This window comes from Nannobrachium achirus, assembly GCF_963921795.1.
Source record: "Nannobrachium achirus genome assembly, chromosome: 23".
NCBI classification, from domain to species: Eukaryota; Metazoa; Chordata; class Actinopteri; order Myctophiformes; family Myctophidae; genus Nannobrachium; species Nannobrachium achirus.
In genome coordinates, this window is record NC_137830.1 from 25,544,066 (window position 1) to 25,688,244 (window position 144,179).

The 144,179-nt window shown below is 41.6% G+C and overlaps 6 protein-coding genes across 6 annotated transcripts in view; 1 reads left to right on the forward strand and 5 right to left on the reverse strand.

The window, feature by feature from the left end:
* LOC308308830 (cyclin-dependent kinase 4-like) overlaps window positions 1-3,592 on the forward strand; it is a gene marked incomplete at both ends in the record, with an annotated part of 6,444 nt that extends 2,852 nt beyond the window's left edge. Inside the window, 4 exons of the mRNA XM_080754282.1 lie at window positions 1,217-1,326; window positions 1,741-1,791; window positions 2,884-3,016; window positions 3,482-3,592. Coding sequence (XP_080610408.1) covers window positions 1,217-1,326; window positions 1,741-1,791; window positions 2,884-3,016; window positions 3,482-3,592 — 405 coding nt within the window. The remainder of the gene's footprint in view (window positions 1-1,216; window positions 1,327-1,740; window positions 1,792-2,883; window positions 3,017-3,481) is intronic.
* Window positions 3,593-30,719: 27,127 nt separating this feature from the next.
* On the reverse strand, window positions 30,720-38,652 carry LOC308308831 (beta-1,4-galactosyltransferase 1-like; the record flags this gene model as incomplete). Its single annotated transcript, XM_080754283.1, has 2 exons — window positions 30,720-31,382; window positions 38,569-38,652. The coding sequence occupies 2 exons, from the start codon at window positions 38,650-38,652 to the stop codon at window positions 30,720-30,722; spliced, it is 747 nt and encodes a 248-aa protein (XP_080610409.1).
* Window positions 38,653-50,300: 11,648 nt separating this feature from the next.
* LOC308308832 (beta-1,4-galactosyltransferase 1-like) lies at window positions 50,301-57,507 on the reverse strand (the record flags this gene model as incomplete). The annotated part of the gene is made up of 2 exons (XM_080754284.1): window positions 50,301-50,966; window positions 57,265-57,507. 2 exons carry the CDS (start codon window positions 57,505-57,507, stop codon window positions 50,301-50,303), a joined length of 909 nt encoding a protein of 302 aa, XP_080610410.1.
* Window positions 57,508-69,079: 11,572 nt separating this feature from the next.
* LOC308308834 (beta-1,4-galactosyltransferase 1-like) lies at window positions 69,080-74,385 on the reverse strand (the record flags this gene model as incomplete). Its single annotated transcript, XM_080754286.1, has 2 exons — window positions 69,080-69,781; window positions 74,176-74,385. 2 exons carry the CDS (start codon window positions 74,383-74,385, stop codon window positions 69,080-69,082), a joined length of 912 nt encoding a protein of 303 aa, XP_080610412.1.
* Window positions 74,386-80,141: 5,756 nt separating this feature from the next.
* On the reverse strand, window positions 80,142-85,868 carry LOC308308835 (beta-1,4-galactosyltransferase 1-like; the record flags this gene model as incomplete). Its single annotated transcript, XM_080754287.1, has 3 exons — window positions 80,142-80,804; window positions 85,464-85,772; window positions 85,854-85,868. The coding sequence occupies 3 exons, from the start codon at window positions 85,866-85,868 to the stop codon at window positions 80,142-80,144; spliced, it is 987 nt and encodes a 328-aa protein (XP_080610413.1).
* An 8,066-nt stretch (window positions 85,869-93,934) lies between these two features.
* On the reverse strand, window positions 93,935-102,106 carry LOC308308836 (beta-1,4-galactosyltransferase 1-like; the record flags this gene model as incomplete). Its single annotated transcript, XM_080754288.1, has 2 exons — window positions 93,935-94,600; window positions 102,050-102,106. 2 exons carry the CDS (start codon window positions 102,104-102,106, stop codon window positions 93,935-93,937), a joined length of 723 nt encoding a protein of 240 aa, XP_080610414.1.
* Window positions 102,107-144,179: the final 42,073 nt, after the last annotated feature.

The following is a 144,179-nucleotide window of genomic DNA, read 5'->3' on the forward strand; positions in this document are numbered from 1 at the left end:
GAAACCCTGGTATGTAGTATAGGTTGAATTGCATTTTGGGATAGAGGTGTGCATATTCATTGGACTCATGATTCGAGTACATTTCACCTGTTAGTGATTCTATTTGATTCTACGGTACATCTTGATGCGTCAAAATGTTCTGTATTTTTCAGTTAACACAGGCAGTCAAATACATATTATGGCACATTATAAAGTGCTCTAAAATTCTTCTTCAAACATAAATGTGTTTGTGTCCAATTAAATTAGTAAACCAGACTAAATAAATGGTATAAGCCTACAGTAAATATTGTGTGAATGTTGGTTCGACATGAACTTTACTACGGCGCTACTGTAATACAAAAATGAGGTTTTCACAGTTGAAAGATAGGAGAGTATACAAATGTAACCAAATGGATGCACTTCAGGAAGAGTGAAATGATATTCCATCGTTTAGGGCTTTCCATATAGCAGAATTAAAATCTCACACGTTGCGACCTGTCGCGAGCGTGTAGAGCATTAATTAATTAATTGATTTTTGTGTTCATTTTTCACAGCCCATCCTTTATGGGATTATTCAGACACAATTTAAAGGACATTTTCCATTGCCAACATGCTGACATAAAAATAATAAACAAAATAAACAAACACAGCAAACACGGCACAAGGAGAGAACAAATCAAAAACAGTTTGAATGAATATTGTACTTTACTTTTCCATTAACATCACAGATGATGTGGCTAAGAAATATGCCCAGATTGTCTTGCTTTGAAAATCCTGGCTGACTTTATGACTTGTTGGTGTCAGCCTCCCGAGTCTCTTAGTCCCTCAGAGGGGGCGGAGCGTCAGTAGTGTTGGAATAGATCTAACGTAGCATCACAGACAGTTGCCTTTGAAAATAATGTGGAGAACCAACAATACATGTTAATAGGCTCTAATCAATTGTGTCACGTCATTGCATCGACGCAGAATCAGGCATCGCGATGCATCTTAGACTCAATCATCTTTTAAACCTCTTATTTGTGGAGGTGCTGCTGATTGGTTTGGGGATACTGTTTGTGTCTTAAATCTGTGTTATCTACATGCCTCTGTCTTAAACTGGCACTCCATGCAAACTAAGAAATGCATGCAAGGGGATAAAGATTAACCAATGTTGATTCCTTTCCTGACTAAATGATCATATTTAATCATTCATCATTCATCCCTCTCTTACATTCTTGATTCCTGTCGCTCTTTACAGGTTGTGACACTTTGGTACCGGGCTCCTGAGGTCCTGCTCCGTTCCGTTGGCACCTCCTCAGTCGGCATGTGGAGCGCTGGCTGCATCTTTGCTGAGCTTTCCCTCTTGACGTATGAGCAGAAGTAGATTTCTTTTGTCTGGATTCGATGAATTGAGTACAAAGGACCCCAATGAAAACATGCCATAGGATGACTTGGGTTTAAAAGTGGTTTTAACATTTCTTGGGTTCAAATCATATTGAACTCTACTTTCCTGTGCTTTTTTTTAGCAAATTACTAATAAAGTATTCAATCAATCAAACTCGAACCTGTGTCGCGCTGTCAGGCTACCATGTGGTGTAGTAGAATGATTACTAAATACACTTTATATGGTATAGACGCAGACGTGAATATATGTTAGTGTTTGTACAAGCAATGTGTATTTTGTTGTATACGAGCGGTAAATACTGATGGAGCTGTCACAATGTGTTGAGCCTCGTTCTGGGTGTTATACGCTCAATTACTAATGTGTTCTTTGTTCCACAGACCATTGTTCCAAGGAGAAACAGAGGCTCATCAGCTCCACACAATCTTTAAGTAAGTGTCCTCCCCAATCATATTTGGTATCAGTTTTGATATTTTTGTTTGGTTACCTACCAGTTGGCTCAAAATGATCCCATCCGATCGAGTTGGCCAGCCAGTCAACAGTAATATAATTGGCGAAATTAATGGAAACTCAGACGATGTTATCTCATTCTTAAGAGATGTAGTTTATTTTTCTTGCACTATGATTGTTCTGTGAAATTTCGACATACAAACAAATTTATACAGGCTCTTCCTACCAATACTACAGATTCTCATATTATCAGCCAACTCAACATACTAGAGCAAGGGTCTTCAACCGGAACCCCTAGGGGGTCCCCAGAGTTACTACAGGGGGTCCTCCAAATCTTTGTGTGATAGAAACTTTTTTCTTCTTTTTCATATTAACCACTTGAACACTAGTGTCCATATCGGAGAACTTTAGCCAAAAATAGCAGATCTACAAGCTCACAACGATGAGCTGTAGTTCGGCTATTTTCAGACCACACGTTGTGAGCTTGTAGGTCTGCTATTTTCGGTAGTCTGGGATCAGTTCACTTTACGGGGTTTGATCCGGTCGGGAGCGGAAACCACTTTACGTCATGTTGTAGTCCTAGACGGACTACACTTTGGCCGGAACTATCAACCGGATTCAGTTTTAACCCAAAATATTCCCCTGCACCCAAGGACATACTTTTAGGGCCTACCTAATAAACACCTTGATGAGGCGTAGTTTTGCTTTCGAAAAATTCGTTTGGTATGTGCATCTTTTAATCCAACTCGTAGCGACTGGCAAGACTAAGTAGGCTACTCCAGCATTTTAAAAGGGATTGGGGAAACAAACGGGGGGAACCAAATCAAAGCGACGCCGCTTCTTCTAGTGGTTTCCGCGCTTTAGGCGGAAACCAAACGGTCTGTTGTGAACGAACACCAGGCTCTCTCCCGGGAGAAAGCCTGGTAGGCGAGGTTAATTTTCGGTGAGTGGCTAAGTATGAATCAGGCTTCAGAATGCCAATATACATTATCCACCAGTACATGGCAACACTGTAATCCTCTGGTATGTGGACATGGGAGAAGTTTAGTTGGTCCCTGACTTGTGCTTTGCAGGATGATTGGTGTGCCAAGCGCAGAGGACTGGCCCACGGAGAGCCCAATCCCCTACTTTGCCAACTGGGGACCAGAGGTCCCCGACCCTCAGCCGCTGCCTGACCTTGGCCAAGAAGGGACTGACCTTCTATCTGTGAGTATAACCTTTAGTGCAGCTGGATGCTGCCCATGTAGTGGTGTCATTGCGAGTCACAGGAGATGATCCCATTAAAACCTGGAAAGCATCTATACAATTTTAGTTAATATAGCATCACAGTCATTTGAACCACTTTAACCACTATTTTATATTTTGGCTATTCAAAAATAGCAGATCTACAAGCTCATAGCTTTGATCTATTTTTGAAACATCATTGAAATTTGTGCAAATCCCTTTTAAAGACAACATTTTAACTAAAATCGTTGCTTCTGGGGGCAGATGGAACACACTATGAGATGGGGGTCGGCGGCCAAATACTTATAATTTGGGGAGGTCCTTGACATGAAAATGTTTGAGAACCAAACATTTGAGATAAAGAAACATAGGCTTTTCGGAAAACTGTTTAGAAGACATTTATGGAATCATCCTCAGGTCTTAACCTCTAATGCACTTTTTTTTTAGCAATGTCTGGTATTCAAACCCACACATCGCATCTCTGCCTCGGCAGCCCTGGCACATCCCTTCTTTGATGAGAGCCCTGGATCACCACCCGCGCCACCACAGGAGACCTAGCGTCCCTATTCTTGGCTAGTCACCCATTGGAAATAGCCCAGGGGAAAAGGAAAATGCTTTCTGTTTTTAGTTATGTTCATTTAAGATGCGTTTTTTTTTTTTTTACTTTTGAATTATGTTTGCGTGAAATGCTGAAATAAATACATACATTGATATTTGCCTCATTCTATTTTTCTTCTCATGTCCATTTAGAAAACTGCAGCCCCACATGCCTAGTATCTATTTTTTGGTCTTGTCACTCACTGGTCACATCAAGTGTAACTGTCAGCACCTCATATCCTGTGCTTGTGTGTACTGTTAGGAGTAGTTCACCCCCAAAATGACTTTTTCTATAGATTACTCACACCATGTAGACCTGAGTTCAATAATATTGTTTTGTATTCGTCACATTCCTAAGACAAGCAATTGATTATAGTAAATTCACCCCCATTGATTCTGGAATGCAAATGCATTTGGGTCCCCATCCGGAATCAAATGTTTGTCTTAGGAATGCGACATAAAACAAAACATAATCTTGAACTCAAGTCTACATGGCATGAAATACATGCATTTAACTTGAACTAGCTTGCCTAGCTCTCCTGAGTGGTACACTGTGGAATGTCTGATACAAGCATACTGGTAGGCACAAGACGCTCCCAGTACCTGGCCGCTTCTTGTTCAATATACTCCTTGTTTGGAGTCAGAAAGCCAGAGCAATCTAGAGCTGCAGCCTGCTAAGCGAATTGATCATAGCGTAGTCTGGTCATCCTCTTGAAAGCTTTTCTTTTCAGATAATTGATTGATTAAATACTTTATCAACAGTTTGCAAAGTACAGGGACCGTGCAATACATGGTCTGCTAGAAAATTATCTTTCCAAGAAAGCCTGTAGCTTGTTTCAACTGGGATCCTATTTAATCAATTAATCGAAAAGAAATCAGTTGATCAGCTGAAAGCATTGATCACTGTCTCTCAAACCATTTTTTCCTCTGAGGTGGACAGTCTGGTGACGAGAGGTTACCCACCATTTGCTTTACCTCTTATTTTGCTAACATGTTTAACCAGGACAATTATTTATTTGGTTTACATTCTGGGCTTTTCCACTCATATAGACAGCGATCTATCCGAAATACAGACATTTATATTTAGGCTATCCTGGTTATTTAAAAACATGCTAGTTCGATTGCTCCCATTTACATTTCCAGCTTCCTGTGGGTGCCTGGGTGGCACTTCTGGACAGATAAGGTTCAACCAAAAGTAAAAGTACCTACTCATTATGAAGTAAGTGGTTTTGTAATAATGGGCTAATAAATAAAATCTACAAAGTAGCTATAACTACATTTTTCAAATAATTATAGTGGAGTAAAAAGAACAATATTTGCTTCCGAGATGTGGAGTAGAAATAAAGGTATTGAAAATTGGAAATATGCCAGCAAAGTACCTGTATACACCCTTCAGACATAAGCCTGGATAAATGTATACTAAAGAGAAAGCATGTCTCTGGAAATCCCAAGAACTAAGCCACAGAAAAATACCTTGTTAAATTATTTTTTACTTGCATTAACAGTGAGGTCTTAAACAGCCTTAAAACGGCTTTAACTGCCATCACAGCATCTCTACAGTACTGTATATACACAATTACAAATAAAACTATATACAGAAACCTCTCACAGGACAGGAGAAACATTACAAATACAACTATATACAGAAACCTCTTGCAGGACAGGGGAAAAACCTGAATTAAGCCACATTTAAAAGAACTCAACATAAATACTAAAATGTCAAACATAAATTAGTTACAAACGTGAGGCTTAAAAGACTGTTTTGGGATAATTTACCACCAAAAAATAAAATTTAAATAAAAGTGACCCGTCCATGAGCTTGCGTGCTGAAGGAGACTCTTCCCTCCCCCCCGTGGCAATGAGTTTAAAAGAGCTTCCACCATGTTGGTTAAAGTGCACCGCACGGCGCACACATCAGTGCTCTCATAAGCCAGGGAGGAGGAGGAAGGAAGAGAGAAGAGGTCTGTCCGGAAGTTGAAGAACGCTGCTTCTCAGCGACCGGCCCTGAGGGGAGGAGCAAGCACATGGATTAAGCCAGGGGTCTTCAACGTTTTCAGGCCATGGACCCCTTTGTTGAGAGAGAGAGATGAAGCAGGGACCCCCACAACCTATTCATAGATTCCATATAGTTTCATCGTTTGACAGCACAATCATCAGTGTATTTTGGATTCATGTAAATTTGTGTTTTTAGATACGTATTTAACCACTTGAAAAGTCAATACTTAACTTGACATTTCACTCTGTACTTGCTCTTTTCCTCCTCTACACCAAACGTCTTTGCCGAAAATAGCCGATCTACAAGCTCACAATGCCTCGCAACACGAGGCGTTGTGAGCTTGTAGATCTGCTATTTTTGGCTAAAGTTCTCAGAATATGACACTAGTATTCATGTGGAGAAAAAAGGCCCCTAGGGACCCTAGGGGTCCCAGACCCCCTGTTGAAGACCCCTGGATTAAGCCATTTAGCACTGAGGACGATTCTACAAACGCCTTCTAAATCCTGACCTAAGTTTTCTGAAAAACATATTTATAAAAAAAAAAAAAGCCATCCTGTATCACTGGTTCCCAAACACTGGGCTGGGACCCAGTTGTGGACATCTTTATGGATCCCTTAATTAAATTGTTTCCTACATTTCCTATGCCCTATTTGTGTCGATTTGTTGATATACAGTGGGGGAAAATAAGTATTTGATACACTGCCGATTTAGCAGGTTTGCCCACTTAAAAATGGAGGTCTGCAATTCTTATCGCATACTTCAACTATTAGACAGAATCCAAAAATAAATTCCAGGAAATCACATTGTATTTTTAAATAATTAATTTGCATTTCATTGCATGAAATAAGTATTTGATCACCTACCAATCAGCAAGAATTCTGGCTCTCACAGGACTGTAAAATTGTCTTTAAGAAGCCCTTCTATGTAAGATCTCAACTCGTGGGGTATCAATGATCATGAGAAAGATAAGGGATCAGTCTAGAACTACTCGGGAGGACTTGGCCAATGACCTGAATAGAGCTGGGACCACAGTCTTAAAGATTACGAATAGTAAGACACCGTATTGAGGGGAGGATGGATGGGGCCATGTATCGCAATATTTTATGCAACAACCTCCTTCCCTTAGTAAGAGCATTAAAGATGGGTCATGGCTGGGTCTTCCAGAATGACAATGACCCAAAACACACAGCCAGTGGGTCATCCAGATAGTCAGATGGCAAACTTCACACAGCGCACAGGCTTAATAAGTACCATGCATAGTAGTACATAAGGACCGCAGGAATACACAAGCAACAGAGGGTGAGAGAACTTTACTCTGTTTGGTCCGGTTTGACTCCCAGTACTTAACACTCCGGATGATTTATCTCCGTATACGGACCTTTACGGACAGCACCCACTGGACGGACTGAAGATGTATCCGTAGCAAGAAGTACCCACAGCCACCGTTGTCAATCGTAGGCGCAGACGCGCAGTAGTGAGGAAAATTACTTTTCCTCTGCTCTATGACAGCGGTTCTCAAACTGTATGTCCCAATGAGAAATATATTGTATCAAGAAACGGTAAAAAAAGTAACGTCGCAGCACACACACACACACACACACACACACACACACACACACACACACACACACACACACACACACACACACACACACACACACACACACACACACACACACACACACACACACACACACACACACACACACACACACACACACACACACACACACACACACACACACACACACACACACACACCCTCCGACAGCTGCCAACAAGACGAGGCACACAAGAAGAGCTGATTAATTAGCTCAGCGGCTGATCATATACTTGGTAATTATATGCGGGTGTGTTTTGTTATAATCACTCCGGGTCCTGATCCATATGTGGTTAAATCTGTACCTTTGCAGAGTTTTACATTTACCGCGAATCCGCGAAGCAACTTTGCCGACAGACAGCAGAACCTGCCGTCCAGACTGTTACCACTTATAACATCACGTCGTTGGGTCAAGAAATTCTGTTGTTCTACATATTTTGGCTGCTTCGCTTTTGTTAGCTATTCTGTTCTGTGCTGCGAGGCACAATATGTGGCGCGCGGCCCAACGGAGAGCGCTAGGCACGGACATAACGTATAGGAGGAACTATGTATGTCGACGGAATTACTGTACGTAATCCCTCACCCAAAACGTACACAAAATCAACCATACGTAACTATAAATGGCCCTTTAGACTGTGCTGCCTGCAGGAGACCTTACACTGCGCTCACTAGGTGGTTTTAATCGATGGTGGCGTAGTATCTTTGAGACTGTGGTCCCAGCTCTCTTCAGGTCATTGGCCAGATCCTCCCAAGTAGTTCTGGACTGATCTTTCACATTTCTCATGATCATTGATACCCCACAAGGTGAGATACATGGAGCCCCAGACAGAGGGAGTGCTTTTCCATGCTCAAATAATTGTGCCAACAGTTGTTGCCTTCTCACTAAGCTGCTTGCCTATTATCCTGTTGACCATCCCAGCCTCGGCAGGTCTACAATTTTGTCCCTGGGTCCTTAGACAGCTCTTTGGTCTTGTCTTAGTGGAGAAGTTGGAGTCTGATTGGTTTATTGTGTGAACAGGGTTTTTTGTATACAGGTAACAACTTCAAACGTGGGTCAATAGGATGCAATTAATACAGGTAATGAGTGTAGAATAGGAGGGCTTCTTAAATATTTTTTTTACAGTTCTGTGAGAGCCAGAGTTCTTGCTGATTGGTAGGTGATCAAATACTTATTTCATGCAATGAAATGGAAATTCATTATTTAAAAATCATACAATGCGATTTCCTGGAATTTCTTTTTAGATTCTGTCTCTCATAGTTGAAGTATGCCTACAATAAAAATTGAAGACCTCTCCGTTTCTGTGGGCAAACCTGCTAAAGTGTATCAAATACTTATTTTCCCCACTGCATATTAAGAAAAAGGTTATAAGTAGATTATTGGTTCTAAATATTGGTTTTGATATTCTTTTTGGTTAATTTCCCTATTATACAGTGTAGTCAGAGTGCTATGGTCATGGGTTGGTGCTTTACCTGCCAGAGGAGCCATTGGCTTATGGACTACAGCAGAGTCAGCAAAGTCTGGAGTCTCTGGGTTTCAAGGTCTGCACAGTTCTGGAAAACATCAAATGAGGGTGTCAACCAGTGGTGGAAAAAGTACTCAAATACTTTTTTCAATATCAGTATCAATACTGCAAAGTAGATATAATCTGTTACAAGTAAAAGGCATGAGTTCAAAATGCTACTTGAGTAAAAGTACAAAAGTATTGGCATCATGCTTGAAATTAACAGATCTACGAGCTTGTAGATCGGCTATTTTCAAATAGCCCAGTTATAAAATAGGAATAAAGCGGTTTATGGAGATTTTATAATATTATAATTTATATCTGCAAAGTAACTAGTAACTAAATTACAAATACCTTAAGTATTGGGGTTGGGACTCAAAAGTGAGTTGCAAAATGTTCTGACCTCGACATAGAGAAAGAATAACTTTAAAATAATTGTGTCATGTAATACATTATTTCAGATCCCTGGCTGAGAGTTCATGGTCCATTTGAGATGCTTCCACTCAAGGCAGCAAAAGGACAGTGCAGATGGTCAACCAGTGCCATCTAGTGGCCATACCCTGAGTAATGCAGACTAGAGCCAGCTGACATATCTGGAGCACAAATTCATACAGTACATGCACTCTATTGAAAGAGCTCAGCTTGTAGTGCAACCCACACGCATGCCTCCTCGTTAGTGCATGGGACTTAAATGGTAAAGTTTGAGAGACAATGCAGCGTTTTGCAAGTACTGAGCTTATGCTAGGGAGGAGTGCTTGTGGTTAAAGAATGGAAAGCTACAGTACATTTCTTATAGTGGCTTGATAAGTTGGAGAAATAGGTGTTGAAGGGGGCAGTATCATCTGTAGATCCCCAGACTTTCTGAAGGTTGTGTGAATTGGGCAGTGGTTCTCCAAGTGGGGTCCAGGGACCCTTAGGGTTCCTTGGGGTGTTCCAAATAGGCCCTAGGTCTTCAGATGAGAGATAACAATGTGTTTGGTTCCATTTGTAAACTCTCAGGGTTACGGGGTCCTTGGAAAAAATTGATAAAGGACAAGGGGATTCATTGTTCATTTAACTTTGAACAGCCAATGGAAATCAGTCAAGGGTCCTCTTGCAATGCCAATCGGAGATCTCTGCATAACGATACATCTGGGGACTAGGGCAACCGCTAACAAGTCTGCGCCCAATGCTTTGAAAATCAATCATATCCCCACCCCAATATGAAGTGCTGCCCCAAATAAAAGAATATTTAGATTGGTTCTGTGATTAGGTTTGTTTGAAATTTCCTCACAGTTTTGGCAAAGAAAGCTGGTAGATTTTCCTCATTGAGCAAAGCATGAGCACTCTTGAACTTGAATTTGAGGCAGATAATATTTGTGCAGGCATAATTCTGGCCCACCGCGGACACCTTATCTCCAACCACACATTTACATGAATACAGACGAGAGTGTTTAGAGTCACCTGATTGATGTGCTGTGTCCTCGGATCTCCTGGCCAGAGAGTTTCGGCGACCTGTGGGGGCAGGAGAACAGGAACAAACTGTAGGAGCAAAAAGAGAAATGCACATGGCGTCTGTTTACATCAGCCTGAGCTGACGTGAGCCACAACGGCACGTTTTGCTGATCTACAAGCTCACAACGTGTCGCTTTGCACTGTGGTGTGAGCTTGTAGATCGGCTATTTTCACTACTTCTTAAACATTTGTGTTCTAATTTAAGGAATTCCTTAATTTTTTATTTAATTTCTTTCCAAAAAAAATCTCATTGCATTTTGTTTTTAATTCCTTTTCGCTTTTTTGGGAATGTTTTTTGAAAATATTTAGAATTATAATTAAAAAACAAAATGTTGGGAAAAAAATTTGTCTGCGACTGACAAATGGGTCGTCTAAACTGGTCTATCGCATGTACACTGTCTGATACACACAGAGTGTTTAGCGTCACCTGATTGGCGTGCTGCATCCTCCGCTCTCCTGGCCAGAGAGGTGCAGACACGCGTGGGGGACGGGGAAGGAGAACCTACAAAAGGGAGAACATTTAAGGTTTCAGGTTTAGGAGGAGGGGTAAGAATTCAGATTGACTAATGACAAATGTGTATGAATCCATCCATACATCCATCGTATGTAAGGTAAGTAAATTATGATTGAACCTTTGGTAGCTGGTATAACGGCAGGCCCGAATATTTGCGGACACGCACGCCCAGCATACATACGCACACACTTATAGATACAGTCCTATGATTTTAAAGCCTGCGTATGCGGGGCTCACGTTAGGCACACAGAAGCTTTGAAAAGCCTGGTGTAGTCCTGCCGTAAAAGGGACAGTGCTGACGCAGTTTATGGGCGACCAAATATTCAGCCCCTAAAACAGAGACCTTTTTTAAACATTCCTTCGATTTTTCTTTGATTTCTTCATGAAATTACTGAAAATACTGAATACATTTTGTTTTCAATTCCTTTTTGAAAATAATTAAAAAATCAAACCTCGGTTCGAAGTGAAGCGGTGGACAGATAAAACCTCTATTCTGAATGTATTTGTGGCTTACTACATTTTTCTAAACCCTGAAGGCCAAATTATCATGTGAAGCTTGACCAATCCTCAAAGTATCCATTCATCTAACCGGGAGGGACATCGACATTTTGCTCTTTGAAAAAGCCTATTCATTCTGGACTGATATTTTACACGTACGGGACATGAAAAACCTGTTCATTCTGGCCTGGAGTGACCATATATGGACATAAGGTAACATACTTTGAGTTTTTGAAAAACCCTGTTCATTCTGGACTGAGATCACCATATATGGTAATTAAACGGACATTCTGTTTTTGAAAAAGCCTGTTCATTCTGGACTGAAATGACCATATATGGGCGTGATACACACAAAGCCATTCATTGGAAGCGGTTTTCACCGGTTCAAAAATTAAATTAAGAGACATAAAAAAGTGTGAAGAGTCACCTGATTGATGTGCTGAGTCCTCTGCTCTCCTGGCCAGAGAGGTGCAGAGATGCGTGGGGGACGGGGAAGGAGATCCTACAAAAGGGAGAACATTTAAGGTTCAGGGTTTAGGAGGAGGGGTAAGAATTCAGATTGACTAGAAAAAAGTGCCCTCCAGGCGTGTGTACTATAGCAATGACAAATGTCTATGAATCCATAGGGGACTATGGATGAGGTAGCGTTTGGTGTTAGAGTAAAGAGGTTTATTCTATCGTATTTAAGGTTAAGTAAATTATGCTTGATTGCAACTTTGGTCGCTGGTATAATGGCAGGCCCAAGAGAATATTTGTGGACACGCACGCCCAGCATATGCACACACACACTTATAGATCCAGTCCTATGATTTTAAAGCCTGGGTATGCGGGGCTCGCGTAAAAGGGACAGTGCTGCCGCAGTTTATGGGCGTCCAAATATTCAGCCCCTAAAACAGGGACCCTTAATTCCCTGTGCACGTTTGTCACACGTGCGCAGCCATGCATGCACGTTCATACATCCATATTGATTTTTGTATTATGTTTTTTAAACAACTGAACAACTGCTTGACCCCGAGTTCGTAGTGAGCATACATCCAAACGTGGGGTAGGCTATGGGTTTGTATTCGGTAGTGAGATCGCTCATTTTCACATTCACTTTTGTTCTCAGTTTTAGATTGAGGAATCTCAGTCCCCATCGAGCAAAGCGTTCTGAGAATGACTTGTGAGTTTTAGAGTCATCGCTCGTCCCATGTACATTAAAGCAGACAGACTGTAGAGTCACCTGACTGACGTCCTGGGTCCTCTGCTCTTCTGGCCAGAGAGGTGCAGTGCCCTGTGGAGGGGGGGGGGGGGGGGGGGGGGGTCAACATGTCAAACTAATTAAAACACACTGATACAGACTCATTTTACACTGGGTGGAGGAGCAGGTGTTAAAGGTTCCTAAACTTTTTCGCTTGTGACCCAATAGAGAAATTAGATATTCGCCCGGGACCCAAACTAGTGAAAATAGCAGATAATAGCCCTCCAGGCGTGTGTCCTGTAGCAATGACAAATGTCTATAAATCCATAGGGGACTTATGGACATGAGGTAGCGTTTCTGATGCGGCTTCATATGAACGCTGGATAAAAAGCAAAACGCAACAGCGAAGTCCAGGGACCTCACCGTTTTCTCTACAGAGCGCTGTCGTCTGAACGGGGCCTTAGAGTCATCGCTTGTCCCATGTACATCAATACAGACAGACTGTAGAGTCACCTGACTGACGTCCTGGGTCCTCTGCTCTTCTGGCCAGAGACGTGCAGCACCCTGTGGAGGGGGGTTCAACATGTCAAACTAATTAACCTTTCAGAACGGGTACACATTATTGTGTATCATTATGTTATGCTTTAACTACTGAAAAATAGCAGATATACAAGCTCACAGCGCGGCACCGAGTGCCGCGCTGCGAGCTTGTAGATCTGCTATTTTTGAAAAATCGTGAAAATTTGAATTTTGACCCGATTCTATAAGTGTCTTTTGAATCCTTCTAAGGTTTATTTGAAAAACCTATTTATTATTTCATATTTCTATGTCAGCAATCGTCAAAGAAAAGGTCCTTTTCACTTAACTGGAGCTCAGTTAGTCTGTTCTTGAGAGACTACTATGTCTCTCAAGAAACAAAACATGATCTACACCACCTCAGAACTTGACGTGAGATCTGATCCTACCCTACGCCAACGTCAAAGTCACGCTGAAATGATATGTGCAGAGACTTGCCTAAATTTCGGCGTACGCCAAAAATGTATCTGCACCACGTGAAGAGTCACCTGATTAACGTGCTGCGTCCTCTGCTCTCCTAGCCAGAGAGGTGCAGAGACCCGTGGGGGACGGGGAAGGAGATCCTACAAAAGGGAGAACATTTAAGGTTTAGGAGGAGGGGTAAGAATTCAGATTGACTAGAAAAAAGCGCCCTCCAGGCATGTGTACTATAGCAATGCCAAATGTGTATGAATACATAGGTGACTATGGATATGAGGTAGCATTTGGTGTTAAAAGTGTATTCTACCACTTTTTCGAGTCACGTGTTCAAATACTGGATTCTGATTGGCTAAATTCCGGAGGTTATGAGAGGACAACTGCCGCAAAGTTGTGTGTCCGAGATCAATGCGCCTCAGTGTACATCCGGGGACTTTCCCCCAACCAACAAATGAAGGTCGCAGCGGTCCTATGTTTACTAACGTGCGTACTATCGTCGCCGATTTATTTGGATCCAATGCAATCCGCCAACTTTAAAGCCCCTTTTCTCTGAACCTATGCCTTTCTGGAAGCGAACAGCCTCTATTTACGGCCGGAACGGTGCTTTTAACTGACGTTAGCTTAGCTGTAAGCTAGACGCATGGATTACTATGGAGTTGGCGCCATCTGTTGGTGAGTAGAAGATGTTGTTTGTGGAACTATCTGCTGTCTCGCGGAAGTTTTATAGGCAATAATGATTGTAACTTAAGATCCTTGCAAGTTACAACTATGTGTTTTCTTTCATGTATACGGGAAAAAGTGGTAGAAAAGCTATTTACCACTCGGGGTCGGACATTATGCTCTCATAATGTCCTGAGTGCGGGTGTTATCGGACTCGGCTGCGCCTCGTCCGATAACACCCTCACTGCGGACATTATGAGAGCATAATGTCCTCTCACTCGGGGTAAATTGCTTACTTCTATCATATGTAAGGTAAATAACTTATGCTGAAAAACTTTTGGTCGCTGGTATAACGGGTCTTGCGTTAGGCGCTTTGAAAGGCCTGGTGTAGTCCGGCCATAAAAGGGACAGTGCTGACACAGTTTATGGTGACCAAATATTCAGCCCCTAAAACAGGGACCCTTAATTCAATGTGCATGTTGTCTTAGGGTCATCGCTCGTCACATGTACATTAATACAGACAGACTGTAGAGTCACCTTACTGACGTGCTGGGTCCTCTGCTCTTCTGGCCAGAGAGGTGCAGCGCCCTGTGGGGGGATGAGGGGGGGTTAAAAGGTCAAACTAATTAAAACACACTGACAGACTCATTTTACACTGGCTGGTGAAACATTAAAATGTTTAAATATGGAGATACGAGGTTTCCATCGACAGCAATGATATCGTCAATGTCGGGTAGAAACTTCGTATCTCCAAGTAAAGCCCTGCTTCACCATACAAGACTGTCGCACAAGACTATTGAAAATAGCAGATCTACAAGCACACAACGCCTCGCACTGTGAGAGGTGTTGTGCGCTTGTAGATCGGCTGTTTTCACTACTATTTTTAAAATACGACAGCGTATTAGGGCCATCTGGATGAGAGAGAGAGAGAGAAGAAAAAAAAAGTCATAAATATGCCCCTGAAAATGATAAATACAAAATGAACGGTTTTGGACATACAAGGTTTCCACCCGACAACAACGATATGCAATATTGTGACTAGGTAATTTGTGGTTAGGTCCCCTTTGGTCAAATTAGTGTGAAAGGTTCATCAGTTCTTCCTTGGCCCAAACAACAATCTATGACGCCTCTCAGGAGTCAGAAGTTTGGGTAGGCGGTACCTGCACTAAATTCAGCTGTTTGGTGCCTCCGAGATGTTACAACTACCAAATAAAAAATAATTATTAAGTCGCACTGAAACGGATGTTCTCCACTTGCTACAATTCCGTATGGTGACGCAGTTCCTAGTGAAACAAGACGCCTGACTTTAGGCACGTCCGCGCAGCCACAAGCATCCGCGGCCTTAACCGAGGTGCTTTTTTGATACACCTGCAAAAAAAGTCCCAGAGTCCCAGCACGCAGCACACTGGCTCGGCTGTGCGAAGGGGGCGAACGCGGAGGTGGGGGAAGGGGGGAGCCACACGAACCCGCGGCTCGGGGGGAGTAGCGGAAGTTGAAGTAGATGACGTTGATTGACACAGGCACCTGTCAGTCATTCTGACCTTGTGAATTATTAAATAGCATTGACATGCGTCATCACGCATTACGTTTTAGTTTAATAATGAAATTACATTTGTTAGTCCAAGTTTTTTTCTTTCTTTTTGGTGCAGGGTAGCGTAACCAAACCAAAGTCACATCGGCTGTTCTACAACTACCTACTGTAGCAATCAGATATTTTGAGCGTGTCATCCACAATGACATGCCCAGATTCACCCCACTATTCTCTACAAATATTACTCATAACCTTATCCATTAAAGATGTTACTTACTGCAGTGGGTCTCAACTTGGGGTCCGGAGACCCCCAGGGGTCTTTGTGCGAGTTCCAGGGGGTCCCCAGCTAAATGATAGATACAGTGGTTAGGAAAATAACCAAATGGACCATAATGGCTCTGTAACTCAGAGAGCATACAATTGGATTTGTACACTCTCTGGGTTAAATTAACATTAATTTTACAATATAAATTGTGGTCCCAGGGGTGGTCTGTAGCCTAATGCATGTCAAACTGGGGGTCCTTGAAATTAAAATGGTTAAGAATCACACTCCTAGAGCCGTAAAAAAAACTGCTTTATGGGGGTCCTTGGCATATATTTTCAAATGGGGTTCTCCTGGCAAATAAGTGTCAATTTGGGGGTCCATGACATGAAAAAGTTTGAGAACCACTGACTTACTGTATAGCATTGGTTCTCAGAGTGGATTTCAGGGACTCTGTGGGTTCCTTTGGGGGGGGGGGGGGGGGGGGGTCTAAATTGACCCATACAAGTCTGTAACTCTGACAGTGTATAAATGGAACCAAAATTAACCCGTTGTACACTGTCAAGAGTTAAGGAGAGACCTTGAAATTTGAAAGTTTGATAAACACTGCTGTATAGTGTGCTGGGTGCAGGGGTGTCGTACCAAATTCTGGGCCCTGGGTACCTTAACTATTGAAAAGATATACAAGCTCACAGTGCGCTGCAAGCTTGTAGATCTGCTATTTTTGAAAAATCTTGAAAATGTGTGCAAATCTTTGAATATTTCAAATCCTTCTAAGGTTTTTTGAAAATGTGTCTATGTCAGTGGTGCTCAAACCTTTTCATGTGAAGGACCCCCAAAATGAGATGCATTTGGTCACGGACCCCCATCTCAAAATATTTAGTTCCAGGGACCCCCCAGAAGCAATATTTGAGTTACAAATGTTCGCTTAAAAAAAATACATATATTCAAAGATTTGCACACATTTTCAGGACTTTTCAAAAATAGCAGATCTACAAGCTTGCAGCGTGGTACTCGGTGCCACACTGTGAGCTTGTATATCTGCTATTTTTCAATAGCTAAAGTATAAAATAATGAAGGCCTCTCCACCTTGGGCCCTAGTAACTCAGTCCCACTTTTCCCCCCCTGGCTGGGTGCATGGCAGGTACCTGATTGGAGGCGTTACCAGCACTGACCACAGGCGAGTATGGAGCCACGCCACCTCCCAGAAAAGAGCAGTGGCAGCATATGTACTTGGACTTGTACTGTGCTGGGCTCATCTCAGGAGCCCGGTACTGTGCTGGGCTTATCTCAGGAGCCCGGTACTGTGCTGAGCTTATCTCAGGAGCCCGGTACTGTGCTGAGCTTATCTCAGGAGCCCGGTACTTCTCTGAGCTTATCTCAGGAGCCTGGTACTGTGCTGAGCTTATCTCAGTAGCCTGGTACTGTGCTGAGCTTATCTCAGTAGCCTGGTACTGTGCTAGGCTTATCTCAGGAGCCCGGTACTTTGCTGAGCTTATCCCAGGAGCCCGGTACTTTGCTGAGCTTGTCTCAGGAGCCCGGTACTGTGCTGGGCTTGTCTCAGGAGCCCGGTACTGTGCTGGGCTCCTCTCAGTAGCCCGGTACTGTGCTGGGCTCGTCTCAGTAGCCTGGTACTGTGCTGGGCTCCTCTCAGTAGCCTGGTACTGTGCTGGGCTCCTCTCAGTAGCCTGGTACTGTGCTGGGCTCCTCTCAGTAGCCCGGTACTGTAATGGGCTCCTCTCAGTAGCCTGGTACTTTGCTGAGCTTATCTCAGAAGCCTGGTACTGTGCTAGGTTTGTCTCAGGAGCCCGGTACTGTGCTGTGCTTGTCTCAGGAGCCCGGTACTGTGCTGGGCTCGTCTCAGTAGCCCGGTACTGTGCTGAGCTTATCTCAGTAGCCTGGTACTGTGCTGAGCTTATCTCAGTAGCCTGGTACTGTGCTAGGCTTGTCTCGGGAGCCCGGTACTTTGCTGAGCTTATCTCAGGAGCCCGGTATTGTGCTGTGCTTATCTCAGGAGCCTGGTACTGTGCTGAGCTCGTCTCAGGAGCCTGGTACTGTGCTAGGCTCGTCTCAGTAGCCCGGTACTGTGCTGGGCTCCTCTCAGTAGCCTGGTACTGTGCTGGGCTCGTCTCAGTAGCCTGGTACTGTGCTGGGCTCGTCTCAGTAGCCTGGTACTGTGCTGTGCTTGTCTCAGGAGCCCGGTACTGTGCTGAGCTCGTCTCAGGAGCATGGTACTGTGCTGGGCTCGTCTCAGGAGCCTGGCCAATCATGCGGGGCGGCCTGAAACCTGGGTGGCGACAAAACAGGACAAATAGTGTATCAGTCAGTGGTGTAAAGTAACTAAGTACATTTACTTAAGTACTGTACTTAAGTACTTTTGAGGTATTTGTACTTTACTTTATTACCAATTTCCAATACCTTTACTCCACTACATCTCAGAGGCAAATATTGTACTTTCAGCCCACTACAATTATTTGACAACTTTAGTTACTAGTTACTTTGCAGATATAAAATTATAAAACATACATAACCACTTTAGCCCTATTTTATACCTTGGCTATTTTCAAAAAAATATGTACTTTTGTACACTTTCATACTTTTACTGAAGTACATTTTGAATTCTAGACTTTTAATTAACAGAGTATTACTATATCGCAGTATTGACACTTTTAATTAAGTAAAACATTGAGTACTTTTTCCACCTATAACTGTAGTTATAGGCTGTCATGATAATGACATTTTACTATGGCGCTTAATTGTCATAAATGATTTAGGATTTATGAATTTAATTGTGTTTACTGTATTAGCTTTGACAATTGGAACATATACATTTGTGTTTGGCTTTTAGGCTTCGCAAATAAAGATTTCACAGGGCAGATATGACAAATAACTCAAATATATACAGAAATGACTGGAAAACAGATAACATGCTCAGTACAGTGTTCAAATCTACAGATTTTGTTGTTGTCAACATAAAATAAAGTGACTAATGCTGAATTTAAAACATAGAATGGCTCAACATAAAGCATAATTTAAGTGTTCAATTCTTCCAATTTGCATGTTCCTTTCTTACAAATTGTTTGCGCCTTCACAAACAATTGGCTGATCAGTAGTAGTCAGTAGTAGTGTACATACGATTGGTAGGGGGCCTCCTTCTGGTGATGGCAGGGCCCAGCCTAAGTTTCTTTCCGTTGAAACGAACCGTTTGCTGTAGTAAAAAGTGTAACGAGGTGGTGTTATAATTATGTATAAACAAAACCAAACAATTATGTATAATAGACCTTACCCGTTCGAAGATATGTGCTTCAAAATATGTCAAACGCACCCGGTGAAAGTGTGTGAGAGAGAGAGAGAGAGAGAGAGAGAGAGAAACATTCCTAACTGTGAGAGAAAGGGGTGTGTGTGTGTGTGGGGCTACAGATCCCATGGCCTGGAGGAACGGACCGTAACCCTGGCAACAGACAGCAGAGTTCAACAGAAGTGGTTAAGAAAACGCTAATTTAAACTGCTTTAATTTGGGAGAAATGAAATTCGGGCTCCGTCAGTGTTGGTATAATGCTAATGGCCAATACCATGTGAACTTTGGGATCAGTTGCTGAAGCGAGTGAATAGATAAACATAGATAAGCGTGAGCGTTAGAGCGTTAGAGCGTGAGCGTTAGAGCGTTAGAGCGTGAGTTTGCTCCTTTATTAGTAGGATTATGTATAAACAAACCAAACAATAACTCCAGAGTGACACTCTAAGTCAGTGGTTCTCAGAGTGAGGTCTGGGACCCCCAGGGGTCCTTGGGGGAATTCCAGGGGGTCTCCAGCTAAATGAGTTAATACAGCATTAAAATCAGTTTAACCCTTATACATTGGCTATTTGAAAATCTACAGCTTGGGACATCTGGCACAAAATATTTTCAGATGGGGGTCCGAAGCCAGATGCATATTCAATTGGGGGTCCTTGATGTGAAAACGTTTGAAAACCACTGCTGGGTTAAGTAATACTTACTTCAGTAATCATTGGAATGTCGACATCTTCGGCAAAGTATACAAAACCATACCTTGAAAAAGAAGATCAAAATAAATAAATAAATAACTGAAGGATATAGTCACACACACACACACACACACACACACACACACACACACACACACACACACACACACACACACACACACACACACACACACACACACACACACACACACACACACACACACACACACACACACACAGTTCCGAAGAAGCAATCTGATTGGTTGAAATAGCTATCCACCAACCGTGATGATAATGGGCACTATGGAACGGGTCTCAAACAAAGAAATCAGCTGTCGCAAAATAGCCACCGGCTCACACTTGTTGTTTCCGTAGGCGATGCCTTGTAAGCGGCTATGCTAGCAGTTTTCATGTGATTAAGTACAAATTACCATCGAATATATTAATTACAATGAAATGAAGTTGATGTGTTGTATAATCGCAATATGAAACTCGAGGGTTGTGCCTTATCATAATTATGGGTACTTTCATATCGCTTAAGAGTAATTAGAAAAAAGTAGATTAAGAAGACTTTCTCCATACTTCTTTCTGTAGCATGCATGTACAAAACTGTCAGCATTCTTATTTTCATGTGTTCAACTGTAATGCTCACCCTGCGAAGGTCCCTTCACTGTAATTGACAAGCCTCACCATCCTGATCAGGCCGAACTCTTGGAATAAGCGACGGATTTCGCAATCCTCTGCCTGATAACAACCATGAAAGAACAAAATAAAAAATACATTATAAGCAGATAACTGTTATACTGGTCTTTTTAAACCACACAAAGCCTAGCAGCCCTATTCTGGGGGCCAGCATTTGGCAAAAATAGCTGATCTACATGCTTGTGACGTGCTGTGAGCTTGTAAAGGGGCGAAAATATTTACTACAGAGAATGGAAAAAGGAGCCCTGGGGGACCCTGATCAACTCAGTTTATAGGGTTTTAAGCTCCCATATTATTATGTGTCTTAATTTGAAGAACCCCTGTAACTCTGAGAGTGTACAAATGTACACACATTTGTACACTCTCAGAGTTACAAACCCGCAAGGGTCAATTTGGATCCCCCTCAAGGAACCCTGAGAGTCCCTGGACCCCATTCTGAGAACAACTGGTTTAGAGCAGTGGTGAGAACCTTAACCCCCAATATAATCATATTTGAACCCTGAAAGACACTTGGAATTGTAGGAGTGGAGGCATACAATCATTTTGACTCCGTTACACAGATGCATATTGTGAAAATAGCAGACCCACAAGCTCACAATGCCTTGCAATTATTTTCACATATTTTATTTTCACATATTTTGCCTCTTTCTTATATTATTTGACAATTTGGCCAAAGTTCAACCAGTTTTTATAGTCTAGTTTATTGATTACAGGTACTTTTGATGCAGTAATGGTCTTTTTTCCACTACTTTTTTTTGGTATTACAGATTGAGAACCACTGTTTTAGAGCACATCCAGATAACATGTTTAATGTGTTTGAGTACAATAGATCACAATGGAAACAAACCCTCTGGGGCTTTTAGTGTTATCCTTTAGCATAACCTTTGACTGTACTACTACTACTACCTGTACTGTGATAATAAAGTAAATTAAATCAATAATCTGTTGGTCCTTCAGTATTTTGCCCTTGAGCAAAACACTGAACCCGACCCACGCCTACTGTTATGTTATGTTGCCAGAGCAAATGTTCAGCTTTTAAGCTTAACCAACAGTCCATGACTCAAATGTAAATACACCCTCCAGACATCAGATGCAACTCACCTCCCTGTCAATATTTCCAACAAAGAGGGTGTTGGGGACCAGCTTGCCCTTAGGCAGATTGAAGCCTTTTGACGTCTTCATGTGGTTCTGGAACAATAAGAACAATGTCAAGATTACTTAAATTATTGTCTCCACCAGCCGAAGGCTGAGGGAGAGTATGTTTTCGCCCCTGTCCGTGCGTCCGTCCGTGCGTGCGTGCGTCCGTCCGTCCTCCGAGTTTGTTACCAGCTAATCTCCGGCACCGTTGGCCCGGTCGCTGCCAAAATGAGCACACACACTCCCTGGATGCCAATTCAGAACCTCTGCCCCACATTCAAAAATCACGCAAATCGTTAGACAGTATCTCTACAGCAGGGGTGGGCAACTTTGATGATGGCGAGTGCCGCTATATTTCCACCTTCACTCCAGAGGGCCACATAGCATATTGCTATGTCCTACTTTGTCATTCTAGTATCTCATACAAAAGAAGCAAAAAATAGCAGATCTACAAGCTCAAAACGCATCGCGCTGCGACGCGTTTTGAGCTTGTAGATCGGCTATTTTTTGCTTCTTTTGAATTGGAATCCTGAATAATTTTTTGTTATTTTTGAATTGGAATCCTGAAATGTAACATTTTGATTTAATTTCAAACACATTTAATTATATTCTCATGTTAACTTTATGAACTTGAATACAAATACATTGAACATAAAAAAATGATTTTAATACTACTATAATAGTCATTAAGCTACTAATATAGACTGAAGAAATTAAAGGTCATGTTTGGAATTGTAACAGCTGAAATCAATAATATATCAGTATTCCGGTATCAACCTGCGGGCCGCATTAAGTGAAGGTGGGGGCCGCATGTGGCCCCCGGGCCGCCAGTTGCCCATGTATGCTCTACAGTCATGTGATCGACACGGATCTGTCTGATTGTCCATATTCCATCCTGATTGGCTGATATTGGCTTTCAAAGTTTGTAAGATTGGTCCATTTTGGACAAAATGCCTCAAATCACAAACGCAGAGCGCAATTATCACGCAATCGCGCACACACGTTCCCACTAGGACGAGGAAGAAATGCCATATCGGAAATCAGCCTCATGGTGGCGCTATAACAGGCCGATTTGTGGTTTTACCTACAACTCCACCGATCAGTTTCAAACTTTGTAAGCGCACTCCCTGGATGCCAATTCAGAACCTCTGCCCCACATTTTTCACATGGGCCTGTTCTAGCGCCACCAGGAGGCCAATTTGTGCAAAACTACCTTTTGGCCAGTACTCCTTCAGATTTTGTCCAAAAATCACACAAATCGGTAGACAGTATCTCTACAGTCATGTGATCGACATGGATCTGTCTGATTGTCCATATTCCATCCTGATTGGCTGAGATTGGCTTTCAAAGTTTGTAAGATTGGTCCGTTTTGGACAAAATGCCTCAAATCACAAACGCAGAGTGCAATTAACATGAAATCGCACACACACATTCCCACTAGGCAGAGGAAGAAATGCCACTTCAACATTTTTAAATCAGCCTCATGGTGGCGCTATAACAGGCCAATTTGTGGTTTTACCAATAACTCCACCGATCAGTTTCAAACTTTGTAAGCGCACTCCCTATAGGCCAAGAAAAAAACATTTCCTTGCATTTTTCACATCAGCGTTTTATAGCGCCACCAGGAGGCCGACTTATGTTAGACACATTTTTGGATATTACTCCTTCAGATTTTACCCACAATTAACACAAATCAGTACACAGTATCTCTACAGTCATATGATTAAGACGGATCTGACCCATATTAAATATTCCATCCTGATTGGCTAAGATTGGCCTCCAAACTTTGCAGGATTGATCCGTTTCAAACAAAATGCCTCAAATCAAACACAGCGTGCAATTGTAATGAAATTGTGCACGCACATTCGCAAAAGGCCAAGGAAGAAATTACACTACAAAATGTTCAAATCAGCCTCATGGTGGCGCCATGAAAGGTCTAAGATTGGTGAAGAACACATGCCACCCTTTTTACATTTGCCTATTATAGCACCACCAGGACGCGTGGCCTGGTGGAGACATGTGCTCGGAAGAGCACTTCTTCTAGTTTGTGATATTTGACAGCAGAATATGTTCTGATTCCATTAGTAGCATACAGCCAATAGTTGGGTAAAAAATGGCAGTTCCGTGACCGTGGAGAGCAAAGGTCCGTTTCTCAATGGATTTGTCATCTAGGGGTCGTTTCACACTCTAATAAGGAACCTAACTAATTTCGGTTCGGGAGGGCTCCCCGACCCGAAATTAGTTAGGTTCGGGGGGAGTTCATCCATACTTTCTTAACGGCTAGTGCCGAAGTCGCTTGTAAATATTGGAGGTCCGTGGCATGACAACGTTTGTGGCCGATGAATGAGCATTGCAGGGCGGATACTTATTTGACTTGCCCTCGCGCTGCACGCTGAATGACTGGAGGTCCAGTGAGTAGCAGCTCCAGTAGGCAGCAGCACCAGCGGGGTCTCTTCTCTCTCTCTCTCACTCACACTCACAAACGCTCGATCGAGCTCTGTCAAAAACATTTAATTTACAAGCTCACATGCCGCCTCCCTTGCTGCATGCATGTCATCACACAGTCACAACTCGTCGTGGAAAACCTATCAACACGGAACACTAGCAATTAGCAAAGTTGTGTTTAAGCACTTCTTTTGTCTGACGCGTTAGCGATACACGCAGCAAAGCGGAGTGTGTGTGTGTGTGTGTGTGTGTGTGTGTGTGTGTGTGTGTGTGTGTGTGTGTCTCGCGCGCGCGCCTCCCAGCGAGAACCTGACAATGTATCCGCTCTGCGACGATCAATACACGGCCAGACAAGCATTGGAAGTCGGCGTGCCTCCCTCCCAAACGACCGCTGTTTCATTGGCTTCACAGCCGAGCATGTGAACTTGGAGCCGGGATGAATGAATGAGAAGACACCGCTGAGTACCGAAATTAAGTCGGGAGGTCACAACATTTCTCCAGCACCGTGGAGCCGAATTTAGTCGGTTGACGCCCCCCGAACCGGGGGATGCGAACCATATTTGGGTTCGCCTAGTGCCGAACCGAAATTAGTTAGGCTCCTTATAACGGTATGAATCGACCCTAGGAGGGTTATTAAACAAATTTGGCCGGGGTGTCTTTTTTTTTTAAATGGCAGGGAAAATGTTTGACATCTAGGGTAATTTTCAGTCTCATTCACTTGCTATACACTACACTATAAAGGAAAAAAAATACTCCCAAAAAATCATCTTTAAGTGGGATGTGAGGGGTCAAACTAGGGTTTTTTAATTATTCTGAATCCATTGCAAGCATTTGTTTTGCATGAAAAACATTCCTTGGGATAAAAACGGACCCCAAAAGACTGTGAAAATTGATGACTCATCACTAAACCATCGTATTGTGGGGTAATTTCTTGCCCAAGGGATGTTTTTCATGAGCTATGTAAAAATGCAAGCGATTACCAAGACATTCAAGGACTCCTATCTATCTGTGTGGTAACATGATAAGAGGCCATCAAGAAGAGTTCTGGGAACCAAAATCGTCTGATAATAGGCCTAAATGATGTAGGCCTACTTTGCATGCTCACATGATAATGCATTGTAGGCCTATTACTCAAGAACATTTAATATGTATTTATTTAACAAAACAGCCAAATTTACATCGAGGTGCCCACTGCCCAGCTTGGAAAATCGAGTTGTCACATAAACGATGCTGCCAGTTGCAACAACATCACTGCTAAATTTCCCACCACGTGTATGTGTGTCCATTGTATGGCGGTGTGGCTCGCGGTAAACAAACACAGCAGATCTACAAGCTCACTGCAGCTTGTAGATCTGCCGTGTTCTGCATGTAGCGACACGACACCCCAACATTCACTTCCACTGGAAGGCAGCTGAATTAATTACTCTATGGCATCACAGCAAGATCAAAAGTTATAAGATCCCCAGACCACAGGCCTCAACGTGACGTAGGCCTACATGCAGTGATCAGCGAACAGTGTTACTTACAACGTGTGACTCACCATTGTTATGTTCTAAAATCGAACGTGATTAAAATAAACTATGCAAACACTGTCTGCAGCCACGGCTTCCACAGCTGACCACCACTGCTGAACTCAACCGAAGTTCACTCTGAAGATGATGGACAGCTCAATACCACGCCCTTAAGATGATGATGATGATGATGAGCTGCACCTGTGTCTGTCTGCGCCAACAAACAAACAAGCGGTGGACAAAATGTTGTACATTCTCTAGTAGGCTATATATTTTCTTTTTGATAGTCCTATCAGTGCATTTCTGCATTGAAATTTAGAACATGAAACAATGATTAAACTACATCGACTACAGCTGTTGCACCCGCTCTGTTGCACTGACATACAGGTAATTAACTTTAAACTACAATTAGGCCTACAGCTGTTGCACATAGGCCTAATACATTACATTTTCTACAGCTGTTGTAGGCCTACTGGCATTAGTGTGCTACATACAGCCACTCAGCCAGTGAACTGCAGTGGTGTAAAGTAACTAAGTACATTTACACCTGTTGTAGCCTACTTAAGTACAATTTTGAGGTAGGCTATTTGTACTTTACTTGAGTAGGCTATTTCGACTCCACTACATCTCAGAGGCAAATATTGTAGCTACTTTTACTCCACTACAATATTATGACAACTTTAGTTAATATACATTTACTTTGTAGAATTAGATAATAATTACAAATCACACACATCATTGTATTCATTGGAAAACATGTGAAATTGGACATTCTGCATAATCAGTGGGCTACTTTCTACTGTTGGTACTTAAAGTACATTTTGATACCAATACTTTTGTACTTTTACTCAAGTAAATGTAGTATTTCTGCATTGCAGTGTTGATAATTTTACTTAAGTACAAAATGTGAGTACTTTTTCCACCACTGGTGAACTGTCATGTTTTAACATTATTTACAGTATATCATTCGGATTGAGGACATCGGGGACCAGTGGGTGAAGTTGTTGTGGACTGTGGAGTAAAGGAGCCCCATCCTCTCTTCAGCATCCCGAGTCTAGACCAGATACTAAGGGCTGGCCCTGCATCACATGTGAGTACGCATTATGACCACTAGAGGTCGCCCCTAGCTAGCCCATCGGCTTAGTGTGCATGGAGTTCAAAAGCATTTGAATCTTTTTGTTTTTGTGTGAGTGGGGCTGTATTATATTTTAGTTAAGTTAACAAAAATAATAATAATAGGTTCATTCGCACAAAGATGATAACCCTATGAATTGATAATTGACCAATAATCATCACTTCAATTGATGGTTTCCTCATCATACCTAAACTGCAAATACAGTAGTACAAATACAAATGAGTTAACTCACTGACCATTTCAGTGTAATGTGTTCCAGCTAGCTGAAGAATTGTGTTGATTGTCCTCCTCCTTTCCCTTAACTACTGTCTAAAATAAATAAGAGCAGCAATTAATTTAAAAATAACAAGAGTAATAATATGTGTCCCTATTTGTCCTGTATAATGTAGTGGTGGAGATCTTTGTGTCTTAGAACCACCCATTTTTAACTTTGAACTATGTCATTAATATACCTTAGAGGAGTTGTGTGGAAATAAGAAAAAAGTTCCCCCCCTTCAGTGTTGCATATAGAACTGGATGATTCATTTTGGGGTTTGTATTGCAAATCACACCATCATACTTAAACCAAAAAAAAAGTGCTGCCTGCACATTCTGCGCAATGCACGATTGGATGTTGGAAAGTTGTGGATAAGAAAGAGGCAAACATTTTGATAACAGCCACGATCTATAAGCTCACAACGCTTCGCAACGAGCTTGTAGATCTATTTATCTGTGGAACCGAGTCAAACTAAATGTTATGCCTCAAACTCCTACATTCCAAGTGCTTGTCAGGGTGAGCCACTGGACAATGCTACAAAACACATGTTGAAAGTAAGAAAGCAACGGTTCTTCAATATTGATCAGGATTATGTGAAAAATTAAAAAAAAGAATGTCATCATTCGATTTTCATTCAAACTTTTATTTGTCCGAATACTGTTTCTCTGTTTTCTCTTTTTCCTTGTTTTTCTCATTTTCATCACCGCACAAGCAGACTATACTTATTGTGTTCTTCAGAGGTTAAATGTCTTAAATACACATTAACATGAATCTAACATATTAATAGAAAAGATCATGTGTAAACAAAGTCTATGAAACTATCTGTGAAATCTATGAAAAGGTTCCATCTGCAACACAACTTTATACACTACAGTATGTAGCTAAGGGTTCCTTGGCCTGAAAAAACATGTGCTTAAGACACCTGTCATAAGGTTTCATCCTCATTACAATTTCAGTTTTGCACACAGTCCTATACTGCAGTCTGTTCACTGATACAAGCCACATAATATCAGTCATCATTTTGAGACAGTATCTTGTTTGTCATATTTTCAATACATTCGACTGTTCCAGAATGATTCAAATCTAAATGTGTTGTTCAATATAGTGGAAACAACCACCATACGGTTCATTACATGCCTTTGAAATTAGATATTTTTTTGGAGCAGTGAAAGCGCTCCCAATAGACAGGTATGTCTGTGGCTGGCTATGTGGCTATGTGGCTGGCTATGTGGCTATGTGGCTGGCTATGTCCGTAGCCTGGCAATACCTTGATTGGCCACACATGTTAAAGGAGGGGCGCTGTTGTGCAGGCACACACACACACACACACACACACACACACACACACACACACACACACACACACACACACACACACACACACACACACACAGTATAGCTGCTCAGATTCACCGCTCCACTTCAAACCGAGGTTTGATTTTTACTAGACAATTCATTTTAGATTTGAGCTAAAAAGCCTTATTTTATGATTGGCTATTCAAAAATTGCAGATCTACAAGCTCATATGAGCTATGAGCTTGTAGATCTGCTATTTTAGAAACATTTTTGAGAATATGTTCAAATCTTTAAATAGCTTTAAATACATTTTCAACTCAAATCTTTGCTTCTGGGGGTCCCTGGAACAACACATTTTGAGATGGGGTCCGTGGCCAAATACATATCATTTTGGGGGTCCTTGACATGAAAAGGTTTTGGGCACCACTGACATAGCAACATACATTTTTCAGAAAACAGTTTTACTGATTTTAGAAGACATTTGTAGAATCTGCCTCAGGTCTTAAGGGCACAGCAAGTTGGCAACTGACCACCACGGCCAAAATTCTTCTGGCAGCCTTTTCTTTGTCCCACAATTACATGATGGGGAACCAGCACTACTGCATTTTACAGCCCGCATACCTTGTGCTTGCACCATTAATCCATGACTAGTGAGTCACGTTTTTCAAGTTCAGACACACACACACACACACACACACACACACACACACACACACACACACACACACACACACACACACACACACACACACACACACATGTCGAACAAACACACTCACAATATACTGTTGCTTGCCCCTCATCAAAACACATTGCTTAAAAAAAACATAATTCACGCAAATCTGAAACGTAAAGTCACGCTAAACTTTCTTGAAAGAATTCATAAGTGCTCAATGTTATACAGTATGAGACATTTCATCTCCATGCAATCTGGTTTCTAATGCCACATGTATATGATGGTGCTCAGGTGATGTGTGCCAAAAATAGCAGATCTACATCAACCATGGTTATATGGTTACTAACACTAACACTCAAAGACAAATTATACATTTGTTAACTAGAACTAAAGCCCACTAAAACCCCCAACAATAAATACAAACTAGAATTATCTTCATTTTAGTTTACCACTGTCAGTAGTTCATTGTGGAACTGCTTGCAAAAGAACACAATTAAGAGTAACAGACTAGTGAAAGTAAAGTGAAAAAAAAAAAAAAAAAACGCCGGCTGCCATGAACACCAAAGAATCAAAGAGGAACATGCTTTGTTATGATTGTGTAATAAAGGTGACATGAGTCTCTGAAAATGACTAAACCGGTTAGGCAGAATGTCTGTTAGGCAGCGCGCATCTTTTTTGATTCATAAATGGGACACTGTAAAGAGACAATCATTTGCAACTTTGTTTTCTTTTTCACTATAGACTATATCTTGTTATGTGGATCCAGTAAGATCTTCCACTATTGCTTCTTAATATAATGTGTAGCACTTTATTTGCTATTTCACTGTGTACGATGATTGTGTAGTTCCATAGTAGTGTGATACACAGTTCTTGAGTTTGAACTGCCAAAGAGGGCACTAAGCTGAAACCAAAAAGGGTGACCAGAAACCTGTCTGTTAGCTTTCCATGGTTTACAGAGGTAGTAGGGGAGGAGGTTTGCATGAGAATAGCCTTGCAGTTGAAACTTAGAGGTATCCTACTTTAAAGTTGTACCATGTAACTTTTTTTATAAAACAAATCTTAAAATTGTCCTAACTGTTAAATCGCTAAAGTTTTAGAACACCCACTCCGTTATTTTCAGCTTCTGAAGCCTTCTCTTTATATGTTTTCTATGATCCTGGCCGTGGACCGGATTTCGCGCCAAAATGACGTAATCTGCATCATCTGTATACGTTGTGTATACGTTGCCCAATCACATCGCCGATCATGCACACATGGTACACTACCGGCCAATCACAGCGCATCTTGAAGTGGGGTCGCCATATTTGTAGTCGCCCGTGTGTCTCTTTACTCAAAAGGTAATCTCGCCTACCAGGCAGGGTGAAGTAGTCCGTTTCTCCGGAATGCCTGAACGCACAGGAACTAGGGACCCCTCTAAAGATAGCTCTCGGCGTTGTGGAGGCAGACGCGGGGGTGTGAAGGTACGAAAAACGGGCGAAAGACGCGAACGCGACCGCGGTTTGCTATAGGGCTACTGACCACTAGTTGAGCATCTTACACAGTATAGCTTTAAATCACCTCTGAAAACATGGCTGGCACCAGCCCGACCCCAACAGAGACACAGTTGATGTAAAACAAACACTCTCCATACAGTACGTGAAGCATCACCTCCATGCCTCTGCATTTCAGTCAGTTTGTCCATGGCATATAGAGTAGGCTCCATGCATACGCTATCGCCTATGTTGGACCGCCAATGTCCACAGTGATAAACGTGTAGAGTTCTTCCTTCTCAACCTTAGTGACATTGTACGTGAGCGAGTTGAACCCGTTTTTATCCATGGTGTAGTAGGTTCTAGAGATCAGGTTAAATCTTTCGGGATTCGGATCGTTGTGCAAGTCTCCATCGTGCTTTATCATTCTGAACCGCCCGGTCTGCATGTCAGGCCTAGAGACGGTCCTGAATACCGTGGCAGTTCTTGTGTAGATATCGTCGTCCTCGCCGCCCCAGCCCCAAAAGTTATTTGGGAAGCCATTAATGGCCAAGTATTGCTCTTTGGAGAACGACACAACCCCTCCAAAGATGGTTGCGTAGGGCAGCATGAAATTAAATTTGTCAACAGCCACAGACAGGTGTCTGGGCTTACTGAAGCAACCATAGATGTTACGGTCGTTAATTGGGATTAAATCCACGTCGGTGAAAACAAAGCAGGTGTAGTTGTCCTTCACTGACTCGGCAAAGCCTACATTCATCAGTTTGGCCCTGTTGAAAGTCCCCTCTCCATCCTGGTTAATGATGTACACTCCATAGTCCAGCTGTTGGCGCTGCAGCATGGGGTGGACGTGGTAAAGCCACTGTATCAGGTGTCGATGACGATTGCGGAACGGAATGATGATTGCCACCTAAAAGGAAAGGAAAATGTTTTAATGTTTTGAGCATGAAAAAAACAAACAAGAAATGGCACCTATGACATGCAATCATAGGTGACATTTTGATAAAAAAATAAATATCTCAAAACTCTCCACATTACTTCCTTAGCTTAGACAAATGCTAATGGGCACTCATTTCCTTCAAGTTTGTTGGTGGTTGTCCAGGAGTTCAGTTAGATCCCCTAAATTGAATAACAATTTAAATAATATAAAATGGCCCGTAAATTAGGTTAATATTCATAGGCATAATAAGGGATAAGGCGCAATATCTTAGGACCGCATAGAATGGCAGTCCACATATAGGAAAAAGAAACCCCACAGGCAAAAATCCACATGGCAAGTCCACAGTAGACACTGTGTCCAGTGTATGGAAATTAAGTGATTTGAGTACTGAATCAACATGTTAAGTTTACTGTATTCGCACAAATGATGATTACCCTATGAATTGATAATTGACCAATAATCATCACTTCAAGATGGTTAACTCATCATACCTAAACTGCAAATAAAAACTTACTGTATACACTTACTGTATGTCAGAGTTGTCCCAACATGAGTAGACTTTAAAACGCCCATATGGATTGCTTAATTCGTGGGTTGTGTGGGGGTGTGGGTGCCGGGTGGGTTAGGGTTTTTCTACATTGCAGTATTTATATTTTTAGTATAAATAAGGAATGTGAGTACTTTTTCCCCCACTGAACAGCCACCCTGACCAACCTGTAGGACCATGGTTCTCAACCTGTGGTTCAGGACCCCACATGATTTTGTGGGGCGGGGGTCCCCAGATGACAGTGAAGTGACAATTTAAGGACTGTTAAGACTTTAATACCTCAACAAAACAAACAAACAAAACAAGAAAAAAAGAAAGAAAAAGACCATTACTGCATCAAAAGTACCTAATCAATAAACTAAATTGGTTATTATTGGACAATTGTAAATTATTCGCTGATCTACAAGCTCACAACACCTCGCAACGCAAGGTGTTGGGAGCTTGTAGATCTGCTATAAGTGTTTGTCAGGATGGGGGGTCCCCAGTTCAAATATGATTATTTTGGGGGGCCGTGGCTTGAACCATTGCCCTCCTTTGTATTGAAAATCAGTTAAATACATTTAGTGAACTTGAAAGCCATGGGCCAACCTCAGACTCGGCTAAAAAGCTACAGAAAAGAGGTGGGACTTTTAGATTTGATTTAAAATAGTCTGTGGGGGCAGCTGCTTTTATCTGGATTTACAGATAAATAGTCAAAACGTAAATTTACACCTGCCGTCACTTGCCAACTGACACTGACCCACAGTGAGTGACTTGAACGCATCACACCGCGATGCATCGTGCGCTTGTAGATCTGCCATCTTTGCTATTTTTTAAATCAGGCTTACTGTAAGTGGTCAATCTTTCTCTCTAGTTTTATTTTCATTTTATTAAATGACACCTGATTATTATTACCAGTAAGACTCCCTAATCGGGAGATAAGCGACCGTTGGTCGCTTATCTCCACAAATAGGCCAAAAGTTTGTTTTACCAATTATCAAGACATACGGGCAGTTGACAGTTTGCCATGGTTACTCATTGAAGTTGAATCTCCATATATGGAGATAACCTACGCATCACACTAAGTCTGACCTCACCAGCCCATATTTGGGCATGAGCAACTTATGTCTCCATATATGGAGATATGATGACATCACACAGTCCTCAGCCGATGATGTGGCGTGATGTCATACAATACACAAACGAGCCCTACAGTATAAAGGGGCAATTCTTGCCAGGAAAGAAGCATTTCTTCGACTCAGACCTTATCGCCAGGGTTGGCTTATAGCAGCTGTCGGTAGGACCATATATGGATTCTGTTAGTGTGGATCTCCTAACAGGGCATCATCTGGGATACCATCCCTTTTATGCCCATATATGGAGATCCCTAACAGAATCCCTTTCATGCCCATATATGGAGATCCCTAACAGAATCCCTTTTATGCCCATATATGGAGATCACTAACAGCTAACAGAATCCCTTTTATGCCCATATATGGAGATCCCTAACAGAATCCCTTTTATGCCCATATATGGAGATCCCTAACAGAATCCCTTTTATGCCCATATATGGAGATCCCTAACAGAATCCCTTTTGTGCCCATATATGGAGATCCCTAACAGAATCCCTTTTATGCCCATATATGGAGATCCCTAACAGAATCCCTTTTATGCCCATATATGGAGATCCCTAACAGAATCCCTTGTATGCCCATATATGGAGATCCCTAACAGAATCCCTTTTATGCCCATATATGGAGATCCCTAACAGAATCCCTTTTATGCCCATATATTATGGAGAAATCCCTGCTCTGAGTATCTGACATCAGTGTGATGTCACCTGTTTATGCCCATATATGGAGATCCCTGCTCTGCGTATCTGGTTGCTATGGTAAACAGTTGGTTGCTAGGGTAAAAAAACATGGTTGCTATGGTAAACAGTTGGTTGCTAGGGTAAACAGTTGGTTGCTAGGGTAAAACCATGGTTGCTAAGGTGGTTGCTAACGTACACTAACAAACCAGCAACAACAGACTGTTGCCACAGCAACGTACACAAAGGTTTGTGTACACATGTGGTGTGATGTCATACTGATGCGGAGATATGAGCAGGGCAAAGGTGTGACGTGTGACGTGTGACGGACGGACGGACGGCCGGTGGAGGTTTTCATAGTAAACTGCTCCCTGACGGTCGCAATTATTACGCATCATCTGGGATACAATCCCTTTTATGCCCATATATGGAGATCCCTAACAGAATCCCTTTCATGCCCATATATGGAGATCCCTAACAGAATCCCTTTTATGCCCATATATGGAGATCCCTAACAGCATCCCTTTTATGCCCATATATGGAGATCACTAACAGCTAACAGAATCCCTTTTATGCCCATATATGGAGATCCCTAACAGAATCCCTTTTATGCCCATATATGGAGATACCTAACAGAATCCCTTTTATGCCCATATATGGAGATCCCTAACAGAATCCCTTTTATGCCCATATATGGAGATCCCTAACAGAATCCCTTTTATGCCCATATATGGAGATCCCTAACAGAATCCCTTGTATGCCCATATATGGAGATCCCTAACAGAATCCCTTGTATGCCCATATATGGAGATCCCTAACAGAATCCCTTTAGGGATCTCCATATGGGCATAAAAGGGATTCTGTTAGGGATCTCCATATATGGGCATGAAAGGGATTCTGTTAGGGATCTCCATATATGGGCATAAAAGGGATTGTATCCCAGATGATGCCCTGTTAGGAGATCCACACTAACAGAATCCATATATGGTCCTACCGACAGCTGCTATAAGCCAACCCTGGCGATAAGGTCTGAGTCGAAGAAATGCTTCTTTCCTGGCAAGAATTGCCCCTTTATACTGTAGGGCTCGTTTGTGTATTGTATGACATCACGCCACATCATCGGCTGAGGACTGTGTGATGTCATCATATCTCCATATATGGAGACATAAGTTGCTCATGCCCAAATATGGGCTGGTGAGGTCAGACTATAAAGGGATTCTGTTAGGGATCTCCATATATGGGCATGGAAGGGATTCTGTTAGGGATCTCCATATATGGGCATAAAAGGGATTGTATCCCAGATGATGCCCTGTTAGGAGATCCACACTAACAGAATCCATATATGGTCCTACCGACAGCTGCTATAAGCCAACCCTGGCGATAAGGTCTGAGTCGAAGAAATGCTTCTTTCCTGGCAAGAATTGCCCCTTTATACTGTAGGGCTCGTTTGTGTATTGTATGACATCACGCCACATCATCGGCTGAGGACTGTGTGATGTCATCATATCTCCATATATGGAGACATAAGTTGCTCATGCCCAAATATGGGCTGGTGAGGTCAGACTTAGTGTGATGCGTAGGTTATCTCCATATATGGAGATTCAACTTCAATGAGTAACCATGGCAAACTGTCAACTGCCCGTATGTCTTGATAATTGGTAAAACAAACTTTTGGCCTATTTGTGGAGATAAGCGACCAACGGTCGTTTATCTCCCGATTAGGGAGTCTTACTGGTTATTTTGTAGTGTAGTATTCTGAAATGAATAAATGAATGATGACACTTGCGCGGTTGGTATTCTATCACTCATTTGTTCTTTGCAAGTCACTCTTTGCATGAGTGAATTAACCCTGCCTGTCTGCTGCTTTGAACCATGAGCAGCGCAGCACCAGGGGAATGGGGAGGACCGGCTAGCAGGCAGCACTCACCTCTCTCTCCCATATTGTTGAACAGCGGCAGGTTAGGGAGCTGTGCCTTGCAGCACGCACGCACAGGCACACAAAAAACGAACACATTAATGTTATCCACTCTTTTTTTTATATATATATTAATTGTCTCCACCAGCCGAAGGCTGAGGGAGAGTATGTTTTCCCCTCCGTCCGTCCGTGTGTCCGTGCGTGCGTGCGTGCATGCGTGCGTCCGTCCGTCCGTGCGTGCGTGTGTCCTCGCAGTTTGTGTGCAGCTAATCTCAGTCGCCGTTGGCCCGGTCGCTGGCAAAGTGAGCACACACATTCCCTGGATGCCAATCTAGAACCTCTGCCCTAAAGTTTTCAAATGGGCCTTTTCTAGCGCCACCTAGTGGCCGATGTTCGCAAAACACATTTCTGTGCACTACTCTTACAGATTTTGTCCAAAAATCCTACAAATCGGTAGGCAGTATCTCGACAGTCATGTGATCGACACAGATCTGTCCGATTTTGCATATTCCTTCCTGATTGGCTAAGATTGGCTTCCAAAGTTTGTAGTATTGAGCCGTTTTGAACAAAATGCCTCAAATCCCAAACGCAAAGTGCAATTATCATGAAATCGCGCACACACGTTCCCACTAGGCCGAGGAAGAAATACCACTTAATTTTTTTTAAATCAGCCTCATGGTGGCGCTATAACAGGCCGATTTGTGGTTTTACCTATAACTCCACCGATCAGTTTCAAACTTTGTAAGCGCACTCCCTAGAGGCTAAGGATAAACCTTTGCCCTGCATTTTTCACATCAGCCTTTTATAGCGCCACCTTTGGGCCGACTTATGTAAAACACATTTTTGCATATTACTCCTTGAGATTTTATCCAAAAATCACGCAAATCGGTACACAGTATCTCTATAGTCATGTGATCAAGTCCGATCGGTCTGATATTTCATATTCCATCCTGATTGGCTAATATTAGCTTCCAAAGTTTGCAGGATTGTTTTGAACAAAATGCTTCAAATCATCAACGCAGCTTGCGATTACCGTGAAATTTGCCACACATATTCCCACTAGGTCAAGAAACAAATGCTACCTTTTTTCACATTGGCCTGTTATAGCGCCACCAGCAGGTAGAGTTTAGCAAAACACATTTTCGGAACACAATGATTCAAATCATGCATGCAGCGTCCGTTTTCCATGAAAGATCTATGGTGAAGAACATATGCCACCCTTTTTACATTGGCCTATTATACAGTAGCACCACCAGGACACACGGCCTGGTGGAGACCTGTGCTCGGAAGAGCACTGCTTCTAGTTTTTATTTGATTTTATAAAAGTTTGTGTCCCATTTTGATGATATGAGTTCACTTTGACATGTTTCATGTCCATCCATGGATCTGTTAAACTCTGACTTTCCCCCTCTCTCCTTCTCATTGTGCCTGATTTATGATTAGTCGTATGACTGTGTAGCGCACAGAACAATAGATAGACTTCTTTCTGCTTTTTCTGCTTGATATAAAACAAACCCGCTCCCGTTGAGTTTTAATTCCCATCCACTCATGATACAACCTAATGGACGGATGGACAGTATGAAAAGTGTGTGTGTGTGTGTGTGTGTGAGAGAGAGAGGGATAGATGGAGAGAAAAAGAGAGAGAGATCTGTCGCTCAGATACTATGCTCAGACTCAGATCAGCGGCTGTCGGCACCAACAGACCCCGTTTCTTGAGTCAGAAACAGAGAAATATCAAACATTTTTCAAAGAGTCGGGCTACCCCCGATCGTCCTGTGAGCCACTCGGCTGGGCTCAGATTGGATCTGTGAACCCTCACACTAGAAGACATTTATGCCAGATAATCGGTCCTGTTTCAGACGCAGGCAGCCCGATTGATAACCACTTGAATTCCAGTTGAATTCAGATCCAGTTTACTACGGTTAAAGTTATAATGGCGATGAGCGGGAGGGGGAAGCAAAGATCTCTGTTGTCAAAGTTCTGGATGGTTTTTGTGACTGAGGGCGGATTCACACTGCGGTCTCCTGTGCGTTCTCGAGACTGCTTGGCAGATGTTTTGACAGTGTGAAGCCTGCGGTTGTCCTCAGAAACGGCAGCCTCGAGACCACCTCCGGAGGTAGTCTCGAGTCCTCAAGAACAGTGCGCTGCAATGTGAAGCTACCATTCCATGAACAACGAAGTGGTGTCGCTTCTGCTGGGATGAAAATAACAATGATTGATCCACGACGTCACTATTAAGATACCAAGGATGCGCCAGTGATGTTACTGTGGCGCAATGATTACAGATGGCGTTACGTTGTGATGTTTCAAAGACAGTCAGCACACACTGCTTTGGTTGTGTATTGTTGTTCTGTTATTGTTACAACTCAAGATAACGTCAGGAACAAGTGTAAAACTTTATATTCGCTCTACATTCTGACAAGATACTCTTCTTCTGTGACATGACATTTTATATCTCCCAAATCCCCATGGTCAACAAGCGCCCCCGGGAGGCACATGAATACCATTACAGTTGAATGAAGTGTACTCCAGGGAGTCCAGGCACAGGAGAAATTTGGCCAATGTGAATGCTAGTCAGTGGGGACCAGGTAACTGTTTTCAGAAACAGTTCTAATCAATCGGATTGCAGTGTGAATCCGCCCTAGTGATATTTGGTGGATCCACTTTGGCCTGCCGCCTACTTCTCTGCTGTGCTGAGCCAGCCTGGAACCAGAGATCCAGCTCCTGCTAGAATAATACCGGTATGAGCTGGCTTAGTTTGCTCCCGGGCTAAGCCAAGTACTCTCATGCCACCTAAAAAAGTACCAGTATCGGCTACAATTAGCCTTTGTTTTAATTGGATCGGATCAAATGAAATCTGTGACATCACCCATTCCTATGTTAATTAGACACAGAATAAGCTCACCTTATGATGTGAAATACAGTCTGGTGGTTTGTATCGTCCTCCCTCTAGTAGAGTAGAGTTAAATTCTGCCCTCACAGACTCCATGGTCCTGTCCCAATTGAACTCCACATGAAATGGTCCCACCAGGTGAGGAGAGGACTGAGTACAGCGTGGGCATATCAGAGTCTCTTGTGCATCAGTTGTGTTTGCGTTCTGGGTTTTGTTGAGGCAACCCTCTCGTGTGTATTCAACTGGTTCAGCTTTAGTGGTATCTGCTATCATCTTCTTGACAACAGAGATCTGTCTGGAATGCTGCCATAACCCGAGTAGTATCACCAACTGAAACAGTATCATTATTATTACCAGCTTTTTCTGCATCTTTCCTATTCCTCTTCAGTTCAGTTGAAAAAGAAAAAAAGGGACAATCGACAGTTCAAGGAAATGGCAATGATCGTAACATCATTCACTGCCACTCCTGCATTGAGTCAGTTGAGTTCGTTATGGCAACAAAAATGTCAAGACAGACAACTACTGAACACTCTCTCTGTCTCTCTCTCTCTGTCTCTCTCCTTCCCCCTCTCTCTCTCTGTCTGTCTGTCTGTCTGTCTGTCTGTCTGTCTGTCTGTCTGTCTGTCTGTCTGTGTTCTTACCTCCTCTCTTCTCTGTCAGAAGAAATAAGGCAGTGGAATGAATGTTCAGGTGTTGCAAAACAGGTGGAACAGGCATGCTAAAAAAAAGTGATCATCCGCAGAAACCTGATTGCCCAGTTTATGTAGCCTGCATCAGGGCCCACTTGAGGCTTGGGCCCTTCTTCAACAGGGGGTCCGGGACCCCTAGGGGGTCCTCAGAGTTGCTACAGGGTGGCCACCAAATCTTTGTGTGATAGGAACTTCTTCATTATTATTATTATTATTATTATTTTTTTTTTTTTTTGTACATTAAAGGTGATACACCATGCATTTAAAAAGTATTTATGTCATATTGTTTATGTCCCAAAAAACGTTTTGAGGCTAAATTACCATTCCTGAATAGAGAGCCTCTCTCATTTTGAATGGCTCTCAGGGCATTTTCAGCTGCAGTACCACCTTTGGCCTAAACTGCGCCACCCTCCCAAAATCTTTAAAAAATAAAAATAAAATGAAAATAAAAACGTTTTTGAAAAAAAAAGTTTTTTGAAAAAAAAAATGTTTCTTCTTCAAAAACGGCCGTCGATGACGTCAGCGACGGCAACAAATCTGGACAGCCTGTTTTGAGAACCCGTGGGATGCTTTTAACCTCCGCCTTCCCAAAACCAGAGAAAGACACAACGGTCAGAAATGGGACTTTGTGAGGATGGTGCTAGTGGGACCCCAAAAAAAGGTTTTAAAATAGGAAAAGTGAAATTTCATGGTGTATCACCTTTAAGCACTTGAACCCTAGCATTCCTATTCTGAGGGGAACATTAAAAATAGATTTGCTTTTTTCGGCAAAGAGGTTTTGGGGGAAAGAAGAGCAGACATAGTACAGGTTTTGAGGGTTCAAGTGGTTAACTGTCTGAACATACAACACATTCAGTGCTGTCAAACAAGTCTATGAGCCTGATATAGCTCTTGTTTATGGTACAGCTTATTCTTGTAACATGACAGTATAACGATGGTCTGATTCCTTGTGCTTGTGGCAGAACGACTGTACCACAGGCCTGTGGATACATAGGCTACTCAATGTTGTACATCTCCCATGTCCACCCATGTATTAAAGCAGATCATATTTGAACTGTTTGACCAGTTTTTATAGTATTATTTGATGGTTACTTTTGATGCAGTAATGGTCATTTTTATTTTCCTTTCTTTTCTTTTTTTCATTAAAAAGGACTAAAAAGCAAATGTTATAATTGTGTGGGGGATCCCAGCTTCTTTTTTTTAAAGATTAGTTTTGGGGCTTTTATGCCTTTATTGATAGGACAGTAGACTGACAGGAAATAGGGGGAAGGATGGGGGGTGACACACGGCAAAGGTCGTCCAGATCGGGAATCGTGTTATGCGCCTGGACCAGTAGGCCAGCGGGTGCCTCGGGGGACCTAGCTTCATCTTTCTCTCAGCTAAGGGTCCCTGCTTCATCTCTCTCTCAGCCAAGGGGTATTTGGACTGAATAACTTTAACCCCAGGCTGTCCAAAGGGTCCGTGGCCCACTCATCTGACAATTTTTCAGAATATGTTTATTGTAAGATGATCAATCAATCAATTGTGTTCTTGGATCAATGGAACTAACAGTTTACTTAATAATTTGTATCACAAAGACAACTTGTATTTCATGTCTTTAATGATATATGTTTTAATAAAAAATGGACAAAGCAACGGCTTTATAATGAAACAACAGTGGTTGAGCACCACTGGCCTACATACACACATCTGCTCCAAATAGTGCATCTTTCTAGTTTCCCATATTGTGTTTTCCTATGTCTATAATACAGTATCTTTGTTTAGGACTATTGGGAACTAGGTTTTAAATAATTATGAATGGTTTATTGCGACCATCAGGTCGCAGTTACTATCAAAACCTCCACCGGCTGTCTGTCTGTCTGTCAGTCAGTCAGTCAGTCCGTCAGTCAGTCAGTCCGTCCGTCTGTCCGTCTGTTAGTCACGTCACATGTCACACTTTTCCCCTACTCATATCACCGCCACCGTTGCCCCGTTCCATGCCAAACATTGCACACACACTCCTTGGCTGCCACCCCTCATTTCTCACATGGCCCTCTTCTAGTGCCACCATGAGGCAGATTCTTGCGAGACACATTTTTGGACACAGCTCCCATAGATTTTGACCTAACATCACGCAAACTGGTACACAGTATCTCTACAGTCTACAGTCATGTCATCAAAATGCATCTGTCCCATCTAGCGCCACCATCTGGCCGATTCTTGAAAAACAAATTTTTGGACACAGCTCCTACAGATTTTGCCCTAAAATCGCGCAAAGCGGTATACAGTATCTCTACAGTCATATCATCAACATGGATCTGTCCCATTTACCATATTCCCTCCTGATTGGCTACCATTGCCTTCCAAAGTTTGTGTATGCGACCTGACGGTCGCTTATCTCCCGATTTAGGGAGTCTTACTGGTTATAGACGCACTGTGCATGAAATAATATTTCTTTTGCAATGATCTTTATGTGTTATTTGACATTGCCTGTGCTATATTTTAAGAAACACCTTTTGGTGTAGAAGAATAGAAGAAGTGACAATCAATGGTTCAAAGAAATAACCGCAAAAGGTAATTCTCTGCCACTCCTGCATTGTGATCAGCATGATTAGCATGCTTGTTATTGTCATGACAAAATGCTATCAGACAGGTTTCTGAATTGCCTCGTGTTTGTGTACAATATGAGAGGAGAAACAATGAAGTTGACATGATCGTTTAGTAACATACTGTTACTAACCGACCATGTCAACTTTATTGTTTCTCCGCTCTCTCTATTTCTCTCTCTCAATTCAATGTATTTTGTCATGAAAAAATATGTGTTTACATTGCCAAAGCAAATGTGCAACACAACAATTAAAACAAAATATTCAGTGTTAGATAGTAAAAACTAGCTTACAAAACCATAATAATTGTACATTTGCCGTCTGTTTAGGTGGTTGCCGCATGCTCATGTACAGTAGTTCTAATTAGCGTAGGCTACTTGTCCACCTTATTTCCATCTTTCTAGATAAACTTTATTTTGCCTCGCTACGCCTCGCTACTCCTCCTCGACCTTCATCAGGACACGTAGGGTGACAAGGACTGAGAGATACAGAGTCTCCATATATGGGCACATATCCTTTTTACATCACACTGACATCACATTGACACGCATGGACTTGGTCCTACTGATGCCGTCCGTGCTCTCCATATACATGGATCTCCATATATTGTGCTACAAGCTCGCGTTGCGAGCTTGTAAATCGGCTATTTTCTATGTGCACGGCCCTGTACGACGGACTACTTCGCAGTCGCTCTGTGCAGACTGCAGAGCAAGGCTATGACTCTGTTTTCAGACTATTTGTAGAAAGACCACGTGACCTACTGTCTCATAATGTTAATTCTCGGGGTCATCACATCTTTAATTGGTTAAGAGTTATTTGCGTACATCCATGAACTATCAAACCACATTTTGCTTTGTGTTGAGCAGGACATGAACATGACAAGGTGGTTGGCAGGTTTGGCTAGTTTGTTAACCATTTGGATTGGATTATTGCTTTGTTGTTTACAGTACTGTTCATTTGAGCATCCAGGTGTGGCAAAGCATGCAGGCACACCACCTGTCACAATGCATTATGGGGCAGGGTGCTTTGGAGGTGCAGTCTAGGGGTTGGAATGCACCTTGGGGCATCCATCACTTTACCAGTGGCTTTCAACCTTTTCTGGATCAGGGCCCTTGAAACGTAAAACATAAAGGTACCTATCTGACCACTTAAAAGGATCCCTGGCTAACACCTTAAATATTGTTTTCCTCCACGTCAACAATGTCCATAGGTGGGGTTGGAAAAATGGCCTTTGTGTGTGTTGCATGTTCTCTCCGTGTCCCCTAGGACAGTGTTTCTCAACCTTTTTTCTGCATGGGCAAACTTTTCATGTCCCAAGATTCCATGGGCACACCAACATAATACGGAGGTGTAAATATTGTCGGGAAGAAACCTTGTATCTCCAAGTTTCAAATGTGTACGTTTCTTCGCAAAGTAAAGCCCTGCTTCATCATACAAGGCTGTCGCACAACAGTAGTGAAAACAGAGATCACAAGGAAAACTCTGAATATCTGTTTACATTATTATGACAGATTGAAATAACATTATACTTGATGTTTAACCACTGCAATATACCCAAGAATCCCTTATCTGTGGGGAACATTCACCAAACATAGCCAATCTACAAGCTCACAATGTGTCTCAACGCGACGCGTTGATCTATTTTTGTGGGAGAGATAATATTTTTTTTAAATAAAAGTACAGTGCAATTAATCAGGGTCTAAGTGGTTAAACTGAAGTCATATTGATACATTTCAAATATTATCAAAGTTTGCGGGCATTTAATTATAGACACAGAACAAGCCAATCCCCATTCCTTAAAAGAGGTGGTGCCATAGTTTTGTACTTTTTCTGTTTTGAATGTGTCTATGGAGTTAACATTACTCTTAATGGACCACCGGGTGTGGTCATAATGTGCAAATATGCTTTCCCTGTATATTCATGGCACCCCATCTTTAATTTCTCCTTGTATTTACTCACCTTGTGATGTGAAATACAGTCTGATGGTTTGTATCGTCCTCCCTCATGTAGAGTAGAGTTAAATTCTGTCCTCACAGACTGCATGGTCCTTCTCCAGTTGAACTCCACATGAAATGGTCCCACCAGGAGAGGAGAGGACTTAGGACAGCATGCCAGAGACTCTTGTGCATCAGTTGTATTTCCATTCTGGGTTTTGTTGATGCAAAAGTGCATTTGTTCAGGTAGCCTGTATCCTGTCATCATCTGGAAGACACTGTTGTGCCTGGAATCCAGCCATAACCCAAATAATATCACCAACTGAAACAGTATTATGATTAGTATTACCAGCTTTTTCTGCATCTTTCCTATTCCTCTCGATAGACTGGTAAAGAAGTGACAAACAATAGATAGTTCATAGCAATAATCGTCATGCAATGCCACTTCTGCATTGTGGTCAGTAGTTCGCTGGGATCATGTTATGCAGATATGATATCAGGCTCTGTGTTAATAATTAACTCTTTTATAGCCTACAGAATTTGTCTATATTGTGTGTGTGTCTGTGTGTGTGGGTGGGGGTGTGTGCGCGTGCGTGCGTGCGTGCGTGCGTGCGTGCGTGCGTGTGTGTGTGTGTGTATCTGTGTGTTTAAATGGGTGTGTTTGTGTGGCCAAGGAAATGATCAGTGGAGGGCAAAGTACACAACCCCATTTCTTAACAAATAGTAGCCTTTAGATACTCCTGGTCAAATGTTACTACTTGTGATCAACTCATCACAAGGAGTAATACTCATCACAAGGAGTAGTAATATTACTCCTTGTGATGAGTTGATCACAAGTAGTGATATTAGTGAAGTAGTATATTATACTGTAACACATAAATGAGTTTATTAAACTCTCTCGCGCACGTGTGGCATAGGCATCATGACAAGCGACTGATGTTATATACAGGTAGATCAAAGAAGAGTGTCCATGAATGGACAGTTATAGGAGCTTTTACTAATTTACTTAAGTAATGTAGAATATTGACTATTGAGATATATGTACTTTACTTGAGTGTTTCCGATTTCCAGTACTTTTACTTCTACCCCACTACATCTCAGATCCAAATATTGTACTTTTACTCCACTACATTTATTTGAACTCAAGTAGATTTTGAATTCCGGACTTCTACTTGTAACAGAGCATTTCTACATAGCACTATTGATACTTTTACTTAGTAAAAAACATGAGTACTTTTTCCAACACTGCATTTCTCACTGCTGAATCACTGTCCAATGTCCTACACACACCTGTCTCACACAGCACATTAAAGTATTTACACTACCTCCCTGCATAGCATCTGAATGGAACCCAAATATTGGCATAGCTATGCTGGAAATTACCCGTTGCATCATTCCTTTCTTTTCCTTGTATGTCATGCATTATTTCCATTATGCTGTACAGCCCAACTGAACCTCATTAAGACCTATTTGAGATGAGGCCACTAAGGCCAGACTGTCAAACCACTTTTCAATTGATTGCTTTTATTTGGTGATATTACATAAGGAGGTTGGAGAGGCTAATTGTCATTAACCAGCTGAAATATGGGAGTCTATCCCCGTTTTAATGTGCTAGACCACAGGTCTTCAACATTTTCAGGCCATGGACCCCTTAGATGAGAGAGAGATGAAGCAGGGACCCCCACAACCTGTTCATAGATTCCATATAGTTTCATCGCTTGACAGCACAATCATCAGTGTATTTTGGATTCATGTCAATTTGTGTTTTCCGATATTTAACCACTTGAGCCGTCATTATCTAATAAACGTGACCTTTCACTCTGTACTTGGTCTGCTCTTTTTCTCCTCTACACCAAACCTCTTTGCCAAAAATAGCGGATCTACAAGCTCACAATGCCTCGCAGCGCGAGGTGTTGTGAGCTTGTAGATCTGCTATTGTTGGCTAAAGTTCTCAGAATATGGATGCTAGGGTTCAAGTGGTTAATATAAAAAAGGAGAAAAAGGTTTCTATCACACAAATATTTGGAGGACCCCCTGTAGTAACTCTGAGGACCCCCTAGGGGTCCCGGACCCCCTGTTGAAGACCCCTGTGCTAGACCAGTGGTTCTCAGGGGGGTCTCCAGATGATTAGCTTACTGTGCAACATTGTTTTCTCACTCAAAAGTAAACAGACCAAAGTACAGTATGAGTGTATACAGGGTATCCGCACATTTAAAGTGTCAATTTATGGACCTTTAAGACCTTTTTGACACCTCTGAAATTAAAATGTCATTGCATCAAAAGTAATCAACAAACTATACTATAGAAAATGGTCAAACACAAATTGTGAAAATAGCCGATCACTATGCAGATCGGCTATTTTCACCATCTCTATCTGTGGGATCAAGTCAAACAATATGTGATTGTAATTTAGGCTCTATGGTATGGCTCTGCTTACTTCCTTCACAGGTGTTACCAATGATAATGAAGATTCTGGTCAAACAAGGGTCTGGGTGCTGATATTATGCATGTTGGCTCACTGGAACAATGAGCATAAAATCCAAACAAGAGATGTAAGAACAATACATAATTTTCATCATCATCATCATCATCATCATCATCATCATCATCATCATCATCATCATCATCATCATTTGTATAACCTATAGTATGTTAACAGAACTGCTTGTTTTGAGCAGGATATACAAAGTGAACATTAAGATTTGACATGGGAACTTGATCTCCTTTTGTTTACATTATTACTTTTCTGTTTGTATTCCTGTTCTCTAGGTGTGTACATTACGGTTTAGAAAGTTGTACAGGTGGTGTTCTTCCCAGTGGTGGAAATCAGGCGTACACTTACTCAAGCAAGCGCTGCACTTTTATTTTACTTGAGTTGTATAATTTACTTTTGCAGTACCTCAGTACAACTCTGCAACACCACTACAGCTCAGAGGCAAATACTGTACTTCTTACTCCACTAGTACAATTATTTGAAAACTTTACTGCTTTGCTTTAGATCATTATATTATTACAACACAGACATTAACCAATTAAGCCATATTCTATGCTTCGCGCCGCGTTGTGAGCTTGTAGATCGGCTATTTTCACTACTTCTCAGATTTACCTTTTATTTATTAATGAAATTACTTAAATGACTAAATCATTGAATTGTTTTATTATTCGTGAAAATCTTAGCTTTTGGGGGAATGTATATATATATAATATATATAGAGATTTTTTGTTATGTTTTAAAACAATAATAATTAAAAACAACATGTAGGAAAAATAAATTAAGGGATCCATAAAAATGTGTCGGCGACCCACAGTGTTTGGGAAAGCATCCAGACCAGATACTGTACTGGGCTGGCCCTGCATGAAGATGACTATAGAGACTTTGAGTACACATTATGACCACTAGAGGTTCCCCTGGCTCTTTTGGCTTTGTGTGTGTGTAGTTCAAGTGCATGGCTATGACAGGGGATTTGACCTACTGTTCCATTATCTTATTTCACTTTTGACCCAACTGAACAAAGTTACATTATAATCAAACAAAGTCTTTCTCTTAGTTGTTATGCATTAATACAAAAGTGTGCTTGCTTAACATCTGGGGGCAACATCCAGGGCAATATAGACATATAGCCTACTGTACTGTAGTCTTCAAAAACAAGCCACAGTGTTTTCTTGGGTTTAATCCTTTTATCAGACCTTGTACAGAACTGTACTTTTCTGTGCTTTTTTTGCAAACCGCTCAGAAAGTATTAAATTGATCAATCAATCAATCAAACAAACAAAATAATGTGTTGTTGTCAGACACTCCCTAGTCCCTAAAAGGTAGACACAGAGTGATGGCAGGTTATTGGTAGACACTTCCTAAGCAGGCTTCACGCGGGCTCATTAGAATCCTCCGGTTGCCCCACCCCCTTCCACAACCCCTGATAAACCCAGGTCTCCATTTACTCGGTTATGTTTGGAAGTAAAGAGTGAAATAAACAACTTGTAATGTAACGTTTCACCCTCATAGAAGTTGAGTGGAGTTGTCAGTGTTGTCACGTGACAAAACTGTTTGTCATCTTATTTCCAACTGTGGTTATCCATGTGTGTGTGTGTGTGTGCGTGCGTGCGTGCGTGCGTGCGTGCGTGCGTGCAAGAGAGAGATACCGGTATCTGTAATCTAGAGTTGCAATACAAACCCTTGACAGACCATATATCCAAACTGAAAAGTCCTATCTGATTGTATTAAACAACGTTAAACTCGCCAACATTGCAGCTGTATGGAAATCTTAAATTATCCTCTTTCTATCTGCAAAGATTTTGTTTCACAAAGATCCACCATGGACATGTAAGCTATTTTCTGTCAAGAACTTCCATCAGTCAGATATATTGTCCTCTAGTTTCATATCCATTTGAATGTAGCAGAAGGTGTGTGTTTATTCCATTGTTGAAGGTAGTGAGATGTGACAGGGTACATTAAACATACATGAATGTGACTCTTGGTCACTTTAATGAATTAATGAATTAATTCTTTCTTTCTTTCTTTCTTTCTTTCTTTCTTTTCTTTTCTTTTCTTTTCTTTTCTTTTCTTTTCTTTTCTTTTCTTTTCTTTTCTTTTCTTTTCTTTTCTTTCTTGAATCCATGCAGGTACAAGAGCAGGCAATACGAATCTCCATGCAAGCCTGGTTTTCGATGCAGCTCAATGCTGTGCCCCAGCCTGGTGTAGAAGCCCATGTGCCAAAAAGGTTGATACTGCCATTACTGGGCTGGTTGCCTGAAGCCCGCCCCTGTGTTCTACCTATCAGTCCGGCCGGCCTCCGACAAGAGGCTGCTACCCTTAAGGAAAGCCCAGAAATAGACCCTGCTGAACTGACTGCATACTGGGATTGGCTGCTTCAAAACATCTATGAAGAACTGGGGCCTGGCAGGCAATGCAGCATGCGATTGCGGCAGACTGCCGACCACATTACACCACCTGTCTATACCCTGTATAGACCACCTCCAGAGGCCGGCCTCTTTGTTTTGGGACCTGAGACGAGGGCGTGGCTGCACAACCTTGAGCTAGTGGACATCTGATGATGCCCCACGAAAGAAGAAGGTACAAGAGCCACAGTGATGCCTCCAGATGGCACAGTGAGGTTTGACATCCTGGCAGGGCTGTTGCTTGCATGGAGTGCTCCGATTGGCATGGCCAGTGGGTGTAAGTCCAACCCCCCACCATATCAAGCTCAGCTTCTTCTCGGTCCTATGTAGCTGTGAAAGCTGGACCCTGAAGCCTGCTCTGCATAAGTTCCTGGCCGATGTGCAGTACTAAATCAACCAGGATGAACAAGTTATACCAACAAGTGTGCTACCAAAATTGAGTGAGAAGAGAGAATGGCAGCCGGAGAATGGGACTGGCCACTTTTACAACTGATGAAGTAAAGTAGAAGACGACTCATGGTAGGAAACATTTTCACACACACACACACACACACACACACACACACACACACACACACACACACACACACACACACACACACACACACACACACACACACACACACACACACATACTTGTATATACACATATTTTTTGGGACCCAATGGCTCAACATGTTCAGTGACGGTTTTTGGCTTTGGAATTGAATGCTGATATGAATCTGTATGTTGTGTTGTGTCTGCTGTTGAAGGTAATGAGATGTAACAGGTAACAATATATGTGTATGTGGATCCTGGTCACTTAAATTATCCTATGTGTGAGTTTGCTATTTCCTTTAAGTTCAAGCTAGAGGTTTTGGGCTTTGACATAACAGCCATGGGTTCTTTTTGGCCTTTAAGTATAGATTACACAGTAGACTGACCAGAAACAGGGAGAGAGGTGGGGAGAGACATGCTGCAAACATAGTCGGGAATGGGACTCGAACACACAATGCACTTTTAGCCTGCATTGGAGCCGAGGTGTCCGGACTGCAGTCTAGTCCAGTATGTCTGCTGTTTTTTGGCTCATGTTGAAAGTTGTGATCTTGACCCATGTTTGATTGAAACACATAAAATGTGATTTTCAGACCTGCTAACTGTTGCTGTACGTACCTCAATGGTACTGTACGTCAGTGTCGTATGGACAACATGGTGTTGTTGGCTTGTGTGCGGTGCATGTATTGACAGTGATGTTACAAGGAACTCCTTGGCTGTGTTTGTGTCCATATGTCTTGTCCAAAACAAAACTACACTTTTTGTACATTATAATTCTTTGCAAGATCACAAGGCAAAGAATCCCTTGTGATCTTAGGCCATGACAAAGGCTTTTGCATAGGAATCACTCTTTATTGTTAGGATTTAATAGCTCATATGCCAGCACAGACCAACTCAGACGCAGGAGGAAAAGGGAGAGGGGGTGCATAACGCAAATAAGGACGTCACCCATGGTGTGAAGAAACACCATGAACAATTGAACATCATAAGACACCACAACACACGAATCTCCATAAGACAAAATCTAAATCTCATTCCAATCCTTACCAATAATAATACAACAATATATGGTATAATGAACAGAAATGCAGTTTAGTTTTCATTTCCTACTTTGGACTGCCTATGTCCACAGTGATAAACATGTACAGCTGAACCCTCTCAACCTTTTTGATGGTATATGTGAGGGAGCTGATCCCATCTTCTTCCATGGTCGATGAGGTTTTAGAGACCTTTTCAACATTTTGGAGATTAACCTCATTATGCAAGTCTCCTTCATGCTTGATCATTATGAACCTCCCAACCGTCAGGTCAGGCCGAGAGACGGGCATGGATTTTATGGCAGTTCTTTGGTAGAGGTCGTCGTCCTCGCCGCCCCAGCCCCAGTAGTCGTTTGAAAAGCCATTAACGGTCAAGTACTGCTCTTTGGTCAATGACACAACCCCTCCAAAGCTTTTTGGGGAGGGCAGATGGAACCCAAATTTGTCTATAGCCACAGACAGGTGTCTGGGATTACTAAAACAGCCATAGATGTTACGGTCGTCGATAGGGATTAGATCCACGTCAGAGAAGACAAAGCAGGAGTAATTGTACAACTTCAGTGCCTGGACAAAGCCTACATTCATCAGTTTGGCCCTGTTGAAAGTCCCCTCTCCATCCTGGTTAATGATGTACACTCCATAGTCCAGCTGTTGGCGCTGCAGGATGGGATGGAGGTAGTAAAGCCACTGTATCAGGTGTTGACTCCGATTGCGGAACGGAATGATTATTGCCACCTAAAAGAAAGAAAAGAATATATTTCTCAACCATCCTTCAATGTTGCTGTTACGTGATGGTACTGGGGCAGGGGGAAGAGATGAAGGAGAAGACTGCATGATGTGCAAAGAAAGGAGCCCATAGTTTGCTGCTGCGGAGAAGACATTTATTTTCACACATTTTCACACATTACACACATACTAACTCAAAACCCAAACGAGAAATTTGATGTCTCCCTGCGACCCAAACGTGTGAAAATAGCTATACCTACAACCTGAAATAGCTACCTACAAGCTCACAACACGTTGCGATGCGACGTGTTGTGATCTTCTAGTTCTGCTATTTTCACTATTTCTTGTATTTCCCTCTAATTAATGGGTTTATTTTTTTTGTATTCTTTTGAAAAACTTTAGAGTTTTGGGGGGTTTAGTTTTTCTTCTTTTTTGTAGATATTTTGAAATAGGCTAATAATAATTAAAAACTAAATTTAGGAAACAAAAAATAAAGGGGTATTTACTCGCGAGTCGCGACCCATAAGTTGGTCCGTGACCCAAATATGGGTTCTGACCCACTGTTTGGGTCAGTCCAAGACGACCATCCAAGTACAGTTTGATAATGGGAAAAGGTAACTTTCACTGTCAAACGAGAAAATACCTGTGTTGACGTGTGTAAGAGGTATGAAAGGTGAATAAGGTTAATGGGGTATTGCTAGGCCTGTCACAATTATTACATCGTCGTCTAATCACAATTATTTGACATACAATTATTTTGAATAATCGTCATAATAATTTCCATGTTGAAAATGTTTCATATAATTTCAAGCTTAAAATGTGTCACATGGTGACATGTTTTGCTTGTAGATCTGCTATTTCCACTATTCTTTTTTAAATGTTTGACATTTTATAAGTTTATATGAATGGTGGAAATAGACGATCTGCAATGTAGATCGTCTATTTCCACCATTCATGTAAAGTTTTAAAATTTAAAATTATGTACTTATTTGTCAATCAGTCCTGTGCGTCTTTTATGAAGCATAAAAAGCCAACCAGAAATTTGATTTTTATTCATAATGTTCCAATGTTCCAATTGTTCCAGTGACAATTAATGGTCAACTAAAATGTCCTAATCATGACACAGCACTAGGTACAACAGCACCATCCAGTGGTTCTGCAGTATCAACCAATGCCAGTGTTAATTTTTACAGCAACTTTTTACTGTCACAAGGAACTCCTTGGCTGTGTTTGTGTCCATATGTCTTGTCCAAAACAAAGCAGTAGATTATATGTACATTTATTATAATGTTTTGCCATTGCAAGATCACAAGGCAAAAAATGCCTGTGATCTTAGGCCATGACAAATTAGGCCACGACAAAGGCTTTTGCATAGGAATCACTCTTTATTGTGTCCATCAGCTCACAATCACATGCCAGCACAGACCAACTCAGACGCATGAGGAAAAGGGAGAGGAGGTGCAAGAAACAAAAAAATAAAAGAGTATTTACTCGCAAGTCATAGTCTTTTGAATACAATTTCATTTTGTTTTAGTCATCTGAAAAGTTTTAGTTTTAGTAGACTAAATATCATAAGATTTTAGTCGCCTAAACACACTATTTAATTGTTCTAGGTCCAAGAACTTTTTGCCAGCTAAAGTGAACCTGTTTTTTGTTAACCTTTTAACTGACGTTATCTGGGTTGAAAATGGTTAACTGAACTTATCTCTTGGATAATATAATGTCCAATCAGACAGGATTGTTGATGCTTCACTTGACATCACAATGTATAATATAAATGGTATGACGGAATTCATTTCCCAGTGGATTCCTTGTGACTCACTTGCAATTTCCCAGAATTGCACTTTTTCTAGTTTGTATTTGTTGTTGCACCGCCCTCAGGTGGTAATCCCATACTACTCATCACAACGGAGCTTAGGTTCATCTGGTGTCCTACATCACCCAATAAGAATGACAGGTTGTGTCCTGTTCAGCCAGTTGGATTAGCTTCAGTGACGAGAGGTTGTAGGTGACCTTCAGGGCTATGAGGGGCTTTATGTCAAACTAGACCAGTGCCCAAAGGCCAAGGTCAATCGGGGATGATGCAAGTTGGGAATGCATGCCCCCACAACGGTTATACAATACCTGTTGTACCTGTTGTCGGAGTATCCGGTGAGCCCCAGAAAATGCATGTAACCTCCTGTGAGCTTGTTGTGATATCACAATGCACTGCAGAGACACCAGCAAGGTTTATATAACCGTCTGCACGCATGAATAGTCTATCTATGGCACACATGGGCAACTGGCGGCCCGGGGGCCACATGCAGCCCCCACCTTCATTTAATGCGGCCCGCAGGTTAATACTGGGATACTGATAGGATTTCAGCTGTTACAATTCCAAACATGACCTGCTTTAATTCTGTCAGTCTATATTAGTAGCTTAATGACTAGTATAGTAGTATTAAAATGTATTTTTTTAATGTCCAATTTATTTGTGTTTAGGTTCATAAAGTTAACATGAGTATATAACGAAATGCGTTTGAAATTAAATCAAAATGTTACATTTCTGGATTCCAATTAAAAAATAACAAAAACTAATTCAGGATTCCAATTCAAAAGAAGCCGATCTACAAGCTCAAAACGCATTGCGCTGCGATGCGTTTTGAGCTTGTAGATCTGCTATTTTTGCTTCTTTTGTATGAGATACAAAGTAGGACGTAGTGGAGGTGGAAATATAGTGGCCCTCGCCATCATCAAAGTTCCCCACCCCTGGTCTATGGCCATGTTACGTTTGTGTTATATATTGTGCTGTTCTGTCTGTGCGGCAGAATAGTCTCCATAATAGGCATGTCACGTTAGTGATACCTGCCTTCCACTGTCCACTGAGCAAGGCAATTTTAACATAGGATGGGTCCGTTTCTGTGCACCAGGCTGGGACAAAACTGACACTGCTCCGAAATAGAGGTTCTCAACCTTTTCAGGCCGTTACCTCCTCTTATTGTCTCCACCAGCCGAAGGCTGAGGGAGAGTATGTTTTCCCCTCCGTCCGTGTGTCCGTCCGTGCGTCCGTGCGTCCGTCCGTGCGTGCGTCCTCGCAGTTTGTGAACGCCAAATCTCAGTTGCCGTTGGCCCGGTCGCTGCCAAAGTGAGCACACACATTCCCTGGATGCCAATCTAGAACCTCTGCCCTAAATTTTTCAAATGGGCCTTTTCTAGCGCCAACTAGTGGCCGATGTTTGCTAAACACATTTCTGTGCACTACTCTTACAGATTTTGTCCAAAAATCCTACAAATCGGTAGGCAATATCTCGACAGTCATGTGATCAACACGGATCTGTCCGATTTTGCATATTCCATCCTGATTGGCTAAGATTGGCTTCCAAAGTTTGTGGGATTGAGCCGTTTTGAACAAAATGCCTCAAATCACAAACGCAAAGTGCAATTATCATGAAATCGCGCACACACGTTCCCACTAGGCCGAGGAAGAAATGCCACTTAATTTTTTTTTAATCAGCCTCATGGTGGCGCTATAACAGCCCGATTTGTGGTTTTACCTATAACTCCACCGATCAGTTTCAAACTTTGTAAGCGCACTCCCTAGAGGCTAAGGATAAACCTTTGCCCTGCATTTTTCACATCAGCCGTTTATAGCGCCACCTTTGGGCCGACTTATGTAAAACACATTTTTGGATATTACTCCTTGAGATTTTATCCAAAAATCATGCAAATCGGTACACAGTATCTCTATAGTCATGTGATCAAGTCCGATCCGTCTGATATTTCACATTCCATCCTGATTGGCTAATATTAGCTTCCAAAGTTTGCAGGATTGCTCAGTTTTTGAACAAAATGCCTCAAATCATCAACGCAGCTTGCGATTACCGTGACATTTGCCACACATATTCCCACTAGGTCAAGGAACAAATGCTACCTTTTTAACATTGTCCTGTTATAGCGCCACCAGCAGGTAGACTTTAGCAAAACACATTTTTGGAACACAATGCTTGAAATCATGCATGCAGCGTCCGATTGCCATGAAAGATCTAAGGTGAAGAACATATGCCACCCTTTTTACATTGGCCTATTATACAGTAGCACCACCAGGACGCACGGCCTGGTGGAGACCTGTGCTCGGAAGAGCACTGCTTCTAGTTCCAATTGAATACACATGACCCCAATGGAAACAAACCGTAGCGTAATGCATTCTTGGGTTTAATCCTTTTATATGTACTTCTGTGCTTTTTATTTTTTGAAAACTTTTTGAAAACTATTACTAAAGTGTTCAACCAATCAATCAATCAATCAATCAATCAATCATACGTGCTCTCCAAAGCATGGTACCGTGCTCAAAACCACAGTGGAAAACCCCTACAAGAGAAAGGGGGAAGGTGGAGTGGCCTGGTCAATTTGGAGAGGTGTGCGGGACAGCGGTGTTGTTTAGGATTTTCTGTTTTGCTGGGGGTAGTAAGCTTCGGTTATTGGAGAATCTATCTGGTCTCGGTTTGCCGCTGGGGCGTGTATGTATGTCCCACATGAGGGACTGATTTCAAGCACTCACACCTGGCCTGAATCCTGGCCTGAATCAAACTAAATGGACTCAGCAATGGTAACGGAACTAAGTACTTTTACTTAAGTACAGTACTTAAGTAACATTTTGAAGTATTTTACTTTGCTAAAGTATTTCCAATTGTCAGTACCTTTACTTCTACTCCACTACATCACAGAGGCAAATATTGTACTTTTACTCCTCTGCAATTATTTGAAAACTTTAGTGACTAGTTACTTTTAGATTTTGATTATTATTACAAAACTTGGGACATGGGATGTTCTGAATAATGACTACTTTCTACTTTTGGTACTTTAAGTTCATTTTGATGCCAATACCAATTTTGTACTTTTACTCAAGTACATTTTGAATGCCAGATTTGTACTTGTAATGACAGTGTACTACATTGCAGTATTGATACTTTTACTTATGTAAAGAATGTAGTACTTTTTAAAACACTGGGACTCAGAGCTAGGCGTGACTGTACTACACACGTTTGCATCAATCTTGGATGCAAACAGAATAAATCAGTCCTCCCCACATACATACAGGGAGGGAGATGGGTCTCTGTCAGGAGTGGTGTCATGTTTCTGCACGGCTATCAACCACAACAAAGGCATAGTTTGTGGTTGTCCTAAAACCTTGTCCGTTTGTCTGTCTGTCATCACTTCAGCTTCACATGCAAGGAGGAGGGCCAGTCCATATAAATTAATGTGAACAAATATGGGGGGTATTTTGTGTGATCCTGTTAATCAGTAAGTACTTAACTTGTGTACTACTTATATCTACAGATAATGTTCACTTGAATATACTGTATGCACCGATACAATACTTCCTATATGTTGTTTGCGCTTGTGTTTAAATACAATACATCCTATATGTTGTTTGCGCTTGTGTTTAAATATAGTGTAATAAATGGACAGTGTGAGGTTCACTAGGGGTGTGGTTTACTGGTGCCACTAAAATATCTCCCATTAATTTTTCACCTAGACTTTTACAAAAATAATTATATCAATTATTTTAAGACTATAATCAAGCCATCCAGTATCCTGGTGAATCTTGACCATGACACCTTTGATCCTGTGAAAAGAACAAAGTGAAAATGGCTAAACAAAGGGTAAACAAATAGTTAATCAGGCTAGTCTATTTTAATTGCATTGATTTAATAGGGTTAGTCATTAACTCTGACATGTTGTGTCTAAAGAGTCAAAAGTTCTCTGCACAAGATTTGATTGTTCAGATAAAACTGAGGAGATCTGGAGAGGAGATGGAGAGGAAGGGGAGCCGGCATTAAGAGGTAGATGACACTGAAAGACCATCTCATATGAGTTTAGAGCAATGCTTTATGATGTTGATTTGAGAGAAGATGCTTATGATTGCGTTATAATTCATGAGTAATTATGAGAGCTTATAACTGTATAATTATACAGTGGTATAAGCAGATTATGATGCACTCAACCTTAATTATAAAATGTTTATTAAAATATGTAATTATTATTAGTATTTACGTTATGAGTTATTACTGTAGAACTATAATTATAGATAAGGCCTATAGATTAAAATAAATACCTTAAATGTATACTGTCTGCTGACTGTCTACTGACTGCTGTGTAATCAGGCTGCACAATTACTCTTTCACTGACTTGGACTTTAGTTTGGACAAATGTGTCAAATCAATACAAATTCAAACTAATTAGATCCAGATTACAGCATATTTTATTGGACACAGAGCAAGCCAATCCCCATCATCCTTTCACACCTCCATTCATGTGCAGTACCCACCTTATGATGTGAAATGCAGTCTGGTGGTTTGTATCGTCCACCCTCAAGTAGAGTAGAGTTCAAGTCTGTCCTCACAGACTCCATGGTCATGCTCCAGTTGAACTCCACGCGAAGTGGACCCACCAGGTGAGGAGGGTTCTCTGGACAAGACGGCAGAACCTTTTGTAGATCAGCTGGGTTTGCTGCCTGGCTTTCGTTGAGCCAGTGGTCTCGTGTTTGTCCAGTCAGCCAGCCTCCCGCCATCCTCTGAATGACATTGATGTCCTTCGAATGCAGCCAAAACCCAAATAACAGTAACAGCTGCAACACACTGAACGATATTAGGAATAGCTTTATCTGCATGTTTGCTGTTGCTCCTGTGTGTCCAGTGGCTTATGTGGAACAATCGATTGTGTGGACAAAAGAGAGTGGTCCACAGATCATTCCTGGGGGCTTCAGCAGAAATGCTACCTGACTGGTTTTTGTCAGTCATGCCTTGAACTGACCCTCATCCCTCATCTCTCTCTCTCTCTCTCTCTCTCTCTCTCTCTCTCTCTCTCTCTCTCTCTCTCTCTCTCTCTCTCTCTCTGTGTGTTGTGCAGGTGACATTTAGAAAACAGAAATACAAAAATAATCATAAAATAAAAGGAATTGCAGTATCGTTGAGATACATCAGCACAATTTCATATTCACATAATGATAAAACAAAACAAAACAGAAATCTGATTCCTTAAACATCTTATCTTTAAAAAAGATGACTCACCCCATGGACACTTCAATTCATGGATATTTTTTGTGCGTCTCCTTTGGGAACAAATGAGGCGCTTTGTGTCTCCATAGGGAACCACTGCAGGTCATCAAATGATTGGCTTAGGAATGGGAATTATTTTTTGGGTGAACTATCCCTTTAAGTTGTAAGTAACTGTACTGCACTGTTAGTGTTTACTTCTAAAGGAACTCTCCCAGAAACTGTCTTTACTGGTCCTAACCTGGTGGTTTATACGTAGCTGTTCCAGCAGATTTGCTACCCGACAGGTTTTTGGAAGTCATGCACGACTGCCATGTGTCCTTGGGTTCCCGAGCCATCTCATCATGTGTCAGTCCAAAACATGATCTGGTATCCTCTGCCAAGGTTCCACAAACACCTTCATTGTAGGTAGCCGGGGAGCCACAGGCCCAAAAGCTCAAAGAATAGGGTTTTACCTGTGACGTCATGACATACTTTTTATTTTAGTTTTTTCTATTCATTTGGTCATTAAGGTACACAGAATGAAGCTCTGCCGGAAACTCTGCGAAAAAAAGTTATGGCCATTTAAGTATATTCACTCCATCGACTTAAATATACAGGAAAGAAACACACCAAAGAAAATATGCTTTAAGTAGCATGTGAGGGGTCAAGCTAGGGGTTCTTGATGATTCTGAATCCATTGCAAGCATTTGTTTTGCATGAAAAACATTCCTTGGGCTAGAAAACGGACCAAAATAACGGTGAAAAGTGATGACTCATCACTTTTCACAGGTTTGAGAGGCTGAAATCTAGCCCAAGGAATGTTTTTCATGCAAAACAAATGCTTGCAATGGATTCAGAATCATGAAGAACCCTTAGTTTGACCCCTCACATGCTACTTTTTTTGGTGTGTTTTTTTCCAGTATAGTGAAGTCAATGGGAAACTTTTTTTCGCAGTGTTTCCGTCAGAGCAGGCCTCTCATTCTGTGTACCTTATTGACCAAATTAATAGGAAAAACTAAAATTTGGAGTCATGACATCACAGGTCTTCTCTCATTTTGGCACAGTGGCTCCCCGGCTAAGGTGATGGACCAACGGTTTATAGCTGTCTCATGTCTGTGATCATAAGCAGCAAACCAGGGCATCATGCTCTTGAAATAATATTCACCATTACTCTTGCCAGCATCAACTAATATTAGCTTTGCTACCTGCATTTTCATTACATTACCACATTAGCAGTACATTTACATATGCAACTTTGCTCAACATTATTGCAGCAAATTTAAAATAAATGGTCAGTACTGATTTGTGAGAATACAACCAGGAGGTGTTATCTTAGGTCAAGTCAATATCGGCTTTGGCCCCCTGACAACCAGGTATGACTGCACACACAGAATCAGCCATATCCTCCATCACACCCAAAGACAATTATATTCATTATCACTTTTGCCAGCATCAACTAATATTTGCTTTGCTACTTGCATTTTCATTTCACTACCACATTAGCAGTAATACGTTTGGAAATTCACAAAGCCCTCACCAATGAATTGTGGCTGGCACATGGTAGAAGGCAGGTTGGTCCCCCAGCTTTAAACTTAAGAACCTCTTCAGGCCAGATGCTTGGAACAGTTTGTGCACTGGTTTCCACTTAGGGCGGATTCACACTGCAATCCGTTTGATTAGAACTGTTTCTGAAAACGGTTGCTGGTTCACGCTGGCCAGCATTCACATTGGCAAAGATTCTCCCTCCCTGGAGACCACTAGCACTATACATCCTGATCCTATAGGTGGCGGTATGCACAGTGCCTCGCCAGTGAATACAGACGTCATCAATTATGCGACATTGCTGATTCTGGTCGCCAAGAAATTCAGGCACGAAAGTTGATGTAACAATCCAATGCGCCTCTTCATTTTTCCGACGCGCGACAGCGCAGTGTGGAACAGTGTTGCAGTGGTCTTGGGTCGTGCACCCCCGACGACCCAAACCTTTTCTGAGCCGGGGTCTCGCACCCCCCGAAGTTCACACCTCGACAACTGTTTAACAAAGAAACAAGCCTATTTGCATATCAATAGACCTGTATAGTAGGTGTCGAGTGATGTTCACTGATCCACGACGCGTTGTGAGCTTGTAGATCTGCTATTTTCCATGCGCAGAAACTTGCAGAATGATGAGTCCAGCGCAGCACAGCGCACGTTATTATTTGTATTATTTAATAATCAACGTAGCCTACAATTGAAACGCTTTCACAAGCCATAGTGTGGCTTAATATTCACATTAAGGGTAACAAGCACGTCAAGCAGGCACGCTGCATGCACTGCACATTATTAGAACAAGTTTGCTAGTGAGTGCAAATCAGTGGCTTCCTCAAAGAAAAAGAAACAAGGCGAAAAAGCGTTGGTACACTTGTATTTCGCCTTATCGCTACGACACCAAAACGGGACGTGCCCGTGCTGTCCTCGGCTGGAGAGTGGAGTCGGAGATGCTGCTGCTGCTGATGATGAAGAAGTTGGCGGTGTTGACGGACTCGGATTTATTGGACGGGAGATGGGTTGTGATTCTAGGGTGTCAGGGTTAAATAAATAAATGTATATTTTTCATCTGTGGAGCTGCCAGTTTTTAGCAGGGCATCCTTAACTTTATGATAGTGTAGTTTGAGCCACTTGACTTTAGCACGGCATTGTTCGATTGTTCTGTTAAATCCACGCACACGCATATACTCACTGATTACCGAAAATATGTCTGCATTTTTGTTTGTATTGTCTAATTGCGTTTGGATGTCAACGTCTGCCCAAATCTCCAGCAAGCAAGCAATATGTCTGTTAGACCAATGTCGCTGATCTCAGTCATGGCCATGTTGACAACTGTTACCTTGTGTTTATTTGTGGCGACGCCTGACTCGTCGACTTTATATGAGGTCACGTTCAACATCAATACTGTTTTTGTGGACGGTAGTTTCACACTGCAGCTCACCGTTCTCGAGGACGCATCATGCAGCCTCGAGACTACCTCCGAAGGTGGTTTCGAGGCTGGTTGCGTTGATCCGTTTCTGAGGAAAACCGAAGGCTTCACACTGTTAAAATATCTGCCAAGTAGCCTCGAGAACGCTCCCGAGACCGCAGTGTGAATCCGCCCTTACAGGCAAGTGTAAACCAGTGCAGTATAGGGCATTGTCATAAAAGAGGGCTTTACTGAAGTGGAGCATATGGATGTGCCTGTGCAGCTTGGTAATGAAGAAACTGACAATGAAGAATTAGATCTTGATCAGGAGTCTTGCCTCCTAGTACAGGAAATAATAAGAGCAATCGTTCACTCGGTGATAAGATGTGACAATTGGTACACATCATCTTTGGAGGCCACTCTTTGATTTATCCGAAATCCAAGATGTCCGTCCAAAAAAGTGTTTATTCCTTTATAACTCCAAAAGCATTGGTTTTAAGACCCATAAACATATTATAGTTGAATATAAGGTTGGGCATTGCGGATATTTTGGTGCCAAGTATGTGTCTGTATCTATTACAGTTTTTGAGATACAACATATAGGTACGTTTACAGACTCAGGTGTACCTATATGCTGTATCTCAAGAACTGAAATGGATACAGAGACGTACCTGGTACCAAAATGTCCGCAATGCCTGATTTTATATTAAACTTTAATACATTTATGGGTCTTAAAATCAATGCATTTGGAGTTATAAAGGTAAAAACACTTTTTTGGACGGACATCTTGGATTTCGGGGGCCGCAGAGGTCAATTCAGAAGTGCTTCCACGTCTGAAAACAAGCTTCATAGTATATAGAAACACTGTAGAAAGTTTCATTCTTCTTTCATAAAATGCACAATTGGTTTGGTTAACAGCCCCACTATTTCTGAAGAATGAGGCAGCTTGATGTACTGTACAAGGAAGGACACCCCTTGGACATGGTGGTGCTAGTATATCGCAGGGACTTATAATTACTTAATCTTGTATCTTGTATGATGAAGTAGGGCTGTGATACTTTCTCAGGCCCGTGGGCCACTTCTGGCCCACGGCACAATTTTGACTTGAATCAATTAAAAAAATACAAAAAAATTAAAATGTAGGGATGTCCGATATTTACTTTTTTACCGATAAGCGATAATATCCAACTCTTAATATCCAATACCGATATCAGTACTGATACCGATATATGTTAATATAATATCTTGCAGTGATTCTCAACCATTTGAATTTCAAGGAATCCCAGTTTGAAATGCATTAGGCTACTAACCCCCATTTAAAGGGCCATGAAACACAAAATCACTTTTTCTATAAATATATATTATATCAATGAGTCACTTGTGATGGGGGGCAATGATATGGTTCATTTTGTCCATATGCTTGTGGATTCTGCTGTCTCTGTAGCTATTTCTGTGTTCTTCCAGTTTCAGGTTAAAAAGAAATATTTCGCGCCACTCATTAAATATTTGCTCACTGTGTACCATTAGTACGGCGTGACGTGGCTTATCTAATTAATATTAATGTTTGTTTTATATAGATTTGTATCAATGGGGGGCGTGGTTTCACTGTAGGCTGCTTACAGTCAGAGAGCAGAGCAGGGACTCCGTCAACAGACCGCTCACAAAATACACTGTTGTGCCTGCAGCTGCTGTCTCGACCGTGGTCCGTGGGGCAGGGCTGTTGCTGTTCGACTCAGTGGTGGAAAGTAACACTTGTTACATGTTGGAAGTATATTAACTCATACTCTGCGATCCCCGTCGAAACCGTTGATTTCCCGCTGTACCACGCTGCGATGCCCGTCGTTCCCGGAAATTTAATTAGCTTTAATCATTATGAAACAATTAAAAGTATGATCGCTGTATATGGCCGTTTCGGAGTCTTAGGCCCGCCCCCTAACTGTATCCTGCCGTATTTCCGGTTCTGACCGGATCTAGGTTTCCGTATCCTGTCCAAGGCCCAATCGTAGCTTCCGTCCCATCTGTTTACATTGTAAACAGAGGAAGGAGCAGCACGTTTATTTCATGTCTTTTTCCACACGTTTTTTTTTAATTTGATAGCTTTTCGATTCTTGTGCCCGCCTGGCATATTATCCGCGCACATATCGTCTGCTATGTGCGCGAACGTGTCCACGTGTTACCATAGCGCACAACTGGCCGTTTCCACTTATGTAACACCGGCGGCTACAGCTAGGGTGACCAGATGTCCCCCTTTGCGTGGGACAGTCCCACATTTCCATGACTTCTCATGCGTCCCACAAATTGAGACCCTGTCCCACATTGAGACTGCCAGACTCCAATAATAATCAATGTGCAGGTGTTGATAGGTGAGCAAGCTAGACTGGACCACACTGGACACATACAGTATAGCATTGCTCTCGCAGCACGTGAATACATTATAGGGTTGGGTATCCTCCTAATAATTGGCTTTCCATTGTAAATCTCTCTCATTGTCTCTTTACCTGCTAGATGTTTTTAAGCCTGTTAAAATATCCCCTAGGCTACAGCAGGTTACCAGCAAAACGATAGGCAGTATCAAATGACCTCAACGCATAGCAACTTAAGCAGCCTAAGTTGTTAACCACGCCGCCTGACCATCCCACATTGTCCCACACAAACAATACTTCTGTCCCTCAAATGAATAGTTTGGATCTGGTCACCCTAGCTACAGCAGGGGTAACAGCCTGGCAACGGATTTGTCTATTCCAATGGATTTTTTTTATTCGAAAGCTGTCATCTTGTCTACCGGTCTACTACATGAGTCGCGCACAGATCATGCACTATGCGTGCACGTGCCCACGTTAAAAGGTAAGGACAATTTGGCAGCTGCTTACTACAGCTATGTTTAAAATGGCAGCAAAATTGTTAATACTGCGATGTAGAAACACTGTTACAAGTAAACGTCCAGGATTCAAAATGTACTCGTAAATGTAAAAAATAGCAGATCTACAAGCTCACAACGTGTCGCGAAAGCGGCGTGGCTATTTTTCGTGCATGTGTACATGGCGTTTAGTGTGTGTGCGTGCGCGCACTGTCACCACACACAAACACATGTTACACGCACACACACGCACGCACACACACACTACACAGTCACAAAATAGCCGACAGCGTAGCATCCATTCCATTGCATCAGCCTCCGGCTGTCCCCACGGATAATCCACTCCACACACAGAGCACGCAGCACGGCTGGAAAACGTTAAAAAACCATGGATAAAAGCTCAGACAGCACATTTTTCCTGGTTATAGAACATGGAGTTGCCGAATCTTTATACTTTTTATACTACACCTCCAATGGCTGGTTTTAAATGTGTTTCCGAAATGCAAATGCAACAAGTGCGGACGCCGGACAGCTTCTCTTTGATAGAACACAACGTAGAGGTGGGACGTTCGCGAACGAATCGAGTCTTTTGAACGGCTCTTTGAAATGAACGATAGGATTCGGTTCACCGTAGGGAGCCATTCCTTTCTAATGAACAGTGGTGGGAAAAGAACTCAATTTCTTTACTTAAATAAAAATATCAATACTGCAATCAAGTAGAAGTTTGGAATGTTGTCTTGAGTAAAAGTAAAACAGTATTGGTATCAAAATGTACTTAAAGTACCAATATTAGAACATAGCCTAATCATTATGCAGAATGTCCTGTTTCACAGTTTTTCCAATGAGTAAAATGTAGAAAAAGCATTTGAAATTAGCACATCTACAAGCTCACAATGTGTCGCGTTGCCACGCATTGTGAGCTTGTAGATCGGCTATTTTCAAATGGCAGGTATACCTATAAATGTATATAGGGTTGAAGTTATTTGCAATTATAATAAAAATCTACAAAGTAACTAGAATGAGCCAGTCTTTTGAACGGCTCTTTGATAGGAACGGATCCCAGAGATCCGGCTCACTTCAAAGAGCCATAAATCCCATCTTTAACACAATGATATGCGCACAGCAGCAGATAACCACGCCTACATTTCAGATTTCTTTTCATGTTTTGAAATCCCATAAAACAAATTAAGAGGCGGGGTTTCATGCTCCTTTAATGGCATTTATATATCGTTGGGACCACAATTTATATTATAAAATCATATTAACACATGGGATGCTAAGGTTTCTAACATTTCTAGCTGTTGCTGCTGCCGCCGTTCACTCACGCTTTATTTTGAAGAGCCTCGGAAGCTTTGTGCGTGTGCACGTGAGTGTCCGCTGACGATTGAGGAAGAAAATCCATTTGTATACAAACGCTCGCGAAACTAAAATCCAAACCGCGGCCGACCATCGCGGTAAAGTGTCGCCATGAAAACCCTGGCGTTCTTTTCACCTCATTCATAGATAAAGCCCTTTTTATGTTTCAACCTAGAATGGAAATCAATGCAGCCTAGAGCATCCATTTTCTCTCTCTCTCTGAGCTACGGGGTGATGTATGGACTTGGGTCATTCACAGGGCACGCAGCATGCACGCAGAGCTGTACCAGTTAACCCCTTGTTGTCTCGTTCAGGAACGAGACAACTCCTTTTGGCAGGGTGACCCCTAGTGGCCTTAACTCGTTACTGAACGAGTTTGGCACCCAAGTTGTTAAGAGTGTACAGATGAAATGGGTCCATTTGGTTCCATTTGTACACTCTAGAGTTACAGACCCGTAAGGGTCCATTTGGTTACATTTGTACACTCTGGAGTTACAGACCCATCAGGGTCAATTTGGTTCCATTTGTACACTCTAGAGTTACAGACCCATAAGGGTCCATTTGGTTCCTTACTATCTAATATTAGCTGGGGACCCCCTGGAACGCCCTCAAGGATCCCTGAGACAGAGTCCCCAAACACCACTTTGGGGTTTTTGGCACACCCCTAACTACCATACAGTAATAACCGATGACGGCATTTTCCAATATAAATGTTTATGATATCGGCCGATAATATCAGCCGGCCGATAATATCGGACATCCCTACTTTAACGAAGTCATTATTTTATCTTTAATTACATTACTATACATGAATAATCATCCAATAAGGCAAAACTGTGGCACTTTAACCCAAAATGGATGGATGCTTTACCATCTCATACCACCACATACCACTATGTTTAATTTGCAAGAAAACAGTGTCAGTTGTTAAAGTTATACTATGTAACTTTTTTAATAAAAAAAATCTTAAAATTGACCTAATTATTAAATCGCTAAAGTTTTGGAACACCCACTCTGTTAATTTCAGCCCCCAAAGCCTTTTCTTCATGTGTGTTCTACTGAGCCCTGGTGGCCGTGACCGGGGCTGTTTTTCCCGGCAAAATTACGTCATCTGCATCATTCTGTACACGTGTCTCCCTACCGGCCAATCACAGCCCAGATCATACACTGCCGAGCTCTTCAGGAAGTACACTGCAGTGTTTACACTGGTCTAGGAGTCTAGCATGTAACTCCCCAACCGCTGCTCATAGAGGGACACGAGAGACCTCTATGGATGCGTCCCGGCGAGGCGAGGCAGACGCGGTGGTCTAAAGGCCTGGTCCGCGGCGAAAAGCGGACGAAAAAAGCAGACGCGACCGCGGTTTGCTATACCGCTACTGACCACTAGTTGAGCAACTTACACAGTATAGCTTTAAGTTCGACAATATAAGGCACCAATGAAAGACAAGTATCATTAATATTGTCATTTTATCAACTGGCACCTTTTGACCGTTTGAGAGATGGGACTAGATTTGACAACTTCAGCACCATGGACAGAAATCCAGTGGGATTGGCTTTTCTTTCTTTCTTTCTTTTCTTTTTCCTTTATTTATCCAGTGGAGCCCCTTGAGAGCAAGCTCTCTTTTCTCTTCAACGACTCCGTGATCACTGCATATAAAACACAATACATACTGTATAATGAAAAACAATAACAAACATTTCAACCAGATTCCAGTGTCACAGATGCAAATAAATATAGTGTTACATGAAACAGGTGCAGTCAGTGTGTCCTCAAGAAGCACCTGAAATGTCTCTATCGAGAACAATTGAACCAGTTTCAGTCTTCTGTCTTTCTTCGTTCTCTGTTCATACGTGGACTGCTACATCTAATGTGTGTTTGTGAACGTGTTGAATGTCCAGTAACTTTTAAAGCGAGCATAGGTACAAAGGAAGCTTACTACACAAGTCCTTAACGTATTTACTGACATGGTTTTTTGACTTGGATGTTCCCTGCCACGGTTTCTGTTTTTGAGCGGTGGTCACACCGTCTCCATAGCGTGGCCGTGTGTGTATCCGTCTATGTATGTGGGTGGGTGGGTGGGTCCGTATGTAGCCTAAGTACCCCTGGTGACCAGAGAGGTGCTGTTGAGTCTAGTCTGCCCTGAGCATCAACTGCAATACCAGTGGTGGCCTGAGTGACATGGATGGATGGATGGCTCTCTCTCTCACACGCAAGCAAGCAACCCCCCCCCCCCCCCCCCCATATATATATATTTTTTTTATTATTATTTTATTTATATTTTTTTAATATTTTTTATTATAATTATTATTATTATATATTTGTTTTGCTGTTGCGCAGCCTCCACGACCACCGCTCAGTTCACACGGGTGTGATTTTTTACTAACCTTTGAAAGATCATAGAATAATCACTCGATCCAATTTGCTCACAGGAGCCCTCAAAAGATGCACACGGGTGTCCTGGAGTTGGAAAATACCCCATTGCCTGGAACATGACATATCTGACCACTCTTTCAATACTCATTGGTTATTCTTGGACCCACAGGTTTTCCCTAGTGGTGGGGTCCCCACATGATTTGTGGGCGGTCCCCAGATGACAGTGAATGACAATTTAAGGACTTTTAATAACTACCAAAAAGAAAAGAAAAAGACCATTGCTGCATTAAAAGTCATCAACAAACTATAACTATAAAAACAATTCATTGTAAAAAAAAAAGCATTGTCAAATAACACAAGAAAGAGGCAAACATTATGAAAATTGCCGTTGTGAGCTTGTAGATTGCTGCTATTTTCACATAATTATCTGTGGAACTGAGTCAAACTAAATGAAATCCCTCAACTCCTACATCCCAACCAAGTGCTTGTCAGCACTTGGGGGGTCACGGCCTGGAAAGATTGAGAACCACTGCCCTAGACACCCAGATGAAAGCACAAGCCATGTAAATCGCTAGAGGTTTGGGTGGCTATGCGGCCCACACATCTACTTTTAAAAGGGGGAACGAATGCTGTCATTAACAAACAACAGTGTGTAACATCAACAACAAACATTTTGTCACACACGATGAAGGCTGGATGGCCTAAAAACCCTTGTGGTGTATAATGGCATAACGAACTGTTAAAAGACAAGTAAACAGAGGTTGAGACTCTGTTTTCATTGATGTTGAAAGTATATTACATTAGGACGACGGGTCACGACGCACCAGGCAGCGTGGTGGGGTACAAACATGTGACTTCTGACATTGTCACCATAGCAATTCCATATTTGGCATTTTAAACTGTACCACAACTAACTGATGTTGTTAATAGTGCTGCACTACAGCTATGTTACTGCTTAGTGCAGGGGTATTCAACAGGGGGTTCGGGACCCCCAGAAGGTCCTCAGAGTTACGACAGGGGGGCCGCCAAATCTTTGTGTGATAGTAACTTTTTTATTATTATTAATTATATTATTTGTATTATCCCATCCCATCCCAACTACTAATTGAAGCAGCTCTGACATCACTGTGATGTTAGGGGAACCACACTAACAGAATCCCTTCTATGCCCATATATGGAGATCCCTGATGTCATCAATATTAAGCCCATATCTAACAGGACCTCATATGGGAATGCCCATATATAGAGGAAAACTGCCTATATCTGTGTGGCTGGTTCTACAGCAGGGATCTCCATATATGGGCATAAAATAGATTGTATGTATGATGATGTCAGATGTCATAGACGTCATAGGACTTTCACATAACGAATAACTGAGTAAGCATGTTTGGCCTCTCACAGCATATCTCCATATACAGTACATGGATCTCCATATATGGGTACCAGGGGTCTCCATATATGGGTAACTGGTCCGACATACATCACTGGCCAAACGGCCAAGATATTGCGCGACCTCGCTTGTCACCCTTAGGCGTCTTACTAGTTAGTGTATGCTATTTTGTGTATTTGCATAGCTCCTTTTACTTAGGAAGTCATTTCTTTCAAACCCTTTCTTTTCTTTCTCCTTTTTTTCCTGCCAATGTCGACGGTGATGAACGTGCGCAGCTGATCCATCTCAATGTTCTTGATGCTGTATGTGAGGGAGTTGATCCCATCTGCTTCCATGGTCCATACAGCTTTATAGACCCTCCGAGCGTTTTCAGGATTGACCTCATTATGCATGTCTGCTCCATGCTTAATCATTGTGAACCTCCCCGTCACCGAGTTGGGCCGAACGACCCCTTTGAATTTCTTGAACACTCTTCTGTAGAGATTGTCGTCCTCGCCGCCCCAGCCCCAGTAGTCGTTTGAGAAACCATTAATGGTCAAGTACTGCTCTTTAGACATTGAAACAACGCCTCCGAAGCTAGCTTCGGACTGCAAGATGAACTTAAATTTGTCAATTGCCACAGACAGGTGGCTGGGCTTGCTAAAGCAGCCATAGATGTTACGGTCATTAATAGGGATTAGATCCACATCAGAGAAAACAAAGCAGGTATAATTGTCCTTCACTGACTCAGCAAAGCCTACATTCATCAGTTTGCCCCTGTTGAAAGTCCCCTCTCCATCCTGGTTAATGACGTACACTCCATAGTCCAGCTGTTGGCGCTGCAGGATGGGATGGAGGTAGTAAAGCCACTGTATCAGGTGATGATGTCGATTGCGGAAAGGAATGATGATTGCCACCTAAAAGAAAAATACATTTTTTAAATGTTTTGAGCATTGAGTTGGGAGAGTGAAAAAAGAAAATCAAGAAAAGGCTCATAACAGTGGGTGAAATTCTCTTTTTTGTGTGAGCTCTCAAAATTGCAGTCATAGGACGTTGGAATTTAGGGGAGAGAACAGAGGAAGGAACACTGTTTTTTCCCCTCTACATCAAATCGCTTTGCTGAAAATAGACGATCTACAAGCTCACAACACAGCCTTAACCCCCAGTGTTAACCCTGTTAACACTTTGACCGCCACGGAGGTCATATGACGTCAAGCTTTTACACCCCCCGCGCTGCCACCGGCGTCATATGACGCCGGAATGTCTTTTTTTTAATTAACACAAGATTAGGAGCATATGTATCACTGACGCTTGGATTCAGCCGTCCTGGGCCCTGGAATGACTAAAATCACCATGGTTACCATTGTGTGGCCAATCAGCTTGTGTTACCTTGTGTTACCATGGTGATTTGGTACATGACCGTCCTCCCCAGGCCTGGGATTGCTGGATGGACGGCAACTTTGGCAAGAAGCAGCAGCCTGGCAGCCATGTGTTTGGGGGGGGGTTTAGTTTACTGCTTTACTATACTACTGAGGACTACTTCTACAGCCGTTAAGTGATCTGAAAAGTTTTACTGGATCGTCATGGTTCATCGACCAGGCCACCAGGGACCACCGAGCCGCGGCGTCGCAGCGAAAAGAAGCAGCAGCCATGTGTTTGGGGGAGGGGGGTTTAGTTTAGTGCTTTACTATACTACTGAGGACTACTTCTACAGCCGTTACATGTGATCTGAAAAGTTTTACTGGATCGTCATGGTTCATCGACCAGGCCACCAGGGACCACCGAGCCGCGGCGTCGCAGCGAAAAGAACTGCTATATAAAGTAAGTGGTTGTTGCTAGATTGATTGATTGATACATACAGTGGTGTATTGGCATGTTTGGGGGGTCGCGACGTCGCTCCGAGAGCAAGCATGAGATGAGAGATGATTATGCTCATCTCGGATCACAACAGGTGGTCCGCGCGCGGACCACCGATCGAGCAGGGCGTTTAGCTCAGCGGCGTCAGTTCAGAAAAAGCTAAGTTATGGCAACTTGACTGGTGTCTTTCACGCGCGCGAGGCTCGCGTGCAAGACACCAGTCATGTTACATACCTTTACAACAGGCACGATTACAGTACATTTTATTATATTCCCCCTGTAGCCAAGGTATGGCAGCTGCCATAGCTTGCCATACCCAATTGACGCCTCTTTAGCTTAGCTTGGTGAGAAAGGAGGACAGATGCTCCATTTAGTGCAAAACAAACACATCCCAGCAAAACAACCACTATAAGTCACTCGCAAACGTCGCAGTCTGACCAATCCAGCGAGATGGATTGGTCAGACCTTGTACCAGTTCACTGGTACAAGGTCTACTAAAAGGAGATCATGAGATCCATGAAAAGACTAGGCTTATTTCCATAGTAAACCATTGCAGTATCTCATATAACATTGAATGACAGACGGATAGAACACAGTACTATGCAGTAGATATAGTCAGGAAAAAAGGGGGAAATAAAAAACAGTATAAAAACATACAGTAGGTAAATACAAAGAAGGGATTGATTGATTGATTGATTGATTGAAGACTTTATTAGAAGTTTGCATAGGAAAAGGTACAGTTTCATGACGGTACAGTTCACTGGTACAAGGTCTACTAAAAGGAGAGCCATGAAAATACTAAGCTCATAGTGCCTTGCTGGGCTATGAGCTTGTAGATCGGCTATTAGGCATCATATGTAAATGGCAGATCTACAAGCTCATAGCACGGTGCCGGGCTATGAGCTTGTAGATCTGCTATTTTGGAAATATATGTACCTGTGTATATAAAATGTATAGCAAATAATTATATATACCTTATGGTAATTATGTTTTTTTTTTTTCATAATTACTCTTACTTGCAGTTGCCTGGTCTGGATTCTAACATGGTGAAGTTTGTCGCAGTTGGCTTGACTTTGTCAATACAAACATTTCCATATGAATGTACATCAATTTTTATTTAATTTTATGTATTATGACTTTGAATTGCTCAGGGTAGTTTGACCGTTTTAGTTTGAAGTGACTAAAATGATGATTGCAATGGAACACATCTACAACTATACTGAAGTGAAACAGCAATGTAAAGTTTTTTTTTGTTATCTTTATCAGAGTTTTTATCTTTATTTTTGAGATGTCTGATGTCTAACTGAAGGCTTGAATAAAAAATCCCAGGTCAAAACACAGTGGATTCTACTCTGTCTCTCCTTCATCCTGGGAAGATGAAAAAAGAGCCTCTGTCAGTCTCCTGGCTTCTTCCACTTTCCTGCCTTATAACTAGACCACGGTACAACTTTTTTTAACTTTTTTTTTTACATTATTATGGCCTGCACCCTGTTCTTCATTTAGAGGTACTGTGTGTTCTTGTACCATTTACCAATTTGTTTCTAGGGCTTCTGAAAGTTTTTTTCCTTTGACCTCAATTATCTCAGAAAGTAAATTTCTGATGCTCCTTTTTCATCTGTACAGCTTTCGCTCTCCCTCAGGTTTCTCCACAGCAGAACACCACAGCAGGACGAAATTTTTATGGTGAAAGCTAAGGTTCCGACTCTATATTCTCTGAAATTTTTGTCAATTTTCGTACATCCTACCATTTTCAATTTATTCCGTCAAAAATGAATGGCCGTCTATGGTGGCAAGGGTTTTACCCTTAAAACCCTTAACATTGTGGCAGTCAAAGTGTTAAAGACGCATAGTTTAAATAAAATCTTTTATAATTTTATGATTCGAGCAGCTTGAAGACCCAACTACACTTTTAAACTGGTATTTTGGTCATTCATTTTCGCCAGTTGATATGATACTTTGGAAGCCAATGAAATGTCTATTTCAATTCAATTCTACAGAGCTTTATTGGCACGTCTCCATCCAGTTCCGATGTTGTGTGGCTCAGCTGTTCTTAGAGGCTGCGAACGAAAAGACCCACCCCTACCTGCCTCTGATTGGCCTATGTTGTGAAATTAATTCCTTAGAAAGTAATCAATTTCCAGAAGACTCAGTTTCCCCCAAGAATACAACCACAGTCCAAGCAAGGAAGAGGCACCACACCAATAAGTCTGTTTTAAATATTAACAGAATCCAATAATAATACATCAGTGGCACATCAATATTCTTCTCCTGTATCATAGACAGTGCCAAGGTTTTTATAATGAAGACAATAGGAAGGTATGATGTCATAAGTTCCAAGTGCTCCATGTCAGCCTGTGACATGACCTTCATCAGTGGATAGAATACAACAGAGTTGTCGACGTGATGGTGTAATCTTGTTGACGGCTCCTGCCGTCCTAAAAACAGACCTGACCAGTGACCAATTGGGTATGGCAGGGGTATGCAGCTGCCATACCCTGGGTCCAGGGGGGGAAATAAAAATGACTTTTAAATTTAAATCCATGAATGTCTCTTTTTCTAATCTGTGCTGGTTATTATGTTGTTAAATTACAGTAAAATAACTACAAATGCAAAATGTTACAAAATGGTCACTTTAACAAGGCATTATAATTATATTCTCCACACTTGTATTCTCCCCATCTTGACAAATGGTATATTCCCAGGTTCCGCAGGTCAGCTGCACAGGTGCAATGCATTATTGTTAATTGTAGCACATTTACTAACATGCCAAGTTTAGCTGCCCAAGAAACCGTAGAAACCTGTGTAAAAAACTGTCAAAACTCATTTTTTTCAAACATTGTGAAAATAGCAGATCTACATGCTCACAACGCCTCGCGCTGCGAGGCATTACAGAATGTAATGCCTCTTTTCCATGAGGACTCCCATCTTTGCCATACCCTAGCTTTTGCTGAACTGACGCCACTGCTATGGTCTGATCAGCAAGCAGAGAACAATGTTTTAATGAGTAAGCCATTAAGCCATTAAAACATGTCATGTTTTCAGTCCTGATACACAAACATCCTCCTTTCTCATTTCAAAACCCTAAAAAAATAATAATACCCAAGTCTGTAATTAAATTATAGGCATCCGTAATACTGTTACGTTATGTTCTTCAGTTTTATTTCATTTTGTAATTCACACGAGTAAATAGCTCTTTTGTTTCGTTTCATGTTTTGTCTTTTCTGCTCCGCATGTTCTTTGATGTTTTGTTTGTAATTTTATTTCATATACTTTAAGTTGGCATTATCAACAATATTCTGTCATCTTTCCTAGAAAATAAGTATTATATGGAATATGATTCCTGTTGTGCCAATCAATAAAACAAGTCGAATAAACCACACTATACAATTGCACATACTGTGGAACAAGCAAATCCCCATTATCCTTTCCTCCCACCAGTAATGTATTTACTCACCTTATGACGTGAAATACAGTCTGGTGGTTTGTATCGTCCTCCCTCATGTAGAGTAGAGTTAAATTCTGTCCTCACAGACTCCATGGTCCTGTTCCAGTTGAACTCCACGTGAAGTGGACCCACCAGGCGAGGAGGGGGCACGGCACAGGTCTGAGTCGTCTTCTGAGTGACATCGATGTGTCTGGAACGCAGCCAGAACCCAAATAACATCACTAACTGAAACAATATTATGATTTGTGTCGCGAGTTTCATCTGCATCTTTCCTAGCCCGATCCTTACTTTGCTGGCAGTTGTTTGGATAAAGACTCGCACAGGTTTTTGAGGGGAAAAGACATCGGAGCGAGCATGTATAGAGAGCCGCTTGCAGTCCTGTGTGGTTCCCTGTGTACACATGTATCTAGGTAACAACAGGTTCCACATGGCCTGAGACAGGGATCTCTGGGAATGGGGATAGGCACCTGTTGCCTCAGCCTTGGTCATATACTGTACTGCAGGCAGAGGGTTGTGTAACAGCCAGAAGACATCAATGTTTATACTGTAGACGGGAGAGTACTGTACTGTAGAGTATATACTGTAGACCACTGTTTCCCAAACAGTGAGTCGGGAGTCATTTGTGTGTCACGGACCAATTTGTATGGTTCACGACTCGAGTAAAAATCTAAATTTCTTAAAAAAAAGAAGAAAAAGAGAAATTATTTTAATAAAAAAAATGTAAATCATTTTAGACATTTAAAAGTCTTTTGGGTCTCGACCTCAACAGTTTGGGAACCACTGCTGTAGACTAATAGGCTTGCTTGTACTGCTGCAGACAGTAGGGAGCCTGGTGTGCAGAAAACCTGCCTTTCAGGTTACCTAACATTTTATTGTTGGTAATGTGCAAATGTCCAATGCACAGTGTATTGTACAATTAAAAAATAACCTTGTTTTTATGACTTTTATAGAGTTTTTTTTACACATACAATTTAAAGACTGGCCTCATATGTGAAATTAAAGTTCATCTAACTTCATAGCAAGCTTTATGGTTCGTGTGTGTGTGTGCGTGCGTGCATGCTTGCGTGTGTGCGTGCGTCCCTTTGGTTGTGTTCTCTGGGAATATGCAAAAGAGGTCGGCCCAGAGGTGCACGACACGTGCGTTCATGCAAACGCGTGCAAAGCAACAAGGACAGGACGGGTCAGCAGGACGTGACTCACTGTGTGCCACAACAAAAACACCAGCTCAGTTTGCAGTGGCGTAAAGTAACTAAGTACATTTACTTAAGTGCTGTACTTATTTACCATTTAGGTATTTGTACTTTACTGGAGTATTTCCAGTTTCCAGTCCGGTTTGGCCACTGGAACGCCCTGTCAATTCAGTAGACAACGTTGGGCCCAAACACAGCGCAGACATACCGAAGTTGCTAATAGTCAGTCTTCTTTCTTCATCAAGGTTAAATTCAAAGCTCCAGGCCCAAAGGTTTACACAGTGATCTAGTCCTAGACAGTCCAATGGATGGCTGACAGATGGGCCACACGGCTCCAGTGACAACAGTGATGATGGCAGTGGAGGTCAGCACCATAGATACACTTTTTTCTTTCCACCTTGTTTTGACTCCTCTGGTGCCATTTTATCCCCTTAGACCAATAACATTTAAATAAGTGATGGGTCGCACTCACAATGACGAGAGTGAGTTGATTTATTTCATTTCTTCTCCACGTCAGTAAGGGACAAACGTTTTGGCTGTTCCACCTTCATCAGTGTCAGCTTGTAGATCTGCTACTTTTGAGAAGTATCTGTTTTGGTTTTTGGACATAAAAGAAAATTCTTGTGATGCCAACATTTATTCATAGCTGCACTATCAGACTACAACCTTGACTTTGAAAGATAGCTGATTTTTTTAATACATTTTAGACATTTGAATACTTTTGTAATGGGACATTCTGCATATGACTCATTTACTTTTGTTACTTTAAATATATTTTGATGCCAATACTTTTGTACTTTTAGTACTTTTCCCACTTGGAGTCACATGTATACAATACAGGTAACTACTGGTGATTTATTTTCTGTACTGTACACTGCATGTGTCCCCTAAATCTGTTTCCCTCTCAGCGTTCCTGTTGTTTGTCTCGCTAAGGTAAGAAATTCAGGTTGAGCATGGACTGCACCCTTAACCTTTTCATGAATCTTTATTGCAACATACAACATCGATACATTCACCACTGTTACTAACATTCAGGGGATTAACAGTACATTCCAAAACGTCAAAGATAAAAAGGTCACACATTATGTATTACAGCGAAGCAGGTTCTCAGTTTATATAGGTTTAAGGCGCGGTATCATTACACTATTATTCTACCCATGAGGGCGGATTCTGCCAATGCTTTTCAGTGGGAATGGAGCGGTTTGCTGCTGTAGCAGAGTGCCTCAGCCTGATGGCCTCAAAAGTCTAATGTCTCCCCTGTTCCATATAGGGATGGGACTACAGTATACGCGATATTATCGTTTATTGTGATAAAAAACACTCACGATAATTGTATTGTGGAGATTTAATTTATCGTAATATCGTTCTCCGTCATGCACTGGGATCAATTCACCTTTTATTTGCCGAGCTGCATCCGGTACCACTTAAACCCTCTAGAATTGGTAAAAGGTACTTAATAATATATGTACTTGATACAGTCTTTTTTTCACTCTATATCAAATGTCTTTGCCAAAGAATAGGCAAGCTTGTAGTCTGCTATTTTTTGGCAAATGTTCCGCCCCAGGATAATGGATTTTGATTATCGTGATAATATTGTAAATCCCGATTTCTTTTGTCACAATAATCGTGATATGACATTTTCATATCGTCCCATCCCTAGTTCCATAAGGATATCCCTTTGGTCTAGTGGTTAAGATATTGGACTTTCAGGTGGGAGACCCGGGTTTGTATTCTAGGCGTTACATTGCCATTTGGGGATTCCCCCCCCCCAAAAAAAATGCTCCATTCCCATTGAAATGCATTGATTGATTGAATGAATGTTTTATTAGTCACAATGAGTAACAACACAAGTACAGTAGTTACATTTAACATGCAAGCACAGCACCAGTACAGTTAGACATTCTGCCCAACAGGAACATCCCAATAAGGCCTTTTATAGTCTTGGGTACGTTGGAAGTCCTTGGCACTCAATTTACAGACATGGCAATAGTAACAAAACAATATTTGTTGCATTTAATAAAAAACTAGAAGCAGTCCTCTTCCGAGCACAGGTGAGGTAGGTCCTGGTGGCGCTAAGGTTCCATATCTTCTTTGGACTTTAACAGCAATGTGACGCTGCATGCATGATTTGAGGCATTTTGTTCCAAAAACTTGTTTGCCAAAAGTCAACCTGCTGTTGGCGCCAATGTGAAAAGGGTGGCATTTGTTCCTTGACCTAGTGGGAATGTGCGTGCAGAATTTCTCTGTAATCACAAGCTGCGTTCATGATTTAAGTCATTTTGTTGAAAATGGACCAATCCTGCAAACTTTGGAAGCCAATGTAAACAAATTAGGATGGAATATGAAATATCTGACAGATCCGTCTTGATCACATGACTATAGAGATAATGTGTACTGATTTGCATGATTTTTTGGATAAAATCTCAAAGAATAATAGGAAAAAAATGTGTTTTACATAAGTCGGCTTCCTGGTGGCGCTATAAAAGGCAGATATGAAAAATGCAGAGCAAAGTTTTTTCCTTTGCCTCGAGGGAGTGCACATACAAGGGGGTTAGGTAAGGGGGGTGGGAGGGCGCAGGGGGATGAGTCTCACTTCTCACCTGAGAGGGTAGAATAAAAGTGTGGTCAAATTTTAATTCTATCTGACTATGAGGGCGAAGTAGTGGAGTAGAAGTACAATTGTGTTGAAAATTGGAAAGTAAAAAAATCGCACCTGTGCAAAGTGAGCGATGCAAACACAACACACGTGCATATCTCCTTGTATGGGCTGTTTGACTTTCAAAAAGACTTTTGGTCATTATATGATCTAATTAGGCTTTTACAGTATGAACACCCTGAACAGATTTTAATTTGCTTCATTCAGTTTTTTGGATATTTGATGTAAATGTTATCAGTCCTTCTCCTCCAGGAGGAGGGCCCCATACACACCCTTTCAAACTCCACGATAGATTCATCAAAAACACCCATTATTTTTTTCTGGTGACTCATACTACCCTCCTAATACCTGAGCAGGTTGTGTTTTTTTTTATAACTTTTTTCATTTATTTTTAAATCTTTTTTTATTGTATTTTTTTTTTTTAAACACGGCCTGCTCATGTATTAGGAGGAAATAACGGTGTTTTTAATGAATCTCAATTCACAGGAAGGTTTGCTCAACTCATATTTACTTTTTAGTCTCTTCTGGACTGCTTCAAGGTTCCTTGGGTGCGTTTCGGCTCTAGGCCATCATCAGTGTTACTCTATGATGGCCTAGAGCCGAAACGCGGCTGTCTGCCTGTTAAGCTGCTGCTGCTGCATCTTTAATAAATAAGACTCCTAAGAACTTAAAGTGAGTGCGGTTTATACATTTCTACGTTTTTAATGAATCTATCATGGTTAAAATGGAATTTGAAGTTACAATGGGTGTGTAAGGGGAGGGGCCCTGGATGGGGAGGGCCTCATAACATTTACATCAAATATCTAAATATTGAATCAAGCAAATTAAAAACTGTTCACGGTGTTCATAAAAGCCTGATTAGACCAGGGGTTCCCAAACTTTTTTTGTCTCAGGGCACCCCATAAAATATTGTTTTAATCCGAGGCACCCCTACATTATAATTTTTACTCCCAGCACCTTATATTTATAGAATATCGTCGTTGTCGGGTGGAAACCTTATATGTCCAAAACCGTTGTATTTATCATCTATAAAATGTACTAAACTAGTGAAAACAGCAGATCTACAAGCACACAACGCCTCGCATCGCGAGGCGTTGTGTGCTTGTAGGTCGGCTGTTTTCACTAGTTTTGTGCGACAGTCTTGTATGATGAAGCAGGGCTTTGCTTTACCAAAAGACATCTGAAACTTGAAGATAGGAGGTTTCTGCCCGACAGTGGCGATATTTTAGTGATTATGTTGCGAGGAAAATGTTGAGATAATAGCCATTTTGGTTCTGACTGAAAATAACGTTGTACTTCAAGTTTAAAATGATACTAAATATTGTTTCAAGTGTCCAAATAAATTCCAAATATTATCAAATTATCTCGCGGCACCCCTGGACTGCCGTCGTGGCACCCCAGGGTGCCCCGTCACCCACTTTGAAAACCCCTGGATTAGAAGATAAAATTACCAAAAGTTTTTTTTTAAAGTGAAATACCCCTTTAAGTACAGTAGGCCTACTTGAGTAAATGTTACAGTAGCTACTTTACACCACTGAAACCAGTGTAAGCCATTCTTCATCAAACCTTGCATCCGTAACAGTCCATTTATAAGTGCTCTTAGGCAGGGGTTCCCAAAACTTCTACAGCTCAAGACCCAACCACTGAAAAAAAGAAAAAATGCATTTTAGCCGATCTACAAGCTCACACCGCGTCATGATGCGACACGTTGTGAGCTTGTAGAAAGGCTATATATATATATATATATATATATATATTTTTTTTTTTTTTTTTTTTTTTTTTTTTTTACTGGATATGGATTGGGTATGGATAAAGTATCTTCTTGAAAAATTGTGAAAATCTTTTGAAAATAATAATTGTAAAAAATATATATATTATGGGAAAACATAGGCGACCCATAAAATCGGGTCCGGGACCCAAAAATGGGTCCCAACCTTACTATTTGGAAACCTCCGCTCTAAGGTTTCATCCGCATTACAGCCATCCATCACATACACATCCCATGTACAGCCGAAGCTAAATAGAAACCCCGCACCACCCGGCCTATATGAGGGTGAGGCGTAGTGTCTTTGCCTATTGTATTTCAGTTTGTCCATGGCGTCCATGGCGTTCCATACACCATCAAGCATCTATTTTGGACCGCCAAGGTCAACAGTGATAAAAGTGTAGAGCTCATTCATCTCAATCTTGTTGACGGTGTATGTGAGGGTGTTGAACCCATCTCTTTGCATGGTCCATCTGGTTCTAGCGATCAGGTCAAATCTCTGGGGATTCGGATCATTATGCAAGTCTGAATTATGCTTGATCATTTTGAACCTCCCGGTCACCATGTCGGGCCGAGAGACAGACGCAAATTTCATGGCAGTTCTTGTGTAGATGTCGTCGTCCTCTCCGCCCCAGCCCCAGTAGTTGTTTGGGAATCCGTTGATGGTCAAGAACTGCTCTTTGGAGAACGACACAACCCCTCCAAAGAGGTTTGCGTATGGCAACCTGAAATTAAATTTGTCAATAGCCACAGACAGGTGTCTGGGCTTACTGAAGCAGCCATAGATGTTACGGTCATCGATAGGGATTATATCCACGTCAGAGAAGACAAAGCAGGTGTAGTTGTCCTTTATTGCCTCCGCAAAGCCAACATTCATCAGTTTGGCCCTGTTGAAAGTCCCCTCTCCATCCTGGTTAATGACGTACACTCCATAGTCCAGCTGTTGGCGCTGCAGGATGGGATGGAGGTAGTAAAGCCACTGTATAAGGTGTTGATGTCGATTGCGGAACGGAATGATGATTGCCACCTAAAAGAAAGGGACATTTTTAAAGGTTTTGAGCACTGACTTGGGTAGTGGAACAAGAAAAAAAGAAAAAGGCTCATTGTTGCGAACTCTCAATATTGCAGTCATAGAAAGAGTTAAGCTGGTTGCACACTGCACTGCGTGTTTTCGTTGCGTTTTGAAAATCCATAATCCAAAAGCCAGGGAGAGAGCAAGGGACTCAGTGCAACAGCTGCGAAAATTGAAAAAAATCAACCCTGGTCCGAAAATAAATACGAAACGGGCAGCAGTGTGCAAACGTGACTGACATAACGTGAGGTTGATTTTTTTATTCACGCGCTCCGAAATTCACTCCGATATACGGCCCGAAAAACGCAGCAGTGTGCAAAGACCTTTGGAATAGGGGGGGAGAGAATTAGAGGAAAGGACACAAAATGGGTAAAGGAAGGCACAGGAATATCAAATACAAAATTCAGTATGCATAAAGATGCTTGATTAAAAATATGCAATCGTAAGCGTCAAAATTTAACTTTGCTACAGAAATAAATGGCTCAACACTGTCCACTGACAAATATGGAGTAGCCCACTCTGATGTCATCGATATGACGTCATCCATATGCCTCCTGGACTTCAGGACCTACATTTCAGGACCTAAATGTTCTGACTTTCCTGCTAAAAATATTCTATCATTGTATTCAGAAGTTTATCATAATGCTGCTCTGTTACTTTAACTTTATCACTGTCTCAAGTATTCTTTTTTATTTGAATATGTATTTATTGCTGTGTTAGCACAGTTTCTGTGGAACGTGTCCCACCTACAGCTTGTACCTGTATGAATAGGTGACATAAATCCGTCTTCATCCTTGATTGTCTCTGTTATTGAAGTATCATGCCTGATTGTTTATTCTTTAGCCTAATCATTCACAACATTTACTTGCAATTGTTTGGCCTGTCATCATTTGAAGAAACATTAATGTTTCACAAAGACATACAGCTTAGGCTTACCATTGCTATTAGCATGGACATAAAGTTATGTGTATTCAGTGCTTGACCTGCCTTGACGCTTAGCATTTTCCCAATTAGCATACGGCTCCTAAGTTGAAAAAACTAGGAGCACACAAATCATTTTAGGGGCACAATGAAAAGTTATCAAAAAAAGTGTTTTTCTTTAATAAAGTGATATGAGGTCAGTGAGGAGGCATTTATAAGCGCAATAACAATATAATGGAATGCATGCAGATATGCACCTAAGGGTGGACGTTCAACAGTGGAGAATGCATGGGCATTCAAACTCTCCCAACTGCTGCCAGCTTGAAAGGAGTGACTTGCTGGCTGTTGCTAGTTCTAGTAGATGTTATTCATAAAACAGCAGACACACGTCATGACCGTCATTAGCATTCTAATAACAGGAACATCATGAACAGCAGTTGTACAAGCCGAGTGAAATGGACATTTCAAGCTCTGTGGTTACTAGCAGCTAACTAGGCTACTGAAGAAACTCAAGAAAGTGAAGTGGCAGCAGAGTCACTGGTACAGATTTTTGGAGACTCAAACACGGTACATTGACTTAGATTAACCTTTGTGTTTCTGTTGGAGAGGTTTCCTTAAAGTTGACGTGCTACCACATTTGCATGAATGGATGGCAAAGCATTTCATGCACTTTGTGTGCTCATTTTCCTCAACCATACTTTTTGTCTGAGTTTTGTCTGTTTGATATGCTGCTGTGCCACGCACACTACCTCCGTCACGCCCGAAGGATGTTGGCATTCTGATCCTAGATCCGTGGGCGTATCCACCTCACTAGGTGGCGTGACGTCACCACAGTTGCTTGCAATGCTCACAGCTGAGCCAAATGAACGCTCATGAGAAAATGTATTGAACGGTAAAGTTCTGTAGTCGGCTAGTCGCACGTGTGCTCCAAATTGCATTTCACAATTCGCACTCTACTATTTTTAATAGCAAATGGGAGTGCATGCTCGCACTGTCGAGCCCTGTGTGTTTTGCATTGAATCATTGATCCCTTTATTCCAGTCATGCACTTCGGGAAGCAGGAAATAAGCTCATACGGTAAATTCCAATCGTCATTATCACAGACAGTAAAAGGTTTTATTACAGTGACACATACGAGGAAGCTACCTCACAGTCCCACCAAACAGTCACATTTATATTTGGATAGCTTTAGTTTAGATAGAAAATGTATCTTTCATGACTTCATGAGCCTGTGGACCTCACCATACTCAATTATTATTGTCATCAACTGTTTGTTTGTCTTTTTAGCTTATTTAATTCAACCCATAATAGCATATTTATTTACACAACTTGATCATCATTCCTTTAATCCCTACGTTAATGTACTCACCAGGCACATGCATACATAGACATCAAAGGGGGCTTGAGCCCCTGGCCCCTGCCCTTTTTATCTGTCTGTAAAAAGTGCCCTCTCCAGACCATGAATGCAGTTTTTACTATGGTGAAAGAAATGCAACCTCCCTCTTTCCATGCCATACCTGAAGGCAGCATTAATTAAGAATTGCTTTGTCCAAACTCTCTTGAACTTGAATGCAGCATCTTATGTTGAAAGAATTGCCCACTCTGTTAGTCCATGGGCCATATGAGATGTCGGTATCGGAAAGGTGGCAAAGGTTGTCATGCATTTTTTAAAAGCTCTATATCTGTAGATTATATTTTGGTATGATAACCCTTTCTGAGACACAGCTAAATTGGTGTTATCAGCCGTTTTTTAGCCCACGGAATGTTTTTTTTCTCCTAATGTAAAGTTAATGGGACACCAACTCTAGCAGCTGATAACACCAATTTAGCTGTGTCTCAGAAAGGGTTATCATACCAAAATATAATTTACAGATATAGAGCTTTTCAAAAATGCACGATAACCTTTGCCACCTTTCCGATACCGACATTTCGTATGGCCCATGGACTCATTACGCCACATCTCCAGTATTGACTTGATTATGCTTAGTTCAGTGTGGTATCAAGCACCGAAAATAGCCAACCTCCAAGCTCACAATGCGTGGCAGCACGATACGTTGTGAGCTTAAAGGTCTGCTATTTTCGAGATTTTCACCAAAGGGCCCTTTTAGAAATTTCAGCCCCTGCCTCTCTAACATTCTCAATGAAGGGAATATCCGCACTCTCTTGAATGATGACTTTTTAAAATTATTTATTTATTTAAGCATGCACAGCAGCAGCAGTCTATTTAGAGAAACGGACGCGTTTCGGCCTACTGGCCTTCCTCAGCGTTTCAAACTATCATGAGTCAGTCAGAACTGACTTATATAGCCAAGCAATAGGTTGTACAGCTGCATCTCATCAAGGGGAATTAATTACCCACATTTCATACATATTCATAGTTACAGAGAGTCTATAATAAAACATATTTCAAAAATATACAATGACATATATAGTTTCCACAATCAGTGCAGTCAAATATTTCATTTTACAAAAAACTTTCATTTTACAAAAAACAATTCAATAATAATTCTTCGTTCATTCCCTTAGGAAACTCTGTATTCAGAGCATGGATCCAGTAAGCTTCCCTTTGGAGTAGTAACTTGTCCCTGTCTCCACCTCTTCTTGGGGAGTTAACAAGTTCAATACCTTGAAATCTCAAAGTGCAAATATCATGCTTAACCATATTAAAATGCCTTGCAACAGGAGACTTCTCGTCATTATTTCGAATCTTACTTTTATGTTCTATTATTCTTGTTCTCAGCTCACGTTTTGTTTTTCCTACATAGCAAAAACCGCAAGGGCATTTTAAAAAATTGTAAAAATTGTAATGCGATGATTACTGGTAATTCCATTAAACACCCTCATACAGGTAAAAAAATTAAAGTTAAGGGTAGGATTACTTGCAAGACAACATATGTGGTTTATCTTTTAAAATGCCCTTGCGGTTTTTGCTATGTAGGAAAAACAAAACGTGAGCTGAGAACAAGAATAATAGAACATAAAAGTAAGATTCGAAATAATGACGAGAAGTCTCCTGTTGCAAGGCATTTTAATATGGTTAAGCATGATATTTGCACTTTGAGATTTCAAGGTATTGAACTTGTTAACTCCCCAAGAAGAGGTGGAGACAGGGACAAGTTACTACTCCAAAGGGAAGCTTACTGGATCCATGCTCTGAATACAGAGTTTCCTAAGGGAATGAACGAAGAATTATTATTGAATTGTTTTTTGTAAAATGAAAGTTTTTTGTAAAATGAAATATTTGACTGCACTGATTGTGGAAACTATATATGTCATTGTATATTTTTGAAATATGTTTTATTATAGACTCTAATCTATGAATATGTATGAAATGTGGGTAATTAATTCCCCTTGATGAGATGCAGCTGTACAACCTATTGCTTGGCTATATAAGTCAGTTCTGACTGACTCATGATAGTTTGAAACGCTGAGGAAGGCCAGTAGGCCGAAACGCGTCCGTTTCTCTAAATAGACTGCTGCTGCTGTGCATGCTTAAATAAATAAATAATTTTAAAAAGTCATCATTCAAGAGAGTGCGGATATTACCTTCATTCTGAATTCTACTAGAATCTGCACCCAAAGAAACTACAGACCTCTCCACAAGACTCCAGCAGAGAGCGCGCCTTCTCCTAATGGTACTGAACCAGTTAGGAGTTCTATTGTCTCTAACATCTGCACGTCCCTGGTACTCACCTTTTGATGTGAAATGCAGTCTGGTGGTTTGTATCGTCCTCCCTCAAGTAGAGTAGGGTTCAAGTATGTCCTCACAGACTCCATGGTCATACTCCAGTTGAACTCCACGCGAAGTGGACCCACCAGGCGAGGAGGGTTCTCTGGACAGGGCGGCAGGACCTTTTGTGCATCGGTTGGGTTTGCCGTCTGGGTTTCGTTGAGCCAGTGGCCTTGTGACAGATCCTCTTGTACAATACTCTTGTTTACATCCTGGGTATTGTTGTGGCCGAAGTCTTGTATGTGTTCGGTTAGCCTGTATCCTGATATGACCTGAAAAAAGATGATGTGTGTGGAATGCAGCCATAACCCCAGTAGTATCACCAACTGAAACAGTATTATGATTAGTATCACCAGCTTATTCTGCATCTTTTCCTATTTCCTCTCGAGTTTAGTGGTAACAAAATTACAATCCACGGATCTGTGATCTAATTCACTGCCGCTCCTGCATTGTGTTCAGTAGTCTGAGTTGTTCTCACCATGTCGACAGAAACCATATAAAACAGGTGTTTAAATTGAGCTGGTTGTGAAAGCGGTCATAATTTATGTTAATGTTTAACTTTTTATAGACTTGAGTGTGTGTGTGTGTGTGTGTGTGTGTGTGTGTGTGTGTGTGTGTGTGTGTGTGTGTGTGTGTGTGTGTGTGTGTGTGTGTGTGTGTGTGTGTGTGTGTGTGTGTGTGTGTGTGTGTGTGTGTGTGTGTGTGTGTGTGTGTGTGTGTGTGTGTGTGTGTGTGTGTGTGTGGAGGATCAGAGGTGGACAAAGTACACTACCCCATTAGTTATTGTATCAGTGTTTTTTTTTTTTTTTTTTTTTTTTAAGTTTTAGTCTAGTCCAGGGGTAGGCAACCTTAGGCACGGGTGCACAGGGGAGGGTGATCACCGGCACACTGACAGAAGTGCATGTGAGAGAAACGTGGTCAATTAAATGAAGTTAGCTGATTAGCAAATTACATCTTGCACAGAATTCTACATTCATTAAAACTCTGAACTCTGACTGGGGAGGGAGTCGGGGAGATAGCAGGATTATTGCTCGGGGTCTAATGATCGTTATAACAATGTCCTGCCAATCAAAATATGTAAAAATATTTGTCATTACAATGTATGTTGACATGGCACACTGACACTCTAGAAAATAAAAACGTGGTACTTCATTTCAAAAAGGTTTCTGACCTCTGGTCTAGTCTTAGTCGACTGTTGATTATGGTGTTGTAAGGACTGATTTTACACTTAGTTGCATGCTGAAAATAGCCGATCTACAAGCTCACAGGCTTGTAGATCTGCTATTTTCTGAGTGCAACACCCAAGTGCAACCAAACATATAATTTTAGACTTTTAGCTTTACTGGATCTCTTCCCCACAATTCCTCCCTAACATCTTAAGCATCGCGTTGTGATTTTTCTTTTTTTTAATACATTCAATTACTGAAAAAAAAATCATTGAATTTATGACAAAACAATCTTTTTGGGATTTTTTTTTGTATTATTTTTGTTTTGAAATAATAATTTAAAAACAAAAATTTGGAAACCAAAAAATTAATGGACCCATAAAAATGTGTCCACAACACACAAATGGATCCCGACCCAGTGTTTGGGAAACAGGAGGCAGTCAGGAATCAAGAAATTCCACAGAAAAGGAAATGTGGCCTGGGTGAAGTCATCTGGAAATGTGCCCATAGTAATTGGCTAGTCAGTGTATTCCACAGAAGAGGGAATGTTGCCTGGTTTCACCAGGAAATGTTCCCATTTATTTGCACGTGTCTGCTGAGATATCAGCATATCAGTTTACAAATTTAACTTGGAGTCAGTGTATTCCACAGAAAGTGTCAGTGTAGTGTAGGTACCGTAGTTGAGTGTAGTGTTTCCCAAACCTTTTTTCTGCCAGAGCACACTTTTCATAGTTTTAAGATCCACACATCTAGATATACGGTGTGTGTGGCTATTTTCAAAATGTTTCCCTCTCTTTTATGTTATTTTACAATTTGGCCAATGTTTAACCAGTTACCATTACTTTTGATGCAGTAATGGTCTTTTTTTTCTTGAGGTATTAAAAAGGGTTTAAAAGTCCTTAAATTGTGCACACCAAAGCATCTCAAAGGGCACACAAAAAAAAAAAAAACATTTTGTGAGACGTGTAGAAAAATAGATGGTCAGCAAGGCAGAAGCATTATTGATTTTTGTAGTATGTTTTTTAGACAATTGAACAATTGCCGGACACAAGGTCAGCAGAAATATAAACGGACAGACAGACACGCATGTGGCTGGTACGCATTCTGATTAAGTTAGTGAGGTCCAATTCTGACTTTCTGACTCACTGACTTAGCCAAAGTCAACGCACGTGTTCAAGGTTGGGGCTTAAGGGCTTGAGGGTTGTTCCAATGTAAATCGGTAAGTCAGTGAGGTGCAGGAATGCCTTTTTTATTGACTGTAAGTCTGAACATTTGGAAATACAATTTAAAACAAATAACATTAAAACCCTTAACTCATACCCTGCCAAAAAATATGTTTCTATGATAAAAACGTCTTTAAAACGTCTTTTTCACTATGGACCTCCCTGCCAGACGTCTTCTGAACGTCTTTTTAAAAAAAATAATAAAACATTTTTTTTTTTTTTTTTTTTTTAATTTTTTTTGAAAAAAAATGTTTGGACCTCCAACAGTGTACTAGGCATGATCGCGATCGCGAAATTGCATGTTTAACCCCCATACCAACCCCATCTTTCAAACATGGCAGCCATGTTTGTTTACATTTGAAGAAAACATAAGGGCTCCTTTGAGTCCTTTCTCCTGAATGCCTGAACGGATTTCCAAGCGGATTTTTTTGTTTGAAAGCTGTGAAAAGCATGCACATGCATAGTGCATGATCTGTGCACGAATGTGTGCACCAGCGTGCACACTATTTTTTTAACCCTTTGTTGGCGAACCGGCAATATAAGAGGTCATCCCACTTTAAATATGGCACCGACTGAGTTAATCTAAACAGAAATTAAAATTAACAGATTAATGCATATATTATAATAATAATCAACAATCACAGCCTTTAAATGTGATGTAAAGTGTCATGAATAAAACTAAATCTAAAGTGCTGTTCCTTTCCATTTGGAGCTGCACACTCTATATGAGTCCCAGAAGTTATTTTGCTCACCACTAAGCTGACATCACTTGTCAGTGAGTCAATAGGGAGGATATGAGATACTGGAAGAAAGCTGTAATACAGTATGACCACTAGAGGGCCCCTGCCCCCTTGGCTTTGTGTCTATGGAGTTCAGTTCAAGTGCATGGTCCATGTTTATGAGAACCCTAGTAAATGGGAATGGTTAAGTTTACTTTTTATTAAAGTTCAATCACATCACACAATTAAGGGTAAGTGATATTGTTTGGTTAAAAAATAAAATCATAAAAAGAGATCCCCCCCCGACCCCTTTTTTTATGTTCAAACATGTTAGGTGTCATGTTAAGGTCTACTCTTTAGTTTTTGATAGTTTTTAAGTTGCTTGACTCATTATTGAGATATTTGATATACATTTTATCAGACGTCCTACCAATACAAACCAATTGTAACTTCAAACTCAATTTTAACCCTGTTAGATTCATCTTCTAATGCATAATCACACTTTTAAAATGTATTTATTTTTTAAATGTATTTTATTTTCTAAAAAATATATATAAAACATCATTTAAAAAAGTAATTGATAAAACATGGTCTCCTCAGCATTAGAAGGTCAACGCCAGTCACCAGATCACAAGGACAGCTGTTTTCAATGAATCTAACATGGTTAAAATGGAGAGATAAAATGTATACTGAATCAAGCAACTTAAAAACAGTCTCGGGTAATCACAAAAGCCCAATTAGATATTAAAATGACCTGAACACGAACATGACATGAACATGTTTGAAAGTGAAATATCATTGCTATTTAAGTGTTTGTTCAGTAAGGGGTCTCCCTGTCTTTCCAGCTCTTTAATACAAAATAAAATACATTTTAAGGTGGGTGGCCACATTTCAGACAATTAGGAGAGAGTACCCATTCATCAGCTTAATTTTCATAGTGATCCAGTTCCAATTTTGTCTGCTCAGTTCTTTGTGTCATCGGCTCCTCGCTTCCAATTTCACTTGTTTAACCGGTATCCTGTGTGAGTTCTCTCTCCTGATTGGATAACATTGGTATCCTGTTTCCCGACCTGAAAATGCATTTTCTGTTTTCTAAAAAGCTGGAGAGACAACCCTTGTAATTGAACAAACACTCAATAGCAATTGGTACTATTAGAATATAAAGCAATTTAACACTTATTTTAAACAAAAATATCACTTAACCTACCTTTAAATAAGAGAAGAACTGAATAACATATTGAGAATAGAATAGAATAGAAAATAGACTTTATTATCATTATACCACAACAACAATATCATAATGGTACAAAAATATATACTCATAGTATACTTTACATAAATAAAAAAAAACATTTATACAAGAGAGTTAAAAGTATACATGCATCAAATAATCAAATAAAAGATACATGCACTCACAGATATATTCTATACAAACTATACAAATTATAAACCTTCGCGCACGTGCAACAAAATGGTTTCAGGTGAGGGTCCGCGGCCTAATTCCTATCAATTTGGGGGTCCTTGACATGAAAATGTTTGAGAATCACTGTACTTAAGTAAAGTATGCCCCCTGGTGCTTCAAACGGGTCAGGGCAGTGTTAAGAGCAGTGGGAATGGTGTCCTCACCACTGCCCCTCAAACTGCTTTTGATATACACTCAATCACAATCCATTATAGAGTATTATAGAGTGTCTGGTCTGGGATACTGTTTGTAATGTGTGCTGAGGCCTGTCTCTCAAAGCACTTCTTCGCTGCGGGAGTCAATGCAACTGGGCGGAAAGCGTTCAGGCTTTTGTTGACAGTTTTGTTTGGGTATTGGGACGTGGACATAAGATGATACATAACCTGGGTTTCTCTTCAGGTCCAATTTATGACACACAGTACAAAGTACAATAGATAAATCACCAAGGGCAGTCGAAAAACGATGTTGTTTTTCCTGCTCCGTTCCTGCTGTTCAAGGAAATAAGAGCAAAGAAATCCCCTAAACTGTCTCCCTCTAAGGTTTCCTGTTTGTCTCACTAAAGGCAAGAAATTCAAGTTTGGCTTGGACTTATCTTTTTATGAATCTTTATTGCGAAATACTAGTAACATACTAACATACAGGGGTTTCTCAGTACATAACAAAAGAATAAGAATGGAGACAAAAGGTGTGTGTGTGTGTGTGTGTGTGTGTGTGTGTGTGTGTGTGTGTGTGTGTGTGTGTGTGTGTGCGTGTGCGTGTGCGTGCATGTGCGTGTGTGAACAGACTTCTATTAAAGGAAGCACAACCAGAACGGTACAACAATCGGACCCACAAATCCGGAGACCTCAGAAAGGTTGGCTCGCTGTTTGACTGTGTGCCAATGGTCTTGGCTTCTTTGGCCAAATGCATGTAAATAGCGACCTTTTATGAGTAAATAAAAAAATCAGATTTTGTATTTTACATTGCAAAGTAATCTTTCTGATCTAATTAGTGCCAATATACATAATCCTAAATTAATATTCAACACTGTTGACAGTCTCCTGAACCCATTGGATTTCAATATGTGGACATCTTCCAGTAGCTTAAAGAATGTCTTTAGGTTGGAGTTATCAGATGTATAATCAGAGCTCTGGTATCATTCACTGGGGTACCTTGCCCATAACGCATGACTTGAAGCCATTTGACGCTAATCATGGATAGTGATCTCGTGGACATTGTGTCTCACAAGAAACCATCCTCTCCTTCTGTTGACATTATACCCTCTCACGCTACACATTGCTGCCTGAGGAAGTAAAGGTGTCTGACGCTTGTAGGTCAAGCCTGTTGTGGGCCTAAACAATACTGTAGAGGGTGTGTATTTGAAGGCATTAAATACATGTATTTTGCATAAGATATTGGCTTCCGTCCTCATTGCTGATTTCATTTCAGATATAATTATTATTATTTGAAACATTTAAGTTGGAATTTTAGTCACAAGTTATCTTTTAACCACTTGATCCCTACAGTAGGCTATATACTTTGTTGACCGGGATTACCCAAGGGTGTATCTTTGGCCTTTTCCCCCCTCTATGCTAAATCTCCTCACAGAATAGAGCTTATCTGCAGGCACACAGCATGTCTGAGCTTGTACTATCTGCAATTGTTTTGCCAAATCTTCAGCAATTATGACATGCCCACGCAAGGGTTCAACTGGTTAATCAATGCTGGCACTGGTAGCGGTAACAGTTCCATAATTGTTTTGTTGGGCTTGGGCGCAGACTTTGACACCATTGATCGTAACATGTTTATCAATATATTACAACAGTCGGTTGGCATAGCTGGTACTACTTTTCTTTTTTTTTTAACAGCAGTGGTTCTCAAACATGTTCATGTCAAGGACCACCAAATTGATTTATTATTTGGCCACAGACCCCCATATGACAAAGGTTTTGCTGTGTCAGGCAAGAGAAGATGTGTGGTTTTACACCAATAAAAGAAGGGGGAAAAAAACATTAAACTGTTTTAAATTATTCCAAATGGACGGGTTTCTTGTTTACAAACATTGAGACTAAATGCACAGCTGAATGTATCATGTAATCAATTCCCACCAATCCCCAAACCTGTTGTTTTGGGGAGCCCTGGTTTCATTGGCTAATTTTGGTACCGAACCTGCGCACGCATCTACTTCTTATCAGTTTAACGTGGACCAGAAACCCGTCCATAGTTAAAAAAAAAAAAACATTTCAGTCAGACAACTTTTGGATTAAATACATATATTTATTGAGCATAATATAAAGGCATTAATATATTAATATATATATATATAGCATATTTGCTTAACTATTTCTTTCCCTGTAAAAAAACAAATGCTTAAAGCATTCTTTCCCTGTATGCAGAATTATAATAAATGATTTGCCAACTATATTTTACAGGGAATGGAATTCAATAGACCCCCATAAGGTAATCATGGAAACAGAGCCCACAAATGGATACTGGGGTGGGAGCAAAAAAAACCCTTTAGCACAGAGTACAAAGCAGCAGCAGCAGAGCAGCAAGATGGCAGAGCAGCAGCAAGAAGAATGAGCAGGGACAGGGACGTGCTGGGCCCCTGATTCAGCCTGGGAAAAGGAGTTGAAGAGGCCCTCATTGCGCGCTATAGAGAGAGATTTCTCTCTATAGCTCTGCTGCTACTCAAAAATGTGTGACAAAGTGACAAGCCAGTGGGCCAATTACATGAGTTATATTTTGTCGTTGTCGGGTGGAAACCTTGTATGTCCAAAACCGTTTGTTTTGTATTTGTCATTTTAAAAATGATTTAAACTAGTGAAAACAGCAGATCTACAAGCACACAACGCCTGTGTGACGACCTTGTATGATGAAACAGGACTTTCCTTTGCGAAAGAATGTTGTTGTAATGAGTGTTATATTTGACTATTGTAAAATAGAAAAGCCTCCTGTGGACAGGTGATGAGAATTAGTACTTGTGCTAAAATCACTTATATCAATGCATCTGGTTCGTCCAATGTGATTGTGATGTCCATATTCAAATAAATAAAACATAACATAACATAATGTACAAATTTGAAACTTGGAGATACAAGGTTTCTGCCTGACAGTGACGATTTACTTTGTTGGCCGCCCAGCCCCCAAAATGGAACAAAGGCCGACATTTTATTTTTTATTTTTTTTCCTAATGGCCGGCCTGGACCGTCCAGGAATGAACCGGCCGTTCGGGAGTTGTCCCGCTTTTCCCAATGGCCAGCACGTCCCTGAGCAGAGAGCAGGGAGGTTTAAATAGCACGCCCCAATCAGATAGAGAGAGCTCATGTGACTGATCAGCTGATCAGGAATTGGTGCTCCTTTGAGTTGTCTGCCTGAACTTGCACCGCAGGCTTCACATCATATCAGATTTGACAAAGCATGTATTTTTTTCCTGGAGTAGAGTTCTCAACGGGCCTGAACATTAAGGCCCGGCCCTAACTGGGCAGGCCCGAGGCCCTACCCGGCCCTACTAGTTAGCATACATTTTAGGCCCTACCCGGCCCGAAAACGTCGGGTCGGGTATGGTCGGGTCTATAACAGAGTAATAGTAATACAATAATAAAAAAATATATTTTCTTTTTCCATTGCGCCCGAGGCCCCACCCGGCGCTACTAATTAGCATACATTTTAGGCCCTACCCTACCCTAAATGTCGGTCGGGTTCAGGCAGAATTTGAGAACTCTAACCTGGAGGCCAGCCTTAATAGACTCACATCTTCAATATGTAAATATTCCAATAAAACCAACAACAGGACATGTTCCAGACAAGCGCCCCAAATGTTACATCCCAGATAGTCTGTGGTTAATAAATACTGCTATCCAGGTAAAGGAATGGCAAAATGAACTATTTTGGACTGCCAATGTCCACAGTGATAAACGTGTAGAGCATATCCTTCTCGACCCTGCTTATGGTGTATTCAAGGGAGTTGATCCCATCTTGCTGCATGGTCTGTGGGGTTTGGGTGAGCTTGGCAAATCTTTGGGGATTCGGTTCATTATGCTGGTCTCTTTCATGACTGATCATTTTGTACCTCCCGGTCTGCATGTCAGGCCGCGAAATAGTCATGGATTTTATGGTAACTCTTTGGTAGACGTCGTCGTCCTCGCCGCCCCAGCCCCAAAACTCATTTGGGAAGCCATTAATGGTCATGTACTGGTCTTTTGAGAAAGAAGTAACCCCTCCAAAGATGGTTGGGTAGGGCAACTGGAAATTAAATTTGTCAACAGCCACAGACAGGTGTCTGGGATTACTAAAACAGCCATAGATGTTACGGTCGTCGATAGGGATTAGATCCACGTCAGAGAAGACAAAGCAGGAGTAATTGTCCGCCTTCAGTGCCTGGACAAAGCCTACATTCATCAGTTTGGCCCTGTTGAAAGTCCCCTCTCCATCCTGGTTAATGACGTACACTCCATAGTCCAGCTGTTGGTGCTGCAGGATGGGATGTAGGTGGTAAAGCCACTGTATCAGATGTCGATGCCGATCGCGGAATGGAATGATGATTGCCACCTAAAAGAAAAGGACATATTATTAATATTTTTTAGGTATCAAAGTGGGACAGTGAAGAGCTACAATGGATCCCAGGAGGTTGCTGCTGTGGTGACGGCACACTCACTAACTCACAGGGACGTGCAGAGAATGTTAGAGAGGCAGGGGCTGAGATTTCTAAAAGGGCCTTTTGGTGAAAATATCGAAAATAGCAGACCTCCAAGCTCACAACGCGTCGCAGTAGTGAGCTTGGAGTTCGGCCGAGTTTTGGACGAGGCAATTCTGCGCTGACTCATTGTGACATCACTTCATAAAAGGCTCTGTCATCACGTACACCACATGAGTCAACAAAAAATTGACAAATGGACATAGGCAAACAAAGAATTGACAAATGGACATAGGCAAACAGATAAATCGGGTTTGCGTTAAAGGGTGGGGCATTCATTCCCTATTTACATCGTTCCCGAGTAGGCCGGTCCCAGACTAGACGATTGGCCGCCCGAAGGGCAGAGATCTCCATATTTGGGCATAAAAGGGACACAGACAGACAGATACAGAGATCTCCATATGGGCATTATGCCGGGTGTCTCCCGATATCTCCATATATGGGCATAAATGGACACAGGCAAACAGATGGTCAAAACGGGTCCTATGACAAGAGGTATAATGGGGTTTGCATTAAAGGGTGGGGCATCCATTCCGTATTTACATCGTTCCCGAGTAGGCCGGCACGCGACTAGACGCTTGGCCGCCCGAAGGGCAGAGATCCCCATATATGGGCACAAAAGGGACACAGACAGACAGATACAGAGATATCCATATATGGGCATAACATGGACGCAGACAGACAGATATCTCTATCCATCCATCCATCCATCCATCCATCTTCAACCGCTTATCCGGAACCGGGTCGCAGGGGGTAACAGTTCCAACTGAGACCTCCAGATTTCCTTATCCTGAGCAACTTCCTCCACTCCCTCAGGGAGTATACCGAGGCGTTCCCAAGCCAGTTTTGAGATATAATCTCCATATATGGGCATAAATGGACACAGGCAAACAGATGGTCAAAACGGATCCTATGACAACAGGTATAATGGGGTTTGCATTAAAGGGCGGGGCATTCATTCCCTATTTACATTGTTCCCGAGTTGGCCAGGTCGCCGACTGGACTTTTGCATTTTCCCATTAAAGTCAATGGAGAAAATGTATTCACTAATAATTGCGACCGTAGATCACAGTTTACTATCAGAACCGTCACAGCTTGTCCATATCTGTCTGTGCGGGTAACGCCTGACACTGTGGTTCCTCTGACACATCACTGTGACATCACAGATGACATCACAGTGATGACAAATACTATTGAGCAGGGATCTCCATATATGGGCATAAAAGGGATTGTATCCCAGATGATGCCCTGTTTGGAGAACCACAGCTTGTCCATATCTGTCCGTGCGGGTAACGCCTGACACTGTGGTTCCTCTGACACATCACTGTGACATCACAGATGACATCACAGTGATGACAAATACTATTGAGCAGGGATCTCCATATATGGGCATAAAAGGGATTGTATCCCAGATGATGCCCTGTTTGGAGAACCACACTAACATAATCCATATATGGTCAAGACAGATGGCCCTTAGGCTTCTTACTGATGTAAATTAAACTATAAACTATATTATAACGTATCTCTTAGCAAAATGCAAGCAGGCGATTCCAGATGAAGCCAGTTAATTTGACATACTGTATGGCCCAATTGTGTTCCTACCAAAACTGTGGGAGGACGTGGCAAAATAAAGTTCATCTGGGAAGAAAGAATGATGGAAAGATGGAAGAAAGTCGGAGAAGTACACTAACAATTATCTTCACACTTGAAGATAAATTAATTATGCTACACACAGCACTCTCCAAACCAAGGTCCTTGTTTTCAAAATAACTGTCACCTTAAATTAAACCTTTGATAAAGAATGAAATACTAAAACAGCAAATTCAATCAGTAGAAAACAGTGGGGATTCCACGCGTAGGCCTAAGGAATCATCTACTAGGTGTGTATGCATTTTCTGCACTTGTTATCCCCTGTAAAACTTCAGTGTGACATAGAATTAGCATTTTACAAGATAATAGGTACTTAAAGGAAGACTTCACCCATTTTCCACCTATCATGCATATAATTGATTGATTGCAGTCACACATTAAAGTAAAGACGGCAAAAGTCACGGTTGAAGAAATAGATTTTCAATATGTAAACTGTATGACAGCCATACCCAGTCTATACGCTTAAATCAAATGCACCGTCAGGGTTGGATTGGGACATTATGTTTGCATTATACATTTTTGATTTTATTTTTCTAATTTAAATACTGGACATACAGGATGTATGAGACACACATCCAGCCTCTATCCTGTATGCAAATGCTGTGTATCTGACTGGTCTGACTCGATTAGACGATTGGCCGCCCGAAGGGCAGAGATCTCCATATTTGGGCATAAAAGGGACACAGACAGACAGATACAGAGATCTCCATATGGGCATTATGCCGGGTGTCTCCCGATATCTCCATATATGGGCATAAATGGACACAGGCAAACAGATGGTCAAAACGGGTCCTATGACAAGAGGTATAATGGGGTTTGCATTAAAGGGTGGGGCATCCATTCCGTATTTACATCGTTCCCGAGTAGGCCGGCACGCGACTAGACGCTTGGCCGCCCGAAGGGCAGAGATCCCCATATATGGGCACAAAAGGGACACAGACAGACAGATACAGAGATATCCATATATGGGCATAACATGGACGCAGACAGACAGATATCTCTATCCATCCATCCATCCATCCATCCATCTTCAACCGCTTATCCGGAACCGGGTCGCAGGGGGTAACAGTTCCAACTGAGACCTCCAGATTTCCTTATCCTGAGCAACTTCCTCCACTCCCTCAGGGAGTATACCGAGGCGTTCCCAAGCCAGTTTTGAGATATAATCTCCATATATGGGCATAAATGGACACAGGCAAACAGATGGTCAAAACGGATCCTATGACAACAGGTATAATGGGGTTTGCATTAAAGGGCGGGGCATTCATTCCCTATTTACATTGTTCCCGAGTTGGCCAGGTCGCCGACTGGACTTTTGCATTTTCCCATTAAAGTCAATGGAGAAAATGTATTCACTAATAATTGCGACCGTAGATCACAGTTTACTATCAGAACCGTCACAGCTTGTCCATATCTGTCTGTGCGGGTAACGCCTGACACTGTGGTTCCTCTGACACATCACTGTGACATCACAGATGACATCACAGTGATGACAAATACTATTGAGCAGGGATCTCCATATATGGGCATAAAAGGGATTGTATCCCAGATGATGCCCTGTTTGGAGAACCACAGCTTGTCCATATCTGTCCGTGCGGGTAACGCCTGACACTGTGGTTCCTCTGACACATCACTGTGACATCACAGATGACATCACAGTGATGACAAATACTATTGAGCAGGGATCTCCATATATGGGCATAAAAGGGATTGTATCCCAGATGATGCCCTGTTTGGTGAACCACACTAACATAATCCATATATGGTCAAGACAGATGGCCCTTAGGCTTCTTACTGATGTAAATTAAACTATAAACTATATTATAACGTATCTCTTAGCAAAATGCAAGCAGGAGATTCCAGATGAAGCCAGTTAATTTGACATACTGTATGGCCTAATTGTGTTCCTACCAAAACTGTGGGAGGACGTGGCAAAATAAAGTTCATCTGGGAAGAAAGAATGATGGAAAGATGGAAGAAAGTCGGAGAAGTACACTAACAATTATCTTCACACTTGAAGATAAATTAATTATGCTACACACAGCACTCTCCAAACCAAGGTCCTTGTTTTCAAAATAACTGTCACCTTAAATTAAACCTTTGATAAAGAATGAAATACTAAAACAGCAAATTCAATCAGTAGAAAACAGTGGGGATTCCACGCGTAGGCCTAAGGAATCATCTACTAGGTGTGTATGCATTTTCTGCACTTGTTATCCCCTGTAAAACTTCAGTGTGACATAGAATTAGCATTTTACAAGATAATAGGTACTTAAAGGAAGACTTCACCCATTTTCCACCTATCATGCATATAATTGATTGATTGCAGTCACACATTAAAGTAAAGACGGCAAAAGTCACGGTTGAAGAAATAGATTTTCAATATGTAAACTGTATGACAGCCATACCCAGTCTATACGCTTAAATCAAATGCACCGTCAGGGTTGGATTGGGACATTATGTTTGCATTATACATTTTTGATTTTATTTTTCTAATTTAAATACTGGACATACAGGATGTATGAGACACACATCCAGCCTCTATCCTGTATGCAAATGCTGTGTATCTGACTGGTCTGACTCTGTGCCATTATTTAGTTGCCTGCCACTGCTCATGCAAATTCATGCAAATGAGTAGCCAACCCTTCGACGCAGTGTGCATTCTGTAAGATAATTAGACCAATAGACCAGGGGTCAATCTTCCACTCTTTCCAGTGGTCTTTCCAGTGGTGTAAAGTAACTAAGTACAATTTTCAGTACTTTTACTTCTACTCCACTACATCTCAGAGGCAAATATTGTACTTTTACTCCACTATTTGAATACTTTAGCTACTTTGTAGATTTAGATTTTTACAAGACATGCATTAACCACTTCAGCCCTATTTACATTTCGGCCAATTGAAAATACAAGATCTACAAGCTAACAATGCATCGCATCGTGGTGCCTTGTGAACTTGTAGATCTGCTATTTTCAATAGATTTTTATTAAATTGAAAACGTGAAATGGGACATTCTACATAATGAGTAGGCTACTTTTACTTTTCGTATTTTAAGTACATTTTGAAGCCAACACCTTAGTACTTTTACTCAAGTACATTTTTAATTCCAGACTTGCACTTGTAACAGAGTATTTCTATATTGCAGTACTGATACTTTTAGTATAGTAAGTAAATCATTTTTGCCCAAATATTATTTTGTAGTCAAATAAACATAAATAAATAAATACATTCTCATTACCCTGTCCAAAAAGTGAGAAAATTTGTGTTTCTCTAAGATCAAATAAAACAAGCCATGTCAAGGTCAGACATATTTTTATTTTAACAATAATTTATAATAACATTCAGTTAACAAACAGATTTGCAACACTACATGTAAATTATGGCATTCAAAATAGTCATGTACTGCTATTATACAGTGTATTGTCAGAAATGTTGCTTTTGAAATAGATAAGCCATGGCTTGCCCAAACATTTTGCCAAGTAACAGCACTCACTGAAAAAGTATGCGTGTAGATTTTTCCTCTACATTGAAATGAAAAGGGTTTTATTGTGGCCAGACATATGTTTATATATGTTGGGTGGAATGTTCAAAACTGTTTGTATTTTGTATTTGATCATTTAAAAATGATTTAAAATAGTGAAAATAGCTAATCTACAAGCACACGACACCTTCACTAGTTTTGTGCGACAGTCTTGTATGATGAAGTAGGGCTTTACTTTGAAACTTGGAGATACAAGGTTTCTTCCCGACAGTGACAATATTTAATTTCTCCTGAGTGTAGTGGCAGATGTGGAACAATTGATGGTGCAAAGAAATACAGTCTGATCTAATCTTTATCCTCCTGCGCTACAACTTCTGCTACGACAGAAAAGGCTGCCAGACAGGTTTTGGTTTGGCACCATCATGCCATACAATGGCACACATTAACGGCAGGTGATGACAGACAACAGTACAAACGATGTGTGGGCTGACCGGTTACCCGCGGGAGGGTGTGTCAAGATTTCAGACAGATTGGCTGGCGCGGGGCGGGTCATCACCACTCACGTGCAAAATAATTTAATAAAAAATCACCTGCTCTTGTTTAGCATTTTATTGTTTTGCATTTTATTGTTTTGCATAGAGTAATAATAATAATTATAAAACTGTGCGCCAGAGTGGCTTGGAGCGAGGTTTTTCCTCCGCTCCTTGGAGCGAGGACCATCCTCTGCTCCAATTCCGCTCCTGTTGGGTATATGGACCACATATCTGAACCTGCCACTCACACACACACGCTGACACACACGGAGAGCAGAGCAGACTCCCTGATCAAGTCGCCCCCCTCTCTCGAATCTGGTGATTAATCAATAACCAACAGGATTTAATATTGTCCATCTTATTAAAAAAAACAATGCCTATATAAAAAGCAAACTTTATTTGGAGTCTTTTTGCTGTGTCAAATATCGATAAAGAACCCCATTTTGAACAACATGCTTGTTTATTTAGCCCATGACAATATTATGGTGATGATTATCATCTTTTCTTTTCACTGCTGGTCACGGGGCAGGCGGATTTGTTGATTTGTATATTGTTCTGGTGGGTGGGTGGGGCGGGTTATGAAAAAAACGGACCTACGCATCTCTAGTACAAACCTTTTCTGCAAGGCCTCTTTTTTTTTAACAACATGAACCCTAGCATCATGAACATTCGATGAATACTGGTCAAACATTCGGCCAAAAATATCAGATCTCACAGCCTGTTCTTTTTAGCCATGTGAACCCTATTTTGGAACTTGGTCATAATAGATGCAAAAATAGAAGATCTGCTTTTGAACAACAAAGTAGGGTCGAGGTGGTTCAGCCTGTTAGGGCTGTGAGTATCACCTTTTTCCAAAGCGAGCCCTTCCACACCACAGTGTTCTGTGTCTGTGCCTGGAGGGCAGTATACGGTGGTGGTTGGGTGGGTGTGTGATGTCCTGTTCTATTGACGTTGCAATGGCCCTATTGTTTAGTTCGGTCTTCTGTGAGGCTGGGTGTGGTGGTGAGACCAATTTTCTTGTTAGTTATTCGTGTTACAGGTAACATGCTAATGAAGCAGGTGGAACAGTAGACTATATAGGATCAAACTGTAGGTTGAATAATGCTCTTGCGCAACAACAGGAGGAGACGGGGGACGACATGAGCAGGCTGATGACTGGTATAGTCTGTGGATCCTTTTTGTGTCTGTTAAAATCAATATCAAATATCTAAATACTGAATCAAGCAACTGTCTGGGGTGCTCCCAGGAGCCAGAGTAAATGATAAAATGACCCATTTATTTTTTTGAAGCCTTTAACAGTAAAGCAACATTTTGTTTTCACACAAATTACAAAAATGCATCAACGGCTAAATGACATCAAGGTCAAAGTTCCTTTCTTGTGCCATCTATCACATTAACAATGTGTAGTATGTGCTCAAGTCAAATACCATAAAGGTGATGAAAGAGTGTGTGTAATTGTTCACATTCACAGCTGTCAGCATGTTCTGACAAATTAGTAATATAGTGAATAGGGCAATAATCACATATTTGAGGTAGGTACTGTAGTGACAGCAGACGCTTTTGGTGGCATCTAGTGCCTGCCACATACTCAAAGACAAAGGAAGCTGTTGCAGGTAAAAACAATAGCAATAAAAAAAGAACCTGTTCCACCCGTCCTGAGATATTGCACAAGTGCCAGGTATCTCTGAGTTTGTCCATGGCGTAAGCCTCACAATCGTCTATTTTGGACTGCCAATGTCCACTGTGACAAATGTGTAGAGTGTATCCTTCTCAACCTTCTTTCTGGTGTAGGTGAGGGAGTTTAGTCCGTTTTTTTCCATAGTGAATGCCGTTCTAGAGAGCTTTCCGACGTTCTGTGGGTTAGGCTCGTTGTGCACATCTCGGTTATGCTTGATCATTTTGAACCTCCCAGTCTGCATGTCAGGCCGCGAAATGCTCTTGAATCTTATGGCAGCTCTCTGGAAGACGTCGTCGTCCTCACCGCCCCAGCCCCAGAAGTCATTTGCGAAGCCATTGATCGCCACGAACTGCTCTTTGGAGAATGACACAACCCCTCCAAAGATGTTTGGGTAGGGCAGCAAGTAATCGAATTTGTCAACAGCCACAGACAGGTGTCTGGGCTTACTGAAGCAGCCATAGATGTTACGGTCATCGATAGGGATTAGATCCACGTCAGAGAAGACAAAGCAGGAGTAATTGTCCTTTATTGCCTCCTCAAAGCCTACATTCATCAGTTTGGCCCTGTTGAAAGTCCCCTCTCCATCCTGGTTAATGATGTACACTCCATAGTCCAGCTGTTGGCGCTTCAGAACTGGATGGAGGTTGTAAAGCCACTGTATCAGGTGTTGATGTCGATTGCGGTAGGGAATGATGATTGCCACCTAAAAGAAAAGGGCATTTTAAAAATGGTATTACGTGTAATTCAAGAATTTCTGGCGGCCCACTGGACATACAGGCTCCATATCAAACTGTAATGTAAATGTAAAATGACCGGTCTGAGTGTGCCATGACCCTCCAGGCATGCACTATCTATAACACAATAGTCCAAAACAAAAAAGAATTACAACAATGCACCTCTTCAAATTCCACCTCACCCCTAGCACATCCTTTGGATATTTTGCAATGTCCAAGCACCCGACCAAAAGTAATTTGTGTCTGTATACGTATACACTGTACACACGGCAGAGCAACAATAAAGAACCTTGAACAGTGCTTGTTGCACAAACAATGATTATTTTCACCAAAATAGACAAAATGATCTGCTTGCATGTCTTAAAAGGATCCCTGGCTAATACAACAAATATGCCTTAATACATTTATAATTGTCCTCTATAACTACAATGTAAAATGAAAAACACCTTAAATATTTTATTTCTTCTAGAAATAGCTAATCTTTCACTCAATAGGGGAAATGCCTGTCGCAAGTTGATGTCATACATTTTTATGGCATGCATGTACAAAAAACTAAACACAAACACATTTGAAATATTGATTTGATGCTCATATTAACCATAGGAAGTATTATGTTTGTTTTCATTTGCACATGCATGCCATAAATTCCATAGGGATAGATCACAAATTACAACTTGGCAGAGATATGCACTCTGCTGAGCACCCTTTTCTAGTTTAATTTGAATAGTTGGGACACCACAACTCGCATTCAAGTTGCTCACCATAACTTAACAATAATTATTACATAACCTAATCATTTATCGTGGGTGCAGGCTAGGACATCATTCAATGTCATCACGACAGGAGAAACAATAAACAAGGCTTACAGAGCGACGTTGAAAAACCTGTTACATGTCACTCTGTCCACTCATCACTGAGGCCGGTGCATGCACACGCACACGCACGCACGCACACACACACACACACACACACACACACACACACACACACACACACACACACACACACACACACACACACACACACACACACACACACACACACAATACTATAGTATAGTATGGGTTACTAGGGTTCATGTGGTTCAAAAAAGAGGTCATTGCTTAAAGGTTTTGTACCTCTGTTTGTCATCACCTGCCGTTAATGTGTGCTATTGTAATTTGTATTGTATGATGGTGCCAAACAAAAACCTGTCTGGCAGGTTGTTTCTGTCGTAGCATGAAGTTGTGGCACAGGATAATGATCAGATATAGTGACTGTAGTTATTTGCACAAATTGCACCATCAATTGTTCCACATCTGCCACTAAACTTCTCTAAACAGATTAGTTGCAGCATAATTATGCTAAAGCGTTTCAAGTGTTTGGATCCAGGTTGTGACACATGCATTCACTGGCAATTATAGCCTACTCTAACACTGATCAGCACAATTCTGATTCCCTAAACTTCAGCTTGTGCTCGCTGACGCTAAGGGTGGGATGCAGGGGTCTGCAACAGGGGGGTCTGGGTTTACATTGACCACTTGAACCCTAACATCCCTATTCCGAGGAAAAATATTTTAGCCAAAAATATGTTTGGCAAATAGCTTTGGTCTAGAGGGGGAAAAAGAGCAGACTAAACACAGAGTGAAAGGTCAAGTTTAAGTGGTTACATGTCTGAAAATACACAGTAACATGAATCCAACATTATTAAAAACATGGTCTATGAAGCTATCTATGCAATATAAGACAAAGTTTCATCCGCAACTCAATTTCATACAATATGTAGTTGGGGGTCCCTGCTTTGTCTCTCTCTCAGCTAAGGGGTCATTGTACTGAAAAACGTTGAAGACCTCTGATCTAGCACCTGCCCACACAAATTAATTCAAATAAGGAGCCAAATGAGAAACCACACAGTCAACACAAAGTCTGACAATTGGAACTTTTTTGAGTGGATCACTACCACACAAAACCATCACTGTTGTCTGCTAGCTGTCATGTAGGGTTAGGAAAAGGAGTAGTTCACCCACAAAGTTTGTGTCTCCTAAACGGAAATACACCCATTCATCAAATTATTGGCTTAGGAATGCGACCAAAAAACAAACACAAATCCATGAATTAAAAATTTCATGGGGTGTGTAATTGATAGAAAATAAGTCCTTTTTTGGGTGAACTTCTCCTTTAACAGTCTGACAACATTTTAATTGTTCTCACTCAAATGACAAAAATGCACACCAACAAGTAATTGTGCAAGGTCAAAGTTTCTCTCGCCATCAATCACATACACAATGTGTAGAATGTGCTCAAATACCACGGTGAAAAGATGAAAGATGGGTGTTGGGTGTAAAGAACAGAAAAGCAGTGGGTGCAATTGTTCACCGTTGTCATGCAGTAAAAGAATTTGTCACCTGTAAAAAGCGCTGAACAAACAGGTAGAATGTATAAAGATGAGAGGAGACAGAGTGGGTGGAGGAGGAGAGATGGAGGACAGGATGGAGAGAGTTGAGAGGAAGATGGCACAGAACAATGAAGGGAAAAGAGTTGGGTGTAATACTTGATGTTGGAATGACTGGCTTCATGAATAAATCTTGTGTTGCTTATTATTTGTACCGTCTTTTCCAATTAATGTAAATTATGGTTTCTTGTTTTCATCACTATGTACTCTGTTAGAGTTACATGCCTACCGATCCTAATTGTTATAGGATGGGTAAATGCAGAGGACGATTTTCACCCCAAGGAATGGGGACTATTCTATCCTATGTATCACACAAACATAACAAATGTCACTTGTACTAAAATGTACAAACATAGGCTACCACATACTGTATATCGCATGTCCAAAACTGAGGTTTAGCCATTATACTGCTGTACAGAAAAGCACATAATGTGTTCTTTAAAACCACATGGTCCATCCATTTTCTATCTGCTGGTACTGATACTTAATCAGTAGCTGACATGGCTGTAGTTTTGATTCAAACAAATCAACAAAGGCTTCATTTTGCTGTTTAGCTGAATCACATTCTGTTTTGATGACTCATGACATGTGTCAAATTGAGGAAACACATTACAACAGTTGCGGCACATTGAATTCGAAACAGAACAAACCAACCACCATTCTTTCCATGCCTCTGTTAATTTACCCACCTTATGACGTGAAATACAGTCTTGTGGTTTGTACCGTCCTCCCTCAAGTAGAGTAGAGTTAAGTTCTGCCCTCACCGACTCCATGGTCCTGTCCCAATTGAACTCCACGTGAAGTGGACCCACAAGGTGAGGAGATGTCTCAGGACATGATGACATTGGCACATTGTCAGTTGGGTTTGCTGTCAGGGTTTTGTTGAGCAAGTCCTGTTCCTCATTCAGCCTATCTCCTGACATCTGATGGATGAAAATGATCTGTGTCGAACGCAGCCAGAACACAAGCAATAACACTAGCTGGATCAATATTAGGAAAAGTATCACTAGTTGTATCTGCATCTTTGCTGTTCCTCCTGAGTTTTAGTGGCAGATGTGTGGAACTAATCGACGGCATAGGAAAATAAGAGCAGTCTAAACGTCATCCTGTGCCACAGCTGTTTATAGATGTTCTGCCATGCCAGAAATGCCACCAGACAGGTTTTTAGGTCTGGCAGGAAATGCGAGAAGGGTTTGACTGGGGCTAGTAGCAACTCACCTTGCTCATTCACTTTCACGCCCCTCCCCATTCACTCAATGTAGCCAAAGTAAGCTTTGTTAAAGTCAAGAAACCTGAAAACTGATATTCACTGTGATATTACTTACAAATATAGAGCAAAGTCTACTTTAGTATAGACCTATCTACTTTGTTGAATGTGTTTCCCTCTGCAGTTTAGGTAGTGTTTTCACATTCAACTGCACTACAGTATTTACAGTTTATTACAGATATCAAGGACAAAATGAGTTTGGTTGATATTTCCATGTGACCACAAGAAGGTGTGGCTACTGGCTTTTACCGTTCTTTCATTATAGGTTATGTTTTTTATTATTAGTAGTAGTAGTATAGTATGCCCAATGGACACTGATGGGTTTAAATCTCTGCCGTCAAAATGGAGTAAACCCAGAGACAGGAAGACATGGCAGCTACTCAAAGTCAAAAAGTAGTTTAGGACAAAAATAAGAATTGGACACAGTGGTGGGTAATAATAATAATAATAATAATAATGATAAGTTACAGCAGGCAGTCAGATATCATAGTTATTCTCCTGGATGGTAAAGGTTTCTCTAGCAAACAATGGAATGACAGAGCACAATATCAAATGTTACAATGCCTCACGTAATAGGCAGGGCAGGCCCTTGATCAACAATGACAAGACAAAATACATATAGTCGTGGAATAACAGTTGATTAGATCTTCTCCGGGTCCAGTAGGTTGTCAGCTTTGGTGGTGTTTCTCAGCTTGTTGTTTAGAGAGACACCTGTAAGTTCAAAACATTATTCTGCATGCAACTACTTGCAACTACTCGCAAGTTGTCGCAACCATTATCCCCAATGGCAGGAGTTGCATTGATGTGGAGTGTCCTTAAAAAGGTTTTGTTGCAAGGAGATATAAGGAGCTGCAACTAGTTGTATTGGTGTGGTTTGGGCTTTAGACCCCTCAATAGAGATGGGATTTATGGTTCTTTGAAGTGAGCTAGATCTCTGGGATCCGTTCCTTTCAAAGAGCCGTTCAAAAGACTGGCTCATTTTAGTTACAAGTTACTCTGTAGATTTTGATTATAATTACAAATCACTTCAACCCTGTCCCTACCTATATATATTTATTTCTGACATATATAGGTATATACCTACCATTTGAAAATAGCCGATCTACAAGCTCACAATGTGTTGCGTTGCGACACATTGTGAGCTTGTAGATCTGCTATTTTCAAATGATTTTTCTAAATTTTATTCATTGGAAAACATGTGAAATGGGACATTCTGCTTGGTACTTTCAGTACATTTTGATACCAATACTTTTGTGCTTTTACTCAAGTACATTTAAATTAATTCCGAACTTCTACTTGTAGCAGAGTGTTTCTACATTGCAGTATTGATAAGAATTTGAGTACTTTTCCCACCACTATTCATTAGAAAGGAACGGCTCCCCACAGCGAACCGGATCCCATCGTTCATTTCAAAGAGCCGTTCAAAAGACTTGATTCGTTCGCGAACGTCCCACCTCTACCCCTCAATTCTTTAACTGTCAAAGTAACAGCCAGTACACCAGTGGTATGCAACAGGCCGCCCGTGGCCCAGAACTGGCCTGGCAGCGATAATATCTGGCCCGAAAAATTATTTAAATCATGTAAATCATTGACAATATGTCACGGTGAGACTCAGATATGGGACCCAAAATACAGAACAGACTCTTCAGAGGCAGAGCAGGTCGAATGAACGAGGATTTATTCTCCAAACACATAAACAGGACTGGAACATGACACCATAACAACAACTATAATCTGGCAAGGGAACACAAGGAAGTGAGGGTTTAAATAGACACAGGACTAACATGATTGGCTACAGCTAAACAAGACACAGGTGTACACATTTGCTAATCACAGGACAGGTGAGACAAGACAGGTAGCGACAACACAAGGCAAAACAGGAAACACTGGGATAACACTACACAATAAAGGTACACAACAGACAGTCCATGACAGTACCCCCCCTTTAAGGGATGGATCCCAGACATCCCAAAACTAATGTAAGAATGCCAACCAGGGTGGGTGGAGGGGAGTTGGACGGAGGGAAACCAGGGCACAAAAAACATTAGATGGTCAGAACAAAAATATTAGACTACTGTAAGTTTGCAAGGCAATAAGTCACATGGATAGGCAGATGGGAAGACAAGCATACAAACATACAGACAAGCACACAGGCACAAAGCACATCAAACCCATTGTCAGACAAATTAACTGACAAACGGACAGACAGGCAGACCAACAAGCAGTCTGACACATCAGATGGGTGAGCAGCGAGTTTGGTCTAGAGGACTGCGGAGTCGACAAACGCACAAGCAAACAGGCCGATAGACACGCAGACATACAAACCGGGATACAGGTGGACAAACAGGCAGGGAGAGTGACCAACGGGCTGGTTAGTCCACCAGAGGCAACAGTCTGTGGTAACTGACGGCCAGACCGGGGAACAAAAGGGCGGGCGGATGGAGAAAGAGTGGTACGAGTGGGCTCAGTATGTGGGCCGCTGGGCGACACAGGGGAGTTGGGGCGCACAGTCTGTGGGCCGCCGGGTGAAACGGGCTCTGTGGTGCTGGGCTCTGAGGTGCCGGGCGGCACAGGCTCTGGAGCGCTGGGTTCTGGGGCTCTGAGAGGCACAGGCTCTGTGGCACTGAGCGGTGGCGGCGTGGCCTCTGTGGCGCTGAGGGGTGGCGGCGTGTCCTCTTTGGCGCTGAGCGGTGGCGGCGTGGTCTCTGTGGTGCTGAGCGGCGGCGGTGTTGAAACCTCTCTGGCGCTGCTGGTCGACGGCTGAGCCTCCGTGGCGGTGCTGGACAACGGCGTAGAAGCTTCGCTGGCAGTAGACGGCGACAGAGCCACACAGGTGTTTAATGGCTGAAGCAGAGCCTCTCTGGACCTGGGCAGTAGCAGCGTCTCGTCATCGCTGGGCACCGGTGACTCTCCATCACCGAGAACTGGAGTGCGGCGTTGGCGACGAGAGCGGCGGCGACCAGACCTCTTACGAGGCTTTGCAGGAACACTGGGATTAGTGGAAACCTGACCCAAAGCAATATCCTGGGCACCAGCCCCACGAGGGCCTCCATGAGCCAGGTTGGTGCCCAGATATGGATCATCCGAATCTGGGTCAGAATAGACAGGGATTTTGACCCTGCTCTGGATATAGTTGAGCAAGTCCATTGTGGGCTGGGTCTTCGGTGAGGCAGGATAGGAGCTGGCAGGTTGCAGGTTCAGTGCCCCGATCCTCACAGGAGGAGCAGGCTGGAGAGCATGGGAGACAGAGCTGGACTGGAGAAAGGTCTTTAGCCTCTCCTGGACAACTTTGAGGTGAGGAACGAAATGGCTCACCCATGGTCTCTCCTTTAACCACAACTGCTGAGTCTTGACCTTCTCATGAAGTTCAGCCTGCTGACTGGAAGGAGCGGCCATGAGACAAGACACAGCATAGTCAAACTCCTCTACCTTCAGTTTGAAAAGTCTTTGTTCTGCTGGGTCCATTGTGGCCAGATTATACTGTCACGGTGAGACTCAGATATGGGACCCAAAATACAGAACAGACTCTTCAGAGGCAGAGCAGGTCGAATGAACGAGGATTTATTCTCCAAACACATAAACAGGACTGGAACATGACACCATAACAACAACTATAATCTGGCAAGGGAACACAAGGAAGTGAGGGTTTAAATAGACACAGGACTAACATGATTGGCTACAGCTAAACAAGACACAGGTGTACACATTTGCTAATCACAGGACAGGTGAGACAAGACAGGTAGCGACAACACAAGGCAAAACAGGAAACACTGGGATAACACTACACAATAAAGGTACACAACAGACAGTCCATGACACAATAGCTGTCTGACAGTCCAGGTAGGATATGGACAACAATATCTTTGAATTGATAGACGGGTAGGATGAACAAATAGTTCCATTTCCATTCTTTGAATGATGTTTTCAAAGTCAACTTTTCCTCTTGACACTTTTGGATGAAAAACTTCACAAACCAAAGATGTGTTTCACATGCCTTAAATAATACATTGTTTCTCTCCATTCTAAGGGACCCTGAACCATGAAAGACTCATGTTCGAAAAGGAGAATCTGTCTCCATATAAAATATTATTTTTAAACTTTTTAATTAAAGTGCCACATTCAAGGATGAGGCCTGCACAAAACACGATTACATTAGCATTTCTGTGTGCACCTGTAATTTTGATTCCACATGCTTTTCTGTCAATTGTTATACCACACACATATTAACTTTTATAACAAAATACGGTAGTTATTATTTTTTAGAAGGTTGTTTGTTGCAAGTTCCAGGTCCTAAATTTGCCATTGATTGTATTCTGGCCCACCATCTAATGTCTTTGGCCCAAGGCCAAACAACTTACTTGCTGACCCTGCAGTACACACTGCAGCATTCGTAGCAGGTGTCCAAAAAGAATGCCATTTGCTATATTGCGAGTGATTTATCGGTGATGAACTGATGTCATGTCATGCACAAGTGCTGCATAGGCCAGCATAAGGAAACATTGGTAGGAAATCACCTAGCGGCAAATAACAGCATTGTGATTGATTCAGTTTTTGCTGCTGCAGGACAACCTAACTTAAACCTATCCACCTCTTTCCGCGGGAATTTACTGGAGATTCTTTTGCACCACACTTCCGGTTAACAGCAGACATACAACCTCACGTCGCGTCGCAGATGAAACCGTTGTGAGCTTGTAGATCACACTCGGCTGCGGCACCGGAAGCTCCGTCCAACTTCTGCGCAATGCACTATGGGATGTTGGAAAGTTGTGGATAGCCTATAAGTGCTGCAGTGTTAATGTACAGCACTGTGACGTGGTGTGAGCTATTTTCAGAACGTGATACCTGTGTGCATTGCCGTGCAACCAAGCATAAAACAACTTGTCTTAGTTCTACTGGATCTCTTCTCCACTTGTCCATCCTTTACATTATAGTCTAGTTTTTATTTGTTGACGAAATTGTCAATATATTTAGTCATAGTTTTAGTCATCATAGCTTACTTTTTATTGAGTTTCTATTTTGTTTTTGACAGTGAAAAATGGTAGTCGATGAACATTTTTCATCATTGTTTTAGTCGACAAAATCAACACTGCTTTGAACCTATTTTAGCCAAAAGAAACAAACAAACAGTGGCACATTTCTGTAATCAAACATTACTACTGCCATTCAACCCAATGAACCCATTAAGACTGGGAAAGCATCTGTGACATTTTATATTTCTCTGGCTATTCAAAATTTGAATATTTTTAAAACATTGCACATTTCCGAATACGGTATATACTGTACACACTATATTTACATTCTGCCAGTGAGCACATTCTCACATCACTATAGGATCTTAAGCCATAAAGAGTGCTGACATGTTGTTGACATGTCATTCTTTATCTTAACATAGAATGAGGTGCAAACATGTCGGCACTCTTTGTGGCTTAAGTGGTGATCCTAGTGATGTGAGAATGTGCCCACTGACAGAATGTAAGTATATCGTCACTGTCGGGCAGAAACCTCATATCCAGGTTTCACATTTTGTATGTTTTTTCATAAAGTAAAGCCCTGCTTCATCATACAAGACTGTCATACAAAATTAGTGAAAATAGAACGGTTTTGGACATACTAGGTTTCTGCCCGACAACAACGACCTGTATGTATATTGTTCCTGTCAGGTAGAAACCTTGTTTGTCCATATTCATTTTGTTTTAGTTTTTCCTGTTTATCTGCAATTTTCTTTTGCTATTTTCTCAATTTGAATCCTGAAAAGTAAAATTTTTTGACTATGAGGTTTCCACCCGAGATCTGTATTCATGATCCCAGTTTTTCCTTGCTGTTCTTCTATTCCTATAAGATAATTCCTTGCTGAAAACTACAAATGATGGTGCTTGTACAAACTTTATTTAATTTGTATTTTTTTTACACCTGTAAACCTGTGATGTGACATTAAAACTGAGCCACTGGCTCTGACTTTGAAGTGCAACCAGACAGGTTCTGGGTTGACGCCCAGACCTATAGGCACTTCCTATGCATTCAACGTCATGACAAGAAGCACAGAGACCAGTTCTACTACATTCACATAATGTAGGCGATACCCCTACCAGAGGTTGGACCAAACACAACATAGTTTTTCCTTATCTAATTTTTTCCTCAACTCCATATATGAAATTGATTCTTGAAACAATCTCTTTACGTTAAACAATGTTCCATCTTCTTGATGAGACAGGTGCAGGTATACTCTCTCTCTCTCAATATTTGCAACTTGTTACTCATTGATGATGGTCTTACTGGAGTAGTTTGCTCTACATGATAAGTTATCTTTACATCATCATCATCATCTCTCTGTTGAGCAACATGTAGTATTACACAGCCTTCTGCTGTGTGCTTTTTTGACCGGAGGATTATGAAAGTCTGACGACTCATTACGTCGACTATGTGGCTAGTAATATAAGTGATGGTAAAATATAAAGGTTAGATATAACAGCTAGCAGCCATATAATCTCTTCCTCAGTTGCCATCAGAGTCACTACAAAGTAAAGAAAGCATTCTACATAGATTTACATTTCCGTTGATCCTCCTTTCCATTCAGATATTGTCTTTTCTAGTAGACAGAGGGATGCACTGAGTTGGTTAGGCGGGGTCAGTTAGTCTGAAAAGCAGTGTTTATCTTTTTTTTTTTGGGGGGGGGGATACCTAACCTTAACGGGGGGGGGGGGGGGGGGGGGGGGGGGGGGGGGGGGGGGGGGGGGGGGGGGATACCTAACCTTAACCCTAACCCCAGGAAAACTAACGCTGGTGAAAAAAGTTGGTCACCTATAGCCTATAGTGGCAGCGATCCGACCTACACCCCCAGAGAAACATATCTCTGGTGACTTAAATAGAGCTACAAATGTGCCATTTCAAAACTTCCCACATCCTGCCATTGGCAAGACAGTAGATTTCCAGTGGATTGGCAGAACATTGACAGCAACAAAGGAGGCCATTTGATCTGTATGTGAAGCTCTAGAATTTATCCTCATTTTGGAACAAAATATTTTGAGATGGCGGTCGGTGGCCAAATACAATTTTGGGGGTCCTTGACAAGAAAAAGTTCGAGAACCACTGATATAGCAACATACTGTACATTTTCCAGTGGATTCCAGGGACTCCTGTGGGTTCCTTTCCGGGGGGTATAAATTGACCCATAAAAGTCTGTAACACTGACAGTGTATAAATGTGTACACTGTCAGAGTTAACGGAGACCTTGACAAGTTTGAGAAACACTGGTTTAATCAGTCTGAAACAGTAAAACCTGAACTTCTGTTGTGTGTGTGTTTGTAATTTAAATGTTATATTGATGACTGACATCACAGGCTTCATGACCACACAAAGAGATCCACATAATAAGCTATGAAAAGTAAACAAAACAAACACAGAGCAAGTACAGGAATGTAGCCTATATTTATAGCTTACTTCCTTCAAATGTATATTACCAAACAACACTTTCTAACAGGGAGAGCTGGAAAGGGGAAGAACTCTCATTTAACAAAAACAAAAACTGAGCAAGTTCAGAAAATTTGCCCACACCATTCTATACTTCCCTCAAATGTATATCCAAACATCACTTTCTGGCTGTAACAAAGAGAAGCTCAGAGTTCCTCATATTTGTCACCCAAAACGTTTCACGGTTATAACAGTTATAACAATGGTTCTCAAAGTGGATTTCAGGGACTCTGTAGGTTACTTTATGGGGTTTAAATTGACAGTGTACACATGGAACCAAATGGACCATTCAGTTCCATTTGTACACTGTTGTACATGGTTCCATTTGTACACTGTTGAGAAAATATAGGTTTGTTTACTGGACTTTTCCACACTATGCTGAGAAGTGGCTGGTGTTGTTAGTGCAGCAAATGAGTAATGAAGCGGCTTCAAATACTCAGAATGAATATACAACTTCCACATGTGAAAAACCTTCATTATTTTGGCTGGACCATAATAGCAAACCCAAATGTGTAAGGGCAGCAACTGGTAAAACACACAGTCTATATCAGTGGTGCTCAAATATATGTATTTGGCCGTGGACCCTATCTCAAAATATTTTGTTCCGGGGACCCCCATAAGCAAAGATTTGTGTAAAAAATCTATGATTTAAAAAAGACAACGATTTTTCTAATATAGCAGAGCTATAAGCTCATAGTGTGGCAGTAAGTGACACGCTATGCAGCCTAACATCAACTAGTCTACATGTGTGCCTAAAGGTATTTTGAATGCAAAATGTTCGTGTCTTGTTTGTTGCCTATAAGTGAATTACGTATTAACCACATGAACCCTATAGCGTCTCTTTACGCAAAAATTAGGCGAACATTCGGCAAAGAATAAAGAAACTTTGGGCGAAATTGGCCGATCTACGAGCTCACAATGTGGCACGTTGTTGGCTTGTAGATCTGCTATTTTCAGCAAAGAGATTTGGTGTAGACAGGAACAAATGAGGGGTCATGTGCAGACCCCTGGGGGACCTTGGTCAACAAATTACATAGGGTTTAAGTGGTTATTAAGTTTATTCCACTCTTGTATAGGCTAGCAGGCTTGAGAGATGGCAATGGTCCTAGAATGTGGTATTGGCACTGTATCGTTTAAGCCAATAGGTGGCAGTATGTTCATTTGCCATTACCTTCAACTCCACTGTCAGGTTTAATGGCAATATGAATTGCTGTTAAGCGTTAGTCAAGTTTAATTTCTCACCCCCCTTATCGTTGCTGTCTAGGCAGAAACCTTTAATCTCCATATTTCAACTTTTTTTGTTTTTTATGTTTACTTTGTAAATGAAAATAGCAGATTCAGAAGCTCAAAAGAGTCAGTCAAATTGTGAGCTTGGAGTTGGATTCGGCTATTTTCAGAATTTGTACATGTTTTAAACTAACAAAAAAGGAACACTTTTGACATACAAGGTTTCCACCTGACAGCAATATTATATGCTTCCCTTACCGTTTACCGCCGTAAACTATGAGTATATGGCAGACAAGCAGTTGCATCTTCTTCTTTGTTTTCCCAACACCTCTCAGTCACACAAGAAGAAACAATGTGTTGCACTCATTATAAACCATGAACTCAGGATAAAATAATCCACTCAATCCTAAATGCTATCTCTTGAAGGGGTTCCAGGGAAACCTGGTGGATTTTCAGCTGAAATCAGTTTAATCAATACTTACCACACACCCCCATGTCTTGTTTTTCTGTACAGTATACTATTGTAAATATTGGTTGCGGGTTGCGTTTGTTTGGGAGGGGGGAGGGGTTTATACAGTAAGTGTAGTTGCTTATTTGGGGTGGTTTCCTATGTTGTTCAAATCAGTGGCATGGTTCTCCAAAATGTTTGTCAATGACCCCCACGCTAATATGTACTGTATGTGCTTGCGACCCCCATCTGAAAATATGTTGTGACAGGACTCCACTATTTTTTTTTATATTTACCAATCTTTTTGAAACTTCGATTTGTATTGAAAATAGCAGATTGACAACAATCTGCTTGCAACGATCAGCTCGCCTTGCGACGTGTTTTGAGCTTGTAGATCGGCTATTTTCAAATTTGTGTGTGTGTGTGTGTGTGTGTGTGTGTGTGTGTGTGTGTGTGTGTGTGTGTGTGTGTGTGTGTGTGTGTGTGTGTGTGTGTGTGTGTGTGTGTGTGTGTGTGTGTGTGTGTGTGTGTGTGTGTGTGTGTGTGTGTGTGTGTGTGTGTGTGTGTGTGTGTGTTCAAACACCACGTGGCATTGAAATGCCACGTGGTGGCATGTTACGTAGAAAGTTTAAGGCGGCTTAAAGTGCTTACACCCCCCGCCCCACACACGCACACACACTACACCAATATCAATTGTGGAGTTGGAGCTCCCATAGGGTTGAAAGCCGGCACAGCATGCGCACATGCGATATACCTCTGAAACTGTCTATCTGCCTTTTTATTTGAAGGAGGAAATCCTATCCAACCTCTTTATTCCCCCTTTCTCTCGGTTTTCATCCCCATCCATAGAGCCTGGACGTGTTGTGTATTTGCGCACGACGGGGGGCGTGCAATAAATTTGAACAGAGAACACATTTTCCATAATTTAGCAGCGCCATTATGGCAAAAAGTGCAGCGATGCTGTGAATAATACAGGCCCTTTCAGCGCATCGCAGGTGCTGGGAGGGCTAGCCATAAAGGAGCCAAAGGAGGACATATGCAAAACAGCATGCATTAGCCATCGCCATTGTCCCATAGATCAGCACTTTGGCAGGAGGGACCCAGCCGCCTGTCTTACTAGCTGGTTGGCATAGCTTGCTGAGCCGGCTCAGACTATAGAGTCGTATAATTGCCAGGGCTGGTGTGTGAACGAGTCACAGTAAATCTCCCGGGCCAATTTGATAAGAGCCAAGCGTGGACCACCGCTAGCCGGCGTTGGCTAACCCGGTTTGCAGCCTATATGAGATAGCCGTAGGAGCCCCCCCCCGCGTGATTGGCTGGAATGGGGTGGCGGTGTCAGATCAGGAAGTAATTGGCTCCCTCTATGGATGGTTTATGGTCCTGTTTACCCGTGAAGAATGGGCCCTTAAGATGTCCCCTCTTTCCACTGGTTCCATCTCCACCACTAGTACTCTGTCAGGCTAATGGCGAAGGTGGGGTGCTTTCTCACTATCAGTGACAAAAAAAGGATGCTTACCTCCAGGGGTGGGAGGGTAGGATGAATTTAGCTCTGTGTGTGTGTGTGTGTGTGTGTGTGTGTGTGTGTGTGTGTGTGTGTGTGTGTGTGCGTGTGCGTGCGTGCGTGCGTGCGTGCGTGCGTGCGTGCGTGCGTGCGTGCGTGCGTGCGTCAGGGAGAAATGGAGTGTTCACAGAGTGTGGTACAAGCTCTTAACAAGGAAAACCCTTTTTCACAGCCAATGGCTATAGCATTACTAAAATTGGTTTGTGGAAATATTTTCCGATGAGATTTCACACTTGCGATGGTGTGTGTTGTGTTGTCGAACGACGTGCGGGAAGTTTGGATGTTGCGATGTTAGGCTTGGTGTATTATAGGCTGCCACCTCTGTAAAGCCCCTCCCTAACATTTTTCTGCACACTCTGCATCGGGGACCCCCTAGACTGATTTGGCAGTCACACCTAATCCTCTCTTTCCTCTCTCTCCAGTCTAGCTCAAAGTCTCTGTTTTCATCTGTCTCTCTCCCTTGTTCTCACTTTTGTTCTCTCTATAGCCACCCATCTCTCTCTCTCTCTCTCTCTCTCTCTCTCTCTCTCTCCCTCTTTCTCGCTGGTTAAATCTTGCGCTGGCAGACTTCTACAGTGTATACGTGGTAGAAGCGTTGCCAAAATGCATTTGCCACAATCCTCTTTGAGTCCAATTAAAGATTAACAGCGCTGCCATCTCAGCTGGAAACTCTTCTTGTTGGGATTTCTTTTTCTTCCCTCAAATCCCTGAACAGATCTTTATACATCAAATCAAAGTATTTAGAAAGTCCCCTTGAAAGACTGAAACTTAAGCCATGGACTTGTTTGATTTCCCCCGGATTCGGACAGCGTTTGGTCTTTGCAGCAAACAGCATTAGTGTATTCACTAGTTTGGGTCCCGGGCAAACGTCTAACGAGCAAAAAAGTTTGGGAGCCACTTTATTAAAGGATATGTAACACTGGTTTCTTTCAATAATGGCCTTAAAAATAAAACACACACATCTGTCAGGAGACCCAAAGGGGCCTCAGGGGAGGTAAATGTAATTGTCCCACCTCTTTTGTACGTATAGTGTTTGCATTTGTTGATGACTTCGAGAGCCACTGCTATAGACCGATGACAGCATACCGTCGTGAATGTGTTGCTCTGAAACCCGAGGGAGTTGGGAAATGTGTCTTGGGTGCAGAAAAGAAAATAACCTGCCTTTTCTCTCTGAAAAGGAAGGGATACTGTATCTTCAGCCCAGATATGCCTCCAAGTATTAATGATGGCTTGCTCCTTCTTTTCTGTGATCGATGGACACTGTGGCGTGCTATGCTCCCCCCCCCCCCCCCCCCCCCCCCCCCATACTCCCCTAATTTAAACTGTCCTTGATGATTGAAGAGCGTGAAGTGCCCCGTGGACGTACCACAGGGGTGCCTGTTTCCAATTACTGAAGTGTAGGAGTGGGGTCCTATATGGATGTTGTTATCCAGTCAATCAGGTGTTCCAGGTAGAGAGAGAGTGCACCGCCGCAAATATTCATCATACCCACTTGAACCCCATAGCGCTCCCTATATTCATCATACCCACTTGAACCCCATAGCGCTCCCTATATTCATCATACCCACTTGAACCCCATAGCGCTCCCTATATTCATCATACCCACTTGAACCCCATAGCGCTCCCTATATTCATCCTACCCACTTAAACCCCATAGCGCTCCCTATATTCATCATACCCACTTGAACCCCATAGCGCTCCCTATATTCATCATACCCACTTGAACCCCATAGCGCTCCCTATATTCCAGAGGGAGAACATTGTCCGGAAGTGGTCGCAGATCGCCTATTTCAAAGAGGTTTGGTGGTGTAGGACAGGGGGGTCATCAACAGAGGGTCCGGGGACCCTAGGGGGCCCTCAGAGTTACTACAGGGGGTCCGCCAAATCTTTGTGTGATGGGCCACATGAGCCGGAAAATAGCTGAAGATCGGCTATTTTGCAGAGAGTTGGCGTAGAGGCAGACCAAGTACAGAGCCAGCCAGTCATGATCGAGTGGGGGCGGGTCTTGGTGTCAAGGCCCGCCCCAAGGAGGAGGAAGGCCCACTCTATCCTGATTCGAGGAAGGCTGTCACCTTCAGGGAAAACTGAAAGTGCTTTTTTGGAGCTGTGTGGAACACAAGCTCCCCATAGGCAGCAATGTGTGTCCTCACCAGAGTCTCACCAGAGTCTGTCGTCAAGAATGAACAGGATCTGCGCATGCGCGGCTTTACCACACACACACACACACACACACACACACACACACACACACACACACACACACACACACACACACACACACACACACACACAAATTATATATATAGAACACTTAGAATTCATAGATCTAAAACACATAGAATCAAAACATAGATCTGGAACTGCTCAAATTCACAGCTCCACTTCGAACAGAGGTTCGATTTTTTCTCCTCACAGGGGATAGGGCTTAAAGGCCCAGTTCACCTCTGGGACAACCAGATCTTATTTTATTGTTGTTTGGGACACGATCAACACAATCCTGAGTTATTTTTTTGTGTTCAATCTGTGTTTTTAGATATTTTAGTATTTCAGCATGCTACAACTGGTCATATGATACTTTGTAGCATGATATTGCATCATCTGATGCATCATATGATGCAAAATGCATCATCTGATGCATCATATGATGCAAAATGCATCATATGATGCTTTGTAGCATGCTGAAATACTAAAATATCTAAAAACACAGATTGAACACAAAAAATAAATAATGTAAGTCTGTGAAGCTATCTATGAAATCTATATGAAAAGGTTTAATCTGCAACTAAGCGCGGGTCAGGTTTTTTTCATAACCCGCAGCCCGCACATAACCCTGTTCTGTTTGGATGTATGGGCTGTCAATGACAGAACATAGTTTTTTGCCACTCAGTAGGCGTTCCCGCATAACTTCCGGGTATGATGATGAGGTCACGCGCATACCCTCTATTGCCTACAAAAATAGCAGACGTACAAGTGCCCAGTGTGGCAAGAAGTGGCGTGCTGTGAGCTTGTATGTCTGCTATTTTTGAATAGCCAGCGCGTAAAATCTAAATGGTCTGGTGGGTCAGATCACATTACATCTGTACAATGTAGTGAACTTTAATAACGATGATGGTGATGATAATAATAAACAACATTTTATATTGAACTGTTCTAAGAAAAATCGACTAACAAAAGAATATATAAATTATATAATTCCAAAGCCTTTGGAGCTCTCTGTTGGTGATGAGACCAAATTACAGTTAGCAGGCCCCTGTCTGGGAATCATATACTGTAGGTTCATATATTGCAGCATTACAATGTCTGTAACAGTTTGAATTTGAGCGTGAAAACTCTCATAATGGAAGCACATTTTGTGGGTCCTTTTTGACATTCCTCGTAGTTAAGTTCATGTCTCTTATGGATTATCACTTTATAAAGTATTTCCTTGAATCAAGTGATGCAACATGAAGCAAGAAAGAAGCTGTCTTGTATCAAAATGCAGTGGATGAAGGCTTAATTCTCAACGGATGAAACTGCACTGGCATTTTACCAGGGCATTAATTTGAAGAGAAATGCCTAAATTGTTACAGGATTGCAACAGGATTTCATTGTTTTATGTTTTATGTTTTCTGATTTGTCAAGTATTGTACTTAAAGGGGCACTCCACCACTTTTCAACCTATCTTCATATAATAGGTCCTCCTCACTAATGTTCATGATAAAATATCACAATTGTTTTCTACTCGGTTTGGGTCTCATAGGAGAGCTGTGGGTGGGTCAAATCCTTCTACCGGTGACATCATCAATGGGAAATGCAAGCTAATAGAAACTGCAGGCTTTCTATTCCTGAAAAAGTTGCAATGTTAAAGTGGAAGCCATTGTTCTCATGATAATAAAAATCTATTTTTTTTTCAAAAATATTATTTAATTTTTTTTTGTCAAACGATGATGTCACCGGTAGAAGGATTTGACAGCTCTCCTATGAGACTCAGACTGAATAGAAAAAAATTGTGCTATTTTATTATGAACATTAGTGAGGACCTATTATATGAAGACAGGTTGAAAAGTGGTGAACTACTCCTATAAGGACAATTTTGAGGGACTTTTACGTTACGTACATTTGTTTTTATATTTTATACTTCTACTCCATTTCAGAGACAAACATTGTACTTTTTATTCCACTACAGTTATTGGAAAACTTGAGTTACTTCGTAGATTTTGATTTCTATTACAAAATAACCAATATGCCTCTATAAAATATACATAATGTTGGCTATTCAAAAATAGCCTTGTTCTTTTGTACATGATCATCAGGTGATCTGTTTCTAGGGACAGGTGGTGATTATGTGTGGTGAAGTTGTAGCGCCGTGGTCCCAGCCGATGCTCACTTGTGCTTCCAGGAAGCCTCCATCCATGCGTTTATCGACAGGTCCTCCGGGATCAAACTGAGCATTTCTTGTATCGCCTTGTGGTAGGAAACAAATTGCTGATCTAGAAATTCACAGCGCGCAACAATGCGTTGTGCCGCCATGCGTTGCGTTCAACATAGTTGAAAATTTATTTTTACTTTTGGTACTTTAAAGACATTGTGCCGTGATCCCCCCCACAACATAATCGTCAGGCATGATTATACTTGGAGGAAGATCTTTTAAAAAAAAAAAAGTGTACAGAAAGTGTTAAAATTGTTTTTATGTGGCCACACCCACCTGCTCTTTAAGTATGCCTGGTTTTCAGGTGGGTGGTGACCCAGCTGAGTTTAGCCACACCCACAGTGTTGTTGAATGGTAAAAAGGGGAGGGGATGATATTATGATGTCATTATATCAGTGTATTTCATTTGGGCCTTTTGACTCGGAGGCTTTCAGCTTTCAGTAAGTAACCAAAAGTACACATGAAGATATATTTGCACATTATAACCACACCTGGGGGTCTATTAGAGTAATGTTAACTCCATAGACACATACAAAAAAGAAAAAGTACAGCACCACCTCTTTACGTTTATTTTGTTAATACATTTGTACATTAATAAAGTGAACACACATTTTAGTAAAGTGAATGATCGATTTAATTACCGGTATATCAAACAAACGCTTTAATAAAGTGAAGAAACGAAGGATTTTGAACACTCGGATTAATAAAGTGATTGAACGGATTAGGATCTCGTTTACTCAAGTTAATAAAGCATTGCTACACTATATATCACATTTCTACTTTGTTTACATCCTAGTCTATAGACTAAAATGTAAACAAAGTGTCAGTCTGACAATGGCCAAAATGATTATTTTATCATTATTTTACGCTTTTTGTGGTCATTTTTGAATTGAAACACATATATGAAGCTTATTTTTTTAATAACATATTTTCGAAACATTTTTATTTTAGCATCCGTTTTTCAAGAAAAAGTTGACTATAGCTCCTTTAACCTCTTGAACCCCATTGCCCCCGCCGGCGGGGGCAAAAGGTGTTGACCTCTGAACAGCTATCAATAAATGTCAATAAATCAATATAGACCAAATCAAACTACAATTTCTTTGTTGATTATTGTTACAGTGGGCCTACAGCATAGTAATCAGCTGCCATTGTACTTTTCATCCATACATTACTCATATTACAGTATTATTACAACTTATTGTTACTCATTTTTATTATTTTTCACCCTATACTTTAACATTACTAATATTACAGCACTACTCTCACTAAAACATCTGTAGAGTTTACATAGTTTGGAATATTTTCATACAATTTTGCCTTTCAATTGATGACACCTTGGCGAACAATTTCTCTATTCACTATATATGTTTTGAATGAGGTCTTGAGGCTCATTCACTATTCAGAAGGCAAAATTTCCATAGGCGGAGGTCTTTTTCAAACATCTTTTCCTAGGTAAATGATCACAGCAGGACAATTTGGTAAGAGAAATGTGAGGTTTTACACTGCATTTGTGAATTTTCAGGGGTTAGCTGACATTTGGTGGGACAAGATTAGCCACAATCATTGTAGTTTTGTGTCCACAACTGTTCCAATTTGGGCATACATTTTAGGCGGATTTTTCCCCTGGACCCCCCTGGGGCTTAAAGATCTGACCACTTCTTCCACTTTTGTTCACAGTGAATGTTTAACCTCAGCAGAAGCCCCCAATGTCATTCCTCTTGTCTCTGGGTGGGAGAGGGGAGGGTTAGGGCCGCTCACCCATCAGGCTTGGCAACTCCTCGCCTGTCAAACAGCAAGACGTACCGAGTGATGAAAGAGCAACGTGATACTGCCGCTGTCAGGGAAGGAAGGGATGGGGGTGAGAATGAACGGGAAAAACACAAATGGATGGAGAGAACTGTAGCACAGTGTCGGAAACCTAACTGAGCACATTTACTCAAGTACTGTACTTAAGTACAATTTAAATTTGTTTTACTTTACTGGAGTGTTTCCAGTTTTCAGTACTTTTACTTTCATTTTCAAAAGATTTTAATATGTTTTACACACATGGTGATACGGGACATTCTACACAATGAGTACTTTCTAGCTTTTGGTAAATTTTTTAAAGATGAGGGTTAGGGTTAGGGTTAGGGTTTTTTGGGGCTTTTATGCCTTTATTGATAGGACAGTAGACTGACAGGAAATGGGGGGAGAGATGGGGAGTGACACACGGCAAAGGTCGTCTGGATCGGGAATCGTGGCAATGCCTAAAAGTGGTATGCGCCTGGACCAGTAGGCCAGCGGTTTTGGTACATTTTGATAGCAATACTTTGTGCTCAAGTACATTAAGTACATTTTTACTTCTTGTAACAGTGTTTCAACTTCTACTTTCTGTACTACTGATACTTTTACTTAAAGGAGTAGTTCACCACTTTTCAACCTGCCTTCATATAATAGGTCCTCACTAATGTTTATGATAAAATATCACATTTTTTTCCTACTCAGTCCAAGTCTCCAGGAGAGCTGTGGGAAGTTCCGAATCCATCGTCTTGTGTCATCATTTTCCAAAAAAAGATTATTAATCAATATTTTTGAAAAATATATTTAGATTTTTATTATCGCGAAAACAATGGCTTCCACTTTAAAATTGCAACTTTTCAGGAATAGAAAGCCTGCAGTTTCTAGAAGCTGGATTGGCAATCGATGATGTCACAAGACGATGGGTTTCTGACCTGCCCACAGCCCTCCTCTGAGAAAAATAAAATAAAATAAAATAAAATAAGCTATTTTTGAGTGTGGACCAATTATATGAACATAGGTTCTCATCTCCAGGCTCCGTCCATTACTCTCTGATTCTGTGGCAGAGACCCTCACTCACGCCTTTGTTACATCCCGCTTGGACTACTGCAACGGAGTCCTGTTCGGGGTCCCAAACAAGTACCTGGATAGGCTCCAGTATGTCCAAAATTCAGCTGCCAGAGTTCTCACCCGCACCAAGCCCTGGCAGCACATCACCCCCACCCGTAAACAACTGCACTGCAGGCTTCCTGTTAAATATCGCATCAACTACAAACTCCTCCTTCTCACCTACAAGTGTCAAAACGCCCTGGCTCCACAATACCTCTCAGACCTCCTCCATGATAAACCTACTCTGTCACGGACTCTGCGGTCTGCAGACTTGGACCTCCTCTCTGTTCCCAATGCAAAGAAGTGAACCTTAGGCGACAGAGCCTTCAGTGTGTCAGCCCCCACCCTGTGGAACACTCTACCATTGGAGATTCGCCATGCTCCAACACTGGACTCTTGAAATTGAAAATTGAAAAGACACCTATTCACTCAGGCTTATAGCACTTAGTTTTTGTTTTGTTGTTTGTATAGAGTTTTGTAAAGCGAGAGAGAGAGAGAGAGAGAGAGAGAGAGAGAGAGAGAGAGAGAGAGAGAGAGAGAGAGAGCGAGAGAGAGAGAGGGAGATAGAGAGAGAAATCAGGGGAAGGCCAGATATTCATTCTATGCCCAAGGTACAGTATGATGCTGATGTTCAGAAAAAAAAGAGGGCTATCTCTCATTCTTACACTGACTGACATGTAAGCTTGATGTGGAGGACACAACTTTAAAAATAGCCAAGTTATAGTTTTGAAAACATCCTAGGGGTATAAATCAAAGGTTTGATCCAAAATGTTGTATTTCTTTTTTATTTTCCCTTGGAGATTATGAAGCAATGTAAAGATGGGAAAACGTGCTTTCAATGTGCAGGTAGTAGTTGCCACTCAGCCTATTTTCATATAATTGAACTCCTCGCGTATGATAATAATGAGACACATCTCCTTTGTCTGTGTCTCATATGAGGGCTGTGTGGACACTTCAGAAACCTACCAATGACAATATTAAAAAAGTTTTGATTTGATCTGCTATTTGGCTACGTTTGCACAAAACTGTCATATGTCAAAGTATATTTAATAATAATAAGTGTAATTGCGACCACAGGTCGCAGTTTAGTATGAGAAACGGCACATCATGTCTCCGTCCGGACGTCTGTCTTGACGTGTACGCTTTTTTCATGCTCTGACATCACAGGGGAACCACACTAACAGAATCCCTTTTGTAGTATGTTTATCCAAAGACTTCAGTTGCCTGCAATACTGCGATTATAAAACAATAATTATGTTGTCGTTCCTAGCTGTTGATCAATGTGTCGAATGATTGACATCTCATGTCGGGAACAAAACCTTACACCATTCACCATCCTCCTGGGCTGACTCAAAGGTCTCTTTCTCTTACAGCAAGTGTGATGAAAACATCAAAAATGTAAGTTCCTCTTTTAATCGTGTGTGCAATCCTGATAGACGGGTGTGTTTTTAATCACCTCATTTGCAAGTGTGCCAGCGTACAGTTCCCTTTGTCTCTCTTTCGCAGACAGGTTTGTGAGCTGTCTGCTCGCAAGATGCTCAGAAACATGCTCACTGCAGGGGCGTCCGGGTCATCAGGGGATGGCAATAGCCACCCTCTAGTGTTCACATTTAACCTCAAATACAGTTATTTTATGCACAATATTGTCCCCAAGTCTGAATAGTTTTTTGCAGATTAATCTGATTACATCTCAATCGATGCCCGTCCATCTACATGTGACACTTGCTATAATTTAGACAAGCATTATATTGTATGCATTAATTGTTTAACCACTGTAAACTTGGCGTGCCTATTTTGGGAATGTCATTACAGGTCAAACATAAAAATAAAAACAAAGGTTTTCAAACATTTTCTCTTTTCGCCCCCAAACAAATAGCGAAAATAGTGGATCTAGATCCACTATTTTTGTAGTTCCGCTATTTTGAGCTATTTTAGAAATGGGGCTTAACTTTCAAAAAAACTTTTGGTCATTTTAGCATCTACTCAATCTTTTGGGAGCACCCAGGACATGTTTTAGGTTGCTTGATTCAGTCTTTAGATATTTGGTATTGATTTTATCAGACACGCCCCCTTCCTCTACAAACCTATTGTAACTACAGACTCCATTTTAACCATGATAGATTCAAAGAAAACACCCATCCTTTTTTCTGAGGACTCATACTTCCCTCCGGATATGTGAGCTGGCCATGCTTTTTCATTTATTAAAAAGAAATATTTTGGAAAATGAAAAATAAATAAATAAATAAATGAATTATTAAAAATAAATGAAAAACATAAATGAAAAAAAAAAGAAAAAACACGGTCAGCTGCTGCATGTTTAAACAAAATGACGGATACAGTCTCCCATCTGGATACGCAGATGGTGCCAGCAAAGTGTGAAAAACTTAAAAAGAAATCTGTATTTTTTCATAGATGTTTTTGTTGTCTTGTAAAAAAAAATAAGAATTTAAAAATCAGGTCCGTTTCATTAAGACTAGGGGTTTTAAGGGACTTTTTCTTCTATACAATTGCAATAATGCATTTATTTTCCGCAAACTAATATTACACTACCATTGAGTTGAGATTACCTTAACCTATGCAGTTCAGGTCATTTTAATATCTCTGCACTTGTGGCACAATGGAGCTATGAACTGTATTTTCCATGAGAGTGACACAAGATTGACTTGTTATCGAGACCAGATTGACTTGTTCAGATGGATATCCTACTTTTTTTTGCATTGTAGCACTTATGTATCCTCAGGCAGGGTAATCTTACCTGTTACCCAACTGCGTGTGTGTGCACATACGGCGGGTTCAACACATTCACATGTAACACTATCCAAAACACCTCCCCAGCATTTGTGAAACAAACGCTTGTGTGGCGATCGGGTTCCAGCAGCAAACAAAACTATGCAAGCCAGCGAGGAAAGTTAAGAGCAATGAAGTCACTCTCTTTCCTCTGGCATCATTTGAACCCTGTATATTTTCCTGAAGTAGGTCACTTGTGCTCACATTTCCCACCCAAAAAAACATCATAATTAAATGGTTGTGCCTTTAGAGACACCTCTAATTGTTGGAATAGTATTTGATAGAGTGAAAAATATGTATTTATCACTCTTGTAATTGTATAGATATATATTTCATTTGTATGTGCTCGTTCATATTAGGTAGCCAGCATGTCTATGGAGTATCCATTTGGTCTGTGCCTCTGAGGCTGTTATCAGACTTTGAATCTCTCCCAGAAACCCATAATATCAAGTTAACTCCGGAATTGTTTAAAGTTTTGGTGTCACACTAACCCTAGTTGCCTAGGAAACGGAGCACATTAATATGTCAACTGGCGGCTTGACGTAAAGACGTCAAACGTAACCCCCAATGTGTACTATAAAACCTTTGTATCACTGTGTTAACGTAGAAAACATTTATATGGACTCGCTTCTAAGATCCCTTTCCTGGAATAAACCCAAATACTGTTATAACTTATAAGATGTTTCCTCCATTTATTGATGTCAATAATTATTTCACTGTCCGATAGATATGGGGTACGAAAAACTAAGCTATCAGTATTATTTATTTATAAAAAAGTGTATTGGTGATTTCAAGTTAAATTATAATTAAATCAAAGTGCCCCCCGGGGGTCACCCAGGCCCAGTGGTGGATAACCCCAGTACTTGAGTCAAAGTATAGATACTCATACGTTACATTATTATATTATTCATTATATCACTCAACTGCAAGTGCAAGTTGCATGAGTATGAGTTAAAAGTACATAATCTTAAAATTGCTGAAGTAGGCTACACAAAAGTACAAATTTCAAAGTGTATTTTTCTTTTTAATATCAATGCATGCACAACATTATCAAGTGCTCAAAGTGCTTTACAATGGTCTATTCATTCTGTACTGTACATGGGGAAGTGAAGCGGCGAACATTCGACGCCAGCGTCCTCACTTTATTTCACAAGATGTCTTGTTACTTAGGGGAGGCCATGGGGCTGGCTGTCGTCTTCCCCTCCTTGCTCACATTCACACACCAATGGCGGCAGGCTAGCACCCATCAACTCATCAAATCGTCTCTGTCGGGTGGAAACCTGTCAAAAACAGTTACTTTTCAGGATTCAAATTTAAAAACAGCAAGCAGATCGTTTCGAGCTATCTGCTACTTTTGATGCTTTTGTGTGACGCTGTGGTATGCTCAAGTAGGGTGTTAATTTATGAAAAACACAACACAAATGTAAATATGGAGCTAAGAGGTTTCTACCCGACGGCAACGAAACTACAGCTACAGTAGTATACTCACAAAATATGCTCAAGTACTGTACTCAAGTAAATGTAGGCTGCTTCATTACAGTCCACCACTGCCCCAGACCCCCCAAACCCGGTGCAGCAGCAGGTGATGGCTGGATTTGTGGCTGGATGAGTTAAAGTTAATGAGCCACATGCAGCCAAAGTTTACCAGCGTTTGGCTGGTGGCTGGCGTTCTAGTAATTACCCACGTGTTTGTGAGAGGCGAGAGCACCTTGCGTGTGACTTAATGTGTTGCCGGCCTAATTGAGACGGATGCATTTTTAATGGCTGGCGCTAAGCTCAGACCAAGAGAGGCATCGAATTATGCTAAGCAAGTAAAACGCGCTAATGGCTATGGGCTGGCAATGGTCATAGGTTGCTGCTGTAAGACAAACATTGCAGCTTGTGTGTGTGTGTGTGTGTGTGTGTGTGTGTGTGTGTGTGTGTGTGTGTGTGTGTGTGTGTGTGTGTGTGTGTGTGTGTGTGTGTGTGTGTGTGTGTGTGTGTGTGTGTGTGTGTGTGTGTGTGTGTGTGTGTGTGTGTGTGTGTGTGTGTGTGTGTGTGGGAGAGCTAAAAGAGCAGAGGGTACGATTGGTTTCCCACCCGTTTCCTGTGGAGTCATGTATTTGATATCGCCGCTGTCAGGTGAAAACCTTGTATGTCCAAAACGTATAATACTTTTTCTAAATGTATTAAAAATAGCTAAAGTGATCTATGATCTAAAGCTCGTAGATCGGCTATTTTAGATACTTTTTTCTTTTTTGCATACTTTCATGCGGGGAAGTATAAAGTGGGGTGTTAAATGAAAATGAATGAAAAATGGAGATGCAATGTTTCTGCCCGACAGCGACGATTACGTATGGAGACGCAGATGCACAAAAGAGTTGGATTTCAGCCAAACCTCCTTGAGCTATAGAATCTCATCATGTTTCACCAGTACAGGATGCATGTGGAACTGTGGTCCTTGTTCTTTTTGGGGGTATGCATTTCATCCTACCATGTTCATTCTTCAAAGTAAAAGTATGTTGGTTGTAACTTAAAGCTACAGTCCGTAAGTTTTATGGCACATTGTCACCCTCTCCTGGCGGAGAGATGTAATTGCAGCGATGTTTGAACTATGCTGCATCTTAGTGTCCGTTCTGTCCAATCCGCTGGGACATCAGTTTAAAATAACTTTATTTTCATTGTCAACCATACAGGTAGGGGTTTTACCAGACACCAAGGTCTAGACCAGGGGTTCCCAATTAAGTTCTATTAAGTTCCCTTTTTTGGCTCGGGGCACCCCTATAAATATTTTTTTCATCCGAGGCACCCCTACATTATATTTCTCATTTTCACTCCCAGCACCTTATATTTATAGCATATTTTAGCGATTATGTTGCGAGGAAAGTGAGATAATAGCTATTTAGGTTAGAAATGACTGAAAATAACTTTGTACTTCAAGTTTAAAATGATACTAAATCTATTTTTAAATGTCCAAATACATTTAAAATATTATCAAATTATCTCACGGCACCCCTGGACTGCCGTCGCGGTGCCCCGTCACCCACTTTGAAAACCCCATGTCTAGACATCTCAATGGAAGTGCTTGTCCCTTTTATGCCCATAGGCTATAATGGAGATCCCTGATATCAAAAGTAAGCCCATATATCTTGGAATGCCCGTATATGGACATACTGGTTGAATCAGCATTTTTCCGTTTCGCTTCCATATCAGTCTCATGTGGTCTATGACGTCAGACATCCATGATGTCAGTCATCTCTATTTGGGAAAAGTTTAATTTCAAGTCAATGGAGAAAATGAATTTACTATTATGAATTAATATAAATAAATTAAACTATATAACGTATATCTTAGCAAAATGCAAGCACACACGAGAAACAGTAAAATCACCTGTGTTACAATGCGTGCACACACTATATCATTATTTTATGGGCGCGTTCGGAAATGTGCACTCAACACACTGGTGTGCCATGTTGTCATTCGTTTATTCGGTGCACTTGGTGCGTTGTCGTTCGGAAATCCAGTGCGTGGCGCACCGGTGTGTTGAGTGCACGCACTCACCGACCCTACTTAGAAGATGGGGTTTGACGGTGTGGTGCGTCAGTGTGGTGTTTTGATTGGCTGGTTTTCATGGCCTTGTCTCTAGCGCTTCTCAGCTGTGAACAATGGAGGAAATGACCGCAAAATGCAGCATTTGCAGCTTCGTTGGTCGCTTGGGCTTGATAGTTTCACACGCATCAACTTGTAAACTAACAGCAGGTATGCCAATGTTATGAATTACATCTCCTTTCAATATCAACATTACGTTAGCAACTGCTGCTTTTCAGAAAGTTTACCTTCAGAGTTCAGAGTGAAAAAGCGCACAGCTGCCTCTTAACTGGTCGTTCGTAAATAAGCCACACTGAACGCACTGTACAACGTCACGCCCACTGCACTCACTACACTGAGCACACACTCGGTGCGGGTTTCCGAACGCACCCAATGATTAAGCCATCGATTGTGTTCCGGCTAGTAAAGGAACTAACATGTTATACTTTAACTTTTTACTATAATTCAAAGCCACCCACTTTGTGTTGACATTTTCATTCTTCTTCTTTCATGTATCATCGTCCTTGATGATTGGTTGGCGACATTTTATTTCACAAGATTTCTTGTTACTTAGGTGAGGCCATGAGTTGGCCGTTGTCTTCTCCCCCTTACTGACCTCGGCCAGGGTTTGAATCACTCAACCTTCCGCATGAAGGGCACATGCACTAACCACTACGCCAACGTCGCGCCCCCCATTTTCATTCAAGGAGAGAGAAAAAAATCGACATAGTCTCCAAAGTAAAATGTCTTGCAACTGCAAGTTATGTTTTTCACAGCCCGGCTCAGATGATGACAAAAATGGGAGACCAGTCGAGTTTGACAGCTTGAAATAGGCATTCTTTATTTTGTTCTGTTAATAATAAACAATGGAAAGAATGTGAAAGCCAGTAATCGGTCACAAAACAAAACAGCCACACCGTGGGAAGAGAGAGTCTCTGTGGGAAGGTGGCTCCGTTTTGGACATAATAATAAAATAATAAACGTATTATGTCCAAAACGGTTATGTTTCAGGTAATGAAAAAAGAAGGAAAAAAAGTGTTCCAATGGATCCGCTGTAGTTATTAATTTGTTACAACTCTTGTTTATAAGTGTCATTGGTTGCATATATCTCACTTAATTCTCACTTATATCTCACTCAATTAATTTATTAAACTTTTCCTTAAAAATAGCAGAACTGCAAGCTCAATTGGACTTGTAGATTGGCTATTGTTGCTACTTTTACACGTAGTTTGATGAAATAAGGTTTTAATGTACAAAAACAACACATAAAAAGTTTAAATATGGAGATACACTGTTTCTGTCCGACTGCAACAATAAGTAGAAAATGAAGATCCTTTGAAGGAATTTCATGGATGTGTTTCGCGAGGTCACACAGTGACATTTTGAACCTTTATAAGCATTTCCTTCTTAAGTCCAAGTGGACGCTAGTGCCAAATGTCATGACATATCCCTCGAGACCTTTCTGAGATATGGAGTTCACAAGGTTGGGAAAGACATGGGGGTCACTTAGGGTGACTTTGAACTTTGACCTTTGACCACCCTGCACTTCTAATCAAGTCTAACAAGTATGCCTTGTGCCAAATGTCATGAAATTCCCTCAAAACGGATGGACGGACGGACGGACGGACGGACGGACGGACGGACTGCAACTGCCGCTGCAGGAGAATGCACTCGCTCTCCCTCAAATTTGGTTCTGGTGACTCATACTGCCCTCCGGATACGTGAGGAAGCCACGTTTTTTCAATGATTATTTTTTATTATATTAATTTTTTTCATTTTCAGGAAAAAATAAATATTACAAATGTATTAAAAACTTGATTGAAAAAAACACAAAATGGAGTTTGAAGTTACAATGGGTTTGTATAGGAAGGGAGCGCATCTTTTCCGGGTCAAAGCACAATATCATCATCATAACAAGAGAGTTTTGTGATTTTTTACCTATAGGCTATAGGTTTTTGAAAAAAATAAATTAGGTAGGCCTACTAATTGATCAATACGGGGACAAAAGAATTGTGTGTTTATGTTCAGATACAGTTCTATTGGTGTACATCATTCCATCCTTTATCCCCCTGGGCTTGGCAGGCAGAAGAAAGCAAAGGGGAGGATGGGAATACAGATGGAGAGAACAGGTGAATGGTAGCATTGAAAAATGAGAGGTTTGGTTTGAGTTCCACATGCGGGCTGTTCGCACGCGCACATACACATGCGTAAACATACACACACACACACACACACACACACACACACACACACACACACACACACACACACACACACACACACACACACACACACACACACACACACACACACACACACACACACTCCAACAAAGTCAACTTGCACACACGCATTCGGGGATTGAGGTCATCACCACAGCTATTGTTCCAAAAGCTTCCCAGACAATAGGTTCCATCATGTCCTGTTCATTCCCTGTAGGATGAGTCCATAGCCAAGCATTAGTCATTGATGGATGTTATGGACTGATGCCGTGGCAAAGCTTCCATTGTTCCATGAGCATTACACAAATTAGCTGAAATCCCAAGATGTTACCACGAGGCTCACACTGTTAAAGCAAGTTTAAGCTCTCTGCGGTTAAATGTCCTCTTCCAGGATTTGAACCCTGAATGTGTATGATTTATTGGCTGCTATTTCACATTTCACATACGAATTGTACTTTATTCAAGTAACATTTTTATCACAGTAGTACAAAAGTAATGTCATAAAAAAAAAGCTATCATAAATGTATAACATGTATTAAACTCTTTTGAAAATAGATCTACAAGCTACAAGTTGTGAGCTTGTAGATGTACTTTACACCACTGCTCATGCAGTACACATAGCGGTCTCAGAAACTTTACGTATATAGGATTGTTACCCCCGAATATGAATGCTGGGGTTCAAATAGTAAGAGTCCATTTGGTGGTCCAAATGGACCTGACATTGAGAACTGTTAGTTTTGTCGACTAAAATTATGACGAAAAACAATACATAAACTAAGCTACAGTATGATGACTAAAACTAAGACTTTAATATATTGACAATTTCGACAAATAAAAACTATACTAAAATGTTAGGGAGGGACTAGTGGAGAAGAGATCCAGTCTAAAAGTCATTTTATGTTTGGTGGCACTCGCGTGTTGCACTCTGAAAATAGCAGAACGACAAGCTTATGACACATTGTTCGGGAGCTTGTTTTTTTTTCAGCATGCAACCAAAGGTAAAATTAGGCGTTATGATGCCATCAATCCCCGCCAAAATATATTTTTTTGTCGAAAAACTGTAGATTTAGACGACTAAAATCTTAGGGTAGGTATTCGACTAAAACATTAGGATATTTAGTCGACTAAAATCCTAGGATATTTACAGTATAGTCGACTAAAACTAGACTAAAACTAAAACATTTCAGGTGACTATTAGGACAAAAACGAAATGAGATTCTTTTCAAGAGACTATGACTAAAACTAAATCAAGCTTTAGTAACAGGTCACACAGAATGATGCATATTGGGGAAACGGGAATACAAGTGGATCTCGTCGTACTCCCGTGACCTCCCTGCGCTTTCTCCAGCGTGCCATGGATCCAGGAAGTGACAGTGTAGCATACAGAGGGCGCGACCCCTGACCCCTCCGCGTGTGCGAGAACGTCAGGTCAGGGGGGTCAGGGGTTGGAGGTCATGACGTCAGGTAATGAGGGTCAGACAGTGATGCATTACAGTGGCCCAGAGCAAACAATACGGGCACAGTACAGCTAAGGAGATGAACGAACATGACGAATGTCCTCAAAAGAAGCAAACGTCACAGCGGTGTTACAGTCTCCAGGGCTTGTCTTCTGTGTACAGCAGGCACGTGCTCACATAGACATCAAAAGGGTCTTGAGCCCCTGCCCTTTTGTCCGTCTGTAAAAAGTGCCCTCTCCAGACCATGAATGCAGTTTTTACTAAGGGCAAATTCCCTCTTTCCATGCCATTCCTGAAGGCAGCATTAAAGAGAATTGCCTTGTCCAAACTCTCCTGATCTTGAATGCAGCATCTTATGTGGAAACAATTGCCCTCTCTGGATAGAACTCCAAGTCGTACGCCACATCTCCAGTATTCACTTGATTATGCTTAGTTCAGTTTGGTATCAAGCACTGAAAATAGCCGACCTTCAAGATCTGTGTCACAGCGAGATGCGTTGTGAGCTTGGAGGTTTGCTATTTTTGATATTTTCACCTTTTTAGAAAAAATGTGCACGTCCCTGGTGTACAGCAATGGTTCTCAGATATTTTCTTGTCAAAGACCGCATCGATAATATGTAATTGCCAATGTACGCTCATCTGAAAAGATTTGGTGCCAGGCAGGGACCCCCATAAGAGAAGATTTGTGTCGTTAAGAATGTTCACAGTTAATCCAGAATTCCGCTAATTTGCCTGGGATCTCCATTCATGGGCATAGTCGGTGTGCGTGCGTGCGTGCGTGCGTGCGTGCGTGCGTGCGTGCGTGCGTGCGTGCGTGCGAGCGTGCGAGCGAGCGAGTGAGTGACTGAGTGAGTGAGTACACTCGTGTACACAAACATACACACATACCACAACTTCATTGTCTAATAACAGTGATGATTCATGGTCTTTCAACTCAGCGGTAGCATTGTGCACAAGAAGCAGCGATACTGATAGATGACTGTGATCGCTGCTGAACCTGAGACTTTACCATGTCAGTGAGGGATGAAGTGATACCAGAGAGAGAGAGAGAGAGAGAGAGAGAGAGAGAGAGAAAGAGATTTTGAAGTCCTGTCTTCATTTTTCATAAGATGGTGGTTGTGGCAGTTCCCTGCACTACAAAATACTGTATAACCATAGTTCTGCACTAGGACAGAAAAACAGGTAATACCTGTGTTGTTTGCACAACACAGGTTGTATGTACACGTGGGTATTTGCGGGGCCACACCCTGCAAATACATGCATGTGTATCTCAAAGAATATGGACAAACGTTCTTCTAAAAAGCCACTGTAAAATCCTGTTCTAATGTAACTCTAAGAGTGTGCCAACTACCAAATGTATCCAAATGGACCCTGAGAGGACCATTTGCTTACATTTGTACACTCAGAGTTACAAATGCTCAATGGCTGTAACATGCATAGCGGTAAGCAAGGAGGTTGACTCTCTTTCTCGATGTTTTAAATGCAATGGCTGTTTTTCAACGTCCAACCCAATATTTACCTCAAACCTTTTCAGCTTTCTCAAACACAATCAGACACACTTCACGGGTTGCCACGTTTCTTGTGAAATAGAATTTGGAATGGCTGTTTGCGGATAATGAAACAATCTGTCCAATTTCTTTTTTTACGTGAGCGAAAAAGAAACAGAAAAAGAAAGCCTGTTAGTGGAAATCTGCGGCTGGCAGACAGCGGGCGAATCAGATTTAGCCACTGACGGGTAGCAAAGCTGTTGCGAACGCGTACTAAAAGCTTTCTCAAAAAACAGCTCTGTTAATTAGAAGTGGCATCTGGGCCGAGCAGCCGGGGAAGAATGCATCAGAAAGTGAGATTTACTCTGTGGAATTGTTCATGAAGAATGGGGGCTTTGTTCAAAAGTTAATAGTTATTTTGTGCAAGTTTCAGACGCGTGAAGAAGTAATTTTCTGTTGTTTTAAGTGTGAGTGCAATATGGTGTGGGACTTTTGACTGTACGTACGCCATGTGTGGGGGTCTCTGATACTATTGACCACCAGTGTGGAAGCTAAGTACATTCACAGTACTCAAGTACTGTAATTTAGATATATTTTTTCTTTACTGGAGTATTTCACATTTTCACTACTTTTATTACTTCATCTCAGAGGCACATATTGTACTTTTTACTCCACTACAATTATTTGAAAACTTTTGTTACTAGTTCCCTTGTAGATTTTGATTGTTACATACATAACCACTTTAGCCATATACAAGCTCACAATGCATCGCATCACAACACCTTGTTGTGAGCTTGAAGATCTTCTATTTTTAAAGATTGTTATACATTTTATACGTTTGAAAACTTGTGAAATGGGACATTATGCATAATGGTAGGTCGTTTACGTTCTACTTTTCGTACATTTTGATGCCAATACTTTTGTACTTTTACTCAAGCACATTTTGAATTCCAGACTTTTACTTGTAACAGAGTGTTTACACATTGCCCAATTGATACTTTTACTTCAGTAAAAAAATTTAATACTTTTTCCACCACAGTTGTCCACAGAATGATCGCTTGATGAGCGCGATGAGCATGCCATGTAAGTGTGTATGGTCTTTCACTATATACTGTCAGTATGTGCACTGCATTACTTAGTTGACAGGGCTCTACATTTGGCCCCATCTTTTTTTCCCACTCTGCACCAAATCTCCTCGACAAAAATAGGCAATCTACAAGCTCATGTAACGCAACGCGTTTGTGAGCTTGTATTTAGCAGAATATTCACCCCACACTAGAGATGCTACGGTTTGTGTGGTTAATGTATGGTTTAGTATAGAGATGCACCGATCAGGTTTTTTGGGGCCGATACCGATCACCGATCAGCTGGAATCAATATCTGCCGATACCGATATTACCGATCGATCAAAGCACCGATATTACCACCGATATTACCGATCGATCACAGCGTGAAATCCATAAATTCTTCTATTGTGTCACTGTCGGAGCATTTATATATTTAATGATTCCTCTTACACAACATTGACATTGTATATATTAATTCAATTCAACTTTATATTTTAAGGTCATGATTTGATTCGATTCTCAATATGATATATTATCGTAAATCATTTTAGTCCTAGGAAAATTCCTCCTCAAGAAAAACAAAACAAAAAGGTTTTCTCATAAAGACAGTGGCAATATTGTCTATCCTTCATTATTTTCAAGGTTATTTGGCTATAATGGTTAATAGCAACAATAATAGGCCAAATAGGCCCTTAAGATTTTCTGTACACTATATACATATTTGGGGTCCTTGCTCTTGGCATGAAAATGTTTGAGAACCACTGTTCTTAAACAATATCAGACAACAACATTTCTGTTTGACTGACCTTCCCAGTTTTTTATTTTTATAGACCTGTTTGCTGGAAAAAACAGGATATGGCAACACTTTTTATAGACCTGTTTGCTTGTTTCTGTCGCAGAAACTAAATGGCAACGCGTCATCCTCCTTACATCTAGTGCTAACGGTTAGCACCTGTGGAAATGACTGTTTTAAACTATATAAGGGAACTACAAACGTTATCCTTAGATCGACAACAACTACCTCCAACTGTTGTCCTCCAATGACTTTGGAATTATGTTTTTTGGAATTAAGTTTAACATCAACGTTACAGCCTCTCTCTCTTCTCTCACGTCGCAGAGAGAGAGAGAGAGAGAGAGAGAGAGAGAGAGAGAGACGAGCGGAGCCTCGTTAACCCAAAGAGAGAGAGAGAGAGAGAGAGAGAGACACGAGCGGAGCCTCGTTAACCCAAAGAGAGAGAGAGAGAGAGAGACACGAGCGGAGCCTCGTTAACCCAACACAGCTGAAAACGCATTCATCTGATCACTCAAATCGTGGATTTTACTTTGAGAAGTCAACACCTACAAAGGTAGAAGTAGGCTACTATTCCAATGGTGTATCCAATATGTTTAAAACAAACAACTTTCATCTCACTCTGTCCCCCTTTCTTCGGTGCATGTCTGTGTGTGGTGTGGGAGGAGGGGGGGGATTAAGTGGCTCACAGACAGAAGTGAACATGGAGCCGCACGCACGCACGCACACACACACACACACACACACACACACACACACACACACACACACACAGAGAAGAGAGGAGAACAGAGCTCTCCTTCGTCAGAAGCACGCATGCACAACGTGCACGTGAATCGAACGTCAACGTCCCTTTTGCTTCAATCCCTTGATCGGCTCGCTTTGATCCAATTATGGAAACACCGATCAAAACCGATATGGCCTTGATCGGCCGATCTGATATCGGAACCGATCAATCGGTTCACCTCTAGTAGAGTATTTATTTGAATATAAGAATGAAATCCACACAAATATTGCTGCTCCCAAATTCACATTTATTTGTGTTACATTTCGAGCCACCAGGCTCTTCCTCAGACCTGATATTATTAAATTAAATATGAAATATTGTGTTTTTCATCCGATTGTTATAAGACCAATTATGTTTTCCTCCACAAAAGGCATTTTGAAACAATTTTCTTTTAGACTAATGATTAGAGACACCACAGGTGAAACACCACATGTGTGGAGTAGGCAGGCTCGCAAACAGCATCTGGACATTGTGTGGCCTCAAGTGAGCAATTTGACCTGCTCTGGTAGAAAGAATTATAAAACATTTGATTTTGTATGAGGTATGACAGATTTTTCACGGTGTGGCACCGAAGGGGCCAGCTGTTTAGAACTCTCTCTCTCTCTCTCTCTCTCTCCCTCTCTCAATTTTAAAATGAGAAATACAAAAGGAACGGTTTTGGACGTAAAAGGTTTCCACCCGACAACAATGATTTACTGCTGCTATGTAGTACTTTCTGCCATCTATCACATCAACTACTAACCCTTCCACAAACATGAGACTCTACACAGAAGTACCTCAACGCTACATCTTGGAATCTTTAAAAAAAAAAAAAATGTTGGAGCGGTGCTAACCGCTCTTACATCTGGCTTTGTCTGTACCGGTATGTATGTACAGTTGTCCCACACTTGGCTCATTGGCCAAGCTTCGTGGGACGCTTCATGAAACAAACTCATAAAATGCACAGCTCACTTCACGCTGGGTGTTATTTTTTAAATGATTGGTTAAATTGATAGGTTTGATTCACTGTTGCACACCTACAGCGCAACAAATTATAAATCAGGCTTAAAAGTAGGATTGACAGACAGACGCACGCACGCACGCACGCACACACGCACGCAGCTCCCTCTCCTCTGACAATAGGACAAATGAGCCACAATCATCTCTGCAGCGGGCGAGCCAATCAGCCGGTGTGTGCCGAACGGGCCGCAATCAGGCTCATCAAGACGGCCGTAATGACACACACACGTTTCCCTCTGTGGGTGAAACAGATAATCATGGTTGTGAATGGAGGTCAGGCTGACCCCTCGCTAGTCGCTGCACAGCTCAGTGTTCAGACACACAGAGTGTGACCCTGTTCATCTAGGAGACTTCTTCTTTCGTGAGACATCATAGCCTCTCTGTTACTGAATCTTCAAACAAGGTCACTGGCTTAAGAATGGCATACGGCAATCAGGCTGTTATTGATGACATACTTCCGCATGCGTACGTGTGCATGTGCGTGTGTGTGCGTGCGTGCGTGTGCGTTTTATCTAGTATCCTGTCATAGGATGTAGGTCAAGATGGACATACCGTACATGGTATGTAAGAGAATCAAAATCTTTAATGTCACATCACAGGTTTACTGGTTTTAAAAAGTGAAACTTGTTTTTGTGCAAGTTCCATCGTTTCTGTTGTTTCCAGGAACAGGAAAGAGAAACCTACGGTCGGTGTGTGTGTGTGTGTGTGTGTGTGTGTGTGTGTGTGTGTGTGTGTGTGTGTGTGTGTGTGTGTGTGTGTGTGTGTGTGTGTGTGTGTGTGTGTGTGTGTGTGTGTGTGTGTGTGTGTGTGTGTGTGTGCGTGCGTGCGTGCGTGCGTGCGTGCATGCGTGTTGGGGAGGGGGGGAGAAAGAAATATTTTGCTGCTGAGTGCTTTGTGTTAGTGTTTGGCGAAAAGGGGGAATTTCAATTTCAGTTTATTGCAATCAGTAAATTAAGTTCATTTCCACACTTGAGTTCAGTGCTGTAGCTTTTATCGGGTCAATTAGAGAGAGAGAGAGAGAGAGAGAGAGAGAGAGAGAAGCTCTACCCTTCAGGCAAAATGAAAATTTTGTGATACAACACACAAAATGCTTGCTTTTAAGATTCCTGGCAAATAAACCGACGTTGAATAATTCAATAGATTGCATTAGAATGCGTGGGTCTTTTGATTGATGCAAAAATCTGTGTTTTGGTGTTTTATTTCTTCTGTGTAGTGGAAATATTGAGGTTGGGATATCTAGGGTTGCCATGCAATGATGTCATTTTGTCCATGTGTGGTCCTGCCCTATGCAATGCCTGTGCTAATACAACACATTTAAATGATTATTTTGATGTTCATATTAACCGTAGGAAGTATTAAGTTATTCTTTATTAGGACCTGCCAATAACATTCCATAGGGCTATGACCACATCATCAACTTGGGCGTTGTCCCTATTGAATAAAATGTTTAAGGTGGTTTTAAATTTACATTTTAGTTAGGCCTATCCACCTGTTTCCGCGGGAGTTTCCTAGAGATTATTTGGACCACACTTCCGGTATAACAGCAGACATACAAGCTCACGTCGCGTCGCAGATGCAGCCCGTTGTGAGCTTGTAAATCACACTCGGCTGTAGCGCCGAAAGCTCGGTACAACGTCAGCGCAATGCACTATGGGGCGTTGGAAAGCCGCGGATAGACGGCAATTATAATTTATAATAACTAGAAGCTGGGCCGCCCTTCGGGCGGCCCAGCGTCTAGTCGGCGACCTGGCCAACTCGGAACAATGTAAATAGGGAATGAATGCCCCGCCCTTTAATGCAAACCCCATTATACCTGTTTTCATAGGACCTGTTTTGACCATCTGTCTGCCTGTGTCCATTTATGCCCATATATGGAGATATCTGTATCTGTCTGTCTGTCGGCGTCCATTTTATGTCCATATAGAGATCACTGCAGTTATAGTTCTGGGTCCATTATATGCCCATATATGGAGATATCTGTCTATCTGCGTCCATTTTATGCCCATATATGGAGATCTCTGTATCTGTCTGTCTGTGTCCCTTTTATGCCCGTATATGGAGAACTTTGTGATTCTGCGTCCATTGTATGCCCATATATGCCATATATGGAGATATCTGTTTATCTGCGTCCATTTTATGCCCATATATGAGATCTCTGTCGCTTTTTCAAAAAGATGGTCAAAACGGGTCCTATGACAATAGGTATAATGGGGTTTGCATTAAAGGGGGAACCGGCACTGTGTCTGCAACACAGTCGGAGGCACAGACAGATACAGAGATCTCCATAATGGGAATAAAGGGACACAGACAAACAGATGGAGGAGGAGACAAACTTAATGCAAACCCCATTATACCTGTTGTCATAGGACCCGTTTTGACCATCTGTTTGCCTGTGTCCATTTATGCCCATATATGGAGATATCTGTATCTGTCTGTCTGCGTCCACTTTATGCCCATATATGGAGATCTTTGACCATCTGTTTGCCTGTGTCCATTTATGCCCATATATGGAGATATCTGTATCAGCTGTCTGCATCCATTTTATGCCCATATATGGAGATCTATGCAGACACAGTGTCAGTTCCGGAAAATCCTGATGTCAGACATCAGAATCCGAACCTTTCGTGCTGGTTACAGAAAATCGTGTATCGGGTCGGGTCGAGGCCGAGCACTGCACTACCTGCTGCGGTGGGGAACGCGCGTGCCGAATTTGAAATAGGGAATGAATGCCCCACCCTTTAATGCAAACCCCATGAATGCCCCACCCTTTAATGCAAACCCCAATATACCTGTTGTCATAGGACCCGTTTTGACCATCTGTTTGTCTTTGTCCACTTATGCCCATATATGAAGATCTCTGGACACACAGTACCGGTTGCGGAAAACTCTGATGTCAGACATCAGCTCCGCATACGGGCATTCATTTTATTCCCATATATGGAGAACGCGCGTGCCGGTGGGACGAATGGTTCTCGAGATACGCGGATTACATACATACATACACACTCACAGAGATTTTTTGTTGACTCATGTGGCGTACGTGATGTCAGAGCCTTTTATGAGGTGATGTCACAAATCTCACAATGAGTCAGCGCTTGCACCGATTTCAGTTCTCAGTCTTATGCCCATATACGGAGATATCTGTCGGGTCGAGGCAAGATGCACATATGGAGTTCTCAGTATACGGAGATATCTGTCGGGTCTAGGGTCTGTGTCCCTTTTATGCCTATATACGGAGATATCTGTCTATATATGCCCATATACTGTATGGAGATCTCTGTATCTGCCCATATGCCCATATATGGAGTTCTCAGTCTTATGCCCATATACGGAGATATCTATCGGGTCGAGGCAAGGCCCGGCACTGCAGTGATGTCACAATGAGTCAGCGCTTGCGCCCGGCACTGCAGTGATGTCACAATGACCGATTTTGCGCCGATTTCCTCCGGAACAGCCTGATGTCAACAATCAGCCCCGCATAAGGAGATTCCGAACGTTTCGCGCCGGTTAGGGAAAACCGCGCGTCGGGTCGGGTCGAGGCCCGGCACTGCACTCCGTGCCGCGGCGGGGAGCGCGCGTGCCGAATCTGAAGCCGGTGGGACGAACGGTTCTCGAGATACGCGGATTACAAACACACACGCAGAGACTTCTCGCATTTATAGATAGATAATAGCTCGGATTTATATAGCGCTTTTCTAAATACCCAAAGCGCTTTACAAAGAAAGGAAAGAAACAACTTTATTAAGCTAAAAACAATAGGTTGATAAAAGTATTAAAAAGTTAATCAAGGGCTAGAGAGGCAGTATTGCCAGACCTCAGCTGGGATAGGCCATCTTGAAGAGGTGGGTTTTGAGTGAGGTTTTGAAGGAGGGGAGGGTGGTTGGGGAGAGCATTCCAGAGGGAGGGGACAGAAAAAGAGAAAGCCTAGGTGCGGTACTTGGCCGTGCGGACCACCAGGAGGTTAGCTTCACTGGACCTGAGGATCAGGAGATTATTATTATTATTATTAAGGCATATTTGGCTTATTAGCCAGGGATCCTTTTAAGGGACACCCAGTCCATTCAACATCAACTCAGTAGTTGATGGGACATGTCTTTTAGTTTCCAAATAAGGCAATTCGTAATTTCAAGGGACGGCAACCCAACCCATAGCGATATTGGACTTTATAATGTTGCTCATTTTACAGTTTATTGCTCGTCAGACAATTACATGTTACTGTTCTTAATGAACTGGCGGTTATGATTTCTCAAGCGTGCAACATCTTGCTTCAATTAAGTCTCACACATACAGTGTAGCGCAGTTCAACGCGTTCACCGACGGGAGAGGCCCGGTTCTTGGCTACATAGTAAAATCCCTGGTGCTCATTTAACCATTTGTAACTCTTGAGAGTGCCATAGAGTGGACCCTTAAGGGGTGAGGGGTCCATTTGGTTACATTTGAACACTAATTAATGAGCAGATTTTAATGGCTGGTCTTAACTTTCATTCTGGCCGTTGTCTTTA